Source organism: Lissotriton helveticus, chromosome 5_1, assembly GCF_964261635.1.
Source record: "Lissotriton helveticus chromosome 5_1, aLisHel1.1, whole genome shotgun sequence".
Classification (NCBI taxonomy): domain Eukaryota; kingdom Metazoa; phylum Chordata; class Amphibia; order Caudata; family Salamandridae; genus Lissotriton; species Lissotriton helveticus.
This window is the reverse complement of record NC_136065.1, coordinates 1,568,756,802-1,568,900,980: the sequence shown is the minus strand read 5'-3', so window position 1 is coordinate 1,568,900,980 and position 144,179 is coordinate 1,568,756,802. Positions and strand designations below refer to the sequence as shown.

The window sequence follows — 144,179 nt, the reverse complement described above, 5'->3', positions numbered from 1 at the left end:
ATCACACTTTCCTTCTCCCTCCACAATTGATTATGAATATATGAGCAGCGTGCAGCTGTGGGAGTCAAATTGCCTAACGCGTCTATATTGGAAAACGAGAGAGACTCGAGATGGCAGAGAACTTAGGCTTAAGTTACACTACCGAAGAAATAGATGCGATACTTGCCCGTCCACCGCTACTGTTGGACAAGGACCTCACTCAAACTTTGGCAAACAAGAATGATTGGGTCGAGCTAACAGAACTTAAAAAGGAACAAGTAAGGACAGCAGTCCATGGGATCATCATGACAGAGTACTTGAGAGTCAACGCAGCTCCCAAAGGATTGTGGGTTACCAATGCACCCAGAATATTCCTAAAAGACCTCGCATTCAGAAGAGATTGGTCAGCCATCTCCTGGAAATGTACACGGGACTACCTGGTACTTATTATAAAAACCGCCACCAAACTCACTGATGAATTGACAATAAAAATCAAGGTGATAGAAACCAAACTTAACAATATGGTACATGTAACAGTATTTAAAAAAAGATTGGAAGAGATTAACAAAGAGATGTCTGAAACACAAGAATTTCTTACCCAATCCAAACTGCAAAAACTGGGAAAAGAACTTAAGAAACTTTCATTAGAACGCATCCATCCCTACAGTCACAAAGATTATGTGTTCAATGACAACGGTTCAAACTACAGCTCCAACAGTGGATCCTCCAATGATGGGTCAGACTGGAGTGGGGATGAATTCCCTACTTTTGGGAGGAACCGGAATCGCAATAGAAGAGGAAATCGAAGAGGCCGGAACATGTGGCAAAATCCACAGTTCCACATGAACACAACGTTCTGAAGTACTGGGTTTTTGAGAACCCAGTGGTGCCAGGGAACACACCCTAAGACTTCGAGTCCTTCCTGTCTCAGACTACAGAAACACAGAGTCTTCTTGGTGAAGTCAAAGATCGAATTTATTGGCTGCAGCCAGTAACAGGTATCCTAGAAGTACAACACGGTGTATATTCTCAGGAGACTGCTCAAACTTACAAAGCTAGCCATCCCTTTTATACAAAATATTATGCTTTAGGCAAACATTCCTTATTTTACAGTTGACCATTCACATGTTTTCACTACAAAAGAAAAAGCAGAATCATGATGACAAGCTTATTTTCAGTTTGTCCAGACCACAATCAATTACCCGGCGAGGCCCAACATTTTTCATCAGATATCGACGGACCCCTAATAAAATCGGGCACCTCCTCCTCGTAAAGCAGGTCATAAAGTAAGGAACAGAGACAGGTGTGGGTAAGATTAGGTGTGGTTTGTGTGTGATGAAAGGTTTATGGCATGCTGTGCCTTGATACTAATCTCGATCGGCCACTGGGAAAGGAACTGACCGAACAGGTTTGGCTTCAGGCAGTGGAGTCAGCTTGCCCAGGTCACACAGAAGTCAGCAAAGGTAAACGTGTCCTTCAGACTCGTTTTTGGCCTTAGTCATCGGCCTATGTGAGGGCAACCACAAAATGGCTGCTGTACACAAAATGGAACCCGAGGGTTCAGAACGGAATTTCTGATTTAAGGGTGATCTCGTCACTCGAATATGACGAAAATGCTTGTACATAGTATACTCGTCATTCTCGGTCTGCTGATACCAAAATCGTCATGATACGACGATGTTTATGACACGGGTCCAGAATTTTCAGTACCACAGGCCCTCCTTTTGCCCTTACATAGGCAATTAACCCACGCTAATCTGAGTCCAGGTCTATATTTATAAACTCATTGAGATGTTGCTGTAGCATCATCCTATTACTTAGCTCGTCCCTCGATACAGGTTTCCTTATACATGATGTTGCGCAGAGGCCACATATAGCAGGAGCACACTGTACACAAAGACAGAACAGGAAAAGAATGGCTAAGATCATCCCAATGACCATTAGAATCTTCCATCCCCAGGCAGATAACAGTTCCCAGAACCACCCCAGCAACGACCAATCTCCTTTATCCACATGAATAGATTCGGAGATCTTATGTAGTTTGGAAATGGCCTGGTACACTGTCGGAGCGTTATCTGGAATGAAAACACAGCAACTCGATTGGATCACTTTACATACCCCACCTCGGTCTGCAATTATGACGTCTAACGCGACCCTGTTCTGAAGGGTCATAAGACGATCCGACTGGAGCTCAGCAGTCAAGTTACTAAGGGCACCGGCAGTTTCAACTACGGTGGATTCCACTACCCTCGTCAATTGCCTTATGTTCCTGCTGTTAACTATGGGTCCCCAAAACGGCAGAAAACCCTTCACGAAGTCCCCAAATTCTTTTCCTGCAGTGTCTTCTTTACTGAAGACACCTCTAACTATCCTTGTCTTATGGTAATCTGCCGCAGCTGTGTAGGTGGGAGGCAACAGGAACTAAACAAACCATGTGCCCGAAAAGTCAGGGGGCAACCATGTATAAGCTCTATCATGGCAGATGAAATAGGTACCCTTAGCTGCTAGGAACGAAGGGGAAGTCTGGGACGCAAAAACATACGTTTCAGTGCAGATACTCTTCCCTAACTGAGCTCTGGGATTCTTGCCATTACCTTGCAGACATAGGTGACCCTGATGGGGTACAATCCAAATCGGGGAGGATCTCTTTGCTCGTTGGTTCTCACTCAGAGTAACTCCATATCCGGTCACGTTCCATCCAATATATGCTAGTGTCTCATCTCTCGGGATAGTCTCATAGGAAATAGCTTCTCTAATCATATCTACTATACCCTTAACTAGAGCACTATTCTTAGGATTATCTTTTACAGAACGTAGGGGGTGGACTTCATGTGCATAGATGAACATCGTTCTGTATGCCCACACAGAACCTTTATGGCTGAAAGGCAGGACCAGATATGGGATACCGTTATCAGTAGTATGAGGCATAAGACCACACACCCAACAGTTAGTCGTGTTCACTACTAATTGGTGTTGGTGCAAAAGCTGAACGAAGGAGTTATTAATAAACTCTAATCTCCTAGCGGATTCATGTTCAGGAAGAGGGTGAAAAGAATGTGAGGAAACAGTAAAAGGAGGTATGGGCTGTGTAGTGGGTGCAAATGTCACTCGAAAAGAGAATAAGACATATCCTATTAAAAACATCATTACACTAAACAACATAAAAATGCATAATATCAAAAAGTGTTTCTTGATCATCATTCTACAAATTTTAGCTTTAAAGTTCATCTCTTTGGCAGGTCTCTCCATCTCGAAAAACTCCATCCTCTCTAATTGCTGCTCGCGATGGTAGGGTGTTCTATGCTAAGGAATGCTTCTGTCAGTCCAGGGCAACTCCCTTAGACCAACCAGAACCGTCGACCTAACGTCTCCGGCTGCACTCCAAAGACTTCGGCAACCGCGACCCTACAGCTGAACCCAGATGGTGGTTCGAAAAACAAAAATAAAAAAAAGTTTCTCAGATGAGAGAGCTGCACTTTTAAAAATAGTAACGAAAAAGAAATCTTTTTATTTGTCCATAGTTCTCGGCCTCAGGTTATAACGTCTTTTTCCAGGTAATGTCTGGTCTTGAAACAAGAGGTCAGGCTCAGTAGTGTCCAATCGAATTGATGGTGGCACAGCTTCTTGCAAAAGATTGTCACTTTCTCGTTCAGAAATTGTTCCTTTTACACGTGCATCACTGAAAGGCAGAAAATGAGGCACAGTCTCAGTCTCAGAGTCAGCGATACCCTCCTGGACCCACCGGTCGTACGGCAGAGGCAAAGGGACCCTCTTGCAATGTACGCCGTGGATCCAGTTCTTCTTTCCTTCCACTCAAACGGCTGACCTCGTTGACAAAAGGACTAGGTGGGGGCCGGTCCAACGGGGCTGATCATTCTTTGTCCGCTGGAAGTTCTTGACCAGCACCCATGAACCAGGATCGATAGTATGTCCCGGAGCTTCAGAGACCTGAGGCAGAGTATCGTGAACCTGTTGGTGTAAAACACGCAATTTAGCCGTCAATTCATGCAAATAATCAAGCAGTACAGGGTGTTCGATCTCACTGAATTTTGTCGGTCTTGGCACTCCCCATATGTTGGCCGGACGGCCGAACATAATTTCATAAGGACTAAGTCCCACTCGCGAATGCACAGTCATTCTTGTTGATAGGAGTGCTAAAGGCAGAGCGTCAGGCCATTTAAGACCAGAGCTCGCTTGAATCTTGGCCAATTTCAGTTTTAGTGTGCCATTGTAGCATTCTACTAGTCCAGCTGATTGGGGGTGATTTGCAGCGTGGAATTTTTGCTGGATACCTAGCCCTTCACATTCTTTCTTCATCACTCGACCCACAAATTCACTCCCATTGTCACTCCAGACCATTCTTGGCAAACCGAACCTGGGGAAAAATCTTTGACAAGGGCTTTAGCTGTGGATAAGGCAGTGTTGTCTTTCAGGGGATATGCTTCTACCCATCTCGAAAAGGCACAAACAACGAGTACGTATTTCAAATTGTTGCACCTTTCCATGTGGATGAAATCTAGCTGCAAAGCCTCGAACGGATACGTTGGAGGCGCAACATGACCAGCTGGAGTTGGGGTTCCTCTACCAGGATTGTATTTCAGACACACCATGCAATTTTTGACCACATTCTCTGCACACTTAGGAATTTCAGCATTTTGCCATACTGGAGCCAACAACTTACAGATCCCTTTCACACTGATATGAGCCATTCCATGTGCCATTGTAACCACTGCAAGCACATACGCACCGGGTAACAACCATCGCTGATGCTCTGACAATTCAACCCAACAACCATTTGCATCCAATTTACCCGTATTTTCTCTCCACACACTCAACTCTTTCTCTATAGCTTCAGCTTGAATAGACTTCACACTCTCTATCGTGTCTTCACACATTCCAACATCACCACCCATCTTGCAGGGCCTGCAACATACATTCGATTCATCACATCCCTTGCTGTTTCTTTTGCAATTTCATCAGCAAATGCATTGCCACGACCAACATCATCAGTAATCTTTTCGTGTGCACTGGATTTCACAATTGCAACTTGCAATGGCAAAGTAAGTGACTCAAGAAGCTCATTCACCAACTGACCATGCTGTATCTTGGTTCCATGCGAAGTCAGGAACCCACGTTCTTTCCACAATCGTCCAAAACTATGGGCCACACCAAACGCAAACTGGCTGTCAGTATATATGGTCACTTTCATTCCTTTTGATAACACACATGCTCTCGTAAGTGCAATCAACTCTGCTGCTTGAGCTGAATTATGTGGGATACGTGCAGCTTCAACAATCGTATGCAAAGTCGTAACAGCATATGCTGCAGTCGTATCACCATTCGGAAGCTTGAAGCATGAACCATCCACCCATAAGGTACCATCACACTTCACAAGAGGAGTGTCTTTCAGATCTACTCTCCCTTTCGTTTCTTCTTCTGAGAAAACAATCATGCTGTTCAGAAGCATCTGTCTCTGCTACAATCGGCAACAATGTAGCTGGATTCAACGTGTTGCATCTTTTTTTTATTTTATTTTTTTTATTGACAAATTCATATTTAATACAGAAACTCAAAAAGAACAGGATATAAGTATGGCAAATGATTGCATAACTTAATTAACAAAACAACTTATACAGTGTCAGGTGGCATAATTACAACATACTGAAGAAAGAATATAGCCAGCTAAAAAGATCCAGAATCTGACAAAAATATACATTAATCATTGGTGGAATCTAATTGGCGCACCTCATTTGTATACCATCTAGAAATGGGGTCCCAAATCTGTGCTCCTACTGCTCTCATTTTTCTACCCCTAGTAGCATATATTGCAGTTTCTTGCTTATAGATTGACAGAAATCGGCTTAGCCACATACGAAAAGTAGGGGGTTCCGGGTCTTTCCAGCGAGCTGCCAAAATGATACGAAGTACGGCATACCCCAGAAAGACTACCGCTTGTTCCTCTTTATTATGACCCAGTGAGTCATCATGGCCTAGTATATACAGAGTTAGTGAATCTCTAATCTGATGTCCAAAGACCTGGGTCCAAAACTCTAGTATCATGGTCTTCAACCTTATCAGTTCAGAGCATTCTGAGAACATATGTAGCAGATTGGCAAGTGGTTGTTTGCATCTTGGGCAGTTATCGTCGGTCCGAAGACCCCATGCAAATAATTTAGCAGGTGTATAGTATAGATTGTATATTATTCTATAATATTGTGCTTTTAGATTGGAGGCTATAAAATATTTTGCCGACAGAGCAAGTGAGAGATCAATATCGACATTAGGATTTGCCAATTTTACCACCCAAGATTGTTCTGTTCGTTCGATATCGTCAGGGGATTTATCCATTAGCATCTGATACAGAGCCCCTATTCTTGTAGTTTTCTTACCTATAGCTTCCAGAAGTGGGAATTTATCTCGTACTATTATTGGTATAACATTGCGGATACTCGACAGTATTTGAAAGTATTTAAGAAAATCTTGCGTAGGAACACAGTATTTTTCTTGAAAAGATTCAAAAGATATAGGGATGTTGTTTCCTAGTATGTCACCAACTGTGTTGATACCTAGATGTTCCCACCTCTGTGAGGTAGTATCATTAAAAGATGAGGGGATGATCTTACTATGCCACAAAGGGGTATATCTTGTAAAAGTGGGAATAGATAAGTACTTAGAGATTGCTTTCCACCCAACCCATGCATCTGAGACTGTCTTCAATTTAATTTTTTTATAGTACGAAGGCTCTACCTGCCTTAGGAAAAGCCCTTTACACTTATCACCAAGGCTAAGTTCGTAAATCGAAGGAATATACAGATCTGGGGGCGTAGGGGTATTAATTTTTTTATCAGTAAGCAGGGGATCCATAGATTGTATCAGTGTTGCCCATAAATATAATTTTAGATTAGGGATAGCTAGTCCTCCTCTGTCCTGTGGAAGCGACATTAAGCGGAGGGATCTTCTTATCTTTCCGTAACTCCATATAAATTTAGATATAGCAGACTCAATGCTCTTGATGAAGTTATCTCCCGCTAACAACGGGATCGCTCTAAAAAGGTAGAGAACCCTTGGAAAAATATTCATTTTAATATAGTTTGCCCTTCCAATTATAGATAAATGTAGGTTGTCAATTCTTTTAAGGTCTTTTTTGATTTTGTCAATAAGAGGAGTATAGTTCAGATGGTTAATTTTCTCCACTTTAGTAGTTAGGCATATTCCTAAGTATGTAGCCTCTTTAACTTTAAGAGCGCTTTCATATTGAATATTATCAGTAGCTAACACCATGGTTTTCTCCCTATTTAAAGAATATCCTGAATATGTACCAAAGGCCTGAGTAATTGACTCAATTTCCTGGATTGCATCCGCAGGATTGATAGTTATAACGGCAATATCATCCGCATATGCCATGACTTTAGTGAAATATGGCCCTACTTTGATTGGCTGAATTAAGGGAGTCAAAAGGAGTTTCTGAATAAGGGGATCTATATATAGTGCAAATAAAATCGGGGAGCATGGGCATCCCTGTCTTGTACCTCTGTGCACCTCAATAAGCTCTGACTCATTGCCACATATAGAGATTTTTGCGCTAGGATTGATGTATAAGGCTTTAATGGCTTTAATAAAGTTGTTTCCAAAGTTCTTTCGTTCCAAAATGTTCCATAAAAACTGCCATGACACTCGGTCAAAAGCCTTTTCGGCGTCGAGGAGAATCATCGCCATCTCGCCCCCGGTGGTGCCCATGATATCAAAGAGGGTAATGGCTCTCCGGGTATGATCTGTAGTGCCCTTTCCGGGAATAAAGCCATGTTGCTAGGGGGATACGAGATGTTTGATAACCCCACTCAACCGGTTGGCTAGTATTTTGGAATAGAGCTTTGAGTCAGAGTTTATCAGGGATATCGATCTGTATGATGAAGGAAGATGAGATGGTTTCCCTTTTTTATGGAAAATTATTATATTCGTTTGTTTCCAGGAGTCCGGTGGAACTGAATGGTACTGCACTCCGAGAAACAGATCTAACAATAGTGGAATTATTTGATTACCTAGGATTTTATATAGATCTAGGGGGATTTTATCGGGGCCTGCCGCTTTGCCATTGGAGAGTTCAGATAGGGCAATCTCTACCTCAGTATGCGTGATTTCTCTATCCAGAATTATTTTGATCCTATCATCAATCCTAGTATTTACGTCTTGATCTGGGAGCCAGTTATTCAAAAATGTTGTGATATCCGCATCAGAATTTGTTAGATCACTGTGATACAGTTTCTTATAATATTTTTGAAATATGTTTAAGATATCCTGCTTGGATGTGTATTCCTTGGCTTCATATTCAATCATCTTTATACTACTTTGTGATTGTTTTTGGCGTGTACGTAATGCAAGGTGCTTACCAACATTCTCCCCTGATTCGTATAGCTTGGTTTTATTTGCTTGATACGTTTCGGCTGCTTTTTGAATTAAAGTGTTATTAATTTCGTTTTTTAATATCAGTATTTTTTTAGAGGTTTCTGATGTTGCATCGCCCTGGCCTATCTGAGTGGCATGATGTGTCTCAAGATCAGAAAGTTCTTGCATGAGCTGTGCATTAATATTGTCCTCACTCTTCTTTTTATTGGCTACAAATGAGATAGTTTCTCCCCTAATTGCGGCCTTAAAGCAGTCCCAAACCATTACACGTGAGTGTTGCATCTTTTTATGTGCACATGACTCGCTAAAAGTGTCAATTCGTAACCTGACAATCGAGCACTAGTTAAGTGCTGTGTCTTGGTCCTGTTTAACAAAGTGTCCATTGCATGTGGAACCATTACAATCAACATATTGTTCATCACCAAACCAGCAGACTATCGAATAGAAACAGCTGCTGCCGCTGTGGCTCTCAGACAACTCGGCAAAGCTTTAGCTACCGGGTCCAAAGTCGACGAAAAATACGCGCATGGACGCTGCTTGTCTCCAAAAGACTGTGTCAATACTGACAATGCACAACCTTCTTTCTCATGGACATACAGTGTAAAAGGCTTACTGTAGTCGGGGGTACCCAACACAGGAGCCGAGCACAATGCATTGCGTAATTCGGAAAAACTTTTCTGACAATCTTCAGACCACGGAATGGGATTCGGTGTATCTTTACAAGTTAATGCCACCAAAGGTTTGGCCAACAAAGAAAAATTCGGTATCCATTGTCTGCAATATGATGTGATACCCAAGAAAGCACGCACTTCTCTCTGTGTTATTGGCACACTCAATTTTGCTATTGCCTGAATTCTTTCTGGGGTCAGTTTCCTTCCCTCCTTCGATAAGAGATGACCTAAGTAGGTCACTTCTTGTCGACAATATTGCAATTTCGAAAGGGACACTTTGTGATGCAAATCAGACAAATGACGCAACAACGACAAGGTGGCTTCTTTACAAATCTCCTCAGTATCTGCAGCGACGAGCAAATCATCAACGTACTGAATAAGGGTAGCGCCATCAGGTAAAACAATCGTGTCAAGCGTGTATTTAAAGCTTGACTATATATCGATGGACTTTCACAGTAGCCTTGGGGAGCGCGTTTGAAGTGGAAGCTTCGGCCTCCTAAACTGAAGCCAAAAATATCCCTACTCTCCTCGGCAATCGGGATGCTGAAGAAAGCATTCTTCAAGTCAATCACCGAGAACCAAGTTGCGGAAGCTGGAATCATAGTCAATAGGGCAGTGATATCAGGGACAACTGGAAATTGTGGCACAACTATTTTATTGACCTCTCTAAGATCAATCACAAACCTGTAAACAGGTGGCTGAGACGGGTCAGTACGTTTAAAAACAGGCAGAACAGGACTATTGCAAACGTTGCCTCTTGTCTCTTAAATTACATCTTTTTCAATCAAATCATAAATGATCGCTAGCAACGCTTTTTCACCTTCACTAGAGATTTTATATTGGGGAATGCGTGGCATTTTAACATTGGCTTTCAATGTCACAACATATGGCGGTATCTCCAAGAGACCTACATCATTAGGACCAGTAGCCCAAAGAATATCAGGAAGAAATGGCAATTCTGTCGGAAGTTTATCCTTCGACAAATACATTGGAGAGACCACTTTCTTACCCAGTGTAAGTTGTACTCCCGAAGGAGAACAGTACAAAGTCGCATACAATCTTTTCAACAAATCCAATCCTAACAAGTTCTCACCACATCCTGTCGTCAGAATAAGGGGTGCTTCGAATTCACACGGTCCAACAGAAAGGGACATAGGACTAGAGATCGGGTTCCTAACCGGGGCGCCAGAAAAACCTACTGAAACATTCGTCTCGCCAGACAATGGTGCGCCAGGGAGTTTAGAGTGCATAATAGAACTCTTTGTAGCACCAGTATCCAACAGAAAAGGCTCTGACACACCTGATGTAATCACCTCAACATAAAGTCCACTCTGATCTACTGGAACTGAAACAACTCCCTCTCTTTGTCTATGGCTGTCCTAGCAATCATTACCTTCCATGCTCTCATCTTCTGCATAGTAGTCATCAGCATAGTACTGAGTCGTCCTACCAGACGCGTTATTCTGCTGATCAAAACTATTCATTGAATTTTGAGGAGGAAAGGAACGCGCGTTCTGGGGGAAATTTCCACGTCCTCTACCTCTAGGTGCTTGTTGAACACCTCGACCTCTTGCACCAGGAGCATCATTCATACGCCGTAACAAAGCAGGGCAGCTACTTTTAAAATGACCTTCTTCTTTACAATATGCACACTGATTAGGACCTACAGGAAAACGTGGTTGCGAAAACTCGAACCTTTGCAAGTTTCTCTGAAATTGCTGAGGTTGCTGATAGTTACTCTGACCACCACGAGGCGGATATACCTGTTGTAAAAGAACCTTCGTCTTTAACTCTTTAGTTTTCTTGTCTGCTCTATCCTTCTCATCTTTATCCCTATTTTTGTAGTACTGTGCAGTAGCCAATATCTGTGCTGAAGAGGAAACGGCCCAAGAACTTTCTGAATCTTTTAATTTCTTGCACAACTCGGGAAGCAAATTGTGCCCAAACTTGTCAACGAACAACCGTTGACCACCTTCTGTACTCATATCTTGACCACTGTGATCGATAAACGTTTCTTCAAACCTGGTGAAGAAATCAGACACTGTCTCATCTTTCTTCTGCTTACATGCAGACAATTTGTCCCAATTCACTCGCATAGCAGGCATTAAAGTCTTCATGTATGTAACAATCCTACCAGGGAGTTCTGCAACTAAAGGCTCAGGTTTAGCACCACCAATTTGTCGGCCATCTGCAGCAGCGATATTAACCCATGAATCACCTAGCTCTTGCGCATGATCCGTATGACGGATCATTCCCCATAAAGGCTGCGGAACAACATTTCCAAACAACATGTCTATGTCAGCTAGATTCATAATACATGAGTCTGCCGTCTGAGATAACTCCTTATAGTACCCTGCAGGGTTTTTACGGGGGTCAGGTAATGTCTGTTTGAGAGCCAAGACTTCAGCTCTTTTCCACGGAACATGTACCCACACACGCTGAAAGTGTCCAGGAACAGGTGGATTAGCTGCTTGGTCCCCTTCTCTCCAAACTGGGGGAACTTCTCTCATTGGATATTGTTTCACCTTCTTTTTAACGGAGGAATCAGGCTCAAACAACGACTGAGAAATAGTTCCACTCCTAAACGATAACAATGTCGCGACTGCTTTCTTAACATCGGAACCCACAATCGTGCCTTTTGCAAACTCGAACCGTACACAGCACAAATCAGGCGGATTAGGCTCCAAATCATTTTCCTCTAAATCCTCACAAAGAAAAACACACATTTTCTCAAAAACATACCTCTGCTTTGGTGCTTCCCACTGATGGAAGACATCCATAACAGACTCTAGCTCATATCTTGTCGGGTCGGTAACCCATTTATGTGCCAAATAATCCAATGTTTCCTGCTCTCTAGAGTCAGGCAGTTGACTACGCAACTGTTTGCGTGTTGAGACAGGAGTTATACTTGATGCCCCAAAGAGAGGATATAGAAGACTAGCAACTGTATCAGTCATTCTCTGTCGAACAGAAGGAGAAGTCGACGAGAGAACAGGAGGAAAAACAGAGTGAGGCAGGGTAGACGCAGATGCAGACGCAGAGGCAGTATCAGGAGGAATACCAGAAAAGGTAGTCGATGCAGTAGGCAAGATCGTAGGAAGTACAGATAGAGCAGGTAGCAAAGTTGGCGGCCCTTGAGGAGGCTGCGCCATAGGAGTAGGAGCCAACTGAAGAGGGGCTGGCGGCTGTGGAAGAACCTGAGGCAAAACAACCGGGGGTTGCACAACTAAAGGTTGCGGAGGTGCTGTAGCACTTTGCGCATAGGGGGGTGGCGAACTCAATAAATGTGACATTAGGGGATCTTTCTCAAGTTCTTTTGCTGGATCTTGCTGAAGAGGCGGCAAAACTGGATAACATTTATCAATTGCCATTTTACGTTGCCTGTGCAACTGCTCACTTGCCTGTTCTTCTTCGTTATCTTTAAACTGCGTAGCAGCTTACATTATCGAGATACCCCTTTCTCTCTTATTTCTCTTCGCTAATTTAATTTCTTTCTCTTTGGCTTCCTTACGCCATAGGCGGAAAGAGTCAAACACCGCCAGCCGGGCTTTCTTCTTAAAAAGTCTAACCTCTAGATTATCTAAAATCTCTGTGTCAAAGCTACCATATTGGGGCCATTTTAGAACACCGTCTTTTCTGGTGTATCGGATCCATACTTCATTATATGTGATGGGGCCTACGCCATGTTTCACATACAGTTCATAGGTTGAAGTTCCAATCGGAGGAACCGGACACGAGTCCTCCAATCGGGAATCCCTATTACAACCAAGACAAAACAAATTTCCAAGTCTGCTAAGACCAGGCATCTTCGCTCTCTAGTCTAGCTTCAAACTTCAAGGGATTATCAAATACGATAGTCTCGTGAATACACGAGTCCCTCGGCTTTGGTACTTGCAAGTTCCAAATCAAAGATCCCAAGGGGATACCCAAACTAAGAACCAAACTAAGGACTGGGAGACGCTCCACTTATACTTAACTGAGGTATCGATGACGTCACCAGAAGACTCGTCTATCGTTTCGCTCTACAAATCATCAAGGGTCCAAAACAGGGCGATAGTCAGGGCAGCAGTCCTTCGTAGCCGTCGGGAAGCGGGGAACCTCGCAGCAAAGACTTTCGGGCCACATCGACATACAGGGGTCGATTAAGTGGCGGCCTTCCTCCAGAATTTTCACACGAAGCTCCTCACGAACCTCTGGCTTGAACCGGTACCGCTGAAATCGCCCCACGTTGGGCGCCAACTGAAGTACTGGGTTTTTAAGAACCCAGTGGTGCCAGGGAACACACCCTAAGACTTCAAGTCCTTCCTGTCTCAGACTACAGAGACACAGAGTCTTCTTGGTGAAGTCAAAGATCGAATTTATTGGCTGCAACCAGTAACAGGTATCCTAGAAGTACAACACGGTGTATATTCTCCGGAGACTGCTCAAACTTACAAAGCTAGCCATCCCTTTTATACAAAATATTATGCTTTAGGCAAACATTCCTTATTTTACAGTTGACCATTCACATGTTTTCACTACAAAAGAAAAAGCAGAATCATGATGACAAGCTTATTTTCAGTTTGTCCAGCCCACAATCAATTACCCGGCGAGGCCCAACATTTTTCATCAGATATCGACGGACCCCTAATAAAATCGGGCACCTCCTCCTCGTAAAGCAGGTCATAAAGTAAGGAACAGAGACAGGTGTGTGTAAGATTAGGCGTGGTTTGTGTGCGATGAATGGTTTATGGCATGCTGTGCCTTGATACTAATCTCGATCGGCCACTGGGAAAGGAACTGACCAAACAGGTTTGGCTTCAGGCAGTAGAGTCAGCTTGCCCAGGTCACACAGAAGTCAGCAAAGGTAAACGAGTCCTTCAGACTCGTTTTTGGCCTTAGTCATCGGCCTATGTGAGGGCAACCACAAAATGGCTGCTGTACACAAAATGGAACCCGAGGGTTCAGAACGGAATTTCTGATATAAGAGTGATCTCGTCACTCGAATATGACGAAAATGCTTGTACATAGTATACTCGTCATTCTCGGTCTGCTGATACCAAAATCGTCATGATACGACAATGTTTATGACACGGGTCCAGAATTTTCAGTACCACAGTTCCAACCTTTTAAACCCACATTTCCAAGGGTGGGTTAATCCTTATTACCAAGGACCCCCACCAATGAACCTCCAGATGCAAACAGGACCAAACTACCAACCAAGGTTTCCTTTTTTAGCGAGAGGCCAAGCGAGCGAGAGATCGAGACGGAAGGGAGTTACCTGGTCAGACCAAGCACGTCAAGTGCAAACCAGGAGCGTGACCAGAGCGAAAACAGAAGGAAATACAATACCCTCATAGTAAATCTAACGGACAAGACACTAATGCCCGAACAAGAACAAATCCTCAACAAGGGACTAGGATATGTCCCTACACCAAATCTAGACGTCTTCAAAATCAAAAGTGAGGTCGCAGAATTCTGCCGGAAATTAAAACTAAAGGCCTTTTTCAATAATCAAGAAATGCAACTACAGGATGGAGACACAACATTACGAAGAAAATCGCAATTTTGCCCACAGAACTCTCAAGTGCCTATTGAAATAATCACCTTTGAAAATGCGGTAATGAAAGAAATAGACGACCTAAAATACAACACGAAAAAACCTTTTCAAAATGTTTCCAGAGCAGAACAAATGGCTCTAAATGAACTGAGAAACGATGGGAAAATTGTGATCAAACAAGCTGATAATGCGGGGGCATAGTCCTGTTGACCAAAAAGGGCTATGACAACCAGTGCCAAGACCTCCTCTCTGACGATAAGTTTTACAAAATCATCCCCACAGATCCTACACCGAGATTACAGAGAACCATCGCACAGATGGTGCAAGAGGCAGAGTTAAATAACTGGATTTCGAAAAAAGAAGCCGAATTCTTAGAGATCAACAAACCGAGAATCCCTTACTTTTATTCTCTTCCTAAAACCCACAAAGCACGATTTCCACCACCGGGAAGACCCATCGTGTCTGGCATCGGTTCTGTTCTAGAACCTTTGTCACAATTTGCAGATGAATATCTAAAGCCTATCACACTACGGACACCGACCTACCTGAGAGATACAAGAGATCTCTTGAATTTGTTAAAAGACATCGATTACTCTGAAGAAACCATGATGCTAGTGGGGCTCGATGTAGAGAGTCTCTACACTAGCCTCCCACAGCAAAAAATGTTGGAGACCCTGGAAACAATACTCTTTAGCCAGGACTGGCATCACAAAACACCTAGACATTTCGTGTTGGAATGCTGCAAGTTAGCATTAACGGAGAACTTTTTTCAATACAATAACACATTGTATATACAGCGCCACGGCACTTCGATGGGGAGCACGTTTGCTCCTAGCGTAGCTGGGCTCTACGTTAGCGACTTCGAGGAGCAACATGTGAACAATCCTGCAAACCCTTTCAACCGCCAGGTATTATTCTGGTGGCGATATATAGATGACATTATCTTGATCTGGGAAGGAGACATTGAGAGCCTAAAAGAGTTTCATATGTGGATTAACAGCAGAGATGAGTGGCTGAAATTTACATATACGGCAGACAAATCCCAGCTGGATTTCTTAGACATCACCATCTATGCAGAACAGAACAAACTGCAAACTAAAACTTTTTTTAAACCCACAGCTAAAAACAGTCTATTATCTTTCAAAAGTTTTCATCTGCGTCCACTAAGAGAAAACCTGCCTTACAGCCAATTTTTAAAGCTACGTAGAAATTGTAGTACAACTGGAGAATACAGAAAACAAGCTGAAGATTTATGTGGTAAACTAAAAGATCGTGATTACCCACAAAAAATCATTAACAAATGCAAGAAAAGAGCGCAGAACCAAAATAGAGACAGTCTGTTGGAACCTATCCAGAAACAACAGAAAAAGACTTGATGACGTGTGTAACTACGTACAGCTCTGCCCAGAACGATCTAAAAAAGATCATCAATAAAAATTGGAAAATTGTTACTTCAGTGAACATCAACTGGCCAAAACCAAGGTTTGCTAACAAAAGGACACGTAATCTTAAAGACATATTGGTCCATACCCGACCAGTAGAGAAAAAAACTCAAGTCCCTCGACTCTGGGACCTCCAACCAGTGACAGGACTCTTTCCTTGCGGATCCTGCTCTGTATGTGGACTCATGAAACCAATAAAAGAAATCAATCTGCTGCCCAATCTAACATGGACGATCCGCAATCACACAAATTGCAATACAAGTCATGTTATATACATGATTACATGTCCTTGTAACAAACGTTACATTGGTATGACCTGTAGGAAGGTAAAATTACACATTGGAGAACATCGAAGCAATATAAAATGCAAAAAAGGAACTACAAAAATGGCCACTCACTATATTGAAACAGGACATACAACGGGTGATTTACAATGGATAGTATTGGAGACCTTAGAAATTAGAGGTCACAATGCCGAAAAGATCCTGTTCGAAAACGAACAGCGGTGGGTGGACAGATTGAAGACAGACAGTGAGGGGTTAAATGATAATATCCCCTGGCACAATCTAAATAGATAACAACTTTGCCACTTAATCCGAATAAGTTCCCATCGACCATAGACTCTGATTAACTATAGCACTGCCCTTGCAGTATGAGAAGTCATTGTACTATCAAATCAGTATCATTTATAGAACACCCCACTTACTCCTTATTAAGGATTTAACATACTTTCTTCTCCTCCTCACGAATAAAAAATGCCCTGTTAGGTTACAAATGATATGAACATCACATAACCTATTTTTACATTATCACGGAGAAATACGATAAAATGCATTGTGGAACGATCCGTGAATGATTAGAACACTAAAAGATTAATTTCCACGCTCCTTTTGTGTTCCAATGATCCAAAGATACTCGGCAATAGAAAAAGTCTTTCTTCTATTTTTTCTAAACCAACATCTTTTAACTCTGACCCGGAAACAGAGATTGTGAACCGGGCCCCCGATGGCAGAGTCAGCACAGTACTGACAGGACCGCAGGTAGCACGAGGGCTTTCCAAGACACCGAGACACCGCCGACAAACTGTAAAGTATTGAATCTCTAAACAACCTCCCCCCTTTTTTTAAATCATTTATTTGTAGGAGGCTCCTAAAACCATCGAGGGCTCCGTGGACAGCACGCCACAGATCTACATAAGGTAAACTGTTATTGTGGGTATAACGAGGGTAAATTGAGGGTCCCGAATCACGCGGTCATATTTTACATAAAAAAAGAGTCAGCACCTGACTAATGAACACGGGGTTTTTCAAACAACCGGAGAAGAACGCTTTATTATTGAGTACGCTAGGCGCGTAGAAGGCGTTTTTGATGACATCTGGTAAACAAGTCATACATTAATTACCGGACTCTCCAGTAAAGAGGAACAGTAAAAAGCTCCACGTATTACCAACCAGAGGAGACGCATCTTTTGCTCCTTAGTTAAACGCGCATACACAACCACATAGCGATTGCCTACTCCAAAGGGTGATACGATTGCCTAACTCCCTATAGAGAATGTATCTACATGATACTTACTGTTTACAATGAACAATGGTCGAAGAATGAGTGTGGATTTTGCCAATCAGACTAATACACCAGTGCCTTTGCGAAAGGTATGAGAGAGTTGACTTTAAAAGACAGTGGTGTGTGTCATGAAAAGTATTGCCATTTTCCAGTTGCTATACAAAAGAGTACAGCATTTTTTAGCACGAGTAGCTCTATGTTTGTGTTTTTGTACTACACACAGAACCCCCAATACCCTTGTCTTTTCATGTTTTTATTCATTACAGGTACCTACGGGACCATTAACAGAGAAGGATTAATGGATCCTTCCCCAACCACTACATCTGAACATACAATCCTGTTCTAGTGTTATCACAGTCACCGAGACGCCCTGGTCTCTTTTTGCACTTCACTCTGGTCCTGAAGAAAGCCCACTCGACCCATGCTGGCATATAAGGGCTGAAACATGTCGACCTATTTAGAACAATAAATACCAGTGTGTGAGATACCTCAATTGTCTCAATACACACACCTCTAATTTTAAATACAGTCTCGCACCCTGTTTGATTAAAATTTGAAATACAGCACTGCACTTCCCTATCACTAATCACTACTGCTGTAACTAAAGGGTTTTCCTCCTGGTGGAGGTTGCATATCCACCAACCCAATGATTATGCACACACTGGTCTAAGGGGCGGAGAATCAAGATATACCGCTTTCGCTTAACATCAGACACGTGCATGAGGGTTTCTAATTGGGACAGAAGTACGCTACCTGCAAATCCAAGTTAAACCAGGACAAGTGATCCCTTCTCATTTGATTGCTAGATATTGTATACAAGGAAGTTGAATGGATCACACTTTCCTTCTCTCTCCACAATTGATTATGAAAAAACTAAGCTTACTTCCCCCTATAGGTGGGGGCTTCGTTGGAGAGCAGCATCCAAGGATATCAGGGAGTCAGTTTTTTGCGCATGCAAATGGAAAGAGAGTCACAGCTTTTCAGCTGTTGGCGGTACCGAGGAAGGCATTAAAAGAATTAGGCATCAACGGTGTGCATTTTGGGACACACTCTTTCCAGATTGGGGCAGTATCTGAGGCAAGTAATAGGGGGTGGGGGCAGGGAGATATGCGCTTGGGGAGGTGGTCCTCAGATTGTTATAGGCAATACCTCGCAGCAGGGATAAGTGATTTAGCACGGTTGATAACAATGCATAAGGTCACGCAATATTTCTTGTTTCAGGATCTGTGGCTGGCCCCCTTTTAGTGGAAATGTCAATCTGTGTAGTGGGGCACTCCTTCATGAAGTGGGCGCATGTTCAAGCATAAAAACGTTATTTTGGACAGAATCTTGGTTTTAATGAAAAACTATTTAAAGTCTTATGGAAAGGGAAAGGGGGCATGTTGTGGAAGGAGTCGATTCCATGTCTAAATGGTCTGTTTGTTAGGGGTAGGCGTCCGGATATTTTGGTCATACATTCGGTGGAAAAAGGTTTGTGTAGGGAGAAGGGCATAGTACTGATAAGAAGTATGAAGATGGACTTAGCACTCATCATACAACAAAGGATGTTTTGTGTTATGGACTGAGTTTGTGCCCCGCTGGGTATGGCGGGAGGCAGTAAACCCAGGAGCAGTGGACAGGGCCTGGAGGAAGGTTAATACTGAGATGTCTCGTTTCTGCAGGGAGTTAAGTTTTGGTAGAATTGTGCACAGGGACATTTGTTTTGAATCAGTGGATGGGGTCCACTTGTCAAGGTTGGGCATGGACCTTTATTTGTTGGGGATTAGGAAGGTGTTAGCCAGGACGTTAAAAGTTCCAAGCCACTCCAGAAAGTAAGAAGCCTACAGGACAGAGGGGGGCAGAAAAAAGGGGGCAAGGCAGTAGTTGCTGCCCCGCCCCCGTTTTTAATGGGTGGAAGGGTTTTGTAAAGTTGGCCAGGGTTGGCACAAGTTTTTGGTTAAGTATTGGAAGTTTGTGAGCAGGGGCAGGAAAAGGGTCGGCAGGTAGTCTAAGTTTCAGGATAGACGTTTGTTACAGTTGCAGGAAGGTAAAGGGAACGGGGTTTCATTGGGGGGAAACGTTTCAAATGCAATACTGTGTAATGTTGTTGTTATGTTAATGCCAAGGTGAGGGAACTTTTGAGGGTGTCGTAGGGGCGGGGGGAATCAGGAGTCAGTTATTCGATGTATAGTGAGGTTTTAGTTTTGTAAGGCATTTTCCAGTTGGTTATTTTGTAATATGTACCAGTTTTAAAAAAAAAAGCTTTTCACACACAAAATGGGTTTCGGTTTGGCTTGAGCCCCTACCTCCCAATCTCCATGTTTTCGCTTCAGGGTTAATTGGCACGGAAGTGTACTGTTCATGTTGCATCTCAAGGCCTTGATAATTATTTTAGCATGTACTTATCTGTGAGTAAAGCAGCGAAAGCTTGATTGCTTTCTTCTCCGGGCACTGCCGGTCGATGTCCACAGCGCAGCATAAATTACTAGCAGTAAAGTTAAAAAGCCAAGTGGCTGCCTACCTTATATGCCAGTGTGCAGAGAGCACTCCAGGTCTGCAGCCACTCCAGTGCTAGCAATCCCTTTGCAATGGCTGAAGAAGTTGAAGTATGGCCCCAGGAGGAACGGCACAGAAGGTGAAGCTGCAGGGGTGTGGAAAGAGGTCGAAGGAGGAGGGGAAAGCAGGGGGCATCTGAGGATGAGAATTCTATGCCTGTCCACAAGGCTTAATATTATGCTTCTCTTTCTTTACTGAAGCAAAATACAGCAGTCAATTAAACTTTAAACAGCAGAAGGACTGACCCTCGATGCATGCACCAATCACATTACCCCCATAGGTATAAATATCCTGGAAACCAAATCCCGTCCTCTTTCTTTGCTGCTGCAGCAGCAAGATAAGTACATACAACGTTACTTTCATTGGATTAATTGCTTATGATTATTGTTGATGATTTATGGCACAATTATTTGCATGCTTATTGAAAGTATTTGACACCGCACGCGGCGGTATTGTCATTGCTTACTGGTATCGGTGGCTATCTGTGGAGTGGGAGCGGGACAGGGACACACGTGCTCTGCGCGCTCGAGGAGGCAGTCCCCTTTCCATTGCCACAGTCTACATCCATGGGCGAGCATCTGGATCGGGTTTCTCTACCGATAGGCTCCTCACATACGTGCTGCCTGCCTGCCAAGATCCTCGGTCCCTTTGAACGCCCGACAGGGAGAACAAACGCATAAGGCTTTGCCTCAGGGGAGTATTTAAGTTGTGGCTCCCTCCACATTCAAACAAAAAGAATATAATGAAAGAATATTTGTTACAGCAAGTTTGGGACCAAGTTAGTTTGGACTAAATTAAAGTTGTCACCCCTGGGTTACTCCCCCCCACCCCCGCCGAACCTCCTCCACACCTCCACTAACAGGATGGCATACTACGCCGAGGAGGTTGGCCAATGGGTAGATTATAATGATTACGCCGAGTTTGAAGTGGTCCCCTATGAGCACCAAATGGAGGAGCAGTTGGTAGAAGCTCTGGATACCCATGTTCAGGGATCAGTTAACATGGTTATGATAAAAGCTATGCAACCCTTTACTAAACCCCCAAAAAGTTATGGGAAACGTGCTTTTAATGCCTCACTGGGTGAACCCTCATTCCACTCCTCAGCTTAAATCTTATCCCAAGGGGCATCTACTGTCCTCAGTGACCATGGCTGTGGCTGCTCCCTGCTTTCTGAGCCCTCTCAAACCCAGGGGAGGAGGAGGAGTCTTCTAGTGCCGCACTGGACACGTCTGAGTCTGATCAAGACACTGAGGTGCCAAATAGAGCAACAAAGCGCACACGCAAATCTCACAACGTGAGCTCTAAAACCCCTAATAAGAACCTATTATTTGATCGAAAAAAACATCCTTCACCCAAGGTCGATGGAATGGGTGCTGTGCGCAGAGGTGGCACACTACATCCAAGAGAACCTCAGACAGAATTTTGAGAATGAAGTGCGTACTACTCTCAAATCCGAATGTCCTAGAGCCTCGCTTCTAGGCAAGGTGGCAGACACCCCAGAACTAGACCCCAATATGGCTACCTTCATGGAGAAATTCACCAAAGACCCCAAGAAGGGCTTAGATAGGGCATGGAGAGGATGCCAAGATTAACTTTTGGACAAATCTGGTCCCCTCACAATGATCCTTGATTCAGCTGTTAGAGCTAAAGATTCCAATGCCCACCTTGATCCAACAAATATTGGAATGGGCACAGAGAGCATTATGTTTTTGGGCAACGTGAATTGCGCCCTTTCAACGGAATGCAGAAGATCCTTCTCGATGAGAATCGACCTACAGCTGGCAGATATGGCCACTACTGAGACAGGAACCTTAGCTAATAGATTGTTGCTCGGAGACAAATTCATCAAAGAACTGGGAAAATACGTGGCTACCTTTTCGGCCTGAGACAAGGCCCAAGCTAACATTAAAAAGGTGTTCCACACTAGCCTTTTTACCAAGGGCGGACGCTTCAGGGATGGGGTGATCGGCCGTGGTTTCAACCAGACCTCTAGAGGTTTTGACCAGCGAGGGCTTGGCAGGGCCCACCGCTCAAACTTCTACCCCACCATAACTGAGATGGCAGAGGCAAGCAAAACCACGGGTATAGAGGACAGAACAATGCCGGAGATGCCTCCTATACAGGTAAACCTGGTAAACACTAGGGATGTATTGGTGGGAGAACAAATTGCGTTGTTTCTTCACAAGTTGGAGAGTTTGACACACGACCCTTGGGTACTTCAGACTGTACAGGGGTTTCAGATAGAGTTCTATTCCTCCCCTCAGCAGAAATGCAGATCTCAACCTCTACAATTTTCCAGATTAGAGATGTCTTTTTTAGGCGGGGAAGTGACTTCTCTGATGAGAAAAGGGGCAGTCGTAGAGACCAGTACAATATGTTTGGTCCCAGACTAGTTTTGAATCTCAAAGAATTCAATTCCTGGGTGATGTATCACCACTTCAAAATGGAGGGCATACACTTATTGAGGGATCTTCTTTTAGAAAAAGGTTGCATGGTGCGCCTCAACTTGAAGGACGTTTATTTGGCCATACTCGTTTTCCCTCCACACCAGAAGTTCTTACAATTCCTATGGGGAACCCGATGGTTCAAATTATCCGCCATGCCCTTCGGACATTCGTCCGCCCACTGGTGTTTAACCAAACTCCTCAAACCAGTGGTTCAATATTTGAGGGAGAGAGGGGTGAGACTCATCATCTATCTAAATTACATCCTGATTATGGCACATTATGGATACAGTACTACTTCATCTAGCCTGGATGACCCAACTCCTCCAGGACTTGGGCTTCATCATCAATGCAGACAAATCCATCCTGACTCCAGCCCAATCAAGGGAGTTCTTGGGATTTCAGGTGAATTCGATATTAGCGCAGTTGTTACTACCATTAAAAAAGAGAATCTCAATCAAGAAATAGTTGAGGAAATAACTTGTCTCTCCGACTATATCCTTGAGGACTCTGGCACGGTCAGTAGGATTTTTAGCCTCATCCTTTCAAACGATTTGTCCGGGCCCCCTCCAATACCGAGCGATTCAGAGGCTGAAGATCATGCACTTGCTCAAAGGGTTGAGCTACGTGGAACAGATTCCGCTATCCACGGAGGCCAGGACAAAAAATATCCTGGCGGTTGGATCACATGGACGCATGGAATGGCAGGGCCATCTTCGTGTCAGTCCTTGAGGTGGTGATAGAATCTGACGCCAGTCAATGGGGTTGGGGAGCCAGGTGCGGTTCAGCGGAGACGGGGGGGGGGGGGCAGATGGTCCACGGAGGAATTGAAACTCTATATAATTTGCCTAAAACTGCTAGCAGGTTCTTTTGCGATACGCACACTCTCTTCACACAAGGCTAGTTGTTGTATTTTTCTGCGGAAAGACAGTGTCTCAGCAGTGAGATACATCAACTGTCTGGGTGGCACAAGGTCTCAATTGTTTGGTGGAAATAGCCAAGGATTTCTGCCCTATTGTCTACTACACCACATCTCAGTGACTGCGGAGTACATTCCGGGTGGCTCCAATGCAGTGGCAGACTGAAACTCATGATTCCTACGTGATTCCAGTGATTGGAGATTACATCCCAGAATATTCCAACAATTGGACAAAAAGTGGGGTCCATGCTCGATTGACATGTTTGCGTCCAGACTAAACACCCAATATCCACAATTTTACAGTTGGCATCCGGATTCTCAAGCGATCCACTCGGACGCCTTCCTTCAATCATGGACGACGGGTATGCTTTAGGCCTTTCCCCTATTCGTCATGATCCAGAGAGTATTGGCACAGGTCCACAGACAGAAGGCAGAATTGATATTGATCTCCCCGTGTTGGAGATACAAGCATTGTTCCCAGTGGCGTTTTCTTGGCATGTGCTCCTCAAATATGTCTGATCTCATTCCCAGAGATACTTTTCCACCCACTGGGTCAACCTCATCCACTAGTGATACAAGAGCAGTATTCCCTCATGGCACAGAGACTTTCAGGAGACGTTGCAGATGCCAGGAGTTTGCAAGAGGCAATGTTTTCCTGTCACAGTCTTGTGCACCTTCTACGCACAAATCATATGCATCAGTTTGGCATGGGTGGGTTGGCTGGTATTCTGAACAATAGGGGGATTCAGTGGGATCCGGAATCCATAGGATTGTCAATTTCCTATCTGAAATGGCAAATCAAGTTATGGCCTATCGGACGATCAATAATTTCCGGTCTGCAATATTGGCTGGACACCCCCATGTGGATGGTAAACCAGTGGGGGAACACTCTCTAATATTTAAGATAGTTAGGGGCATCAGGCTAGTGAATCCTCCAAAACCTAGATACTCCACGTTGTGGGATGTAGATGTGGTGCTTCATTTTATCAGGAATTGGCCAGCGAATGAAGGCCAATCTTGCAAACAATTGTCAGCAAAACTTACATTACTATTATGTTTAATCTCCTGTAGATGTGTTTCTGACGTACGGGCACTGGATGTAGCAGGTAGAGTATTCACTCCCTCAGGAGCTTCCTTTACAATTTCTAAAAGAACCAAGACAAATCCTGCCTTCCCACACCACAGCAAATTATGTGTGGTGCAATGCTTAAAGTGTTACGAAGACTGTACTAGAGAATTCAGACATGATGTAGAAGGCCAATTATTAATATCATTGCAGAGACCTTTTCGCCCAGTCACTTCAGCAACTTTGGTCAGGTGGGTTACTTAGTTCTTAAGTCAAGCAGATATCAATACTTCTGCATTTGGACCTCATTCTGTAAGGGGAGCTATGGCTTCTAAAGCATTTTCTACTGGTTTTCGTTTAGAGGACATCATGACTGCAGCGTATTGGTCTTCTGATTCAACTTTTAAGATGTTATATCACAAGTTGATTGTTGATGTGGCATCTACAGTAGTTGATCAACTTTAAGCTAGCATAATACGAAGCCTCCGTGGACTGACATAAAATAAATAAATTTCTAGCTGACGCGTCAAGAATTTTCAATCCTATTAAGGACACAGAGGCAAGGATTATCCCATCTGAATGATAAAACTTGTGTTAATATTTATTCAGGGGGGAGGAGCTTCGCGCGGATCCAAGATGGACGCGTGAGCACAGGGCTCCCGAGACCCCTTCCACCTCCTGCGGCTATCCTGTACAATATCCTGATTTAGACGACGGGTTCGACTGAAGGAAGCCCTGCTGATACGAAATTGTCTTTCGTAATTCGATTTGGCCGCCGGACACCGGACTTGCTGCATCTCAAACTTTCTGGCCTACACCGGCGGATGCCCACAGACTCGAGTTACCGAACTACCCGAGTGGTAATTGAATAACAACGGTCACTGGGGCTTGATTGCAACCCTCGTGGTACTTTCGGTTTCGTTTTTGGTCGCTGTCCTCCGTGGCTTCCTGTCTGCCAGTACTGCTGGCCCATACCTTGCAGCCCGCCCCCAGCGCATCTCCTGTCTCTCGTATTTCTTGACTGTACACGTCGGATCTCTGGATAGCTGCCTTCGCCGTACCCTTCCGGAGGTCTGCCAAGACTCCTTGGCCACCATGTCGGGTAAACCTGAGAGCGAGAAGCGGGCCACCAGGGTCACGAACCGAGGGGGTTCTACTCAGTCTAATACCATTGATCGCTTTGCCCGCCCGAAAGGCACCCCTGGGGGGCTGGGTAGAGCCCCGGGTGAATCTGGAGGGGACCTTCCTGCGACAGACGACCTGACGCTGCGAGACGTCATGGGCGCCATTGCCAGTGTAAAGACCTCCATGGGCCAGCAGTACGAGACACTAGCCTCGAAGATAGACACTGTGGCTATCGAGGTTAACCTCATCAGAACGGATCTTGCAAAGACTAATGAGCGGGTAAAATCGCTGGAAATTAAAACAGCAAGTCTCACTACTGATGTTTCGGACCTCCAGACCGAGGTCCACAATCTCCGGAAATTTAATGACTTGTTTGCTCGTCGGCTGGATGATTACGAGAGCCGGGCCAGGCGAAACAACGTTCACATCATTGGTGTTCCGGAAAGTTCCGAAGCAGTGTCCACGGATCTTTTGGTTGAGGACCTCGTTCTGAACCACTTGGCACCTAAGGGCCTCAGTAACTTCTTCACTGTGGAGCGGGCCCACAGAGTCCCAGGTGGTAAGCCTAAATCGGGAGCGGCGCCACGGCCCATTATAGCCAGGATCTTCAACTTTCGAGACAGAGACGCTATTCTTCAGGCATCGCGCACTGGTGGACCCACGAAATTTGACAATGCATCTATCAGTTTTTACCCGGACTTCACGCAGTCAGTCCAAAGACAGCGCATGAACTTCACGGGTGTGAAACGACGCCTCCAAGATATGAGCCTAAAGTACGCTATGCTGTTCCCGGCCCGCTTGAGGGTCGAATATGAGGAACGCACTTTCTTTTTTGATCGCCCGGAGGTTGCTAGTGACTGGCTTGATACTTTGACTACACGGCGAGATCGATCTGAACACTCCGGCGGTGCTGAAGGTGGACTGGAGGAGCGGGTGGAGTGAGTCCCCGCCGGAGGACCGGCTATATGGACTTGCAGCAGCGGTTTGACTGTTATTGAGCGCATGTATATTTTTTACCCGGGGGTGGGAGGGTTCGGGTTTCTTCCTCCTCTAAGGGGTTCTTCTCTCTTTCCGTAGATTAGTTTAATGGGGCGACAGGCACACTGCAAGTTGGGGAGGTTCTTTGGATCGACGCAGGGGTGCAGGGTGGGGGGGTGTGTGTTGGGTATTCTTTCGGGGGCAGTGGGGGGTTCTTTTGTTTCTTTGTTTACTACGAGGTTTCATTTCAATATACGATTCGCTGGATGTGACTGTCCTTATGCGGGGGGACGCTGGTTACGTTTCTGCAATGGGGGGTAGGGGGCTGAGGGTGTTGAGTTGGAATGTAAACGGACTGGGTGATAGGATCAAGCGGGGGATAGTTTTGCAGTACTTGAAACGTCTTTCACCTGATGTTGTGTTGCTTCAAGAAACTCATTTGATAGGGAACACTTGCCATGCACTGAATAGGAGGGGGTATCGTCTAGTGGCGCACTCAGGTTTCACCACAGGTTCGAGGGGGGCGGGCGTTTTGGTTCGTAACTCCCTCCCCTTGGAGATCGATGACGTCGTGCTTGACGATCGTGGCCGATATGCGGCCATTACGGGGCGATGGGAGGGGAAGACGATTTCCATACTCTCTGTCTATGTCCCACCAGGTCTACAGTCCACTACGTTCTCTGATTTGGGTGGGGTGGTCTTGAGCTTCCCCGAGGGCATGTTGATAATGGGTGGCGACTTCAATTCAGTGGTTAGTGGTGATGATGATCGTAACCCCCCAAGAACTCTTTTGAGATCGCAGTCATGGTTGGGTGATTTTCTGGATGTGATGGGTTTAGTGGATAGCTGGAGGCACCTGCACCCTGGACAGTTACAGTACACCTTTCACTCGGGAGCGCATGGTAGTCTTTCGAGGCTTGATTATATTCTAGTGCCAGCGGTGCCGATGGTCTCCGTAACGGAAGTGCGTCACTTGGCTAGGGGAATCTCGGATCACTCTCCACTTTGGCTTGGGATTGATTTGTCCTTGGGAGCGGAGGGCCGTGTTGCCCCGATCAACCCCTGGCACCTACGCAACCCCAAAACTAGGGCTGCAGTGGTTCAATCCGTTTCCCTCTGGGAGGCCTATAAGGCCGTGATTCGGGGTCAGGTCCTGTCCTTGATTGCTAGCGCTAAGAAAAGTAAGCATGAGGAGGTTGTTCGCCTTGAGAATGATGTCACAGCTTTGGAGGAAGACTTGGAGTCCGGGGTTACACCCGAGAAGTTGCATGTTTTAGCCCTTAAACAGGCTGAATGCAAGGCTTTGGTGACGGATGCAGCCAGGATGATGTACCGTGTGCAACCGGGGAGAATGTATGATGTTGGTGATAAGGCCGGGAAGTTGATTGCTTGGTTGGACAAGAGAGAGTGTTTGAATAGGGTTGTGCCTGCTGTGGAAGGGGTGGATGGCTCGCGGGTTGTGGACCCTGTTGGGATAGTCGCGGCTTTTGCTCAGCACTTCCAGAAGGTTTACGCGCCGGTCTCGGACTGGCCGGAGGAAGACTCACACTTGCTACTGAGAGATATCGCGCTGCCTAGCCTCTCGGAGTCAGACCGTGAGCTTATGGAAGCGGATTTTTCCGCTGACGAAATAGCGCTTGCTATCCGTTCCCTTCGTTCAGGCAAGGCCACTGGCCCGAATGGTATTCCGGTAGAGTTGTATAAGTTGTGCCCGGATAAGATGGCGCCACATCTACGTCGCATGTTCTTGGAATCGCGAGATCTCGGACTTCTTCCCCGGGATCAGAGATTGGCGTCCATTGTGGTCATTCATAAAGATGGGAAACCCCGTGAGCAGTGTTCGTCCTATAGACCGATCTCGCTTCTGAATGTTGAACCTAAGGTTCTGGCGAAAGTGTTGGCGAACCGTCTAGTCGCAGTGATTGGTGACTTAGTACATCCGGATCAGTCCGGATTTATCCCCCACCGTAATACTGCGCTCAACCTTCGCCGTCTTAATGGCGTTCTGGCGCGGGCGGGGTCACTTCGTGAGCCGGCCATCTTCATTTCTTTAGACGCCTCGATGGCCTTTGACACAATAGAGTGGTCGGATTTATGGGCGGCTCTTTCGAAGTTCGGTTTCGGCCCGCGTTTTATCGGGTGGGTTCAGCTCCTCTACGAACAACCATTGGCTCAGGTGGTGGTGAACGGCAGGGCCTCGGAGTCCTTTGTTCTTGGCAGGGGCACGCGGCAGGGCTGTCCTTTGTCACCGTTGCTCTTCGCACTTGCTCTTGAACCCCTTGCCGCGTGGCTCCGATGGGAGCCGTCGCTTAAGGGCATTAGTTGGTCCCCGGGATATGAGGATCGTGTCTCGTTGTATGCGGATGATATCTTGCTGTACTTGACTTCCCCTCGTAAATCCTTGGGAGTGTTATTTGATGTGCTGCGCTCCTTCGGGAGAAACTCTGGCTTGTCCATCAATTGGACCAAGTCTTGTATTTATTCGCTCACTGGAGAAATTCCCTTGCTGCCCCGTGACTGCCCGATACCTGTAGTACGTGACGGCTTTAAGTATTTGGGGATTTATATCTCCTTGGACTCTACGGTGCGGTATGAGAGGAATCTACTGCCGCCACTTCGTTGGCTGCGCTCGGACGTCGCGGGTTGGTGTGGCTTGCCGCTGTCCCCGTTGGGGTGAGCCGCCCTGTTTAAGATGATGTCTCTCCCCCGGTTCCTTTATGCCCTTCAGAATACGCTCGATCTGGTCCCAGCTAGTTATTTCAGTGAGGTTGAGGGCCTCCAACGGCAACTGGTATGGGGTGGGCGGCCTCGCATTGCGTTCTCGAAACTGACTCTACCTTGGTATGATGGCGGTATAGCACTGCCCGACGTCCGGCGCTATTACTGGGCGTCTCAGTTGAGTGCCATCAACCATGCCATGTATGGACCTACCCCTAACCCTGCGTTCGAGATGGACAAATGGCAGCTACCGGGTTGCGACTACAATAGAGCGCTTTATTCTAAAGCTGCTAGGAAGTCACTTACTGGTCCCACTGCGGTCGCTGTGCGAGTTTGGACTAGTGCGACGGCTGCCACGGGCTGGACGGACAAGCTGACTAGAGCAACTCCGCTTTATGCGACTGAACGGCTGGGGAATCTCTGGGCGTCGAAGGGGTTCGACAAGTGGGATCTTATCGGTATCAGCCGAGTGGGGGACCTCCTGATCAAGGACAGGATCAAGACTTTTGCCGAACTCCAGCAGGAATACAGCCTGAGTGACAGGGAATACTACCGCTATCTTCAAATTCGCCACGCATTTGCTTCGGTGTTTCCGGCTGGTGCCGTAGTCCCGGAATCCTCCCCCCTGGAGGATAGGGTGCTCGATGGGCATGTCCCTGATAGTACCATCTCTCTTATATATAAGAAGCTTATTAACGCCCGCTCTGACCTCCTCTTACAGCTCCGTAATGCCTGGACCGCGGATGGGCTTGAGTTGGATGACGAAGACTGGCAGGCCGCGGTGTCGTCTCCAAAGGAAGTGGCGATTCCGGCGCGTCTACGGTTGGTGCAATTGAAGATTTTGCACCGCGTCTATGTCACGGGTCCACGCCTGATGAGGATGGGTTATTCGTTGGATGGGTTGTGCAGGCCTGGCTGTGGTATGCTTGCTACTTTTTTCCACATCATATGGGAGTGCCCGGATGTGATGTCTTATTGCAGAGGTGTACATGTCATTATGGAAGAGGTGACGGGTGTGTCTCTACTGCCAGAGGCTAGGAGGTGCCTTCTGAATGTTTGGGAACCCAATGATTATAGCATGGCACAGACTCGGTGGGCCACCCTCGGCAACATGATCACCAAACGGGACATAGCCCAGCTGTGGGGGTCCCAGAGGGCACCCTCGGCATCGGCGTGGATGGACTGCATGGATTGGTGTATGTTTAGGGAGAAAACGGTGTATGTTGCCCGGGGTAGGCCTAGGAAATGGGGTAAGGTGTGGGGTCAGTGGAATGCGTATCGAGGAGAGATTTGTACCCCCCCCCTCCGTGGATCCCGTTGTTGCCCCTCTGTCTCCATGACCTCGCCTCCATGCATCCTTCTCCTATGCCACACTGTCTGCTTGTCCACTCTTGGCCCTTCTTTCCACCCCCTTAAGACTTATCCTTCTGTAGACCAGCTATTGGCTGGCTCTCCCCCCCTGCTGGTGGAAATGGTCACTTCGACAACAATCTTACCTCGGACTTTGTTTTTGTGTCGTTTTGTTTAAAATATAAAATGTGAAACCTTTCTATTGTCCCCTTACAGCCGCCAGCCCTGTTTATTGACGTGTAAACATTGCATTGATTCCGGGGGTTGATGGGCCTTGTACTGTTTTCGATTGTGTTGCAGATTATTACTGACCGGCCCTGGGGGATTGTAGGTCTGTAATTGTATGACTTTTCTGACAATAAAGGTTTTTAAAAAAAAAACAAAAAAAAAAAACATTTATTCAGGACTAAAAGCGATATATGGGTTAAAGATATGTCTAGAATAATGTTTGTTTTTTCCCGCCAATTTTTATTGATTGAAGTGTATCCAGATACTGGTATGTTACAGCTTATATTCTCTTTTAAGGAGATCAGATCAAGGCGACTTGAAGAGTTGGGAAGAAACTTTGTCATGGTCAAGTGAAAGAGGATCTTCGTTGAAGTTATGGTTCGGGTTGATGGAGTTAATCGACGGAGTTTGAGTTCAATGGTTCAAGTTGATGGACTGAGGTAATGGTTTGCAAAGAAAGAGGACAGACGATGGTTTTGTGGACATTTATACCTATGGGGGTAATGTGATTGGTGCATACACGGAGGGGCAGTCCTTCCGGGGTTTTGCTATTTAAAGTTTAATTGGCTGCTGTATTTTGCTACAGTAAAGAAAGAGAAGCATCATCCTTGCCTCTGTGTCCTTAATAGAATTGAATATTCTTGACCCGCCAGCTTGAAAACCTTTTACTCACAGGCGCTACATAAATAACACTGCCTGTGCGGAGACATAACAATCTGTGGGAGGAGCGGCATGGAGATGAAGCTGCTGCACTGGGGGAAGAGGTCAGAGGAGGGGACAAGCAGGGGTGCATTGCTGTAATTTTAACAAACACAGTGCAAATAGTTCCACAAAAGTGAAGGGAAACAGAAATTTGGGTCTTGGAAACTGATAAGAGAAACCCAAGAACAACACGAGGAAACAACACGAATCAATATGCTACAGCCAATAGTAACAGAGGAAAAGTAAGTGGCAAGCACAGACGCCAATGAAAAGCAAGGTAATCACGAGGTGGAATGTAAGCCCCTTTTAAGATTTATATTAAATACAATAGATTTCACAAGCACAGCACAGGCAAAACCTAAAAAAGTGCTATAACGCTGGCTTTGTCATTGAGCATTTCCCACCACCCCTTTGTTGTCCGTGGTGCCACACTGACCTCCCTAACACCCCGTCAGCAATAAAAAAAGCACTATGACGTGCCCAGTGCTGGTCATGTATTAGCGTTATTTAAAAAAAAACTTTCAGTCATGATGCTGCTGTACAAAATGACGGAAATACATTGCTAAACCAATAATTTTCTCGTAGGCATGACCGATTGGCTTTGCCCATGTTTGTGAAGGCAGAGGGCCGGTGATGGCCCCTCCAGCTTCCTCAGTAATTACAGCAGGAGGCAGAGGGTTGGGGGAAGCTTCAGAAAGGGAGAGGAGAACGAGAGAGAGGAGGAAGGGACTAGGCTTGGTTTGAGCATTTTGCCAGGGCTGCTTTTGATTCCCAGTCCAGCCTTCCAATGAAGCTTCTGCTGCAGACATGGTGCCCGGCTCCCCCTCTTTGATTTTCAGATGGGAAATGTAAGTCCGAATACATCAGAAGGAAAAAATATATATATATATATTTACATAGAACCACCCACATCTGTGTATATTTTTCGTTTTTTTCTTAAGATTTTCTTTTTTCAGTACTACAACATTCTATATCTCTTTTTGTCACAAACAAATTGAGTTATCTGTCTATCACATCACTCTCATACCCCAATAAACTGCCTATTAGGTTATCATGTACAGTGTTGTTGAGAAGTTACATATTTACTGTAAACAACAGAGCGCTGTTTTTATCTGGTGCCTCTGCATATACACCAGCTCCGCTTCAGTGTTCTGTCGAATGTTTCCTGTTGGAGGAGGTGAATGCAGTTTTTATGGTTAGAACTGTTGAGGGCCTAGTGATATCTAAGTAAGTACGTGAATGGGCACATTCATTACCATTTTGCATTGTGAATGTGCTACATTTTTTGGTGCAGCCACCAAACAAAAAGTTATTTCTGATTTACAATGACACACAAATCAGATTTGCATGGCTCTGCATGGGATTTTTACAAAAAGTAATGCAAGCTGCCTTGCATTACTTTGCATTAGAGCGACTTTCCATGGGTGGAACATGGGCATCCCATGGATTCGCCTATGTATTTTGGCACATTCCTAGATTTAGAAAGACTGTATGGGAATGCATCAAAATGCTATGCCTTTCTGAACCAGGTGTAACTGGAGAAATATCTGTATTTCTCCCTTTTGCTTCCTCTTTCTATGTGTACTCCATCCTGCAGCACACATAGAAAATGTCCTGCACAAAAACAATCCTGCCCATAACACAGGAACCCTTGCAGCATAGGGCAAGGGTGCTTGCATGGGCGCATGGCAGCCACAAGTCTGCCAGCATATGGAGAGGGCTGAAGAGCACCATATCTCAATAGATTTAGTGCCGTTCAGTTCTCTCCCATTTACGCAATGCAGCGACTTCCCTTGCTGTACTGCATTGCGTGAATTGCAAGTAAATAGCCAGAATGTCTAAGCTGTGTTGTGTGTGTGGTGAGTGTTCTTTTGGAAGGGTGTGTGCACAGCGATAGCCAAATGTGGGTCTCATCTGCCCTGTGCCGTGTGCTCTTTTCTCTGGGTTTGTTATAATGAATCCTGTTCTGAGCTCGTTCATGCCCAGCTATGCACAGTGTGGGTGGGTGGGTGTGTATGTGGAGTTTTCATGTTTTGTGGGAATTTTTGTTGTAATGTTGGTAATACTTTTTAAACTTGGAATCCATGAAACCAACCCCCTTGCATAGCTTTAAGTTTCTGCTATGATTATATTAATCATGTCATCTTAATGCAGGCGTGTCAGTTTTAACAGTCTTCAGGATCTGTATGGTCAGTATCACCTTTGAAAATGTGTTGACACCAAAACTGGTATGAACATTCTACTCTGGGCCACAGCTGCATATTCGTTCTGCATTTATCTTGCTCAAAGGTGCTTTTCACAATGATCGGAATTGCAACGGAGTGTGTGTATCAAGCCGAAACTGAAAGTATTATTGCTCCTGTGCAAAGGGTGACCAATCCCGTGACCTCTGGTTAGAGTGTTGATTGTGCAGGCAAAGCCACGCTGCTCCTTGGTCCTTATGCGTGTCCACACCGAAGGCATGCTACCGAGTGCACTCCTGCATTTACACGGGGATGCTGCCCATCTCTCCTTTTGCAGTCCATATGTCCATAGAAAGCAAAGGCGTATGTTCTTCCGTATATCCCCGTGAGAAGCAGGATCCCAAAGTGTGTTTTTGCATCTGAATTCTCTTTTGATCTAGAAAAATTGTGTACAATTCAACTCTGCCAGCATGCTACACACCAAGGGTCAGATTTATCATTATTTGATGCAGCGCAACGCAGAAAGACCGCTTGCTCCGTCAAATGGAGAGGGTAGGAATGCACCATATTTACCTTCCAGCACAAAACAAACCTTAGAAAACAACCGTTAGAGATATTTTCCACTTTCTAAGTGTGTTGCTGAGAAGAACAAGTATTAAAATGCAATAGGTCTTGCCTTTCATTAAGTTAAAGCCATTTGCTTTGCTATACAATACCATTAGCAAAGCAAATGGCTTTAACTTAACCAAAGGCAAGACCTATTGCATTTTCAATGACTGTTCTATTCATGTAACTCTCCCATGTCCTCTTTCCCTACAATCCTTGCCAAACATCACTTCTACCTGCACCTGCGACTATCCTTAGTGAGGGCCGGTCAGCCTTAATCTTCTCTGTAAAGCCACGTCCACCTTGTAGCACCCCTTATCGTCCATCTGCTCTACGGAGCTAGTTGTTTCTTTACATCAGAGCTCTTGCCTCCTCCTACTCCACTTCTTTTAGTTGCACGCACCTTCTTATCCCCCGCCCGTGTGACTCCGCTTTGGGAGCAAATGGATTTCGTCCTTGTCTTTCATGCACCTGTCTAATGTTCCTCCTATCGTAGCTGTGCTGGCAGCTTCTTGCACCCTCCTCCTTGCCCTGACTCCTTCAGATGACTTGGGTCTGTGCTGTGCATGCTCACCTCTTCCAAATTTGGCTGCATTCAATTCTGCCTTCATCACTGGGGCGCACAGCTGTGGTGTGTGAGCAGTGGTGTGTCAGCAGTGGTGTGTCAGCAGTGAAGTGCACAGAAGTGGTGTGTCAGCAGCAGTGGTGTGACAGCAGTGGTGTGTCAGCAGTGAAGTGCACAACAGTTATGTGTCAGCAATGAGGCACACAGCAGTGGCATGTCAGCAGTGGTGTGTCAGCAGTGAAGTGCACAGCAGTGGTGTGTCAGCAGTTGAGTGCACAGAAGGGGTCAGCAGTGATGTATCAGCAATGGTGTACCAGCAACGGTGTCAGCAGTGATGTGTCAGCAGTGAAGTGCACAGAAGTGGTGTGTCAGCAGTGGTGTGTCAGCAGTGGCGGGTCAGCAGTGGTGTGTCATCAGTGAAGTGCACAACAGTTATGTGTCAGCAATGAGGCACACAGCAGTGGCATGTCAGCAGTGGTGTGTCAGCAGTGAAGTGCACAACAGTGGTGTGTCAGCAGTGGAGTGCACAGAAGGGGTCAGCAGTGTTGTATCAGCAATGGTGTTCCAGCAAAGGTGTCAGCAGTGATGTGTCAGCAGTAATATGCCAGCAGTGGTGTGTCAGCAGGGATGTGTGAGCAGTGATGTGTCAGCAGTGGTGTATTAGCAGCAGCGTGACAGAAGTGGCATGTCAGCAGCGGTGTGTCAGCAGCAGTGTCAGCAGGGGTGTTTCAACAGTGGTATGTCAGCAGTGGTGTCAGCAGCGGCGTGTCAGCAGCAGCATGTCAGCAATGGTGTGTCAGCAGTGGCATGTCAGAAGCAGCATGTCAGCAGTGGCGTGTCAGCAGCGATGTGTCAGCAGTGGTGTGTCAGCAGCGATGTGTCAGTAGCAATGTGTCAGCAGTGGTGTGTCAGCAGCAGCGTGTCAGCAGTGGCGTGTCAGCAGTGGCATGTCAGCAGTGGCATGTCAGCAGCGGTGTCAGCAGCGGCGTGTCAGTAGCGATGTATCAGCAGTGGTGTGTCTGCAGGGGCGTGTCAGCAGTGGTGCAGGCAGTGGCGTATCAGTAGTGGTGTGTCAGCAGTGGTGTGTCAGCAGAGGCATGTCAACAGTGGTGTCTCAGCAGCGGCGTGTCAGCAGTGCTTTGTCAGCAGCGGGGTGTCAGCAGTGGTGTGTCAGCAGTGGTGTGTCAGCAGCGGCGTGTCAGCAGTGATGTGTCAGCAGTAGTGTGTTAGCAGCAGTGTGTCAGCAGCGGTGTCAGCAGCGGTGTCAGCAGCGGTGTGTCAGCAGTGATGTCTAAGAAGCGTTGTGTCAGCAGTGATGTCTAAGCAGCGTTGTGTCAGCAGTGGTCTGTCAGCAGTGGTGTCAGCAGTGGCGTGTCAGTAGCGTCGTGTCAGCAGTGGTGTGTCAGCAGCGGCGTGTCAGCAGTGATGTGTCAGCAGCTGTGTGTTAGCAGTCAGCAGTGGTGTGTCAGCAGTAGTGTGTCAGCAGTGATGTGTGAGCAGTGGTGTGTCAGCATTGGTGTGTCAGCAGCGATGTGTCAGCAGTGGCGTGTCAGCAGCGGTGTGTCAGAAGTAGTGTCAGGAGTGCCATGTCAGCAGCGGCATGTCAGCAGTGATGTGTCAGCAGCCTTGTGTCAGCAGTGGTGTGTCAGCAGTGGTGTGTCAGCAATGGTGTGTCAGCAGTGTTGTGTCAGCAGTGGTGTGTCGGTAGTGGTGTGTTAGCAGCGGCGTCAGCAGTGATATGTCAGCAGTGGTGTGTCAGCAGCGGTATCAGCAGTGATGTGTCAGCAGCTGTGTGTCAGCAGCAGTGCTTCAGCAGTGATGTGTCAGCAGCGATGTGTCAGCAGTTGTGTGCCAGCAGTTGTGTGCCAGCAGTGATGTGTCAGCAGCTGTGTGTCAGCAGTGGTGTGTCTGCAGCAGCATGTCAGAGGCGTGTTAGCGGCGTGTCAGCAGCGGCGTGTCAGCAGCAGGGTTAGCAATGATGTATCAGTAGTGGTGTGTCAGCTGAGGCATCAGCAGAGGTGTGTCAGCAGCGGTGTGTCAGCAGTGGTGTGTCAGGAGTGGTGTCAGCAGCAGTGTGTCAGCAGCGGCATGTCAGCAGCACTGTGTCAGCAGTGGTGTCAGCAGCAGCGTGTTAGCAGCAGCTTGTCAGCAGCGGTGTGTCAGCAGTGGTGACTCAGCAGTGGCATGTCAGCAGTGGTGTGACAGCAGTGGTGTGTCAGTAGCGGCTTGTCAGCAGTGGTGTGTCAGCAGTGAAGTGCACAACAGTTATGTGTCAGCAATGAGGCACACAGCAGTGGCATGTCAGCAGTGGTGTGTCAGCAGTGAAGTGCACAGCAGTGGTGTGTCATTAGTGAAGTGCACAAAAGGGGTCAGCAGTGTTGTATCAGCAATGGTGTTCCAGCAAAGGTGTCAGCAGTGATGTGTCAGCAGTGATGTGCCAGCAGTGGTGTGTCAGCAGGGATGTGTGAGCAGTGATGTGTCAGCAGTGGTGTATTAGCAGCAGCGTGACAGAAGTGGCATGTCATCAGCGGTGTGTCAGCAGCAGTGTCAGCAGGGGTGTTTCAACAGTGGTATGTCAGCAGTGGTGTCAGCAGTGGCGTGTCAGCAGCAGCATGTCAGCAATGGTGTGTCAGCAGTGGCATGTCAGAAGCAGCATGTCAGCAGTGGCGTGTCAGCAGCGATGTGTCAGCAGTGGTGTGTCAGCAGCGATGTGTCAGTAGCAATGTGTCAGCAGTGGTGTGTCAGCAGCGGCGTGTCAGCAGTGGCGTGTCAGCAGTGGCATGTCAGCAGTGGCATGTCAGCAGCGGTGTCAGCAGCGGCGTGTCAGTAGCGATGTATCAGCAGTGGTGTGTCTGCAGGGGCGTGTCAGCAGCGGCGTGTCAACAGTGGCATGTCAGCAGTGGTGTATCAGCAGTGGTGTCTCAGCAGTGGTGCAGGCAGTGGCGTATCAGTAGTGGTGTGTCAGCAGTGGTGTGTCAGCAGAGGCATGTCAACAGTGGTGTCTCAGCAGCGGCGTGTCAGCAGTGCTGTGTCAGCATCGGGGTGTCAGCAGTGGTGTGTCAGCAGTGGTGTGTCAGCAGCGGCGTGTCAGCAGTGATTTGTCAGCAGTAGTGTGTTAGCAGCAGTGTGTCAGCAGCGGTGTCAGCAGCGGTGTCAGCATCGGTGTGTCAGCAGTGATGTCTAAGCATTGTTGTGTCAGCAGTGATGTCTAAGCAGCGTTGTGTCAGCAGTGGTGTGTCAGCAGTGGTGTCAGCATTGGCGTGTCAGTAGCGTCGTGTCAGCAGTGGTGTGTCAGCAGCGGCGTGTTAGCAGTGATGTGTCAGCAGCTGTGTGTTAGCAGTGGTGTGTCAGCAGTAGTGTCAGGAGTGCCATGTCAGCAGCGGCATGTCAGCAGTGATGTGTCAGCAGCCTTGTGTCAGCAGTGGTGTGTCAGCAGTGGTGTGTCAGCAATGGTGTGTCAGCTGTGTTGTGTCAGCAGTGGTGTGGCAGCAGTGGTGTGTTGGTAGTGGTGTGTTAGCAGCGGCGTCAGCAGTGATATGTCAGCAGTGGTGTGTCAGCAGCGGTATCAGCAGTGATGTGTCAGCAGCTGTGTGTCAGCAGCGGTGCTTCAGCAGCGATGTGTCAGCAGCGGTGCTTCAGCAGCGATGTGTCAGCAGCGATGTGTCAGCAGTTGTGTGCCAGCAGTTGTGTGCCAGCAGTGATGTGTCAGCAGCGGTGTGTCAGCAGTGGTGTGTCTGCAGCAGCATGTCAGAGGCGTGTTAGCGGCGTGTCAGCAGTGGCGTGTCAGCAGCAGGGTTAGCAGTGATGTATCAGTAGTGGTGTGTCAGCTGTGGCATCAGCAGAGGTGTGTCAGCAGCGGTGTGTCAGCAGTGGTGTGTCAGGAGTGGTGTCAGCAGCAGTGTTTCAGCAGCGGCATGTCAGCAGCACTGTGTCAGCAGTGGTGTCAGCAGCAGCGTGTTAGCAGCAGCTTGTCAGCAGCGGTGTGTCAGCAGTGGTGACTCAGCAGTGGCATGTCAGCAGTGGTGTGACAGCAATGGTGTGTCAGTAGTGGCGTGTCAGCAGTGGTGTGTCAGCAGTGAAGTGCACAACAGTTATGTGTCAGCAATGAGGCACACAGCAGTGGCATGTCAGCAGTGATGTGTCAGCAGTGAAGTGCACAGCAGTGGTGTGTCAGCAGTGGAGTGCACAAAAGGGGTCAGCATTGTTGTATCAGCAATGGTGTTCCAGCAAAGGTGTCAGCAGTGATTTTTCAGCAGTGATGTGCCAGCAGTGGTGTGTCAGCAGGGATGTGTGAGCAGTGATGTGTCAGCAGTGGTGTATTAGCAGCAGCGTGACAGAAGTGGCATGTCAGCAGCAGTGGGTCAGCAGCAGTGTGTCAGCAGCGGTGTGTCAGCAGCAGTGTCAGCAGGGGTGTTTCAACAGTGGTGTCAGCAGCGGTGTGTCAGCAGCAGCATGTCAGCAGTGGTGTGTCAGCAGTGGCATGTCAGAAGCAGCATGTCAGCAGTGGCGTGCCAGCAGCGATGTGTCAGCAGTGGTGTGTCAGCAGTGATGTGTCAGTAGCAATGTGTCAGCAGTGGTGTGTCAGCAGCGGCGTGTCAGCAGTGGCGTGGCAGCAGTGGCATGTCAGCAGTGGCATGTCAGCAGCGGTGTCAGCAGTGGCGTGCCAGCAGCGATGTGTCAGCAGTGGTGTGTCAGCAGCCAGGTGTCAGTAGCAATGTGTCAGCAGTGGTGTATCAGCAGTGGTGTCTCAACAGTTGTACAGGCAGTGGCGTATCAGTAGTGGTGTGTCAGCAGTGGTGTGTCAGCAGAGGCATGTCAGCAGTGGTGTCTCAGCAGCAGCGTGTCAGCAGTGGTGTGTCAGCAGTGGGGTGTCAGCAGCGATGTGTCAGCAGTGGTGTGTCAGCAGCGGCGTGTCAGCAGTGATGTGTCAGCAGTAGTGTGTTAGCAGCAGTGTGTCAGCAGCGGTGTCAGCAGCGGCGTGTCAACAGTGATGTCTAAGCAGCGTTGTGTTAGCAGTGATGTCTAAGCAGCGTTGTGTCAGCAGTGGTGTGTCAGCAGTGGTGTGTCAGCAGTGGTGTCAGCAGTGGCGTGTCAGTAGCGTCGTGTCAGCAGTGGCGTGTCAGCAGCGGCGTGTCAGCAGCGATGTGTCAGCAGCTGTGTGTCAGCAGTGATATGTCAGCAGTGGCATGTCAGCAGTGGCATGTCAGAAGCAGCGGGTCAGCAGTGGTGTGTCAGCAGTGGTGTGTCAGTAGTAGTGTGTCAGCAGTGGTGTGTGAGCAGTGGTGTGTCAGCATTGGTGTGTCAGCAGCGATGTGTCAGCAGTGGCGTGTCAGCAGCGGTGTGTCAGAAGTAGTGTCAGGAGTGCCATGTCAGCAGCGGCATGTCAGCAGTGATGTGTCAGCAGCCTTGTGTCAGCAGTGGTGTGTCAGCAGTGGTGTGTCAGCAGTGGTGTGTCAGCAATGGTGTGTCAGCAGTGGTGTGTCAGCAGTGGTGTAGCAGCAGTGGTGTTTCAGCAGCGATGTGTCAGCAGTTGTGTGCCAGCAGTGATGTGTCAGCAGTGGTGTGTCAGCAGTGGTGTGTCTGCAGCAGCATGTCAGAGGCGTGTTAGCAGCGTGTCAGCAGCGGCGTGTCAGCAGCGGCATGTCAGCAGCGGCGTGTCAGCAGCAGGGTTGGAAGTGATGTATCAGTAGTGGTGTGTCATCTGCGGCATCAGCAGTGGTGTGTCAGCAGCGGTGTGTCAGCAGTGGTGTGTCAGCAGTGGTGTCAGCAGCAGTGTGTCAGCAGCGGCATGTCAGCAGCACTGTGTCAGCAGTGGTGTCAGCAGCAGCGTGTTAGCAGCAGCATGTCAGCAGTGGTGACTCAGCAGTGGTGACTCAGCAGTGGCATGTCAGCAGTGGTGTGACAGCAGTGGTGTGTCAGTAGCAGCATGTCAGCAGCGGTGTGTCAGCAGTGGTCTGTCAGCAGTGGCCTGCCAGAAGTGGTGTGTCAGCAGTGGTGTGAGTACCGGCGTGTCAGCAGCAATGTATCAGCAGTGGTGTCAGCAGCGGCGTGTTAGCAGCGATGAGTCAGCAGAAACGGTTTTGCGCTTCTGGGTACAGCTATTCACACCAAATGTGTTTCTATACGTTAAACCTGCTAGCACTGAGATATTGCAAAACAAACAAGATGATGGACGGAATGTTGCACAATGGCAAAACATCCACCCCCAGTCACAGATCTGGGTTTAATTCATCGTTATTTTGCTCACCAAGCCACCCCAATTCAGACATGGCCCAATGCAAATCAGTCTTGACCCTGTGACTCATTGGAGCAGTCCAGCCCGAACTGCCAAGCCATGTCTTCCCTGGACCGGAATCAAGCATCCTAGGACCGGTTTCTGGCTATCAGCCTGGATAGCTTGACTCCAGTGGCGTAGTGAGCACGGGACCCACGTCTGGGCATACCCTTTCCACATAGGGTGAACAGCAAAACACACAAGATGATAGACAGAATGTTGGACAATGGCAAAACATTCACCCTCAGTCACAGATCTAGTTTTAATCCATCGTTATTTTGCTCACCAAGCCACCCCAGTTCAGACATGGCCATATGCAAATCAGTCTTGACCCTGTGCCTCATTGGAACAGTCCAGCCCGAACTGCCAAGCCATGTCTTCACTGGACCAGACTCAAGCCTCCTCGGAGCGGTTTCTGGCTATCAGCCATCATCAGCCAGGATAGCTGATTCCAGTCCAGGGAAGACGTGGCTTGGCAGTTTGGTCTGGACTGTTCCCATGAGAAACAGGGTCAAGACTGATTTGCATATGGCCATGTCTGAACTGGGGTGGCTTGGTGAGCAAAATAACGATGGATTAAACCCAGATCTGTGCCTGGGGGTGAATGTTTTGCCATTGTGCAACATTCCGTCCATCATTTTGTGTGTTTTGCTGTTCACCCTATGTGGGAAGGGTATGCCCAGACGTGGGTCCCGAGCTCACTACGCCACTGGAGTTAAGCTATCCTGGATGAAGACGGCTGATAGCCAGAAACCGGTCCTAGGATGTTTGATTTCGGTCCCGGGAAGACATGGCTTGGCAATTCGGTCTGTACTGTTCCCATGAGGCACAGAGTCAAAACTGATTTGCATATGGCCATGTCTGAACTGGGGTGGCTTGGTGAGCAAAATAACGATGAATTAAACCCAGATCTGCGACTGAGGGGGAATGTTTTGCCATTGTGCAACATTCCATCCATCATCTTGTGTGTTTTGCTGTTCACCCTATATGGGAAGGGTATGCCCAGACGTGGGTCCCGTGCTCACTACGCCACTGGAGTCAAGCTATCCTGGCAGAAGACAGCTGATAGCCAGAAACCGGTCCTAGGATGCTTGATTCCGGTCCAGGGAAGACATGACTTGGCAGTTCGGTCTGGACTGTTCCCATGAGGCACAAGGTCAAGACTGATTTGCATATGGCCATTTCTGAACTGGGGTGGCTTGGTAAGCAAAATAACGATGGATTAAACCCAGATCTGTGCCTGGGGGTGAATGTTTTGCCATTGTGCAACATTCCGTCCATCATTTTGTGAGTTTTGCTGTTCACCCTATGTGGGAAGGGTATGCCCAGACCTGGGTCCCGTGCTCACTACGCCACTGGAGTTAAGCTATCCTGGATGAAGACGGCTGATAGCCCGAAACCGGTCCTAGGATGTTTGGGTCCGGTCCCGGGAAGACATGGTTTGGCAATTCGGTCTGTACTGTTCCCATGAGGCACAGAGTCAAGACTGATCTGCATATGGCCATGTCTGAACTAGGGTGGCTTGGTGAGCAAAATAACGATGGATTAAACCCAGATCTGTGACTGGGGGTGAATGTGTTACCATTGTGCACCATTCCGTCCATCATCTTGTGTGTTTTGCTGTTCACCCAATGTGGGAAGGGTATGCCCAGACGTGGGTCCCGTGCTCACTACGCCACTGGAGTCAAGCTATCCTGTCTGATGACCCCAGAAACCGCTCCTAGGATGCTTGATTCCGGTCCAGGGAAGACATGGCTTGGCAGTTCGGGCTGGACTGTTCCCATGAGGCACAAGGTCAAGACTGATTTGCCTATGGCCATGTCTGAACTGGGGTGGCTTGGTGAGCAAAATAACAATGGATTAAACCCAGATCTGTGACTGGGGGTGAATGTTTTGCCATTGTGCACCATTCCGTCCATCATCTTGTGTGTTTTGCTGTTCCCCCTATGTGGGAAGGGTATGCCCAGACGTGGGTCCCGTGCTCACTACGCCACTGGAGTCAAGCTATCCTGGCTAAAGATGGCTGATAGCCAGAAACCAGTCCTAGGATGCTTGGTTCCGGTCCAGGGAATACATGGCTTGGCAGTTCGGTCTGGACTGTTCCCCTGAGACACAGGGTCAAGACTGATTTGCATATGGCCATGTCTGAACTGGGGTGGCTTGGTGAGCAAAATAACGATGTATTAAACCCAGATCTGTGACTGGGGGTGAATGTTTTGCCATTGTGCAACATTCTGTCCATCATCTTGTGTGTTTTGCTGTTCACCTTAAGTGGGAAGGGTATGCCCAGATGTGGGTACCGTGCTCACTATGCCACTGGAGTCAAGCTATTCTGGCTGAAGATGGCTGATGGCCAGAAACCGGTCCTAGGATGCTTGATTCCAGTCCAGGGAAGACATGGCTTGGCATTTCGGTCTGGACTGTTCCCATGAGGCACAGGATCAAGACTGATTTGCATATGGCCATGTCTGAACTGGGGTGGCTTGGTGAGAAAAATAACGATGAATTAAACCCAGATCTGCGACTGAGGGGGAATGTTTTGCCATTGTGCAACATTCCATCCATCATCTTGTGTGTAGCACTGAGATATTGGCAATAACAAGGTATAATTTTACACAGACTTCCTCAAGGTGCCTGTAACATGGAAAATGAAATCCCCGCAACAGGGGACGGTATGCAAGCTAAAGATTGTGGGTTTGGGATCCGCTTCCATACAAGGTCACCTCCGTGATGTAAGCTCTGCCACATTATGGTCCTCAAACATCTCTGCCATCATTTTAGCCTATTTTTGGGGGGTGAGTTCAGAGACCCTGCAACTCTGCTCCGTTACAAGGCCTCTGTGCTGCCACTGAACAGGATTTCAATGACCTCCGACATTTGATGAATCATACAAGACTCCCTGCCTCTGCTTGCGGGATACGCCAGAACAGCAAAGCTGTGCCTATAACATACCTAACTGCAACACTTTCCAAGAGTATGTGAGCCTGGCCGGAGCCCCACATACACGTTTACGCTCGCCCTTGGCATTACACTCGCATCCTCCGGCAGGCACTGGTGCTGAATGACAGCACTGATGGCACAGCACTCCCTCTGACCATGTTCCTTCCTTCATGGTTTTGGGCAAGACTTGCAAAGCATTCATACTACGAGACAGTAGCCAAATCTTTATCCCCTTGCTCATGTTCACACTTATGACGCACAAAGTATAATTTTATCGGCTCTGACATTAATTTATCATTTCAATGCTAGAAGCAATCGGTTTCTTTTAATGCCACAGCATTTCGCATACGTCTGCGCCTCGCAGAGCTTGCTTTACAACTTTACATTACTCACTTCACGGACCACTGACAGGGTTATGCTACGCTGTAACCTGTGACCCCACTGGAAGAACTCAATGCCAGAGGAAAGTAGAGAACATGTTGGTTCGATATGGTGCTTCAACTTAGAAACACTGAAAGGGGTCATGGGGATACGTCTAACAGGAGATCGCAAACCAAACACACGCAAACCAAAGTTAAACTAACTTTCATGTAACTGCACAACATTTACCTGGCCAAAGAGTTCTTCGTCTATACAAAAAATGAGGTCCAGCTCCGTAGGGTTGTTCTCCACTATCCAACAGTTCTATAGTGAATCAAACATAAACAAGCATCGCTCTCTTGTCTTTATTTGGCCAAGTGTTTCTAATTAGAAACACATGGCCACATAAAGATAAGAAAATGCTTTGCGACAGCAGGAAAGCAGGCGACCCAGTCCAGATCAGAGGTCAAAGGGCGTCAACACAAAACCCTCATTTCCAATGGCTGACCACCGTTTAGCATAAACAGTGATGCCCGCCAATGAAAATGAGGGGCAGGGCTTCAAGTCCCCTTCTCAAATCTACTCTCCTACAAAATCTCTCGCCCAGTGTTTTGCGCTGCAACGCCAGACGAGACCTAAAAATGGCGATCCAAATCACTTGATTCACATGTCTCGCCCCAAAATATATACAAGCATTAGCAATGCAATATGTCTTGCATTTACGCCAGTTTAAGCTATTGGCATTGTAAATGACAATGCCTTTTATTTATGTTTCAAAAACGAAAACAAAAATAAAGGGCATTGTTATTTGCAATGTCAATAGCTCAAACTCGCGTAAATGCGAGACCTATTGCATTGCAAATGCTTGTTTGCAATTGCATAGAGTGAAAAAACCCAGATCTCAGTGAACATTGCAACATCTACGAGTCTCATGAATGGGAGCCCTGCGATTTGTTGATCCGGGCAAGGAGACGTGCTCGGGTCAGGGTGGCAGGAGTACTGGTGCTCAGAGGTCCGGGCAGGAGGACACACTGCACTGGCTTGGGTGGTGTGCCCCCTGCTGCACCCAGAGAGCAGGGCAGGGTGACACTGCCCAGGCTTGGGTGGTGTGTTCCCTGCTGCACCCGAAGAGCTGGGCAGGGAGACACACTGCACTGGTTTGGGTGTCATGCTTCCTGGGGCCCCCAGAGAGCTCAGCAGGGAGACACACTCCACCGGCTTGGATGCTGTGCGTCCTGGGCCCCTCAGAGAGCCGAACAGGGAGACACACTGCACTGGCTTGGGTGCTGTGTGTCCTGGGCCCCCAGAGAGCCGGGCAGGAAGACACACTGCACTGGCTTGGGTGGTGTGCGCCCATGCTGCATCCAGAGAGATGGGCAGGGAGACACACTGCACTGGAGTGAATGCAGTGTGTCCTGGTGCTAAAGAGATTCACAGGGAATATTTATATGCCCATACTGTAAATCTGGTAGCATGTGTGCGTGCTTCCCTGTGTTTTAGTGCCGTTCTCTGTGTGTTTGTGTGTGCCTGAGTCTTGTGTGCGTGCTTGTGAGTCCGTTTAGGTGCTTGTATGTGTTCTTGCATACTTGTGTTTATTACATATATAAATATATTGCGTACCAATCCAATCCAATCCAATCATATCATTTATATAGCGCACTACTCAAGGCGCTGGGGGGAGGGGGTCCGCTACTGATCGAACAGCCAGGTCTTGAGCTGCTTCCTGAAGGCGAGGTGGTCTTGGGTCAGGCGGAGGTGGGTCGGAAGGGAGTTCCAAGTCTTGGCGGCCAGGTAGGAGAAGGACCTTCCTCCTGTGGTGGTTCTTCGGATGCGGGGGACGGCGGCGAGGGCGTGGCTGGTCGATCGGAGCTGGCGCGTGGGAGCGTAGAAGTTGAGGCGGCTGTTGAGGTATCCTGGGCCTTGGTTGTGTAGGGCTTTGTGTGCGTGGGTGAGGAGACAGAAGGTGATTCTCTTGTTGACCGGGAGCCAGTGCAGGTCTCTCAGGTGTCCGGAGATGTGGCTGCGGCGGGGGATGTCCAGGATGAGTCGTGCTGAGGTGTTCTGGATCCGCTGGAGTCTCTTCTGGAGTTTGGCGGTGGTTCCGGCGTAGAGGGAGTTGCCGTAGTCCAGACGGCTGGTGATGAGGGCCTGGGTGACCGTCTTCCTGATCTCGGTGGGGATCCATCGGAAGATCTTACGTAGCATGCGCAGGATGTTGAAGCACGACGAGGAGACGGCGTTGACTTGTCTGGTCATGGAGCGGGATGAGTCCAGGATGAAGCCCAGGTTGCGTGCATGGTCTGTGGGTTTGGGTGCGCTGCCCAGGGCGGGGGGCCACCAGGAGTCATCCCAGGCGGAGGGTGCGGATCCCAGGATGAGGACCTCCGTCTTGTCCGAGTTCAGTTTCAGGCGACTGTTCCTCATCCACTTGGCAACGTCTGTCATCCCTTCGTGTAGGTTGGCTCTGGCGGTGACGGGGTCTTTGGTGAGGGAGATGATTAGCTGGGTGTCGTCGGCGTAGGAGATGATGTTGATGTTGTGCTGGCGTGCGATGGCTGCGAGGGGGCTCATGTAGACGTTGAAGAGTGTTGGGCTGAGCGAGGAGCCTTGAGGAACGCCGCAGATGACTTCGGTGGCCTCTGATCTGAACGGGGGGAGGCGGACTCTCTGTGTCCTTCCGGCGAGGAATGAGATGATCCACTCCAGTGCCTTCTCCTGGATTCCGACGTTGCTGAGGCGCTGTACTAGGGTGCGGTGGCAGACAGTGTCGAAGGCCGCGGAGAGGTCCAGGAGGATGAGGGCCGCTGTTTCTCCGTTGTCGAGCAGGGCTCGGATGTCATCGGTGGCTGCGATCAGGGCGGTCTCGGTACTGTGGTTGGCCCGGAAGCCAGACTGCGAGAGGTCGAGGGAGCCGTTCGTCTCGAGGAAGGCGGCCAGTTGCTTGTTGACGGTCTTCTCGATGACTTTTGCCGGGAATGGGAGCAGCGAGATGGGGCGGTAGTTCTTGAGGTCGGTGGGGTCGGCTGATGGCTTCTTAAGTAGGGCGCTGAGTTCGGCGTGCTTCCAGCTCTCCGGGAAGGTCGCGGTGTCGAAGGAGGTGTTGATGATGTCCCGCAGGTGAGGTGCGATGACATCGTCGGCCTTGTTGAAGACGTGGTGAGGGCAGGGGTCTGTTGGAGATCCGGAGTGAATGGAGTTCATCGTGTTGACGGTGTCTTCGGTGCTGATCGGGGTCCAGGCACAGAGGGTGGTTGTGGGGGGGGTGGTTCGATCGTGGCGTGCGTCGGTTGAGTGCTGAAGCTGTTGTGTATGTCCGCGATCTTGTTGTGGAAGTAGGAAGAGAGGGAGTTGCCGAGGTCTTGCGAAGGGGTGATGTCGTTGTTTCCGGCGTTGGGGTTGGAGAGCTCTTTCACGATGTTGAAGAGTTCTTTGCTGTTGTGTGCGTTGTTGTCCAGTCTTTCCTTGAATGCTGTTTTCTTGGTGGCGCGAATCAGTTGGTGGTGTTTTCGGGTGGCGAGCTTGAGGGCAGTCATGTTGTCCGGTGTTTGGTCTCTGCGCCAGGTCTTCTCGAGTGCTCTGCAGTTCTTTTTGGAGCTCTTGAGTTCGTCGTTAAACCATGGTGCTTTCTTGCTGCCGGGTCTGGTCGGCGGGGTCTTCAGGTTGAGTGGTTGTCTGCGCAGTCGCTGATCTATTTCGTGAGGTTGGTGGCCGCTTGGCTGGGGTTCGTTGTGATGGTGGGAGGGTTCTTGCTCAGGGAAGCGGCGAGCTGGTCTGCAGTGATCTTGTTCCAGCTTCTGCGGGGGACCTGTTGCTGGTGATGGTGGAGCGTGGTCCTTCTGAAGCTGAAGTGGACGCAGCTGTGGTCCGTCCAGTGGAGTCCCGTGGCGTGGCTGAAGGCGATATCCTTGCCGGAGGAGAAGATCGGGTCGAGTGTGTGTCCGGCGTAGTGGGTGGGGGTGGTCACCAGTTGCTTGCGTCCGAGGTTGGCGAGGTTGTCCAGCAGGGTGGTGGTGTTGCGGTCGTTGTTGTTCTCCAGGTGGAAGTTGAGGTCCCCGAGGAGGATGTAGTCAGCGGAGGGGAGGGCGTGCGGGGTGATGAAGTCGGCGATGTCCTCGCTGAATTGTGTGCGTGGTCCCGGGGGTCTGTAGATGAGAGTGCCTCTGAGGGTGGTCTTGGGGTTGACGTGGATCTGGAAGTGCAGGTGTTCGGTGGGTGCGAGGGTATCGTCGGTGTCGGTCGAGATGCGGATGGTGTTTCTGTGGATGATGGCGATGCCTCCTCTGGTCTGGTTGACGCGGTCCCTCCGGATGATCTTGTAACCGTCTGGGATGGCGATGGCGATGTCGGGCGCTGAGGAGGCGTTCATCCAGGTTTCCGTGAGGAAGGCGACGTCTGGGGCTGTGGTGTCGAGCAGGTTCCAGAGCTCGACGGTGTGTCTGTGGACGGAGCGGGTGTTCAGCAGGATGCACTTCAGGTGGGTGCTGCTGGCGTTCGGCTTGGTGGTGGGTGCTGGTGTGGCGTGGGTCCGGTTGCAGGTGAAGTTGCAGGAGTGGCAGCTGAAGGGTCCGTGGGTGCGTTTCGGTGTGGCTCGGTAGCAGCCCGGGGTTCGGCCGTTGTTGAGTGCGTTGAGTTCTGTGGCGTCGTAGGTCCGTCGGGTCGGCTTCCGATGATGGGGGCCAGGGGTCCTGGCGCTGGGCGCGGTCAATGCGCGGACGGGCGCAGACGGGCTTACCTTTGGCGCGCTTTCGGCGCACAATCGGCGCGCCCGCTGCGCGTCAACGCTGCGCGTATGCCCGGTCGCCATTTATGGCGAAGTGGGAGGGAGGGCGGAGCAGCTGGGAGGTGGGAGCGGGGAGGGCACAGAAGGGAAGGGGGCGTGGCGGCACGCAGGCGGCGGGAAGCGGGGAGCGGGAAGCGGGTGGGGGGGCACGGATAGCGGCGCTACACAGAGCAAGGCACAAGAACAGGAGAAATAAAAATAAAATTAGAATAAGTGTTGCACAGAACACAGAAGCAAAACGATACAGGCAGCACAAAATCAACGGATGACACGCAAAATATGACGCCGGGGGGCGGGGTCGACGGGGCGGGCTCAGACAGGCTGAGTACAGTAGCGAGGGGATGCAGACGCTACAGCTGGTGGCCGTTTGTGTGTCTGTGTATCTTCTGTACTTGGGTGTGTATAGTGTTTTTGTGTGTCTTCTATACTTGTTTCTATGCGTGTTTTGTTTGTGCTTTCTGTGTGTTACTAAGTAGGTGTTTATCTGCGTGTCTGTGTGTGTTCGCTTTCCTCACATATGTTAACTCCTCCTGTGGTCGACACAGAAACCCCCTTTGTTAGGCAAAATGTTGATACTTATGCTTTTATAACTTTCTCAAGCTAAAACACCCCCATCAGCAGACATGTTTAATATAATTATTTCTGCAACAAATATTTCTCAAACTTGCAGATAACTAGTTAACTCTATTAGGCAACACTGGGGCTCTTGCTTTGGGGCGAACCGTGGTGGCACTGCCTTGAGCCATCATCTTGAGTTGACCTTAGGGACCCTTTGTGAGGGAAACGGGTTCAGATATCAAACGTCGTTCGTTGGTTAAAAAAAATGTGAGTCTTCCGCATAAACAGTGCGAGTAGTCAGTCTGGTGCGGGTTTTTGGACTGGCTCCACATTCTGGCATGGGTGCCCCCGTGAGTAGGTGGCTGGACGAGAGGCAGTGACCGCTGCCTTGGCAAACATGCCTGACAGGGGATTTTTGTGTAGCAGCAGGAACTGCAGAAGCCATACAAATGTGAAATAACAGATGTACGTCCCCATGCCACCTTATGAGGGGGTGTTTTGGGGACGTTTGCGTGTTGAGTGCCTCGAAGGTTTCTGCAGTGGGTGTGGGCAGTTAGAGCAGCGATGTTAATCTTGGACTTTCCTGGAGGAAAGGAAAACATCCATATTTGAATGGAAGGGGGCGCTGGAGCCCCAGGAAAAGCACCCTTCTCTTCCTGAGGACAGAGGGGAAGCCGTCCTCTCGAGCTGTCCCTGATGTATAATCCTGGCTGCTGCTCCCTATTTTATTTACTCTACTTAAGGGCTCCAATAATAAACATTGATATGTTTTAACCTAGCGGTTCCTTCTACACTTCTGTTGTGTCACAGCGCTGTACGTAACTGGTGTCTGTATCATCGAATGAAATGGCCCTTCGAAAGATGAGCCTGCAAGGGCTGGGATTAACCTAGTGACCTGCCGATGACCGTCTTAACAGCTGCTAATGCATTATTTTCACACAAAGCGCTCAAGACTATGCAAATAGGAGGCTGGCGCAGCTGATATGTCACAGTGCCCACGTCTCTTCCCGAGGGCAGAGAGGAAGTCATCCTCCCGAGCTGTCCGCGATGTATAATCAGGGTTGCTGCTCCCTATTTTAATTACTCTACTTAAGTGCCCCAATAATAAACATTGACTTGTTTTAACATAGCGGTTCGTTCTACACTTCCGTCGTGTCGCATCGCTGTATGTAACTAGTGTCTGTATCATCTAATGTAATTACCCTGGAAAGATGAGCCTTCAAGGGCCAGGATTAACCCAGTGACCTGCCGATGACCGCCTGTGTGTGATTTACTGAGCTATAATTTTGTCAAATACTAAGTAAAAGTGTCTGTCACCCATTTAAACACAAATTAAGGATGCAAAGAGAATCTGTTCAATTTTTAAAATATCCTTTATATTTTGAACTCACCAAGCAGGTATAAAAAAGGCATATGGAAAGAGAGCGATTTGTGATACATTTAACAAGCATCGATCTCTTGTCTTTATGTTGCCATGTGTTTCTAATTAGAAACACATGGCCCCATGAAGATAAGAAAGTGATTTGTGACAGCAGCAAAACAGGCAACCCAGTCTGGATCGGAGGCGAAATGGCATCTACAAAAAACCCTCATTACCAATGGCAGGCCACCGTTTAGCATAAAGGGTGACGCCAGCCAATGGAAATGAGGGGTGGGGCATCGAGTCCCTTTCAGAAAACCCCTCATCCACAAAATCTCTCGTCGAGCGAGCAGCGCTCTGCGCTGCAACGCCAGGCGAGACCTAAAAAACAATGAAAAAAAAAAAAAAATTCTCCTTCTTGTGTCTCTATCAGGAAGGCATAGCATTTTGATGCATTCCTAGGTTTACCTTTTTAGGTAAATCTGGGAATGTGCAAAAATCCATGGGTGGGTGCCTGTAAACACCCATGCTCCACCCATGTAACTCCTTCCCACCTCAGAATAATGCAAGACAACAGCTTGCGCTGCCTTGCACTACTCCAGATTTACCAAGCAACTCAGGACTCAGGGTGACCTTGCATGGGTTGGAAATCTGAATTAAGGATTGCTTTGCCCTTGTGTCTCCCTGTGTGAGGCTAGTGTAAATCAAACCTGTGATAATTCTGGGCCAGGTCTCCCTGTATCTCTTTGTTTCTCATGTTCACATAGAGGATGATCTGCAAACGTGTGTCTAAAGGACGAGGACAGCAGAAAAAATGCACAGGTCAGTGCCCAGTACTTAGTTATTGACAAGTCTTTGGTAATCTGAGTCACACATCCAAAGAAGAGGAATGGTGTACTTTACAAACAAGATAAAACCAACATAAACACTAACAGCATCTGTATGGATAAAAATGAAGTGAGGGCGGATGGGGAGAAGTTCAGTTGGGGTTTCTGTTCTGTGTGGCTGAAGGAGGGACAGAGACCTAAAGAAAAAACAGGCATTCTCACCAAGGCGCCTTCTACCTGAAAGTAATGTTATTGTGTACATTTGTTTAGCTTGGAAAGTTCTTAAACAAGTTTCACTAGCACACAACACAGGTACAGCATGTGAAGCGACAGTTCAGGCCTCCTACCTCATGTAATAGACACAGTGCAGGTGGCACTAGGGGCAGCGGTGCAGAGATCCCTCACACACACAGAACAGCATAGCGGCACCAAAGGTGGTAGTAGGCCTATTTATACACACACATATACCCACACACACACCAAAAAGTCTACGCACACACACAAAAAAGCCTACGCACACACACACACACACACACCAAAAAGCCTACGCAGAAATCTGTGGTACACTGTTTGCAACAGCATGACACACATCGAACAGCAACAGCGTAGAAGGCAGCTGTGCACGCCTCATTCACAGCATGTAGTAGTGATTTCAGCATCCAGCCACTTCCTTCCAAACATGCCCTCTCCAGTACTGTTGCTTTGCAGTGGCGCTAAAGCACAGAGTATGCCAAAAAGTTCAAAAAATAAATAGGGAACAAAACAATGAGGCTACAAAGCAAATGATCTAAGTAATCTGGAACCTTCAAACAAAGGCACGGACCCGCAAGTGCCTGGATACCCTCTTGGGTGATAAGCAGTGATCTATAAATCGACTTATTTATAGATGTATAAAACAACGTATACATATGGCAGTTATTCAATCAATCAAACGCTATCTGTTAATTATGGCATCATAGGAGCAGAATTGACATTTACTTTACCAGGATATAAGATATCAGGTGACAATGGCTTGATTGATTAAGGTCTTATTTTTATGCCTGGCGTGGATCTATGTTCCATTGTTTTAGAAATGTGTCACTGACTGGTTTTCTCATGTGTGCACCATGCTGTTTTGTCCCTATAGCATATGCTTTACTTTTCACTGACTGACTTCCATTTGTGATCCTTTTATGGTGGGAATCGTCAGTTGCATTTGCTACTTATTTCCTCTTGTGTTCTTTGGGCCATAAAGAATTGCTCTGATGGGCGCTGAGGTGCAGGTTCTCTAAAGGTCATAACATGATGGCTTTGGGTTGGCAAGGGATATAGGCCAGTGATGACCCAACAGTCTCCAGCACCCTGTGTGCTCCTATGGTCTTCGGTTAGGTAGCTCAATGCCCATACACGTGGCTTTTGAATAATGTAACTGAAGCCTCAAGGTACAGGGAAAGGAAGGGGCCTTAGTATCTATCACCCATATCATGTGGTGAGTAAGGAAAACCATTTTTTCAAAAATAAATATTAGCTTAAACTAAGCACAATATGTTTGTAAACCTTTCACATTGTCATGGTATGCGCCTTTATTTAATTCCAGGTGTCATTGTCATGCACAATCACACACTCATGTGTTTGATGTCAGCTTCATGGTGTTTGTTTATACATCCGTTCATTTTATTGTTAGTAAACCACAGACATTACAACTTCTTGACACTTTGCAGCTCTTAAATGAGGGCTATAGTTTGAGACCTTGCTGGAGATGAGAAAAAAAACACTCTTAGGCCAACTGAAGTGTGCACAGGTTTATAATGCAAAACAAGCAAAGGCAATATTGCTATACAATACAACAGCATGTCCCCAGTGCTTTAAATGGGCTGGTACTGCCCGGTACGGGGTACCAGCACTTTTTTATTTTGAGAGGGAGATTACCGGCACTTCTCAAGAGAAATGCTATACTTTTGATTGGAGAGTACCAGCACTTCTCAGAAACAAGAAGGTACTCTGGTGCAGAGTACCGCACTTCTATTTTTCCAATTCTAGCACTGCATATCCCCTCTATTGTAGTGAGCATCTAATGCTAACTGCTCTCTGTTTTGCATACCTTTTTACAGGTTTACTTCCTACATCACTTCATATGAGAGTGCACATAACATAAACCGAAACTTTGTGAATCCTTGAGTCAAAGTGACAAATATGATCGTGAAACCAGCTGGAGAGCACTGGACAAAGATTTATTTTTAGGTTGAGCCTACCAGACAATCTGTATGGTTGCAAAAGATCTAATGTGGGCTGCTAGGAACTGAAAGGGGTTTACAGCCTGGCCATTGCTTACCATCAGTTGGCTTTGTTGTCACTATCATTTGCTTGCTTCTTATTCAATGGCTTTCCTTGTCCCAGCTTGTCCGTCTTGTATTTGCCCCTCTCCTGAAGCAGAGACTCTTAACTATCCCTCTAATTGGCTGGCTTCAATCCTTCCACTGCTCACTGTTAGGAAACTACTTTTTTGTTGCATATGTTCCCTAATTGTCTCCGTCATGTGCTTCTCCAAGCCCCATCAAATACCCACCAAGCCATATTCTGTGTAGCTGTCTGGCGTGTGTTGCAAGCTGTCTCTCCCGTGCAGCAAGCTCTCTCCTATGCTTCTCCCCTGCCAAGTTCCCTGCTTCCCCTGGTTCCATGTTGCTTTCCTACTCATGTATTTACTCTGCCCCTGTATTGCTCTCCCTCGTGTGCTACTTTTCCCATTCCTCGCTCTATTGTCTTCCTTAGCAGCTTCTCTGTTGCCCCTCCCCTCTACAGCAACAGTTTTTCTTTTTATAAGAGGGCCGCGCAGCAAATTGGTGCTGCCCCCCCAGTTTACAAGAAGAGATTTCACGCTACTTTTTTAACATTGTTTTTTATTTACCGACCCATCTTAGATTGGTAAATTAAAGAATATGGTGCCGATGTATTTTGTAAGTACTAATGTACAATGAATGATGCATGTGCAAGTAAAAGTCATCATACATGTGGGTGCCTACAAAATGATGTCGTTGTTGCAGCCATGTCATTCTGTATTTTTTTCTCTTTTTAAAATTTACTTTTGGACACACTGCACAGAATCTAGTCAAGGTGGTACAGCATCACCAAAAGGCATTGGCAAAGCTACCACATACCTAAACAGACCATCCAGCATTTTGCGATTTACTAAATAATCGTGAAATCGGCACTTTTGTAAAAAGGCAGCGCTTTTTACAAAAGCGCCCGCGAGATCAGGGCCTGGCGGCTGGGCGGCAGAGCTGCAACAGTCCTGTCTCCTGCAAGAAGAACCGAGGAATTAACTATGGAGACGAAATCGCCTGCAGGTATGTTGTGGAAGAGGTGCTGGCTTAGAATCTTGCTCAGTCCCTTTATGTAAGTAAGTGCATGCACTGTACGAATGTCATATGTGTTGGTCTGTTCAAGTACGTACAAAAATAATAATTTAAATAGTACTATTTTATTTCTTTTATAGCTCTACTCATCCCAACGCAGGGTGTCAGAGCGCTTAGCATAACATACAAATTAGACATTGATGAAAAATCATGTAAGTGTGTAAATCAATGTACCAGATGTGCTATATGAGTTATTGAGGGTTATAATGTGTAGGAGTCACATGTCTTTTACAGCTCACTGTGCTATATTAGAAGGATTATGGTTGTATGATATTACAACGAACTCCGTTGTAACGCATGCCTTTACCACGCATGCGTTACAACGGAACACTATTTTCACGCTTTTCCTTCTCCACGTTTTTTACGTGGTGACGTCATACGTAAAAAAACAAACGGCCGTTTCCTTCCCCTGCGCCGCCGATTTCCTGCACATCTTCTCTAAAGGTTAGTGTTTTTTTTTTTGGGGGGGGCTAGCCCCCCCCAACCCCCCCTTTTTTTATTTGTACCCTTTACCACACATGCCTTTACTACGTACTTCGTAGTAAAAGTATGCGTGGTAAAGGCTGTCGTTGTAACCACGCATGCGTTGTAATGCATGCGTGGTTATGGTTTTAGTTGAAACGGCCTCGTTGTAGTGGCCGTTTCCCAAGGATTATAATGTATTAACTGCAATTAGCAAAAGGATCCCTGTGTGGAACGCATTAACTTACTTACCTAACTACATAAAATAAAAATCTCCCATCTGCATGTTACGTGATGTGCTTTGCAGGAGACACATTAACCTTCTATAGTACTTTGATGTAAATCTGGGACTACACAAAACATAGATCTCTCCAACAAATGCTTTAACCTCCAGAGTTATCTCACCATTATTATTCTTCCCTGAGATTTACTGGGCACCTATGTAGCAGCATGCCTTAACCTTATAAAATATTTAAAAATGCAGATTTTGCAACCAATTAAGCAGAAGAGATGTACTGCCATGCTACGCCTTGTTGCCAATTTATTTGTGACAAGGCTTTGAAAAAAAACATGTTATTAGTTGAAGTCCAGATTTTGCATTGGGATTGCACCACTTTTTTTGGCACAAGCCCAAAGCAAAATCTACTTTGTTAAATCTCATAATGCACTTAGATGTATTCATGATATACCTGATAAACATGTGTGTGAGGTCTTAATATCTGATGTCACTTCCAGAGAGATCACTTCCTGTGATCCCACGTTCACTGCCATGCGTCGTTGCGTCATGTGCTATGGTGGCCCGTGCCATGATGTGACTTGAAAACTACCTAACTTGGTTAATCTCCCCAGTTCTTTTTTTAGGACTTGTGCCCTGGAGGAGGGGGTGGTGGTAGGTGGAAGGTGGGGGTAATGGGGGGTGAGTCAGCATAATCATGTGTGCAACTTGTTGTTTACTGCACAGTTTTAAGTGAATGAGCAGCCGGGAGAGAATCGAATTACAGCAAACCATGGTGAAGGCTTGTAAGCAGGGTCGTTGGTGGGAGAGTGGAAGGGTTGATGCCACTGGTCAGGGTAGGGGGCCTGCACCCTGTTCTAGGGCGACAGTAGAGAGGGAGCGGGGAGCAGCATTGGGCACTAACGCATCTCCTCTCTTCTTGTTTCGTGACCCAGCAGGGGTGCATTTAGACTTGCAAAGTGTCTTAGACTCTCACGGGTAAACCAATTTAATTAGCCCTGGGATCTTTATTTCCCTTTGGCCATCTCGCTCCTGCTGAAGTCAGACTCCCACAAGTTCTCTGATTGGCTGCCAGCAACAATAGAAAAATGTTGCTGCCAGCCATTACAGGACTCAAGCAGTTAGCATAGCAAATAAATACTCTCAGACACTTTGAACATGCTTAATTGAAAGTGGAATTCTCTGCTAAAACAGTTTCTGTTGATTTTACTGAAAAGGAATGATTACGAGTACAATAAAGTGTCGCAATAATGCCACAAAATATCAACTTTTGTGCCGCAAAATTTGTAAATCTATATCGCAACATCCTGGGGCGTCTGCCTAAAGCAAGACCTATAGGCAGGCTTTCAATGTTTGTGAAATAATATTTTAACCACTTCAGTCTTGTCACTTGATTGTTCTCTAAAGTTCAGCAGTTTAACTTATGTTTACATCTCCTGCTTTTACCTTCTTCAGCTTCAGCTGTGTAACGCTCTAACGCTCTAGTGAACACACAAGGCTTAACCATGTATTGCACTGTTTGTCCCTTTTTGAACAGCCCACAACGCTGCAGCCGGATGTGTCCCTTCAGGAGGTCCTGGTGACGCAGGCAGAGAGCTGTCTGTACTGGTTCTTACACAACCAGAATTTGCACTGGCTGATATTTGTTTAATGAGTGAAGACCTTCGGTCGATAACCTGCTCGATAGAACGTTCTCTATTTTCAATCTTTCATGTTGTCATTTCAGCTGGAGGAGCATGTTGAGTAGTACCACTGTCTGTGCCTTTGCTTGGATCGGTGCACATTCAGTTGTCACGCTCCTGCCTTCAGTATGCGTTCTGAAGTCCTTTGTCTATGTCTGCTTGCCTGGATGGAACCCACATCTTGGACAATACATAAGTGTTTATTCCTACCCAAACTAAGCAGTCTATTTTAGCTATTTTAGGAGAACTAAAGCCTGAGTCAGAAGTTGCAAACATTGAAACACAAACATGGCAGGTTGCACGCAGCTGCTTGTGGGCACTTATCACAGTGGACTGTAACTGGCAACCACAGGATCTCTGCAACATAAGCATTAACCACAGAGCTATCTTACATTTAATACAAATCTACGGCCCTCATATTATACGCAATGCCGCCCACAGGAGCATTAACCAGCTGCTTTATTTTATGATGCTTTAAAACTGTGACCAGAGATTACACATAGATCTGCCGAGCAAGTGCATTAACCACCCAAGTTATCTTACCAGTTTTAACCTTGAGACTTCGTGAATATGCATAGATTGCTACTGCAGGTGCTCAGGCCTTGTAAGATATTGTACATCACGGTTCATTTGTGATCAATTAAGGAAGATGGACCAGCTGTACTGTGACATTTCTCCTTACTGAACTTTCTGTGTGGTCAGAATTATAAAAAAGTCATACGGCATAAACCGACCGTTTGGACTTTATTCAAATATCCAACAGGACAGGTTGGACTCAACATTGCACACAAAACTCAGCTCAGCAAAGATAGAGCATAGAGGTGAATATTACTGTGCTGATAACATCACTTTCATAACACCCATCAGCACATAAGAGACAAAACAGTATTCACACACCCATTACTGCACACACATATCATACCATTGCCCACCACTGTGCTCCCCACAGCATTCCTTATTGGGACAGTCACATGCCATATACTTTCCCACTATAATGCAATGCAGACTTCTAATGTACTTGCATCACAACACAACACATACATTTTATGTCATACTACAATGTCAACACAGTAAGCAAACAGTTATACAATTACATTTTAATATAATCACAGGAAAACAATGTCCACATAATTTTGTATTTAGTAACCACTGATTAGCAATCATTTTTACTAATTTTGAAAACACTGTTAAAGCCCACTGAAAGTAATCCGACATAGAAACTACAATGTTAGTACAGTAAGCAAACAGTAATACAATGACACTTTATTATAATCACAGAAGAACAATGTCCACATGATTTGGATTTAGGAAACACTGATTACCATTTCTTTTTCCTATATTTGAAAACACTGTTAAAAACCCACTGAAATTAGCCCAATATAGAAACTGAAAGCAGAAAGTCCTGCATATGCTTCAGTGTTGTCGCAGTGCGCCCGTTCTGTATTGTATTCTTCGGACAGATGGAAGGCAGTAGGAGCAGCTGAAGGCAATTTAAAGAAAACTGGTTCAAATGGGCGACTCTACATGGTCTTGCATTTCAATAAACTCTTCATAGCAAGCAGCCCTGCCAAGTCTCCCATGTCCGTGTGTGATCTGCTGCTCCAGTCTATATTTTCCTTTGAATTCTGGAACTTATAGTTTTGTTAATTCCAATTATGAAACAGGACAAGTGCCAGGATTCAGAGGAAGAAAAGTAAGTCTGGTACAGCTCATTACCCCTGAACCTGGGAAACTTGTCAGCTATGAGTAAGGGCAGGACATCCTGATGTCTGTTATGGTTTATTATGGATTCCTGCCACACTTGGGACTCATCCTCTTCCCTCTAGCTCTATTCTACTAACTACACCTCTTTCAATATAGACATGTCATTGAAATACCCCTGTACATTTTTCCTTTTTTTTCTTTCATGTTAGGACAAGGGGACAGTGCTCTGCTTCCTGAAATGGCTGGCGCAAGAGAACATTTTCTCTTGCAGCAGCCAATCAGGTCTTTGGGTACTGTGGTTCCCACTTTGCATCCACACTATCGAAAGGGACGACGGGAAAAAAGGTTCCCTCGTTCAGACCCCCGCTCCATTTTATTTAGATGCCTGGACTTGTGAATAATTAGCAAACTCCCAATTGCAGAGATATAAAAAAGTATTAACCTTTTCAAGCCTACATGGCAACTTATTTAATTGCTTATAACTAAAAAACTACTTATAGGGATCTGTTTAATCTCTGCTCCTTATCTAATAAGGAGAATTCAACATTATTTTACCCATTTGATCATTGTAAATAATTACCTTGGAAATTACCTCTATATTGTGCAGTTTCTACTATACATTTGGATTTATGGATTTTTTTTATGTTTAAAAAAATAAACCTATGATGATTGACTTTGTTTGGCTCAAGACTCTCATCAAAGCTTAAAACGTTACAATGCATGAATGGTGCAGGGTGCTGAACCAGGCGCCCCACAGCAGGCCTGAAAAGCTGCACCAGAACACTCATGCCCAATCGCAGCATTTGCAGCCATCTTTAAATACCAGCCCCAATGGGCATTCAAAGACAAACATCTGACCAAAGACGCATGTGTAGAATTTGCTGGGATCTTTTGGGTCGGCTTTCATACTGCCATCGGGTTTGTGGAGACAAAGCTGTGTTGCTGGCTCTGGGTTGAGGTGCCCTGCTGAATTGCCATCTATGGGATCTATATGGCTGTCAGTAGCGGAGGGGGCGGAGCTGCCATCTGATGTGAAATCACCTGAGGGAGACAAATGACATTGAAGAATAAACAATCACAACTGTTGTGTCTGATCGATATTTAGGTTTAAATTGCGAAAATGAGGACCAGATTGATGCACCACTGCTTGCAACTGAGGTCATGCTTAGAGGAAATGGCTGGCTGATGAATTTCTTAGAGAACATGGGGACTTAACATGGACTGTTCACCTGCCCAGATAGGGGCATACTGATCCTAGCAACAGGTTCAGTATACAAAATATAACAAACCTTTGACACAACAATATATCATTAAGAGGGATATATGTAACACATATACTAAAATGTGTACCTTTGGGAAATGGCCATTACAAACAGGCATTTGCATTGCCAATAGGTCTCACCTGTGGGACCTTATAAGTGTTTAGTTAAGCAGCACATTATAAACAGGCTATGCTCCATGGGAGGGACAAAGACATGCTGGACAGCCTAAAACAAATAAAACCAGCAAACAGAAAGCAAGCAGCTGTGAGTTACAAAACACAAACCCAATGGTAAGAAATGGGTAGAATGCATTCCCATGGATGTTTTTAGAATTAACCCAAGAAGTCTTTCGCAACCAGACTACTGCAGTGTCTGGTAGGCTTCCACCTACAAAGAGGTATGGTGGTTAGAGAAGCATTGTCCCCAAGCTATTAACAAGGTGTGTGGTACCAGGGCACATAAAGCAAGTAAAGACAGAAGACAACACCTTTGAGACCACACTACAACAGAGTGATGTACCCACTGTTAGACTGTTCTACCCATTCTTACGAATTGGTCTTAGAATGCTATTGTAACTTAGGATTTTTGTATGCTAATCATAATTATTTAGGTATATCGAAGAACTGGATGTGGGGAGAAGGCTGGTGAGCAAAAGCAGATAAAGTAACTTGCCCAGGATCACACAATGTCTTCGAGTGGGAACCCAGGATTGTAACTCTGGTTTCACAGTAAAAAACATAATAACTCAAGTGCAACTCTTCCCAAATAGGGCATGGTTTCCGCCTGCTCTCTCTACAGCACCGAGAGTGCCCTCCTCGACACCACATATGATGTTCCCACCCTCCTTGACCGGGGGTAAACTGCAGGCCTCTTCCTCCTGGACCTCTCGGCGTCTTCGATACCGTCTCTCACCACACCCTATGTGCAAGAATCCACAATGCCAGCATTGGCGACAAAGCCCTGGAAAGGATTCGCTCCTCCCCCATCGGTCAAACACAGAGAGTCAGACCACCACCATTCCTCTCTGAATCCACAGAGATCAGCTGTGGAGTGCCTCAGGGCATCTCCCTGAACCCCACTCTCTTCAGGATCTACATGGCTCCACTCGCAGCCATCGTCAGGAATGACAGACTCTAACATTGTTTCCTATGCCAATGACACCCAGTTGATTCTCTCTCTCACCAACGAACTCACAAATGCCAAGATCAACTTCCATGACGAGGTGAAGGCTGTCGCCAGCTGAATGAAGAAAAGCTGCCTCAAGCTCAACTCAGAGAACACTAAAGTCCTCATCATGGGCCCCACCCCCTCCACCTGGGATGAATCCTGGTGGCCCGCAGCTCTTGGAACACCCCACACCCACAGACCACGCACAAAACATAGGCATCATTCTGGACTCCTCGCACACTATGAACGGCCAGATCAACGCTGTCTCATTATCCTGCTTTCACACGCAAATCCTGTTCCAAAAGTGGATCCCCACCGAGGACAGGAAGACAGTCACCCACGAATTCATCAGCAGCAGAATCGACTACGTCAATGCACTCTACGTCGGCATCACCCAGAAGCTCCTCAAGAAACTGCTGAACATTCAGAACACCTTTGCAAGACTCATACTCAACATGCCCCGCCACAGGCACATCACCGGCCACCTAAGGGACCTCCACTGGCTCCCAGTCAACAAAACAATCACCTTTAAGCTCCTCACACACGCCTGCTAAGCTCTACACAATGTAGAACCTGTGTACCTTAACCAGGACCTCGCATTCCACGCACCTAGCAGAGACCTCCACTCCGCCCAACTGGCCCTGGCTACCATCCCACGTGTCTGCAAGACCACGTCTGGAGGATGAGCCTTCTCCTACCTTGCAAAAAAGACCTGGAACCCTCCCCCTCTCCACCTCAGGCAATCACTGTCACTGCCCCAATTCAGGAAGGACCTTAAGACCGGGCTCTTCAGCTGAACCACAGCACCTCCGGAGGGCCAGCTGCCCCTCCCACCCCCAGCACCTTGAGAGCCTTATGGGGGAGTAGTCACGCTTTACAAGTAACCTGATTGATTGACTGATTGTTATGCCTTGGGTGATATGTGTTAAGGCAGACAAAATAAAACATTAACTGAAGGTGCTCACATTTATATTTGGTGCATTGGTTGGATAGCGGTGGGGGAGAGGATGGGGTAGTGGACACAAAAAAGACATCTCTCAGGCACAAACTCCATGACGGCAGCAAATGTCTAATAAAGAACCCATTTTTTTCAGAGACGAGACTTTTCTAAGGGGAAGGCGTGAAAGTGGGGTTAACATTGAAAAATAGAATACAAGGACAGAAATCAACCCATGAATGATGTAGGAGAGTGTAGACATTGGCAATGTAAGTACAACGTTTTGAATATGGTGAAGCACATCTTTGTAAATTAAAACATTTCCGGGCTTGGGGCATACATGTGTAGTGACAGATTGAACAAGCTTATATTTCTTCATTCTTACACACTAAGCATTCCCGCTTTTAGCATGCCAAACAACATGTTAAAACACATGTGTTTAAAAAAATGAGTAGTATGTTATGCTTCTACCAAAATAACACTTCCATATGAGAAGTTTGCGAAAGTGTCCTAGGTCTGACCATCATTTCGTGGATCAAAATTATGTTTTCCTTCTTCCATCAGTTAAAACATTTGCTCCAATAAGATCTCGAGAGAACTTAAACTGTCCTTCTCTTAAATTATATTGAGATGAAATAAGGAGACAGAGACATGCCTCAATAATGTTCAGAAATTCCTAATTGCCTTGATAAGTTTAGAATGCATGCTGATTGAACAGAGATGCAAAGAGTAGAACGCATCGTCGCTTTCAAGAACAGCTCCTGGAAGAGCATAAGCCCGCTCTACTGAAAAGAATGAAAGATGCTTGGAAACAATCAAAAGAAAGAGAAAGTATACAGGGATTTCTTATTGATAATATTCATTCTATGTCATGATTTTATGTTAATTCTTCATCCCTCTTTGACCACATGCTGGAGGGCGTGCTTTTTTTATTTGTAGGTTAAAGCCTACCAGACCTAACAACATCTTGGGGACATTCTGAAAGCTTTCCAGGGAATGCATTCCACCCATTGCTTACCACTGGTTTTGTGTTTTGTAACTCACATTTGCTTGCTTTCTATTTGGTGCCTTTATTTGTTTTAGACTGTCCTGCTTGAGTTCATCCCTCCTGTGGAGCACAGCCTATTTAATGTATTCTTCCACCAGTGTTCGCATTCTGTAAACAAGCCTTTATATCTTGTTCTTATTTTGTCACATTTGCTGTGCATTCAAAGACAAAGGTGAAACGTCAGGCTCTGTCTTACAAGGGGCCTTTGTGTTTTGGAGTGTCGTAGAGTACAGTAGAGTGGAGTTCAGTAAAGTGGCATGGGTTGTAGTAAAGTGGCGTGGAGTGTAGTAAAATGGCATGGAGTGGCATAGAAGGAGTTGCACAGAGTGTCGTAGAGTAGAGTGGTGTGGAGTGGAGTAGATTGTCATAGAGGGGAGTGGCATAGAATGGAGCAGAGTGTTATAGAGTAGTGTCATACAGTGGAGTGACGTAGAGTGAAGGTGTGTGATAGACTAGATTTGGGTAAAGTCGCGTGAAGTGGCATAGAGAGGGTTGCACAGAATGGAGCAGAGTGTCATAGAGTGGAGTGGAGTAGAGTGAAGTAGTGTGTCATGGACTACAGTTGTGTAAAGTGTTGTGAAGTGGCATAGAGAGAGTTGTGTGGAGTGGCATAGGGTGTTGTAGAGTGAAGTGGCATAGAGTGGAGCAGAGGGTTGTAGAGTAGAGGGACATAGAGTAGAGGGACGTAGAGTGAAGTAGCATAAATTGGAGTGAAGTGGTGTAAATTGGAGTGGAGTGGAGTAGAGTGGTGTAGTGTAGAGTGTAGATTGTCGTGTCGTAGACTGTCATGTCGTAGAGTCTTGTAGAGTGTTGTGTCATAGAATGAAGGTGCATAGACTGTAGGAGTGAAGAGTGGCATGGCGTATAGTGGAGTAAAGTGTCATGGAGTGGCATATCGCAGAGTGGAGTAAAGTGGTAAAGTGCCATAGATTGGAGTGGCGTAGAGTGGAGTATTGTAGAGTAGCGTGTTGTGTCATAGAGTGGAGGGGCGTATAAAGTGGTATAGAGTGGAGGGGTGAGGAGTGGAGTGTCATAGAGTAGAGTGTCATAAAGTATTGTGGCATGTCGTAGAATGGAGTGGTATGTTTTAGAGTGAAGTAGCGTATCGTTGAGTGAAGTGGAGTAGAGTGAAGTGGCATGGAGTAGCATGTCATAGAGTGGAGTGTCATAGAATGTTTTGGTGTGTTGTAGAGCAGCATAGAGTGGAGGGACATAGAGTGAAGTTGAGTGCTGTAGAATGGAGTGGCCTAGTGTGGAGTATAGTGTGATAGCGCGCATTGTCAAATGAAATGACCATACCATTTGCCGAGATTTACAGTTTTACAGATAAAAGTATATAGTGAATAAACAATAATATATGTAAATGTCATCACCCAGTGTATTGATTTATTTTGATCGTATTAAAATATTTGTTTCCAACACACTTCATAATTACAAACACCCATGCTTCCCTAATTATTATATATTCTGAAATATGTGAACAGTTTATTTATAGACATTTATATTTTGTTGTGTGTTAGGAAAAAAACGTAAACGCAGAAAGAGGAAAACATAAGGAGAAATAAACATACTTCGCCTCGTTACCCCTTTACCTGGAAAGGCATAGCATTTTGAATCATTCCCAGGTTAGCTGTTTTTAATAAATCTGGAAATGAGCCAAAAACCATGAGTAGATAGATGTGTGAGAAGACCCGCGCTCCACCCATGGGATTCCTTCCCAGGCAGAGTAACTCAAGGCAGCAACTTGCACTGTCTTGCTTTTCTCGAGGTTTACTATTGCTATCTATGCAAGGTGGCTCTGCGTGGCATAGAAAATCTCACTTAAGGGCTTGAGTTACGCTTGCATTACTTTGCATGACACATGGGCAGAGCCAGCCCTTAGTAAATTTGGGCCTCATTGCCTATAATAAGAGGTAGGTTGGCTGTGTTGAAACATCCTGCATTTTGGGACATTTAAAACAGATTGCTGAGGCAGGAAGACTGGTGGTTTGCATGCTGACTCCTCATTCCTCATTAGACCCTGTACAATATCTTTCAGAATTCTCCATGTAGTAGTGCACGGGCAGTTCTAGGTGCTATCCAAAGGGCATAGTTTTATGGTTAGCAAAGCACAAAGTTGTGGTTCAGACCCTAGCCTCACACAGGCTAGCGCTGTCGAGAAGCGAGCATAAAACAGGTCCTGAGGCCTTTGTGTGGCAAGCTCCTATTATTATGGCACACCAGCCTTTCGATGGATGGACTGCAACAGCCAAAGGGGCTGCTGTGCTTTCAGAGTAGGAACCAGAGGGGTCTGGCCACGATTCACATTCAAATAAAAAGCTTTAGGTGTGAATGGACGCTATTTCAACACTTTAAAAACAAACGATTTAAAGAAAATAAAATGTCTCACCCTTGGTTGTGTAATTTTCAGTGGAAAGTACATATTACAGACATCCTTTGAATCCCCTCCCCCCTGTAAGATATGACCTCTCACCTCGGTTCAGCTCTGTCTTCAGCGCTTGGAGCAGGGGGTACTTCCCCTGCCCACAGATGGTGCCAGTGAAGTCATCGAGGTCCAGGGCCCACACCATGGCACCACCAAACCCATTGGTCTTCAGGTACTGCACCTGTAAAATGTCAAACATTTCAGAGCAGCACGGGCAGACGTTGACCAGGCCTCTCGGTGCCCTGACCCATAGCCGAGAGATGCGCAGGGTTACACCCAGGAGCTGTTGCACTGCAGTATCTGAGCCTGTGAAAGTCCCAGGGGTAACAAGGATGTGCTGGGTAAGAGACTCTTCCATACTCTGAGACATTCTCTCAGGAGGGACACTTGAGTTTACTTGTGCTGCACTTTATCTTCCAATGCATCTACCCGTCTAAAGTGCCAGCTGGATTGCTGTGAGATGGGCACAGTCTCCGTATGCACAGGGCCAAATCTAATGCAGCATTCTAGGGGGTGCCCACATCTTGCTCTAATATTAGGAAAATGCACAAGTATCTAATTAACAACGAGGAAATCGATTTCAGGGCCTCCTGCCAAACGCATGATTAAAAACTGTCAGCGCCATGAAGTAGATAGCAAAAAGAGCTGGAATCAAATATCTAACCATTAACAGTGTTAAAAAAATCTATTTCACAAAATAGCTAACTGAAGAGACAGCTGCATATGAAGATGTAAGAGAGTTCAATATGTAACAATAGCACAATGCAATTCCACCATAGAACTCACATTTTGTCATGTGACACACTATAACTATCAATTATAAAATCCAGCATCCATACAGTATAAAATACCAATATTTGTGAGGTCTTTTTTTTACTGATTTTGGGGTTTGGGGCAGGGCTCTATCGTATCACTTGCAGATAAAAAGAAATTATTTAATAAGGTTTGTCTGGCTCCTGACACTCTTGTCCATTGAGGACAACTCAGAGGGAAGTAGATAGAGTCACCGGGCAGTCTTACCTTTCTCCAAAATAGTCACAGTTTCCTTTTGGGGCCTAAGAAATCTACCAAGTGTGACTCCGAAAATTTGGGGTCGCACAACAACAGTCAACTAAATTGCTGACACTGAATCCTATTTCAAATCTATGCAGCTCCTCTGATGGTACAGATTCATACCCTTGGGATTACATTTCTTCGAAATGAAGACAACACACAGTTAACCAGCACAAATATTATATAAATATAAATACCTGCAGAAGAGGCTCAAGCAATATTGCCCGTCGCGATCTTTGAGATCTGGATCACAGCTTCTTGCCGTTGTACCTCGTGTGAGGAAGGCTCGACTGGGAGGTCGTTCCTTTATGCTTCGGGCTCCTCAGCTTTGGAACTCTCTGCCTTTTTTGCTACGAAGCAACTCTAATTTGCTATCTTTTAGAAAGGCCCTCAAAACCTGGCTGTTTGCCTCTTTGATTTTACAAAACAATTAAAATTCTTTTTGTGCTTCCCTCTTTATTCTTTATGTGTTATGTTTGCTTTTAGGATGTCAATAAAGCGCCGGGACACTCACTGAGTAGCCGTGCGCTATAAAAATCACAAATAACATAACATAACATAACATATTGAGGTGGGGGCTCCACCCCTCCTTCTTAGCTTGCACAACATTCCTGAGTTTTTGCGTTGGTTTCGGCCTTTCTATCATGGATTAGGATTAGGTTTAGACAGCTTGGTTTCAAATTGGACTGCTGCTTTAAAACAACAACACTGGCTCTCAGTTGTATGCACCTGCTGTAAAGCCTGCTATGTAAATGTTAAAGTTCCCCACCCAAATAAACTGGACTGCCTACCAAATGAACTTAAAATTTCCAGAGTCAAGAATGTAGTCAGCAGGCCTGGGATGGTCAGGCTGGAAGCCCAAACATTTTACAAAGAACACGTTGCAAAAAGTCTCTTCATCTGCTCTGAGGCTATGAAATGAACTTCCTTTACACCCAAGACTTGGGTCCTCCTTACACTGCATCAGTAAAGATCATGAGGTTCTTCTTTCCACCACCTTGAATCTCAAGCTTTACATGTTTGCTTTCTTCCTCTCACCCACGTGATAATCTGCCTCATCCCTCCACACCACTTACATTCCTCTTCTCTCCCTATGTAATATTTGGGCCTCTGTTTGTAAAGGCCTTAAGGCTTCTGCTACCTTCCCTGTGTCTCATGCTTCTGTGACCATGTACAGCATTTTGCAGCTCTCTGGGGCCAGGCCTGAGCTATAGAAATATACCTAAAAATATATAAACATTGTTCAGGATAGATGTTAGTTTCTTCTAGAGGGCAGATACGCACAAACTGTGAAGGTAAGTCTAGTTTGTGGTTTCTGGGACCTATAATTCTTCTGATGCATGTAGGAAGTAGCAGCCGTGGCCGCTGCAGGTATGAGCGATGGGGCAGTGGGCCAGGTGAGGCGGGATTTCGAGAGACGACCACTAGGGAAAAGTAAATAAATAATTAATTTCCCCACGTGGTTGTCTCTCGAAATCCCCCCTGGCCTGGCCCCACCGCTCTTACCTGCAGCAGCCGCGACTGGGAAGTTGTTGCCACTTTGTCTTACCTTGTTTGTGATGCTCTTGATGTTGTCATATCCAACCCACTGGTTCCCTTTGTAGGCATAGGGCACTTTCTGTTCGTCACTCCATGCGGCGGTAGCTCCCTTCAGGAAGGTGCAGACCTAGGAAACATTGGAGACAAGGGGGCTGTGAAGGTCACTTGGAAACAGGTACAACTCACAACTAGTAAAGGGGCCTAGACACTCCGTGTGAAGTGTGAGATGTTCAGCCAGCCCTGTGTTTAAGTTCACCCCAGGATATATTCTGGTTTAGCAGTCCTGCATAAATAAAGAGACAGGCAAATGCCAGAATCCATGATGATGTGAACTACAACGCCATGATTGGCTGAATGTCTCACACCCGACCTAGGACAACTTGAGAACTCAAGATTTGGGGGTTGAAAGAGGGCCCCTTTTGGTGGGCATGGTCTGATTCTGCTTACCTCGTAGTAAGACAGGAATCCCGGTTCCCTAGTGAAAGGACCTGGGGTCCCTGCCCCGGAGGAGGGGGCGCCGACACCAGTGTCTGCAGTCGCTAGGGTAAAGGTCCGTCCATATGTGGGAACCCCCATAATGAGCTTCTCCGGAGGAGCCCCGTTGTCTCTCCAGTACTTCATAGCAAAGTCCTATTGAAGGAAACGGACATTTTAGGATGCAAATAAGACCAGTGTGGCAGGGATGAGTGAGTCAACGAAGCAGACAAGGGCGTTGATGGAGAAAAGAAAATGAGAGGGTTATCAGATGAATCCGTGTCTTTAGGCGCATCAAACTCCAGTCCTGTTTTTCCTTTTGCACTTCACTGTAATCTGGAACAGTAGTCAACATTTTTCAGCTGTGGAAAAACCCATCTCCCAGAGTGCACTGGGCTCTTAAACAAACAACCATCAATAGAAAGAGTGTGTCTCCGATGGCAGACATTCCTCTAGTAACTTCAAGAGTAAGTGAAACTTCGTTCAAGTGTACGAGGGCTTTGGAGTAAGGAATGGCTGAGACCCCTTGAAATCAGTGAGGCTTGCAGGATGAGGAATGAAGAAGAGAAGTGCATGAGGCAGTGATGGGGAACACAAAGAGACCTCACAGGCTGGTACGCGGCCAGACATTGTGGGAATGGGAGTGACTCCATTAAAATGTATGATACGATGACTGGGTAGCCAGGGAGACTCCATTGAAGTCTATGAAGCTTAAGATGTAAGTAATGGGTGATACTTCAATGAGTTTCATACATGCCTCCTCCCCGGCCTCATACATTTCAAAGAAGTCTCTCTTATTCTCCACACCCCTATTTCATTTAAGTACAAAAGATCAGTGTTGTGGGGGTTAACTGTAACTCTGTTGATGTGTATGAGACCAGCGCTAGGGCATGAGTGAGACTCCATTGACATGCCTGAGGTCACTGTCGTGAAAAGATAGGGTCTGATTACGAGATGGTCAGTGATCTCCAACCCGTGAGTAAACCCCTCTTTAAGCATTGGTCAGAATTACGAGTTCGAAGTTCTGTAACGCATCCGGTAATTATGGGATGTATTAAATAACTCAACCTCCGTTAAATTTCGCAGGTCAAACCTGCCAAAACTGAACAGGGAGAAAGCACACAGTATTTACCATATCATGCGGGATATTGGGGCGTTGAACACAAAAATCCTCATGTTATTCCCTAATGACTCATAAAAGGTGTTATTTACTGCACCCAATAAATAACATACCCTGTGGTATCATTATTTATAGCACCAAAACTTAATCAGGCCCTAAGTGTTAGTCCACTGAGGTGTATGCTGGTTACCATACCTCGACTTACCACATTTAGGTTTACAGCTGCGCCAGTGTCTTTCAAGCCCTTGTACAGGGGACTGTTTTCGCCTGTGACAGTTTCCCAGGACCCGTGCATGTCGTAGGCCATAACACTGATGAAGTCCAAGGACCTGCAGGTCAATACAACAGGTTAACTGTGAATAGCTGGTAGGGCTACGTAACAAATCAGCTGGCCTGTTTTTTGTAAAGTTTTATGGTGTTTAGATATCTCTGGGCTTCCTTCTATCCACCCTGTCTCCTGTAGGTTTAAAACAGCCTTAACAGTGACCGCCTTCTTGGGCCGCGAGCACTTACCTGGAGATGCGATTGATTTCATATCCTGTATCAATACTTCCTTTCCCAGCAGACACTGCTGCACTCAGCAGAAGCCGCTCTTTACCCGTCTGCGTAGCCTCATCCTGAAAGGCCTTTATCAGTTCCTGGAAAGAGATGGAAGAATTGGAGAACGCGTGAGTATAAGCTGAGCCACTTCATTACATATATGTGTGTGTGTGTGTGTGTGTTTTAGAGGTAGGGCAAGCCACTGAAAGATGAAGCCTTGCTCTGGCTCAGCTCGAGGTCCTGCTGGAACCATGAGCCAATAACGAGCCGAGCTTCCATGTGGCTTCTGCCACACTGGTTGTGGCATTAGGGCTAAACCTAACGCTAATGCTAGACCTGTTGATTTTGGACCTCGGGAACCAGGTTTGAGTCTTGGTGTCGGCTCAACACCCTGATCCTGACATGATTCTGGGCGAATCACTTCATCTCCTCATCCCTATAAACAATGAAAAGTGACCTTGTGTAATGTAACAGGTGCTTATGTAAAGCCTCCAATACCTTTGGGTCGAGTTCACGCTATATAAAAACAGCAAAAAATTGCACAAAGAGATAAAAACAAACCCTTAACATAAGGAAAGACAAATAGATACTCTTTTGCTGGCTGATTTGTCAAAAGTGAAACCAGTAAACCTGAATAAGTCACATTTCCCCCGCTTAAATTGGGTGATCTTAGGCAAATGTTATATTTCACCAAAACTTTTTTCTTCATTATCCCGTATTAAAGCACATTCAAATATGTGAGTGCAGAATACCAATTGTACAAAAACCTATGTGTTGCACTAATAATCTGGGCCACGTACAGGATTTACATGGCAATTGGCTTGCCTCTTAGTTCACTAATGGTTCATGTTTAAAAATGATCACTTTTAATAAAGTACTTCTCAGTGCAGTGCTTTGTGAGGTATTAATGTCAAAGCTTCCACATGCTAAAGAAATAAAGTTTTTGGAATTATGAAGAGACTTTATCATATTTTACGTTATTTTTGTTGCATGATTAATATAGCAAACATTTTCAGGGCTCTGCTTTTGCATGAGCTCCCTTGGCTCGGGCTCGCCTCTCCCTATTAATTTGTTGGCTCGCCCACACACACACATATTATATATATATATATATATATATATATATATATATATATATATATATATATATATATACACATATATAGATATGTGTATATATATACATATATATGTATATATATATATATATTAAATACAAAGAACCAGCGCTTCGAAGCGCACACGGAGTTCAATCTTCGTAACAGCTCAGCGGCTTCCCTTCCCACAGGTAAAATAACTCAAAGTACCGGCATGCAACGTTGTTACAAGGCACTAAGTGATGACGAAATAAAAGACTTGCCGGTAATGTGCCTTCCTTGATTTTCTGCTCTTCATGTGTTTGCCTGTGAACAAGGAGCATCACAGCTCCGAAACGCGTTAGGCTGAGTTATTTTACCTGTGGGAAGGGAAGCCGCTGAGCTGTTACGAAGATTGAACTCCGTGTGCGCTTCGAAGCGCTGGTTCTTTGTATTTAATATATATATATATATATATATAATATATATATATATTTATGTATGTATATACATATGTATATATATCAAGTTCAAAGAGCCGGTGGCTCCAAATGTGGCAGGTCGGGCTTCGGAGCCTAATATGTGAAACAACAGCAGATCCTCAATTAAAGGATAGCTCGGACTCTCTGGATCAAAAAATGCATAGTGTTTCTTATGGACAAGTCGATCCTCGCCAATTTGTTTCGCCCGTATCCTGGATCACGGAGACCCTGAGCGATCCTTTAATCAGCGATTTTGCATATATATATATGCTCAGGGAGAAGGTTCCCATTAAGACGCCCACTGGAGGGCTTAAATGGAGCAGTTGACTTAATGGTGCGGTGATTCAATGCCGGGGCTTACCTTCGAAAAAGGTCACGAAGACCGAAACGCGTCAGGACTGCCCACGCAGTAAATAAATGGATTTGACCCTCATCATCGTGTGTGCGGCTATGTCTTTCCTTCAGGAGAGAGTGTGTGTGATATATATATAAGATCTGTTTCACCCAAGGCGCTGTCAAGTGTGTTGCGCCGCAAAAGATCTGTTTTAAGCACGGAGGTTGGTGGATGAAAGTAGGGGCAAAAGACTTTTACAAATTTCATGTCCCCGGACTGCACTGCACTGAGGCAGCATCTTGCAGCATTATGGGACTGGTAGTCCCCTGTTATTGGCAAGTGTATGCACGAGGTGCAGGGGAGCCAACCACCACTGGGTAAGGAGGAGCCAAATTAGAATTTAAGAAAGGGAGACATGACGCTGGGACATAAAGCATTCGAAAAAGGCAGTTTGCCGAAACCGGTCATGCTGGTCTGAATAAAAAGCCTGTGAAAAGAAACCCCGCTGTGTCCTGTTACTTCGAATCCCGTGTGGAGGAGAGTTTTGACTTGATATATATATATATATATATATATATATATATATATATATATATATACACACAACAGATTCAGTTTGTTTGTTTAGGATACTCACCACACATGGACACAGACCGTCAAATTAGTGTATCAAATTCCATTTAATGCTGCGTCACCATTACGTGTTTCGGCTCGAAACGAGCCTTCATCACATAACATGGTTTTACTGCTACATCCAATGCTTTTAAAGTGACAAGTGCAGGTGCAACGTATCTTGTGCAAATTACAATCATAGACATAAACGAAATACAAAATACATATGTTCAACATGAAGTTCATATTAAAATGTCAAAAAATTAACCCTTTTTAAATGTAATTGTCCTGTATAAAATACATATATTAAATGTATATTAATTTATATTATTTTATATTACATTTAAACTGTAAACATGCTACCTCCTTTATCTGATCTTGACTTTTTAACCCTGGTTTAAAGCATGGCTTACTGTAAATGGACATTGATATCAACATGTATAAATACACAGTGTTGTTGTATAATACTGTAAATCGTGTATCATGTTGATTCTTACCCAAACGTTGGTTGTATGTCTGATTGGTTGTTTCGCCTATGTTTTGATTACCCCTAAACGTGCTGATGTGAAATATACTAAAGTGCTGAAAGTGTTTAAATGCTTGTGCTTTGTTTGGACCTATAATGTGATGTATAGCCTTGCTTCAGGTATGTTTATGGAATAGTTTACTGTGGTCCTCATTTTAGTCACTCCTTAAATTTACTAGTTGCCCAATTACTTTATAAAGAAACTTTATTTAAATGCAAAAGTGAGTCTCAATCAGACAACACTGACGAAGGCGGCAACGCCGAAACGCGTTTGTTGACTGAATAAGTGTGCACGCGGGAAAATAAACCTGGCGTAGAGACTACGAAATTTTGACTGGAGTGTCCTTAATTGTGGAGCAGTTCGTAGACATGGGAACTGTGTGTTTGTACATATTGTAACGCACTCCACCGTGCGGTAAGGAGGCACCCGAGGTGAAGAGGAGCGACAGTTGGTGGCAAAGTGTTTTGGATTGAATATACTGTCTGCCCCACCGGTGTTAAGCGAGCCGTGGGAAAAAGGGCATTGCGCACATCTGTGAGACATTGGGAGAGAAGCCGGACCACTCACCCGAAGAACGCGGACCAGTCCCGAGGAGGCTTCCGAAGGCTGCAGGACGCGGAACGGGTGAGTGGACTCCGCCTTTATTTTAAACCCGGTAAACCTCGAATGGTCAGGAACGAAAGTCGTTGCCAGGCGTGGAGCATATTGTTTGCACTGGAGAATGTTTACAGATATGGAAAGGGAAGAAGCTGCAGGGAGCCTCTTTGTGTCGAAAACGAGCGGAAAGAGTAAAGAAAAAGCACAGGAGAAAACGATACCTGGCACTCTGAAGAATTTATTTGTCACCTTAGAAAAAACATACGAGAAAGAAATTCGTAAATGGTGGGAGGCAACTAGCCTCCAGAAATACCTGGAAGTCGGGAGAGTCCCGAGAGGGCTCAGAATATTTATTGTTCCTTCATATGAAAGCCCGAACAATGAATTGCTTCAAGGATACCACATTCGTTGAAAGCAAATGCGAGGAAATTGCACGAAATATAATGATTGATCTGTTATATTGACAAATGATTACAATCACACTGATTTCGGACACTCTAAGATGGCCGTCACATATCAATGAATGTAATTGAAGTGCCCTTTTTTATGTTTTGAGGAAACTTTATTTAAATGCAAAAGTGAGTCTCATCAGACAACACTGACGAAGGCGGCAATGCCGAAACGCGTTTGTTGACTGAATAAGTGTGCACACAGGAAAATAAACCTGGTGTAGAGACTACGAAATTTTGACTGGAGTGTCCTTAATTGTGGAGCAGTGTGTTTGTATATATATATATATATATATATATATATATATATATATATATATATACATATATATACATATATATATATATATATACATATATATATATATATATATTTGCCACCAAAGTAATCCCGTTACCGAGGGCACACTTCTCACAGCTGGTGCGAGTGTCAGGGACGGGTATTCCCTGTCATTAATTATCCACCAAATCAATTATACTCGCACTCCACCAGGATGTTCTCTAAAGCAGGTTTATTGTTAACCAACGCGTTTCAATCTTTCGATCTTGCTCACGGTTACAAAACCGTGAGCAAGATCGAAAGATATGTATATATATATATATATATATATATATATATATATATATATATATATATATATATATATATATATATATATATATATATATATATATATATATATATATATATATGGTTTATGCTCATCATGATGCTTGCACAGTGTTGCAACGCTCTGTTCCATGCTTCTTGGTGCTTTTCTCTCACTGTGTTCTGAAATGTCAATAAAGAGATTTGCATCATAAAGGCCGCCCTGTGGAGGAGAGCAAGGTGGTCACATGGACTCTATATACCCCCTGCAGGCAGGTGCAGTCACTCACTACACCTGCCTGAAAGGGGATCTCTTCCCCCTCTTCAAAGGGCTGGCAGCAAGATTTGAAGCAGCTGCTCTGTATTTCACCTGATTTTTTGTAATAAGGCGCATAATATGGCCCAGATGTGTACACACACAAACACATGTCCACATGCACACCATTAAAAAATGATTCACAACACTGTGTGAGCCAATAAGCACACTTTACTAATGTCCAAACTGGGGAGGATAAAGGTGAAGGGACTTGGTGGGCCAAAACAACTGAAAGCAGACCCATCAGCCTATTCTCAGTAGACGACTAAGTATCAGCTGCATCGTTCCTCCTTGGTCCGCAACGAAGCCGTAGACAGGAGAGAGCAGGCCCCGCAGAGCGTTTGGCATAGGTTTTTAAGAAAAATGGCGGTGCAGCAGGGAAAGGAATAGGTGCCCAGACGCAGCGTTCCCGAGATAGAAAATGTTTTATTGGGATACACCGCCCCCCCGAGTCCATGAAGCGCAACCTCGCTTAAAACAAAATATACTATATGACATAGGGATTGTATGTATAAATCGTGCATGCTTTATTAGTGGCAGCGTTTCCTTTCTATTTTTTCAACTATCTTTATTTCCTTATTTAGGTTTAATAGGAGTGCAAATACAGAGCTGGCCCCTGTGTGCTCCTGATGAAGAGCTAGGGGTAGGCTCGAAACATGTTGAACATACACTGAACTCCTGCACATTACAGTTAGGTTTCTCAGTGTAACATCCCCTTTTAGATATACCAACCTAGGAGCGATAATAAAGTATTTAAGCCCACTAGCAGGGTATTTTTAAATCACTTTCACCCACTCCACCACACTGTGCACCACACAGTCTTCCATTTAAAGTGCTCCAACGTATTTCCGCAAGTCGCAGCACGCCCCAGTTCGTAGAGAACTGGGATGGCCCCAATGATGAAGCATGTCACCGTGGGGAAACCCTGGTGAGTGAGGGGACTTAAGAAAGAAATGTTTCTTTCTTTAAGGTTTTTCCTGATCACACTGATTAGGAGCCACTCCCTTTTGACTAGGTCCCTAAATCCGTGACCTCTGGTTTTCTTTGTATGTATACTTAAGGAGGGCGGACCTAGCCATTTACCCTCTACCTCCCTCACCCTTGTGTACTGAGCCAATAAGCGCACTCTACTAATGTCCAAACTAGGGAGGATAAAGGTGAAGGGACTGGGTGGGCCAAAACAACTGAAAGAAGACCCATCAGCCTATTCACAGTAGACGACTACGTATCAGCTGCATCGTTCCTCCTTGGTCCGCAACAAAGCCGTAGACAGGAGACAGCAGGCCCGAAGTGCATTTGGCATAGGTTTTTAAGAAAAATGGTGGTGCAGCGGGGAAAGGAATAGGTGCCAAGATGCAGCATTCCCGAGATAGAAAATGTTTTATAGGGATACACCGTCCCCCGAGTCCATGAAGCGCAACCTTGCTAAAAACAAAATATACTATATGACATAGGGATTGTATGTATAAATCACGCATGCTTTATTAGTGGCAGCGTTTCCTTTCTATTTTTTTCACTATCTTTATTTCATTATTTAGGTTTAATAGGAGTGCAAACACAGGGCTGGCCCCTGTGTGCTCCTGATGAAGAGCTAGGGGTAGGCTCGAAACATGTTGAACATACACTGAACTCCTGCACATTACAGTTAGGTTTCTCAGTCTAACATCCCCTTTTAGATATACCAATCTAGGAGCGATAAAAAAGTATTTTACCCCACTAGCAGGGTATTTTTTAATCACTTTCACCCACTCCACCACACTGTGCACCACACAGTCTTCCATTTAAAGTGCTCCTACATATTTCCGCAAGTCGCAGCACGCCCCAGTTCGTAGAGAACTGGGATGGCCCCAATGATGAAGCATGTCACCGTGGGGAAACCCTGGTGAGTGAGGGGACTCAAGAAAGAAATGTTTCTTTCTTTAAGGTTTTTCCTGATCACACTGATTAGGAGCCACTCCCTTTTGACTAGGTCCCTAAATCCATGAACTCGGGTTTTCTTTGTATGTATACTTAAGGAGGGCGGACCTAGCCATTTACCCTCTACCTCCCTCACCCTTGTGTACTGAGCCAATAAGCACACTCTACTAATGTCCAAACTAGGGAGGATAAAGGTGAAGGGACTGGGTGGGTCAAAACAACTGAAAGCAGACCCATCAGCGTATTCGCAGTAGACGACTACATATCAGCTGCATCGTTCCATCTTGGTCCACAACGAAGCCGTAGACAGGAGACAGCAGGGGCCGTAGACAGGAGACAGCAGGCGCCGCAGTGCGTTTGGCATAGGTTTTTAAGAAATATAAGTATATATATATATATATATATATATATATATATATATATATATATATATATATATATATATAGAGAGAGAGAGAGAGAGAGAGAGAGAGAGAGAGAGAGAGAGAGAGAGAGAGAGAGATACAAGCACACGCACACACGTTGTGTTACATTATTTAAATATGCACGTTTAATTGTTAACATTATTTATCAAATAATCCTATTTTTGGTCCCAAATAAAGTGACTCTGAGTTGCTCCCATTCAGTTCTTCAAACACCTCTATTTATTGATCATGACTATCTCAAAATTGCTGAATGGGTCATCGATGCCCGGTTGCGTTAATTCCATACAACAGTTTCTGAGATACTCATGATAGAATACTTTCTTACTGGATAGCTCTACCTGACATATACTTCAGACCGCAAGGTGGCAGCAGTGATGAAAATACCAAAATTGCAGTGTGTCATCGAATCTTTGACATTCAATACAAGTAATTACATACAGAATGTGTTCATGAACCCACAGACTGCTCCAAGGTTCATGCAGCCGGGGAAAGATGTGCATTTATTGTAGAAAAGTTTAACAAACCAGCGCAGGGTAGAGAGGGGTGTCGAAAGGCTTCCCCGTGCTTCAGGGGTCTTGATGTTATTCTGTCCAATTGCATCGATGTTTAGCGGGTGGCAGCGAAAAGGCAGGCAGATTTTAGGGGCTAATTCGACAGCGAGTTAGCACTGTGCGTCTCCAAGTTCACCTGAGATGGCCAGTGCCTTGTCTGCACCAGAAATCTTCAGAGGAGAGATCTGAGCTCTTAAATATGCCTGATGCAGAGGGAAGGGGTGTTAGGATATAAATATTTTAAAACTCGGCGGTGTGAATATAGTTGACCAGGAACAGTAAAGTTGTGGTCGTTATGTAAAGACTACAAGGGTATAAATACAGCAGAGAGGGGGAGACACTGTAAAGTCCTTAACTTAGGCAGCCGAGCAGAGCAAGCAGAAGATACCACAAAAGAAACGTAAATACCTCCAACAAGGTCGAGAATCGCGTCTTGTCTTCGGGAGGGCTTCCCCGTGACCCCGGGAACTCCCAGTCGACATCCAGGCCATCGAAGCCATGCTGGCGCAGGAAGGCCACCGCGGAGCTGATGAAGGTGCGGCGGGTGGCAGGTGACGAAACCATGCTGGTAAACCTGGGTGAAAAGGAAAGCGTGGGACAGGTAAATGCCGGGGCATGGTTTACGCCTGACATGCTGGGCTTCTTGTTTGTGTGACTTTACATCTTGTACATTTGCAGTTTTTTCTGTTTGTATCTTTTATGTAACGCATGTAATCTTTAGTCCTTATGTTTTGCAAGTGGTTCTTATGTAAAGCGCTCTGACACCTTCGGGTAAAGTTCGTGCTATATAAAATCGCATTAAATAAAATTAAAATAAAATAAAAGGTGGAATGTTGGCGAATTAGGACATTTCCCGGATGGCTGGTGTCTCTGGAAGGCCGGTAAGGCTGCGGCAGACTGAGTCACCTGTCCTGCTTGAGTCGACCATGTGACTGAGTTTGTCCCAGCCCTGTCAGTCTGTGCAGTGACACCGACATGTCAGGAGCCCTCCCCAGTTCTCTACATTCCATAAGCCCCAGTGTTGTTTCTGCATCTCAACAGGACCTCATTCTATTGTTAAAAAGCAAGGTCATCCTTTCACCATGCAGGCCAAAAGTAACCGTAAATGATTCACAGCCTGATTCATCAAGGGGCCGTTTTGCGAGCCCCTAATAGCGAATCATAGCGATTCGCTATTGAGGACTCGCAAAACGGTATTCATGTAGGAATTGCTAAATAAATAGCGATTCCTACATGTTCTCTATTTGCGAGTAGCAATTTGCTACTCGCAAAAAAAGGAATACCTCCCCATTCATTCCTATGGGCCAAAAGGCCCATAGGAATGAATGGGGAGTATCCCTTATTTGCGAGTAGCAATTTGCTACTCGCAAATCAGATAGCGATTTTAAGGGTGCCAGGGGTGTCCAAAGGACACCCTGTAGCACCCCTAAAATGCACATTTGAACAGGTGTTGCGCACACACATGTCCAAAGGACATGTGTGTGTGTAACATGCAAAAGAAAAAAATGCACTAAAGTGCTTTTTACACTATTTACGCAATTTACCACCAAGTCAGACCTGGTGGTAAATTGAGACCAAATATTGCAATTTCGCTATTTCTATTTGGTTGATGAATTGCATTTAAGGAATCTCTATTAGAGATTCCTCAAATCCAATTCCTCGCAAATATGCGATTTCGGTAATAGAGATTTTTGCATTTGGGATGATGAATCCCAAATGCAAAAATCGCACTCGCAAAGGGCCAGATTCTCAGAATCTGTCCCTTTGCGAGCGCAAATCAGCTTGATGAATCAGGCTGTCAGTTCGATCTATAGAAAGTCTTATTTTAAGTAGCCCTTCAGTCTCTCTTCAGTCTTGCAGTTCAATGCATTAACACTCATACATCCCAAATGGATTTCTCTCGCTGGAAATATGCATTCTTTACAGTACATAGAGAGTTTTAGTTTCCTGTGTGTTTATTGAAATGACCTTTCACAGATTGCCAAAGAAGACATCCAAAAAGACGTGCTCAGTTCTCCCACACCCGAGAACCCACTGGTGTAAAGATTATCAGCCTGATTCATGAAGCTAAATTGCACTTGCAAAGGGCAGCAAGATTCTCAGAATCTTGCCTTTTGCGAGTGCAATTTTTGCATTTGGAATTCATCATCCCAAATGCAAAATTTGCTATTAAAGAATTCGCACATTTGCGAAGAATTGCATTTAAGGAATCCCTATTTGAGATTCCTTAAATGCTATTCATGAATCATTTTAAAATTGCAAAATTGCAATTTTGGGCCGCTATTTACCGAGAGGTCAGACCTCGTGGTAAATAGCAAAAAATTAGAAAAATGCATTTAAATGCATTTTTCTAAGTTGCATGTTACACGCCCACATGTCCTTTGGACATGTGTGTGCGCAACACCAATGTAGATTACATTTCAGGGGTGCTACAGGGTGTCCTTTGGACACCCCTGCACCCTTGAAATCGCATCCTTATTTGCCATTAGCTAATTGCTAATCGCAAATAAGGAATAACTCCCCATGCATTCCTATGGGCCTGTAGGCCCATAGGAATGCATGGGGAGTTATTCCTTATTTGCGATTAGCAATTTGCTAATCGCAAATAAGGAACATGTAGGAATCGCAATATTTTTTGCAATTCCTACATGAATCCCGTTTTGCAAGTCCTTAATAGCGATTCCTTATGAATCGCTATTAGGGCCTCGCAAAACGGGAGAATGATGAATCAGGCTGTTAGCCCTTAGTGACTGCCCTCACACACGCCCTGACTGCGGAGTAAAAAGATGCCACACCCTTAGTGACAGTGGGCTTTCGGTGCAGAGCATGGCCGCAGTCCTCAGCATCCTAATTTCTAGAGGTCAGTGGCAGGGCCATTACGCTATGAATGCAGCATCTGCCTTCAAACCGCACAGCTGCCGGACAGGCCCCTCGGCCATTTCAAGTGGTCTCATGTTAGGCATCCCCATCCTCTCTTGAGGCAGGCCAAAATCTCCAGGCCAATGCTCAGCACCTCTTCCCCACACTACAGTGTACTTGCCCTTTGGCTGTGCTGAGTAGATTCTGAGTGTAGCAGGACCAGGACTTCTGTCAGGAGCTTCACTTCGGGTTCCAGCTGCCATAGTGACTTCCGCAATGTAATTAATATAGCAATGGTAAGGTAATATTTGATTTTACCAGTGATGCCAGCCATAATGTAATTTGGCATGAAATCGGTGACATCATTTTTATGGTCAACAGAAATTAATTGGGGTTCTAATAATTGTGCATCTCACCCAAGCTGGTAAATGTTTGTATTTTAGGGTTTTTGGATGTTAACCGTACAAGTCATTACATTGTTTTAGGGGAATTTCAATCTTTTTCACAGCAGATGTTATATTCTGCTTTGAGTGAACAACCATAATATCTTTTAGCAAAGTTGTGTCAGTGTAAGTTTTAGTTTTTGGTAATGCTATACTTTGCCCCCTGGCCAAAGTAAGAAATTACAGTGCAGTGTCATGCACATTGGATCCTGGGCACTGGGTGTGGCCTTTGGACATAGCCTGCACCCACACCCACACCCTGTGCCCCAAGAACCCATTACACACAGACTTTGGAAAAGTGGCACGCTTCTGAACGCACTTCATGAAATGTTTTTGAGCCCTTCTTGCTTTTAGAGCTATGTCAAAAAAATCTCCCTAAACGCTATTGGCAATCCAAAATATGTATTTTTATACACTAACCATTGCAACCTTCACCATGATATATATATATATATTATCAGTCAGGAGAATACGCCAGTTTTTTCTAAGCATTTTTTTCAGATAGTTAGCCTCAGAAGAATAAGGCGTAATCATCCGAAATTTCCCTTCCTTGTTGATATCCTCCTTCTTGCTAGGTTTATCTACCAAGAGAGTCTCCCTCAGGATCATTCTGACCTTGTTTAGTGTCTTGTTCAGTATATATATATATATATATATATATATATATATATATATATATATATATATATATATATATATATATATATATATATATATATATATATATATATATATATATATATATATACACCCCCGCCACACACACACACACATATATACTCTCTCGTCACCACTCTGTAGCCATGCTCAAGATGCATTTTCCATTGAAAAGGCATTTCTTTTATTTTACTACAACTTTGACCCCATCAATGGGTGGGGGGTTAAAAGGCAGTGGTAAACAAGTGTTCATTTGCCAATAAGTGTGCCACTAAGTGATCAACCTGCACACAATTTGGCAAACATTTGAAAACATTAGCTTTCTACTGGTAGCTTTGTTTCACTCCATCGTAGGGAGCCAAGTTCAATGCTGGGTCAATTTTTTATTATAGGCTTATAACTTTGTTTGCATTGTTTAATAAATCTGCATGAATTGTGGCACTTAGTAAGTTACTCCAAAATGTGTGGGAGTGAAGGGGTCAAAAATATTTTTGTCATGCTAATAACTTTGGCACCGATTGATGGATCTGCGGAGACTTAACGCATCTCATGTCTTCTTGGTATTTTTAGGTTTATGCAGCCTAGATCGGTGTGGGGGATGCTAATAACATTGACGCCATGTGACAAATAAGCACAACAGTTGGTGGAAGCTTGTAAATAATGTTCTTCCTCTGATATGTCAAGTTTGTGCCAATCCACCAAGAGGGGCAAAGATCAAGGAGGACAATACCATTTTCATTTATTTCGAATTTTAGTGCTGCTTGATTACTCTGCATAAAATGTGGCAGGCAGTGAGTGTATTACACCAAGTGCAGGTCTATCCAGTTTAATCTAGATCCAAGTATAGGAGTAAAAGTGGAGTAAAAGTATTTATAAATATTTTTACTTTCTTAACCCTAGCATGACATTTGGCAGAAACCTGGCATGTTTAACCTACTCTCTTCGTTTTCTGAATGTCATATAGATCACATAGTAATAGTACTTCTCAGTGATTTGCACTATTCTCAGTATGCAATACAGAGATTGTAGCCATTTATACAGGAAATATGATTGCATCTTCAAGTTAGAGATACAAAACAGCAGAGTGTAATTTGGTCTCACCTTTCACTCCCAAAGTTCCATCCACCGATACTCAGCATGGTCTTCAGGCCAGGATTCCTGAAAAGCACAATCAATTAACCTTCAGGACAAAGTTAATTGAAGCAAAGCTACAAATATGCTAGAACATACAGTGTGACTGCTGTCTTAACGGGAGAACCCAGTGCCTGGGACTAACCAAGGGGTGCTTGTAGCAAGCACTAACTCATTCACCCACTCCATCCAATCCCTGATCAGTTTAATCTCTGATCAGATGGGCAGTTCAGTAGGTAGTCAGAGGTGTATTCTCATTTTATAATCAGGGTTCTGGCAGCTCCTGTTCACTTCCTGTGCTTTTAGGACAGGACATGGTCAGCATCGCTTTGTGGAGTGGGTCTAGATTCTGGAAGTGAGGTTATTAGTTTTCTCTGCACACGTCACAGCTCAAACCAAGACCTTTAGAAGTTAACACCTAAAAATATACTAGCATACAGATGGACAGCAGCCTACTGATGTTCTCTCTTCTTTCTTCATAGTTTGGAGTGAGGTTACTACAATAATCTGGTAGGGCTCGTTTCTAGCATTAGCAATGCACAGAAACAATCCTAGAAATTCGATAACCTAGAGCATCCCAATGTGTTGTTATGGAATGGTGAGGGGCATAGAATGTCAGTGTAGAAGGCTGTCTTGGTGGTGGAGGATTCCAGTCCATCCAGTTGGGAGTCAATGAGCAGGAAGAGTGTAAGCCACAGAGTATTGTATTTCATGTAAGAATACATTTAAGAAGCACCTCTTCGACACAGGAGAAATTGGTGATGAGGATACCTACAGCACACCGCACCTAGCCAGCTACTTGGGGCCCGATTCACAGAACTAACTTAAGACAAAATCCTAAACTTACTACCATTTTGGTATTCACAGAAGGCACTTACTCATTTTGGTATTCACAGAAGGCACTTACTCATTTTGGTATTCACAGAAGTCACTTACTCATCATCAATGACTAAATGCCTTCTGTGAATACCAAAATGAGTAAGTGCTTTCTATGAATACCTAAATGAGTAAGTTACTCAAAATGAGTGAGTTACTCATTTTGGTATTCACAGAAGGCACTTACTCATCAATGAGTAAGTGCCTTCTGTGAATACCAAAATGAGTAAGTGCCTTCGGTGAATACCAAAATGGTAGTAAGTTTAGGATTTTGTCTTAAGTTAGTTCTGTGAATCGGGCCCTTGGAACCCACCCATTGGCAATGAAGACACTTAGGGGTCTATTACCACCGTAACGGTCAACGGGACCGACCTCAAGAGGTGTGGCGGTCCCGCTGTGCCTATCAGGATGTATATTTAACATTGTGGTAGTGCTGTATTCAGCACCCGCCACAATGTTAAACAGGCATGTTGTGCATTTGCATGCACAAAGTGACAGGCACTGCCCGGTGCCTGCCACGTTGTGCATACAAATGCAGGGGGGTACCATAGTGCCCATGTGCCCCCCCAACACCCTGGGGGCCTGCAACAGGCCCCCACATGCAGACACTGCATGCCTTTCCATGGCAGCAACGCCGCCATGTAAAGGCACATCGCTGCCTGTATTATAATACTAGCAGCCCGCCCCAGCGTTGCCTGGGGCAGAAAGGGGCTGGGGGCAGTACACACGCTCCCGCCCCGACCCCCTCCCGTCCTGAATCCCTCCCGCCCCCACTCCTCCCGCCTGCCCCTTCAACACTTACTGAAAATAATAATGAAAGCGATCCTTGAAGTTATCTAGCCAGCATGGTCTACAATCCTTTCTTTTTTTAAAGTTATACGTGTTTTGGGCAAAGATGAGGACGTAGTTGATGTTAGGTTTGTTCTTAAGAACAGCTGAATAGTGACTTGGTGTTCTGATAAAAGATGTGTTGCGGACCCACTTGCTCAAAGTACCGATTAATTACTGTGAATCTGTACTTTGGAGCCATCACTTTACTCTGGTATTGCTGCCCTCTCTCTGACATATTGAATCTCTGGGTCCAGACCAGAGCTACGCTCCCCTCCCGCCCCGTCTCCCTCCCGCCCCGACTCCCTCCCGCCCCGACTCCCTCCCGCTCCGACTCCCTCCCGCCGACTCCCTCCCACCCTGATTTCAAGGTTTACTTTACCTGAGCTGCCGCTCCGCTCCTCTTCACCATGACGCGCCCGCGCTCCTCACTTAACCGCAGCTCCATGTCCGCCGCTCCAACACGTCATCATCACGCACGTCGTCGCGTCGCGGTCATCACGCACGTCGCGTCACGGCCAGCGCTAGGACCCGGCCGGCGCTACTTTTAGGGGACTACTTTGTTTACTAACTTAATTTTTTTATTTACTTTTAAAAAAAAATTTATATAGCCTATGTCCATCTACACACCCTGACATTTTCATAGATGTATCGGGTGTGTAGATTGGCGCTGTTGTTCCCGAGTTTACCTGGCCAAAAGGTGCAAGTTCTCTCTTTATAATAGTAGTATAGATAGATGAAGGTGTCTTTCAGACACGGCCACCATATTATACCCCTTTTCCGCCAGGTCGACTAGTCGACTGCCTGAAAAGCGGCGGACGGTCTTCCCGTCTGCCGCGGTACCCCCGCTATCATAATATGTCGGGGGTAAATGGCATGCAGGTGGTGTGTTATGGCGGGCGGATTGCAACCGCCGTTTGGGCGGTTTGATCCGCCCGCCATATTAATAGACCCCTCACAATCCAGCGGCCAAACCTAAGAAGGCATCTTCAATTACTTCTACGAGCGACAGCAGTGTTACATAGAATCATTTTGGGGTAAATAGCCTACACAGCACTGGAGGAAAGAATGTTTCCTTTGGGGCAAGCCTCATGTGCTGCAACAGCTATTCAGGTGGTTGCATGTCACGAGGTCCATGGGAGTACAGGGTCCAGTGCAGTCATGGCTGAATCAGGCACGCAAGTATTGTGATGGCTCACATTCAGCATGCACCCTGGGTCCTGTGCAGTTTAGGCGGGACAAGGCACAGCAGCACTGTGACTGTACGCATTCAGGACATGTCCCGCTGCCCACTGGTGTAACGAAAAGTGAGGGGGCCTCCCTCCACGGTATTAAGAGGGGCCCCCTCCGGGCTCAATCAGGAGCTGTCTGGCCACAGTGCAGTGCCGAGGGGGCCCCTTGGAGCTAGATGCCCCCCGCGCATGGGGCTGCATGGGCCTGTGTTACGCCCCTGCCGCTGCCAGCATTTTCCAAGTCAGAGTGGACAGTGCTAGAGGGGCACGTGACAATTTTTTGCCTATCATCAGAGAGGTTCATCGCGCATCATTGTAGGTGCGCATAGTGAAACCAGGAAGTCAAGGGATGAACTGTAAACGCAAGCAACCGCCAGGCATATTTTTGTCACTTCCTGCTTTAAATCTCGGTTTTGAAGTGTAGCGGAAATGTATTCTCCTCATCTGCCCACCTACTGATTACTCTCATTCCACTCAGTTTTGTGGTGCATTGTGGGTAGTCTATCTGGACTCGTTTTCTGCGGCAGAAGATAGCTTTTTAGCTTTGGTCAAAAAAAGCTGGATCGTCATTGGTTGTATTCACTCTGTGGTCATTACTTGTCTCTCTGCATTATTCTACAGGTTGGGATTGGAGGAATGGTGCTGAACTCCTCTGATTGAATGCTGCAAAGGAACAACTTTTATAGCTTGCTCGAGGAGACTGTGTGCTCCTTGTACTTTACACAGTATCATTATTGGACGCTGCACATGGCAAAGAGACAGATTTTACAGCTTGCTTGAGTACATCTCGTGCTTCTAGTACATTAAAAATTCAATATGTAAACTGCACATTTACCAAGAGTCTTTCTGCCTGAACCAGGAACATCCAGACTTAAATGGAATCAAAGTTTCAAAACTTTTGAAAGCCATTCTATACAACTGTTTATGGTCAGAAGGTCAAAGAAATTTTCATCGTAAGCCTAAACTGAGACCACCCTCCTCTACAGAATAGGATGTTTACCCAGAAACTGTAAAAAGACTGGAAAACCATTTTAAAGATGATTTGAGGCTAATTGTAGAGAGACTTACATTTTTTACATGCAAGCAACATCAACAAGAGTCATTAGACTCATTTTCTTAGCAGAATTGAGAGTGTTAGCATCAACGTGTGAGTTTGAAGGCCCATTGGACAAGTATTTGAGAGACCAGTTGGTGGTCAATTGTTTTGATACTCGCATACAAGAAGCAATTCTATGCTATAGGAATCTGTCTATGGAAGAAAAGTTTGAGACTGCAAGGGGAATTGAAAGATCTGTATTGGCCTCTAGAGAATTAGAAAGAGACAAACAAGATACTTTTGAAGTGATGGGGGTGATATGGCCTGCCTCTAGATTCTCGGTTAACACTGATATGAAAAGAGCGGATAGGATTTCTAATGCCAATTTAAATACATGTTTTAGATGTGGTTATAAAAGTCATGTAGCAAATTTTAAGAACTGTCCAGCTTTGGGGACAACATGCACTGAAAGTGAAAAAAACAGGCACTTTGCAAGAGTGTGCAGGAACTCTCAGAAGGGAGTATTTACTGTGGGAACATACTGATTCCCTCCCCTTAAGTGGTCAGGATAGCACCAGTCCAGTTCCAGTTTTGTGGGTGCAGATAGCAAATACAGTTGAAGGTCATGAGAAGAAAGGGGATCCCAAGTGTGAAGTGCTCATTGGGTAAGTACCACTGGTGGTGATGATGGACTCGGGATCACCGATCACCATCATATTTGATAAATTATTTGAATAGGAGTAGATACAGGTGACCTTGAACACCCTAGACATTCATACAGTTGGATTTGGTGCTAGAGAAAGTGAAAGGGTGGGGTACTTTAGGGAAAATATCAGATTCAAAGACAGAGAAAAACATACTAAAGTATATGTGGCCAAGAAGGGCTATCATATATTAGGGTGGTTATATCAGGGTTTATATAGGATGGTGCTTAGACCAGGAACTAAGTGCCCTATTTCCTTGGAATGTCCAGTCTGTATGGTGAGTCAAACAGAAACACGTTGTCCCTAAGTGAAGTATTAAATAAGCACAAGGCATTGTTTGATGAGAAATTAGAATTCGAACATTGTATTATTTCAAAGCCTGGTGCTGTGCCTGAAGTGCACAAAGTGAGGCGCAGACTCTTAAATATAAGGGGAAGGTTGGAAGAGCACTTGAAGAAACCTTGTGCAGACAGTCATATGGCCGATAGATTCTTCCCAGTGGCTCTTTCCAATTGTAGTGGATATGAAAAGATCAGCAAAGTAATGACTTTGCGTAGACTTCAGGTCTTTAAATGTTTCCCCCTTCCTAAGATACAGGAGATGTTGGCTTAATTGGTTGGAGCCAGGATCTTCTCTACACTAGACCTAAGAGCAGCATATCACCAGGTGGAGCTGTCTCAAGATTCTTGTTCACTCAAACTTGTAATACTCCATTTGGGGCCTTCAGGTTCCTGCGTATGCCCTTCAACTCACCCCAGTCTCATCAATATTCCAGACATTGATGTACCAATTTTTGGGGTAGTCTGGACAGCATATTAGCTTATCAGGATGACATTTTGGTTTTTACAGACACTGTTCAATCTCACCTAAAGTGTTAGGAGTGCTATACAGTTATGGTCTTAATGTGAAACCAGATAAATGTAACTTCATGGTTGACAATGTACAGTTCTCAGGACATAATTTGTCAGCAGCAGGGATTTCTCCAGAACTAAATCTCTTAAAAGCCATCAGGGATAGCCTATCATCTGTGATAAAGATCAATTGAGGTCTTCCTTGGGATTGTGTGAGTGTTATTTGAGATTTGTGCAGAATTTTGCCTTGCAAACAGAACCTCTAAGAAAATTATTGAGATTGGGTCAAAATTTGAGAGGGAACAAGAGCAATCTGCTGCGTTTAAGCTATTGAAAGATATGATTATTTTGGTTCCTGCTCTTCAGTTGTATAGCGACAATGTTCACTCAGTATTCACTGTTGTTGCTGGTGGTTTGGTTCTGGGGGTGGTGTTAAGCCAGATGGTGGAGGGGAAGAAGAACACAATTGCTTTTGCCTCTAGGAGATTTTCATCGGTGGTGAAGGATTACCCACAATAAAAAAAGAAGGCATGACAATGTGTTTGGGCTGCTCAACACTTTGCCGCTTACTTCTACTGGTTACTGATCACAAGCCATTGGAGTCTCTGCTAAATGACAAAGGGTTGGGGAATGTAAGTTCCACGTTGGTCAGATTACTGTCTAAAATGTACAAATACAATTTTAAAGTTAAGCACATACCTGGAGAGAAAGATTGCAGGGCATATTTCTTATCAAGGTGCTCGACAGATTTCAACAGGGTAGAACATTCTGACTCAGAGGAAGAATTGGTGGTGGGTTTGGTGGATGGTGTGACAGTCATTGTAAGGAGTATTACTCTACAAGAGTGGGAGTTGAGTATTGATAAGGATGAGTGGCTAAGAAAAGGCTCAGTCCCAAGTGAAATGAAGGATTTTAGCAAAGTTAGAGATGAGTTGAGTGTGGATGGGATTGGGTCTTGTGGGGAAAATAGCTCATTCCTCCAGGACAACTGAGAACCAAACGTGTTGGGTTGACTTTTCAGGTTCATACAGGAAAAAGGAAGAGGTTAATGCTTTACTGTTAGTGGCCAGGTATGGAGGCGTATGTGGAGGTTTTGTTTAGCAGGAGTTTGGATTGCTCTACGGTAGACAAGTTGTTGTGTACACACAATAATTAATCCTGGGAGAAGTTGGGAATGGACTTTATTGGTCCTATGAATGTATCGGGTGAAAACTTGAGATTTGCTCTGGTTGTGGTGAATTACCACTCTAAGTGGGTTGCATAACATTTTTTAAGAGAACCAAAAACAAGCTGCGTCATCTATTTAAAAAATACAAAAAAACAATTCCACTGTGAACGAGTCCCCTGAGCGCTGGTCACAGATAATAGGGTGCAGTTTAAGTCCAGTCAAATGCAAAATGTTTTGGAGGGCCAAAGAATCAAACTTCTGACTACAGCTTTGTATAGTCCCTAGGGTAATGGAATGGTAGAGAGAGTCAACCACATGTTAAATGATACTATACAGTTGGCACTTTCCTGTGTATTGAACATGGAAGCGACAGTCGCAAAAAGAATTTGGAGTTATTATAATACTTCGCACTCTAACGGGATTACCTCCTTCTGGGTTGCTGCAAAGGAGAGGTTCTTTCGATAGGTTGTCTCCTCAGTAGGTGGTTGCAAGAACAGTGTCAGTGAGTCGAGGTTGGCTGAAACTGGAGGATGTAAAGGCCAAGGTGGAAGAGCAACATATAAAGAGAAGGATTAGCTAGGACAATTTTAAGAATGTCAAGGGAGGGGGCTTTCAGGATGAGGATTCAGTAACAGTTAAGAAACCGTAAGGTGTTAAGAAGGACAGGTCAAAGTATTTTCCAAGAACCACAGTAGTGAAGGCTCAACACATTCAGTTAAGGTTGAGGATGGGAAGATGTGAAAAAAACAGAAATGCTACCAAATCAAGGGGTGAAGGTGTGCCGAACAGGACATGAGGTGCTGGTTGTTGGAATTATGTTGCATCTCTTGGTACATTTAGGGAGGCAATTCAGTCCACTGCATGAGCTGAAACAGAAGCATCTAGCAGCTCTGGTGAGTCTCAAAGAAGTGGGCAGTTATTGTGTTAGGTTCCCCGCTGACAAATCAAGGAAGGAAGTTGTTAAGCCAGAGTACTTGGAGGATTATATATTAGGATAGTCCTTTATATCGGCACTTTACTGCTGTTGGTCTGTAGTGGGTACTATGTGTGATGTCTTGATGTTACTGTTTCTAGCTCACATGTGCACTGCATTGACTGTTTTATTTTTTTATAGCAAAATATATATATATAAGCGACTGGAAGCTGCAGTATACATGGGGACCAAGGGCAGATGCCGTAATTTCATCAGATCCTTGAGCTGCCCTACTCACCTGGAGCCTGCACCGATCCGATGATTTTTCCCACTCCCCCACGCCACCAACCCAACCAACGCCGATACAGTGCCTGCTGGGACTTGAAGTTCAACACACCTCACACAAACTTCCATTGGTGTGCCGACAGCAGTTGGGGAGGAGACTGTTGCGCAGAAAGGTATTTGACACAGGAGGAGCGTAAGAGGGAGGTACTCTTTACAGCAATGGGCGCTGAGGAAGGCTCTGATGCCGAAATGCATCCGCCGCCACTGAGACCTGTGAAATAAAGCTGAGCCCTGCTCTGAACTCCCCGTGTGGCCACTGATCTTTTTTCGAAAGGATATCTCCGTCATATGTTCTGCGCTTGCCTGAAGCACAGCACAGTAGGCCCTGCAGCACGAAGAGACCCGGGATATTACAGGCACCCTGTTGCTCGCAGAATTTTCAACGACTGAGGAATCAGTAATCCCGGAGTCCGCCAGATGCAATGCGATGAAACGTGAGTGGGCTGAGATATTTTATCTCGAGGGGGCAACTAGTCTCGCATTTGACTGCCCCCACTCTCTTGCCAACCCAAAGCGACTGGAAGCTCAGTATACATGGGGACCAAGGGCGGACGCCGTAATTTCATCAGATCATTGAGCTGCCCTACTCACCTGGAGCCTGCACCGATCTGATGATTTTTCCCACTCCCACTCCCCCACGCCACCAACCCAACCAACGCCGATACAGTGCCTGCTGGGACTTGAAGTTCAACACACCTCACACGAACTTCCATTGGTGTGCCGACAGCAGTTGGGGGAGGAGACTGTGGTGCGGGAAGGTATTTGACACAGGAGGAGCGTAAGAGGGAGGTACTCTTTACAGCGATGGGCGCTGAGGAAGGCTCTAATGCGAAATGCATCCGCCGCCGCTGGAACCTGTGAAATAAAGCTGTGCCCTGCTCTGAACTCCCCGTGTGGCCACTGATCTTTTTTCGAAAGGATATCTCTGTCATATATTCTGCGCTTACCTGAAGCACAGCACAGTAGGCCCTGCCGCACGAAGAGACCCGGGATATTACAGGCACCCTGTTGCTCGCGCCATTTTCAATGACTGAGGAATCAGTAATCCCGGAGTCCGCCAGAAGCAATGGGATGAAACGTGAGTGGACTGAGATATTTTATCTCGAGGGGGCGACTAGTCTCGCATTTGACTGCCCCCACTCTCTTGCCAACCCAAAGCGACTGGAAGCTGCAGTATACATGGGGACCAAGGGCGGACGCCGTAATTTCATCAGATCCTTGAGCTGCCCTACTCACCTGGAGCCTGCACCGATCCGATGATTTTTCCCACTCCCCCACGTCACTATCCCAACCAACGCCCATACAGTGCCTGCTGGGACTTGAAGTTCAACACACCTCACACGAACTTCCATTGGTGTGCCGACAGCAGTTGGGGGAGGAGACTGTGGTGCGGGAAGGTATTTGACACAGGAGGAGCGTAAGAGGGAGGTACTCTTTACAGCGATGGGCGATGAGGAAGGCTCTAATGCCGAAATGCATCCGCCGCCGCTGGGACCTGTGAAATAAAGCTGTGCCCTGCTCTGAACTCCCCGTGTGGCCACTGATCTTTTTTCGAAAGGATATCTCCATCATATATTGTGCGCTTGCCTGAAGCACAGCACAGTAGGCCCTGCAGCACGAAATTACCAGGGATATTACAGGCACCCTGCTGCTCGCAGCATTTTCAAAGACTGAGGAATCAGTAATCCCGGAGTCCGCCAGAAGCAATGGGATGAAACGTGAGTGGACTGAGATATTTTATCTCGAGGGGGCGACTAGTCTCGCATTTGACTGCCCCCACTCTCTTGCCAACCCAAAGCGACTGGTAGCTGCAGTATACATGGGGACCAAGGGCGGACGCCGTAATTTCATCAGATCCTTGAGCTGCCCTACTCACCTGGAGCCTGCACCGATCCGATGATTTTTCCCACTCCCCCACACCACCAACCCAACCAACGCCGATACAGTGCCTGCTGGGACTTGAAGTTCAACACACCTCACACAAACTTCCATTGGTGTGCCGACAGCAGTTGGGGAGGAGACTGTTGCGCAGAAAGGTATTTGACACAGGAGGAGCGTAAGAGGGAGGTACTCTTTACAGCAATGGGCGCTGAGGAAGGCTCTGATGCCGAAATGCATCCGCCGCCACTGAGACCTGTGAAATAAAGCTGAGCCCTGCTCTGAACTCCCCGTGTGGCCACTGATCTTTTTTCAAAAGGATATCTCCGTCATATGTTCTGCGCTTGCCTGAAGCACAGCACAGTAGGCCCTGCAGCACGAAGAGACCCGGGATATTACAGGCACCCTGTTGCTCGCAGAATTTTCAACGACTGAGGAATCAGTAATCCCGGAGTCCGCCAGAAGCAATGGGATGAAATGTGAGTGGACTGAGATATTTTATCTCGAGGGGGCGACTAGTCTCGCATTTGACTGCCCCCACTCTCTTGCCAACCCAAAGCGACTGGAAGCTGCAGTATACATGGGGACCAAGGGTGGATGCCGTAATTTCATCAGATCATTGAGCTGCCCTACTCACCTGGAGCCTGCACCGATCTGATGATTTTTCCTACTCCCACTCCCCCACGCCACCAACCCAACCAATGCCGATACAGTGCCGGCTGGGACTTGAAGTTCAACACACCTCACACGAACTTCCATTGGTGTGCCGACAGCAGTTGGGGGAGGAGACTGTGGTGCGGGAAGGTATTTGACACAGGAGGAGCGTAAGAGGGAGGTACTCTTTACAGCGATGGGCGCTGAGGAAGGCTCTAATGCGAAATGCATCCGCCGCCGCTGGGACCTGTGAAATAAAGCTGTGCCCTGCTCTGAACTCCCCGTGTGGCCACTGATCTTTTTTCGAAAGGATATCTCTGTCATATATTCTGCGCTTACCTGAAGCACAGCACAGTAGGCCCTGCAGCACGAAGAGACCCGGGATATTACAGGCACCCTGCTGCTCACGCCATTTTCAAAGACCGAGGAATCAGTAATCCCGGAGTCCGCCAGAAGCAATGGGATGAAACGTGAGTGGACTGAGATATTTTATCTCGAGGGGGCGACTAGTCTCGCATTTGACTGCCCCCACTCTCTTGCCAACCCAAAGCGACTGGAAGCTGCAGTATACATGGGGACCAAGGGCGGACGCCGTAATTTCATCAGATCCTTGAGCTGCCCTACTCACCTGGAGCCTGCACCGATCCGATGATTTTTCCCACTCCCCCACGTCACCAACCCAACCAACGCCCATACAGTGCCTGCTGGGACTTGAAGTTCAACACACCTCAAACGAACTTCCATTGGTGTGCCGACAGCAGTTGGGGGAGGAGACTGTGGTGCGGGAAGGTATTTGACACAGGAGGAGCGTAAGAGGGAGGTACTCTTTACAGCGATGGGCGATGAGGAAGGCTCTAATGCCGAAATGCATCCGCCGCCGCTGGGACCTGTGAAATAAAGCTGTGCCCTGCTCTGAACTCCCCGTGTGGCCACTGATCTTTTTTCGAAAGGATATCTCCATCATATATTGTGCGCTTGCCTGAAGCACAGCACAGTAGGCCCTGCAGCACGAAGAGACCAGGGATATTACAGGCACCCTGCTGCTCGCAGCATTTTCAAAGACTGAGGAATCAGTAATCCCGGAGTCCGCCAGAAGCAATGGGATGAAACGTGAGTGGACTGAGATATTTTATCTCGAGGGGGCGACTAGTCTCGCATTTGACTGCCCCCACTCTCTTGCCAACCCAAAGCGACTGGAAGCTGCAGTATACATGGGGACCAAGGGCGGACGCCGTAATTTCATCAGATCCTTGAGCTGCCCTACTCACCTGGAGCCTGCACCGATCCGATGATTTTTCCCACTCCCCCACGTCACCAACCCAACCAACGCCCATACAGTGCCTGCTGGGACTTGAAGTTCAACACACCTCACACGAACTTCCATTGGTGTGCCGACAGCAGTTGGGGGAGGAGACTGTGGTGCGGGAAGGTATTTGACACAGGAGGAGCGTAAGAGGGAGGTACTCTTTACAGCGATGGGCGATGAGGAAGGCTCTAATGCCGAAATGCATCCGCCGCCGCTGGGACCTGTGAAATAAAGCTGTGTCCTGCTCTGAACTCCCCGTGTGGCCACTGATCTTTTTTCAAAAGGATATCTCCATCATATATTGTGCGCTTGCCTGAAGCACAGCACAGTAGGCCCTGCAGCACGAAGAGACCAGGGATATTACAGGCACCCTGCTGCTCGCAGCATTTTCAAAGACTGAGGAACCAGTAATCCCGGAGTCCGCCAGAAGCAATGGGATGAAACGTGAGTGGACTGAGATATTTTATCTCGAGGGGGCGACTAGTCTCGCATTTGACTGCCCCCACTCTCTTGCCAACCCAAAGCGACTGGTAGCTGCAGTATACATGGGGACCAAGGGCGGACGCCGTAATTTCATCAGATCCTTGAGCTGCCCTACTCACCTGGAGCCTGCACCGATCCGATGATTTTTCCCACTCCCCCACACCACCAACCCAACCAACGCCGATACAGTGCCTGCTGGGACTTGAAGTTCAACACACCTCACATGAACTTCCATTGGTGTGCCAACAGCAGTTGGGGGAGGAGACTGTCGCGCGGGAAGGTATTTGACACAGGAGGAGCGTAAGAGGGAGGTACTCTTTACAGCAATGGGCGCTGAGGAAGGCTCTGATGCCGAAATGCATCCGCCGCCGCTGAGACCTGTGAAATAAAGCTGAGCCCTGCTCTGAACTCCCCGTGTGGCCACTGATCTTTTTTCGAAAGGATATCTCCTTCATATGTTCTGCGCTTGCCTGAAGCACAGCACAGTAGGCCCTGCAGCACGAAGAGACCCTGGATATTACAGGCACCCTGTTGCTCGCAGAATTTTCAACGACTGAGGAATCGGTAATCCCGGAGTCCGCCAGAAGCAATGGGATGAAACGTGAGTGGACTGAGATATTTTATCTCGAGGGGGCGACTAGTCTCGCATTTGACTGCCCCCACTCTCTTGCCAACCCAAAGCGACTGGAAGCTGCAGTATACATGGGGACCAAGGGCGGACGCCGTACTTTCATCAGATCATTGAGCTGCCCTACTCACCTGGAGCCTGCACCAATCTGATGATTTTTCCCACTCCCACTCCCCCACGCCACCAACCCAACCAACGCCGATACAGTGCCGGCTGGGACTTGAAGTTCAACACACCTCACACGAACTTCCATTGGTGTGCCGACAGCAGTTGGGGGAGGAGACTGTGGTGCGGGAAGGTATTTGACACAGGAGGAGCGTAAGAGGGAGGTACTCTTTACAGCGATGGGCGCTGAGGAATGCTCTAATGCGAAATGCATCCGCCGCCGCTGGGACCTGTGAAATAAAGCTGTGCCCTGCTCTGAACTCCCCGTGTGGCCACTGATCTTTTTTCGAAAGGATATCTCTGTCATATATTCTGCGCTTACCTGAAGCACAGCACAGTAGGCCCTGCAGCACGAAGAGACCCGGGATATTACAGGCACCCTGCTGCTCACGCCATTTTCAAAGACTGAGGAATCAGTAATCCCGGAGACCGCCAGAAGCAATGGGATGAAACGTGAGTGGACTGAGATATTTTATCTCGAGGGGGCGACTAGTCTCGCATTTGACTGCCCCCACTCTCTTGCCAACCCAAAGCGACTGGAAGCTGCAGTATACATGGGGAGCAAGGGCGGACGCCGTAATTTCATCAGATCCTTGAGCTGCCCTACTCACCTGGAGCCTGCGCCGATCCGATGATTTTTCCCACTCCCCCACGTCACCAACCCAACCGACGCCCATACAGTGCCTGCTGGGACTTGAAGTTCAACACACCTCACACGAACTTCCATTGGTGTGCCGACAGCAGTTGGGGGAGAAGACTGTGGTGCGGGAAGGTATTTGACACAGGAGGAGCGTAAGAGGGAGGTACTCTTTACAGCGATGGGCGCTGTGGAAGGCTCTAATGCCGAAATGCATCCGCCGCCGCTGGGACCTGTGAAATAAAGCTGTGCCCTGCTCTGAACTCCCCGTGTGGCCACTGATCTTTTTTCGAAAGGATATCTCCATCATATATTGTGCGCTTGCCTGAAGTACAGCACAGTAGGCCCTGCAGCACGAAGAGACCAGGGATATTACAGGCACCCTGCTGCTCGCAGCATTTCCAAAGACTGAGGAATCAGTAATCCCGGAGTCCGCCAGAAGCAATGGGATGAAATTTTAGTGGACTGAGATATTTTATCTCGAGGGGGCGACTAGTATCGCATTTGACTGCCCCCACTCTCTTGCCAACCCAAAGCGACTGGTAGCTGCAGTATACATGGGGACCAAGGGCGGACGCCGTAATTTCATCAGATCCTTGAGCTGCCCTACTCACCTGGAGCCTGCACCGATCCGATGATTTTTCCCACTCCCCCACGCCACCAACCCAACCAACGCCGATACAGTGCCTGCTGGGACTTGAAGTTCAACACACCTCACACGAACTTCCATTGGTGTGCCGACAGCAGTTGGGGGAGGAGACTGTGGTGCGGGAAGGTATTTGACACAGGAGGAGTGTAAGAGTGAAGTACTCTGTACAGCGATGGGCGCTGAGGAAGGCTCTAATGCCGAAATGCATCCGCCGCCGCTGGGACCTGTGAAATAAAGCTGTGCCCTGCTCTGAACTCCCCGTGTGGCCACTGATCTTTTTTCGAAAGGATATCTCCGTCATATATTCTGCGCTTGCCTGAAGCACAGCACAGTAGGCCCTGCAGCACGAAGAGACCCGGTATATTACAGGCACCCTGCTGCTTGCAGCATTTTCAAAGACTGAGGAATCAGTAATCTCGGAGTCCGCCAGAAGCAATGGGATGAAACGTGAGTGGACTGAGATATTTTATCTCGAGGGGGCGACTAGTCTCGCATTTGACTGCTCCCACTCTCTTGCAAACCCAAAGCGACTGGAAGCTGCAGTATACATGGGGACCAAGGGAGGACACCGTAATTTCATCAGATCCTTGAGCTGCCCTACTCACCAGGAGCCTGCACCGATCCAATGATTTTTCCCACTCCCCCACGCCACCAACCCAACCAACGCCCATACAGTGTCTAATGTCGAAATGCATCCGCCACCGCTAGGACCTGTGAAATAAAGCTGTGCCCTGCTCTGAACTCCCCGTGTGGCCACTGATCTTTTTTCGAAAGGATATCTCCATCATATATATGACCAAGGCCTCTGTGCAGGCCGAAACGTTATGCTGACGAAGGTACTAATAAAATAAGAAGCTCACCTGATTTTGGGTCTCGTGTTCTTTGCTACTGTGGCGTCCAGGAGATTGTGGACCTGTCCTTTGGTTTTGAACTTTTGGAACGTATATATATATATATATATATGTATATATATATATATATATATATATATATATATATATATATATATATATATATATATATATATATATAATAGTTATATATATATATATATATACATACATACATACATACATACATACATATATATATATATATATATATATATTGTTTTTATTTGTTTTGTGTTAGTTCTGCACTTACTTGTTTTTCAATGTAGCTTTGTTATTGTTAATTTGTTTGTGTATTATAAGAAGGGAGGTGTGTCATGTGTTGGTATTCAATGGTGAGAGGCCTAGGATGCGGATGTAGGATGCTGGCTGGATGGTGCTGGAGGATTCCAGTCCAGGCAGTTTGGAGGTGATACGCAAGCAGAGTGAGATGCAGGTGTGTTACACTTTATGTCAGAATACATTTAAGAAGAGCCAGTCAAGTCTCTGCTTCCCTTATAGACAACACTTCACAGTGATGCTCACATCCCTAGGCATCTGGTATCTTAGGCGTCCTGCCAGCCAATCCGCGGTCAGTCATGGAGACCAAACCAGACCACCTCCTGGTTAAAAGTCATGGTCAGGTAGAGCATATTATTCATAGGAATGCCAGCTGGGCCAGAGCTCAATCACCACCCAGGCAGAGATAGTTCAAGCCAAGATAGGGGATAAGTTCTCATGGGGATTGACCCCTTAGGCAAACCTGCACCAAAGAAATTCCCAAACAATATTTAAGAGAGCTAGGTTCTAAATAGGACATCATTTACCAACAGCTCGGATTCACTATCTACCAGACGAGCCTTCCAGGTAAAGCGAGAGACAGCAAAAGATGCTTGACAAAGTGAAGAGTATAACAGAGTTGAGTGCTAGGCATATCAAGCCAAGCCAATGAATGGTAGGGTTGATGTGCTGCTTCAATGGCAGAGAGAAAGGACAGATGAGATGGAATGACTGAGGGTGACGGAAACGAGAGAAGGGATGTGTTGCCTGGGCTACAGAGGAAAACCTATGTAAGATTGCTGCTATGTGGACCACCGAGTTAGTTAAAGAGGGGACATGATTCCTGGCCACAGAGAGTGGCAACTTGGAAGGAAGATGCTGTATGGGGGTTTGCAGTGAGAGGGAGATGTGCTTACAGAGAGCAGAAGAGAGAGAGAGAGGGGGAGAGAGAGAGAGAGAGAGAGAGAGAGAGAAAGGACTTCAATTCGTCCTTGTTGGAAGGAGAGTTAGCATTTCTAATTGCATTCATCAAATTCATCTTTGGCTTAATACCATTAGCAGAAATTGTATGCCCAAAATAGTCTGAGGAATTAACACCAAATTTGAACTTTGAGAGTTCAGCAGTAAACCCTCTCTCTCTTAATTTCTTGAAAACTGAACGAACTCTGTCATCATGTACACGTTTAGTCTCACCCATAATAAGAATATCATCCTGGGAATGAGTGAGAAGGCACAGAAAGTGAGGAAACCTGGAAGGAAAACGAAGTGCTGCATGACGGCACTGGAGAAAGGAGCTATAGCAAATGTCGAAAGAGAGAGAGAGAGATAGAATGAGATAGGAGGGCTTCTTGAAGTGAGAAATATTTATTAAGACGTGACAAGGATTCTTGCCTGATGAGATATGCCAACCCAGCACGAGGCCCAATACTTTAGACTGAGTGAAGGTTAAATGGGTCACTGCATATAACTTTACTGTCCCCTCGATCTACGACTTGCCCCTTCGTGACCCCCAATGCCCCCTGCCACCCACCATAACTTACTTGCTTTTCAGCCCGTTGAATTCCTGGTAGAGCGTATCGTCGTTCCACTCCACGGTGCTGATCTGGTTCCCCGTCGTCATCCCGGCGAATGCGTACATCAGATGCGTGCACAGCGACGGGTCGATATTCGCAGGCAGAAACTTCGCCCCATCTTGGCGGTACTGGGCCCAGTTGCTGAAGTAGCACACCAGTTTGGCAGCAGAGCCTGTGAGAGCGGGTTAAAGTGGTCAGTGACAAAGGGGAGGCTTGAAACGGGTAGAGCCTTGAAGCAACTTCAGTAGGCGCCTGGGTGCAGCTACACAGTGTGGGAACAACAAGGGGGTTTACTGGGAGCGCCTGACTGACCGTGAGAGAGGTGTTTCAATGTAGATTTGTGACAGACAGAGCCAAGAGCAATGGCTATAACCCTTGCAGTCGGGCCAACATTCCCACTGCGCCCCTCCCGCATACCACTACTCTCAGTACTCACCACACGTAGGAGGGAAGCATTTGTCGGATATTATTAGCATATTCATATTCAATTTCATTAGCGTATTAATATTCATTCGTTTGTCAATTGTTCGTATTCAGCAGTCTTTGATGGAGTGTCCGGAATTGAGTGGTGTGGGGGCGCGTGCTGTGTAGCAGATCAATGGCTACAACTTGCACGCCCTTAAGCCATTGGGACTGCAAGTGCTGAGCCTGCCCTGTTGGGTAGCCCCCCCACACTCACACACACATCTCTCCCATTGGCCCTGCAGATTGATGTCCCCGAGCCCCAGGGAGTTCCTTTCCTTCCCATTTTGGACCGCTTGAGACCCAGGGTTCCTTGAGTTTATTCTGTGTGCTGCCACACCACAAAAAGACTTGTTGCCCGTTTGCAGCGCCATCTGCCCTGTTATCCTTCAATTGCAACCTGTCAACTCCAATGCACCTGCTATGTTATCCAAGAACATTTGTATGCCCCCCAAAAAGGGTGGACACCACCACCTCATAAAAATCCGACTCCTTCTAACTGATTAGCCCCTGCCTCACAAAGTTAAATCCCATGCTCCTGCAAAATGTACTCACCTGAATAATACGTTTTCTACTGGACCTGTCCACCGCGCTGTGCGATGCTGTCCCCCCTGTTGGTATCGTGGGACGATCTCAGACCACATTATTCTTGTCTCCCTCAATGCTGTGAGAAGGCCCTCCTTGACGTGGTCACACAGCTGCCCTCTCCATAACGTCATCAGATCGTTTCCCCCAGGTCTATGAACAATATGTCGGTCCTGCTGGCCTTGTCAAGAAGCCTTTGCTACCCATGACCTTCCGCTTCCCACCTCTATGCCCTTGTCATGAAAGTGTCCCACAAAACTAACTGCTCTTATCCAGGCGTGTGCATCGCCTGCCAAGAGAAGGGGTGGTATTTGTCGTATGCTCGTTCCAACCCTTCGCGCCACATTCGCCTGCAGGACTTGTGTCCCTTATATTCCCATCTCCCGATCTGCTTCATACTTGACTCGTCCAAACCTAGGGGCGCTGCTGTTGTTGCAGCCCTATCCTGAAGGAATGGCCCCCGCAGCGCGGTGCGGGGCGACCTGCCTGCCTCGGTGCTCTGTGCATGACCTCAGTGCATGACCTCAGTGCATTGGAGCCTACTGAGGAATCACCTGTCCTGGAGATCCAGGAATGGCAAACCGCCACCAGCCTCCTTTCCAAATAAGCCTTGGTGAGGCATGCAGGGCAGCATCTGGGGGCTGCCAGACATCTCAGCTTGGCCAGCCTGTTATAGTTTCGATATCTGTATTTAAAAAAAATAAGTGTTCTTCCCCTAATGCATGTCCTCTAATGATAAGCAGTGCTCTCCTGCTATTGTCCTCACAGGTGGGACTTCTGATAACCTCAGTGCACCAGAAAATGTGGGGCAAAGGCTGCTCTGAAGAGTGTTGTCTCGTAGGTGTTGCTGTATAACATCACAAAGACCTCCATCACCTCCGTGAGACAACCTGTTGTCTTTTTGTTTGAGCCCTCATGTGTCCCCAGTCTTTCATTGCCACCCTAGTATAGAAACTTTTTGTGGGGTTCGTGCCTTGTAGAAGCTTGCAATGATAAGCTACAGCTGCCTATTGCACCTGTGTCCATGATCTAGTCTTTTGCCCCTTTGATGTTGATGAAACGCACCACTGCTGCCTGGACTTCCTTCGCATTCGTGAGGTCCTGTATCGCAGCCACGTCTTTGAATATCCCCAGGCTTTTGCGATACCTGATCCCTGTTTTGGGTGCCAAAGAGGTATCTATCAGCCAATCCGATCCTGATCTCTCAAAGTTCACACTGCCTTGGGGAATGGGGTCATCTCTTGTTCCGCCTCCGGTGCCAGCTCCCTGAATCTTTCCCACTAGAAACGAGAGCCAGCATCGGCTCTCAAGTTAGTCATTCCTTTAATGTGTCTCACCTTCAATTCAACATTGGACCACAACTGGGCCTTTCCTAGGTTTTTCATGAGGTGAATGACCTAAGGGCACCTGGTGGAACCCCTTTTTATCAACTGTACTACTGCTTGGTTGTCTGACCACAGCATTTGTTCACTCCACATTTACCCTGCTGACACGATTCGGAAACATTCTAGCATGCTGATGTTTTTCATGAGTCCATCTACACTCTAACTTGCAGGCCATGGCTCTGTGCACCACACCCTACCCAGTATGTTCCCGAAACCTTCCTTCGCTACCGACCGCATCTGTGAATAACTCTAACTGATGTGTGGTCAACCATGACTGTCTCAACACCAATGTCTTATTGACCCTCTCCAGAAACTTCACCCAGTGTAGCATGCCCTGCTGTGGCCCTTTTCCCTCAGCCTCACATGGTGGTTTTTCTGTAGACTGCTGGCCAGGCTTGCCAGCTGCCTTGCAAATATCCTACCTCATCGAAAGACCCTTGCTGCTAGTTTGCCTAGCACCTCCTGAGTTTCTGCCTGTGTTGCCTTCTCCCCTAGTTTCCTCAGACTGGTTTGTAGGGCCCTGGTGGTTTCTGCCTACACTGGCTTGAGATTCTATCTCTATTCGCAAGAAAAACAGTTTTGTTTTGGGGTCCTTGGTCATTTCCTTCGCTAATGGGACTCCCAGTGTGTCTGCTAGCTTCATGAATGCTTTTAGGAGACTGCTACATTGCTCTTTGCCTTCCTCCCCCACCAACAGGAAATCGTCTAGATAGTGTTGCACTCTACCTTCCGGGTGCTCCTTGTTGAGAGTCCATTCTAGGAAGGTGCTGAACATTTCAAGGCAGGTACATATGAGGCAGCCCATTGGTAGGCATTTGTCAACGAAGTATTTTGCCCTCAAATTTGAATCCTAGTAGGTTGAAGCTGTCTGGGCGAATGAGAAGTGGTCCACAGGCTGACTTGATTTCTGCCTTGGCCTCAGTGCTCCTTTACTGGATGCTATCGCTTGATCAACCACCTTATCGGATAAGCTGTAAAAGACTGCCCTTTTTTAGGGGATTAGCCTGTGGTTCACCGAGTTGCCTTATGGGTATAATAAATGATGAGTACGTCTGAACTACCCTGGCTCCTTTTTTAGTACCACCTCAGTGGGGATACTTTGACGTTTGGAGAGGGGAATCCACAAATGGCCTTCTATCCTGCCCATGCTTTGTTCACTCTTGATTTTCTCGTTTCCATGGTTACTGCACTCCCTTCTTCTCACTGTGGTTACTGCACTCCCTTCTTCTCACTGTCCTAAGTCTTTCCTCGAAGCCTGCCATGATAACATTGCCCTCTTCCTGCCTGTGGTAACCGTTAAGGTAATGTCTGAGCCTGGTCTTATCTATTAGTGCCTTACTAAGAAGAAATGTGGCTGCTTCACTAAGGGTTATCTCTGTGTCATCATCCTTTCTGGCCGTCCAATGGTGGTCTCTCTCTTCACCTACTGTTTTGTTCTTTGTTCCCGAAACCTCTTTTGTCTTCAACAAGGCCGACGCCATCATCGCACCCCATCTCCGGGACATCATCAACACCTCCTTCCACACCGCCACCTTCCCGGAGAGCTGGAAGCACGCCGAGCTCAGCGCCCTCCTGAAGAAACCAACAGCGGACCCCACCGACCTCAAGAACTTCCGCCCCATCTCGCTCCTCCCTTTTCCTGCCAAAGTCATCGAGAAGACCGTCAACAGACAACTCGCCGCCTTCCTCGAGACAAACGGATCCCTCGACCCCTCGCAGTCCGGGTTTCGGGCCAACCACAGCACCGAGACCGCCCTGATCGCAGCCACCGACGACATCAGATCCCTGATTAACAACAGGGAAACAGCGTCCCTCATCCTCCTGGACCTCTCTGCTGCGTTCGACACTGTCTGCCACCGCACCCTAGTGCAGCACCTCAGCAACATCGGAATCCAAGAGAAGGCACTGGAGTGGATCATATCGTTCATCGCTGGAAGAACCCAGAGAGTCCGCCTCCCCCCGTTCAGATCCGAGGCCACCGAAGTCATCTGCGGCGTACCACAAGGATCATCACTCAGCCCAACCCTCTTCAACGTCTACATGAGCCCCCTCGCAGCCATTGCACGCCAACACAACCTCAACATCATCTCCTACGCCGACGACACCCAACTGATCACCTCCCTCACCAACGACCCCGCCACCGCCAGAGCCAGCCTACATGAAGGGATGAAGGACGTCGCCGAGTGGATGAAGAACAGCCGCCTGAAACTGAACTCAGATAAGACGGAAGTCCTCATCCTGGGATCATCCCCCTCCGCCTGGGACGATTCCTGGTGGCCCCCCGCCCTGGGCACCACTCCCAAACCAACGGACCACGCACGCAACCTGGGCTTCATCCTGGACTCCTCCCTCTCGATGACCAGACAAGTCAACGCCGTCTCCTCATCGTGCTTCAACACCCTGCGCATGCTCCGCAAGATCTTCAGATGGATCCCCACCGAAACCCGGAAGACCGTTACCCAGGCACTCGTCACCAGTTGACTGGACTACGGGAACACCCTCTACGCTGGGACCACAGCCAAACTTCAAAAAAGACTCCAACGCATCCAGAACGCCTCCACACGACTCATCCTGGACATCCCCCAACACAGCCACATCACCGGACACCTGAGAGACATGCACTGGCTCCCGGTCAGCAAGAGAATCACGTTCAGACTCCTCACCCACGCACACAAGGCTCTCCACAACCTGGGCCCCAAGTACCTCAACGACTGCCTGACCTTCTACACGCCCACCCGCAAGCTACGGTCGACCAGCCACGCCCTCGCCACCGTACCACGCATCCGCAGAGCCACCGCCGGAGGAAGATCCTTCTCCTACCTGGCAGCCAAGACTTGGAACTCCCTCCCCATCCACCTTCGGCTGACCCAAGACCATCTCTCCTTCAGTAAGCAGCTCAAGACCTGGCTGTTCGAGCAGTAACGTACCCCTCTCCCCCAGCGCCTTGAGACCCTTCCGGGTGAGTAGCGCGCCATACAAATGCTGTGATTGATTGATTGATTGATTGACAGCAAGAGCGCACATGTAGCATCAGTGCTATCGTGAGAGGGTGTTCCCTCATTTGCATGGGGCATTGCCCTATGCAAATAAGGGAATCACTGTGCCTCTACGCCTGCATCCATAATACGGGGCGGCCATTGAGGCAAAACATGCCCGTAGGAGGCCCCCTGAAAGTGTGCCGCAAAAAGGTGGTACACTTTCAGTGTGTCTCCTAGAGGCAGCCCTCTGGACGGGAGAAAGTGGGTCTTATGGATTCCCAGACCTCCCCATGCAGGCAGGTGCAGTCACTCATTGCACCATCCTGCAAGGTGATCTCCCCTTTTCAACAGGCGTGTATGAAACACAGCGCGACTTTTAAAAGGCTGGTTTCTATTTCACTTGATTGCTCTGCCCGAGGGCAGGACGAGTTTGCAGCTGCCCTAGGGGCAGTGTATTCTTTTTTTATACAGAGCATGGTCCCTCTTGGCACCCGGCGCACCTTTTGAAAGGTGCGCCATGGTGCAAACAGAAAAAGTGAGCCACATACATAATATGGCCCCTGATGCACATCATCTGCAACAGGTGGCGCAGAGTGATGACGTATGGCTGTCATACAGAGGTGACAGCATGCCTATTACACTTCATGGAAATAGCTGCCTGTAGGTGTGTTGATCTATGTTTATGTTCGTTGTGTGCCAGTATGCATCTGAGCACATGAAGTATACAGAACCAAAACCTATTGGCTTTGTCAGTACTCTTCGTATTATCAGTTACTTGCTTATATTATACTAATCGTATTGGTGGCACTCTAACCCTCATTTTAGTGAGTGGGTTTCTGGCCTGAGTAAGTCCATTGTTAAGGATGACTTACAATGAAATAAATGTATGCGTTCTTTTATATTCTTGAAGTTGGTGCCTGTGTGCGTGTACATAAGCAAACTAACAAGTACTTTGTTGCTTTTTATGTAAGTTCTGGGATTTTCTCGATGCATGTGATTCATGTTCTCATCCTTTACATTTATGTAATCAATGATCTTGTGGGTGAATTCCTCAAATCGGTAGTTTCATGTTTCCTCATATGTTGCCCAGCCCATGAGGAAGTGTATCTCGTTTTACCCAACTCATCCGTCACACTGATGATGGATGCGGTCGGGTTCCTCTTTCCAAATCTGTCTATGCCGCCGCCTCTTTTGATCTGAAGTCTATGATCACCGAGTCTGTTTGAGAATGTACTCAGAATACTGGGAAGCATTCAGTTTTGGTTGTTTGAAGACAGTGGATTTTCTTTTACTTATGACAATCCAATCGCCAAGTTATTATTACGAATTTTGATATAGCGCCTGGTTACCAAAAAAGGCATCCCCGCGCTTATCCAGAAGAAGGCGAAGTCACAACAGCACAGGGCATCAGGCAGGAAACAGAAACGTTTTCAAAAGTTTCCGAAAACGTGGGAAACTTACTTCCGACCGCAAGTACAGAGGGAGGGAGTTCCACAGGGTGGCCACCTTTATGGAGAATCTTCTTCCACCGGTTCTTTCTCTCCTCACCCTACTGACTTGCAGCAAGTGTTGATGGTCGGAACGGAGAGAGCGGGGGGCTTTGTACGCTTGGACCATATCCTTGAGGATAGGTGGTCCTTTCCCCTGTAAGAGTTTGTGAGCTATACAAAGCGATTTAAATTTAACCCTCTCTCTGACGGGGAGCCAGTGTAGCGCCTTTAAGGCGGGGCGAGCGGACTGGCGCCTAGGGACATCCATCAGAAGCCTGGCGGCCGCATTCTGCACTTGCTGCAGTTTGTTTAATGTACCTTCTGGGGCACCCAAAAAGAGGGCATTACTAAAATCCAACCGTGAGATAATAAGCCCCTGAATAAGTAACCTCCTAGAGGCTGCTGGCAGGAGGGGTAGGATCTTCCGGGCTGACCGGAGCAGGCCAAAACACACGCCTGAGATCTTTTTCGCGTGCGTTTTAAAAGAGAGGTCCTGCTCAAGCCACACTCCGAGGCTCTTAATCTCCCGTTTGGGGGTGGGCGCAGGTCCCAAACAGCTGGGCCAGCTGCTGGGGGATAAAGAAGGTGAAGAATTCCCCAGCAGCATCAGTTCCGTCTTGGAGCCGTTGAGCTTGAGGGCTGAGCTACACATCCATGTAAAGATCTTCTCCAGGCATGTGCGCAGCCGGTCGGGATGGTGGATCAATTGTGGGAGGCCTACTACCAACTGGGTATCATCAGCATAGCTGATGATCTTAATACCCAGAGGCAGTACCACACTCTCCAGCGGGGCCATGTAGGTGTTAAATAAGGTAGGGCTCAGTGAGGAGCCCTGTGGCACCCCACACTGGAGAGGTATTGAGGATGATTTCTCAGGGCCTTCCCATACCTCAAATGACCGCCCTTCCAAAAAGGATACGAACCACTTGAGGGCCACCCCGGAGACCCCCACCCCTGATAGCCGTCGGAGAAGCACCTGATGGTCTACGGTGTCAAAGGCAGCACTGAGGTCCAGGAGGATCACTGCCACTGATCCCCCTGAATCCAGAATGCTCCTTGCGCTCTCCACGACAGCCAACAGGGCGGTATCGGTCCCCTGACCGGGACGGAACCCAGTTTGAGAATTGCCCAGAAGAGCGTTGGACTCCAAAAAACGTGACAGGCGGCTATTCACCAGCTTCTCGGCCACCTTACTGATACCGGGGAGCAGAGATATAGGCCTAAAGTTGGCAAGGTCGGCTGGATCCAAATTAGGCTTCTTTAAGAGAGCCTTCCCCACCGCACCTTTCCAACTAGGGGGTACTTCTCCTTGGGCAAGGGACAGATTTATGAGGTCCGTCACAGGCCCGCCGATGGTAAGGGCCACCTGCTTCAGATATTTCATGGGGGCAGGGTCCTTCGGAGAGCCACTTTTCATAGATGTTAACACTGTGAGGACATCTTCCACAGTAACCTGACCAAGAGAGTCCAACTCCACCGGTCGCGCCCTAGGTTGAGAATCTGGACTGTCACTCGAGGAAATATCCTCGGTGGGGCAGGGAAGGGAGGCGAGAATGATATCAATTTTGTTTTTAAAAAAGGTGGCTAGCTCAGAGCATTTCTCACGTGGGTCCTCGTGAGTGACCTGAGGTTCGGGAGCTTTCAACAGTTCTTTAATGACCCTAAACGATTCCTTCAAGGAGTTGGCCGCAGAGCCAATTCTCTCCGTGAAGAATCCAGTTTTGGCTACCCGAATAGCAGACTTGTAGGTACTAAGAGCCGCCCGGTATTCTTTACGGCTCGTTTCGCTCCAGTTTTTCCTCCAGTGCCGCTCCAGCCTCTTGCAACCCTTCCTTAGCGATCTCAGTTCAGGTGTGTACCAGGGTGCGGATCCTACTCTCCTTCCCTTAGTGAGTTGTTTTTTTTGGGGAGGAGAGCATCCAGTGAGTTGGTGAGCCAGGCTGTAAGGTTCTCATCCGCCACACACGGATTAAGCCCAGAGGGAGGCCGTGACGCCTCCAAATGTTCCACCCATGTATTCACTGGGAGCCTAGACCAGGCTCTGTCCACAACAAAAGCCCTGGGGGCCAGAGCCACTGGGATGTCAGACTGCCACTGGGCAGGCACCATAAAGTGGTCTGTCCAGGGTAGAGCCAATGATGGAGATGCTCTAAGGCCCACCATGTTGGAAAGTATGGGGTCCAGCAAGTGGCCTTTATCATGAGTAGCCCCCGAGTTGGTCAGGTGAATCCCGAACACCTTGAGGTCGCTTAACAAGTCCACTCCCACGGTATTAAAAGGGTCGTCCAAATGAATGTTAAAATCGCCCAACAGAACAAAATTGCCCGTAGAAGAGGCAAGGAGGGCAGTGGTTTCCAGCAAACCATTGAGAAAATTTCCCAGGACGCCCGGAGGGCGATAAATGAGCAGACCCGCCATTGATGCGGTGTGGGATAGGCGAAGGGAGAACTGATAGCTCTCACAATCGCTCACCCCTCCCTCCCGGACCTTACAAACTAGTGAGTCCCTATAAAGGATAGCGACTCCTCCTCCCCTCCCTACCGGCCTATCCAGATGTGAAATAAGATAGCCAGGAGGGAGTGCTCTAACTATATCGGGACCCGAGCTGGAGGAGAGCCAGGTCTCCGTTAAAAATAACACATCCAGCTCGTGGTCCAAAATAAGGGAATTAATCTCAGTCGCGTGTCTAGACAGCGACCGACAATTCAGCAGCGCGATGGAGAGCGCTGTTAAGGCGGAGGGCGACTTCTGCCATGAACTACAAGCCCTGCACGACACAAATGGTGACAATACCTCCTGGGCATATTTACAGGTGGTTGGATGAGGCATCCGGCGTGCCAAAAGGTCATCCCTGTCGTACCTGATACACCTTCGTGGTGGCTGTAGCGGATCTGGCATGGGGGCCAGCCCTAAGCCCGTCCGGGCCCGGACGGGCACAGATGGGCTGAACTCTGGCGTAACTCCGGCGTCAGTCCGGCGTCCCCGCTGCGCGTTCCCGCTGCGCGCCGGCATGGCTGCTTTTATCCTCACCTGTGTGAAATGGAGAGCGGACTACAGCGCGCGGTCTGCACCCCTCACCCAAGATGGCCGCCGACAGGAAAAGGGCCAAGGACCCGCCAAAGGCGGTGTTTTTCACAATTATGTGCAGGTAAGATGACACCTGTGTGTTTCTGCGTGGCCAGGCTTAATTAAAAGCAAGGGAAAAGTGCCCAAAGTAAAATAACAAATAAGAAGGGAAAAAACGGGAGGAATTAAAAGAATCACGGCTCAAATCGCCAGTGACTACTACCAAATGCAAGCGCTTCTGCAAATAACGCGCTCAGGCTGGAAAGACCGAACCGGTCAATTTGCCTGCTTTTATCCTCACCTGTGTGAAATGGAGAGCGGACTACAGCGCGCGGTCTGCACCCCTCACCCAAGATGGCCGACGACAGGAAAAGGGCCAAGGACCCGCCAAAGGCGGTGGTTTTCACAATTATGTGCAGGTAAGATGACACCTGTGTGTTTCTGCGTGGCCAGGCTTAATTAAAAGCAAGGGAAAAGTGCCCAAAGTAAAATAACAAATAAGAAGGGAAAAAACGGGAGGAATTAAAAGAATCACGGCTCAAATCGCCAGTGACTACTACCAAATGCAAGCGCTTCTGCAAATAACGCGCTCAGGCTGGAAAGACCGAACCGGTCAATTTGCCTGCTTTTATCCTCACCTGTGTGAAATGGAGAGCGAACTACAGCGCGCGGTCTGCACCCCTCACCCAAGATGGCCGACGACAGGAAAAGGGCCAAGGACCCGCCAAAGGCGGTGGTTTTCACAATTATGTGCAGGTAAGATGACACCTGTGTGTTTCTGCGTGGCCAGGCTTAATTAAAAGCAAGGGAAAAGTGCCCAAAGTAAAATAACAAATAAGAAGGGAAAAAACGGGAGGAATTAAAAGAATCACGGCTCAAATCGCCAGTGGCTACTACGAAATGCAAGCGCTTCTGCAAATAACGCGCTCAGGCTGGAAAGACCGAACCGGTCAATTTGCCTGCTTTTATCCTCACCTGTGTGAAATGGAGAGCGGACTACAGCGCGCGGTCTGCACCCCTCACCCAAGATGGCCGCCGACAGGAAAAGGGCCAAGGACCCGCCAAAGGCGGTGTTTTTCACAATTATGTGCAGGTAAGATGACACCTGTGTGTTTCTGCGTGGCCAGGCTTAATTAAAAGCAAGGGAAAAGTGCCCAAAGTAAAATAACAAATAAGAAGGGAAAAAACGGGAGGAATTAAAAGAATCACGGCTCAAATCGCCAGTGACTACTACCAAATGCAAGCGCTTCTGCAAATAACGCGCTCAGGCTGGAAAGACCGAACCGGTCAATTTGCCTGCTTTTATCCTCACCTGTGTGAAATGGATAGCGGACTACAGCGCGCGGTCTGCACCCCTCACCCAAGATGGCCGACGACAGGAAAAGGGCCAAGGACCCGCCAAAGGCGGTGGTTTTCACAATTATGTGCAGGTAAGATGACACCTGTGTGTTTCTGCGTGGCCAGGCTTAATTAAAAGCAAGGGAAAAGTGCCCAAAGTAAAATAACAAATAAGAAGGGAAAAAACGGGAGGAATTAAAAGAATCACGGCTCAAATCGCCAGTGACTACTACCAAATGCAAGCGCTTCTGCAAATAACGCGCTCAGGCTGGAAAGACCGAACCGGTCAATTTGCCTGCTTTTATCCTCACCTGTGTGAAATGGAGAGCGGACTACAGCGCGCGGTCTGCACCCCTCACCCAAGATGGCCGCCGACAGGAAAAGGGCCAAGGACCCGCCAAAGGCGGTGGTTTTCACAATTATGTGCAGGTAAGATGACACCTGTGTGTTTCTGCGTGGCCAGGCTTAATTAAAAGCAAGGGAAAAGTGCCCAAAGTAAAATAACAAATAAGAAGGGAAAAAACGGGAGGAATTAAAAGAATCACGGCTCAAATCGCCAGTGACTACTACCAAATGCAAGCGCTTCTGCAAATAACGCGCTCAGGCTGGAAAGACCGAACCGGTCAATTTGCCTGCTTTTATCCTCACCTGTGTGAAATGGAGAGCGGACTACAGCGCGCGGTCTGCACCCCTCACCCAAGATGGCCGCCGACAGGAAAAGGGCCAAGGACCCGCCAAAGGCGGTGGTTTTCACAATTATGTGCAGGTAAGATGACACCTGTGTGTTTCTGCGTGGCCAGGCTTAATTAAAAGCAAGGGAAAAGTGCCCAAAGTAAAATAACAAATAAGAAGGGAAAAAACGGGAGGAATTAAAAGAATCACGGCTCAAATCGCCAGTGACTACTACCAAATGCAAGCGCTTCTGCAAATAACGCGCTCAGGCTGGAAAGTTAGAAAATTATAGTAAGAGACTGATGGGGCAAGGAGGGAGTGGAGTCACAAAACAGACCTGATCTTTGCCCTTGGGTGAGTTCTGTCTTTAATGCACTAACATATACCTCATATTGTTATCCCAGCACCATTCTTCCAGTACTGTCTCATCTACTGTAGAGGGTGTTGGTTCTGCACCTGCGGGCCCTCAGGATGTGTGTGGGTTACTACTCCCTGAAGTCTGTGTTTAGAGCCATGCATGGGATAGAAACCCCTCAAATCTGGGTTAAGACCCATGCCTGGGACAGAAATAATGTTGTTTTCAGTGTGGGGTGGTATACTGACCTTTGTTGATGGGGAGTTTGTGCATGCTGGTACTTCTAGACCTTTCTGCAGCATTTGACATAAATATGCAGAGCACACGTTGATGGTTCCATCCCTTTCTGGCTTATACTGCACAGTAGTGGTGTGAAAAGTGTTCGTCCCCTTAATCTCACATGCGGATGCCTCAGGGGTCTTCTCTGTCAAAGCCCTCTGTACTATCTGTTTGACACCCCTGATCACACTCTTGGCCAGTTCAATGGACTGTCATTCTTGTAGGAATTGACGTTCTGCTCAATTTCAGGGTAATGGCTTTCTTGACCAATCCCAGATGATTTAAGCATGCACTCAACTTTATTCTCTCTGTAACCCATTTTTTTTGGAACCCAATGGATGATACTTGGTGAACACTGACAAATATTGAAAAAGCATAAATGTTGAATGTGTAGTTGGAGAAGCATACATTTGTAAACTAAATGTATAGTTCCATTGACATCGTCTGAGAAATCTACTGAGTGCAGTTTTAGACAGAAGGGCATTGTGGGTTCTATTTGGCTTCATTGCTTGACTAATACTATAGTCTTATGTCTTATGGTAGCAGCCCTGTGTCCTGCTATTGGAATGATCATGACCGTCTGCCTGTACTGGAGCACATCAGATTAAAACTGTGGTACCATGTCTTCAAGGGTGTTTCCAAGCTACCTATGAAATAAAATGTGAAATATTTCATGAGTTCCCTTCCTCACCTCTGGGAATATGCCTTTTAGGAGTTGCCGTTGTTTAAACTGGCTCCTGTGGTCAAGAGAGATTCTAATGTGCAGCACAGTCATTCTTGGAATAGCCTATCTTTGGCTCTTAAGCATGAGCAACTTTGTGCTAATTTAAAGCAGTTGCCTAAAACCATTTTTTGGCTATTGTTTTTGTTTGCATTCAACTCTCCTGTGAGGAAGGGACTGTCCCCTGCATGGTGTACAGTCGAGCTCCCTCGCCCTAAGTGCCCAACAGCATTCACCTGGAAGGCCACGTTTTTGTTTTGGGCTCAGCCTCATGCTGATCTGTTTGTGTTATGTTATGTTATGTTATACACAACTTATATAGCGCACGGGCACCCAGAGGTTTCATGGCGCTAGAGAAGGGAAGAAAATGGTGAACAGTGGCCTAACTGTGTGCTTGTTTAAATAACCAGGTCTTCAGTTCACCCCTGAATTGCATCAGGTTGGTGCAACTACGAAGTGAGAGGGGAAGTGAGTTCCAGATCTTTGGGGCCAGGTAAGTAAATCGGCAGCCGCCGATGCGTTTCTTTTTAAAAAGGGGCAAAGTGAGGAGAGACAGGTGGGCAGAGCGGAGATTGCGAGACGGTTCGTGTTTTTTTATGAGATGGTTTATACACTTGGGGCTTTTTCCATGAAGAGCCTTTAAGGTCAAACAGCTTACTTTGAAAGTTACCCGTTGGGCTATGGGTAGCCAATGGAGGGCGGCTAGCAGTGGTTTCGCCGAACTCCTGCCGTTGCATTTGAATATTAATCTGGCCGCTTGATTTTGCACTATCTGCAACCGGTTGGAAAGAGCCAGAGGGATACCTAAATAGATGGAATTGGAAAAATCAAGGCGGGAGAGGACCAAAGCGATTACCACCTGAATGAGGGCAGAGTGTGTAAGCAGATGGGAAATTTTCTTGATCTTCCGTAACTGGAAGAAACATGAGGAGATCACCGTTCCCACCTGATTTTTTAGTGATAGCTCGGTGTTAAGGGTGATCCCAAGGCTTTTTACCGATGGAGAGGGATACGGAGGAGATCCCATGGAGGTTGGCCAAAAATGAGGGCCCCAGCTGATGCGCTTTTGCCCGGGAGTACCAACTCGGTCTTTCCGGGGTTGAGTTTTAGATGGTTCGACTCCATCCACCCTTGGATGTGCAACATAGTGGCCTGAAATTCTTCAACGGCGTCTGAGGAATTTACTGGGAATATAAGCTGCAGATCGTCCGCATAATTGTATATGGTGACCTTCCTGTTTTTTAATGACTGTAGCAGCGGTTTGAGGTACAGATTAAATAGGAGGGGGACAGTGATGAGCCCTGCGGGACCCCACAGCTGGTAGGGAGTTTGGGCGCCGTGAAGTTCTCAAGTTTGACTGCCTGAAAACGGTCATTCAGAAAGGATTTGATCCAACCGAGGGCTATGCCTTGTAATAAGATGGTATGGTCCACCGTGTCGAACGCTACCGACAAGTCCAGGAGCACCAAGGCCTGATGTATACCCTTATCGGCATTGGACCTCATCGTGTCCAGGACTGCTAGGATCACCGACTCGGTAGAGTGTGCCTGGCGGAAGCCGGCTTGATTGGGTTCTAGAAAATCGGATGTCTCTATGAAGCTCGAGATACAACTAGCGACATGGGCTTCTAGGATCTTCGCACCAAAAGGGAGATGCGATATAGGTCGATAATTTGAAAGGTTAGAGGGGTCGGCTCCGGGTTTTTTTATTAATGGGACCAACGTAGCGTTTTTGAACGCATTAGGAACTATTCCTTGTGATAGGGATTCATTCAGGAAGGGAATTATTCCTTGGGGTATTGTCGAGTAAACTTCTTTTAGTATGTGCGGAGGGCAAGGATCGTTAGGAGATCCGGAAGTGACTCGGTTCATTAATTCTAGTAGTTTCGGTTGATCTATCAGAGGAATAGCTCCGAGTTCGAAGAGGTTTCTAGCGCTATCTACACTTCCTGCAGAAGTCATGCAGGGTTGGATGCTGTTTTTTATATTATCAATCTTATCCTTAAAGAAGTCATTGAGTTGATTGCACAGCGTTTGCGTGGGAACTTGGGATGGAGAAGTTCTTGCATCATTACATAGGTCGTTAACGACCCTGAAGATTTCTCTGGTTTTATTTTGAGCATTAGACATTTTTTCAGAGAAAAAGAGTGCTTTTGCAGATTAGATAGAATTTTTGTACTTACTGCGGGCAGCTGGGTATAATAGTCTGTCTTCGACAGAATACCCATGTCTCCATTTTCTCTCTAATTGGCGCAATTCTAATTTTTGGTTTTTAAGGTCTGCGGTAAACCATCTATGTGCATCCATGCGGCGAGCACGTGAGAACTTGGTTAAGGGGACATGCTCGTTACTAGCCACCAGGAGCCAATTGTTGAGATCTTTATCCATAAGGTTGATGTCTGGGGAAGGAGCTGGGAGAGAGTTAGACAAGGTAGACATGAACTCTTGTTTGTTTAATGAGCTCCATTTCCTTGTTAGCCCCCCTGCGGAGGCTGGGGCCTTTAAATGGCCGTGAAAGGTGATGAAGAATTGAAGCTGATGGTGATCCGACCATATGCAGGGCGTTATCGTTGGAATGGATAATGGGACATTACGGGACCATATTTGGTCTAAAATATGTCCCTTTTCATGGGTAGGAGTCAGAACTGATTGAGAAAAGTTCATATGGGAAAAAAGCTCAAAGAGTTCTGTGGCCTGGGGTCCTGCTTCTGGATCATTGTACCAGTAATTTAAGTCTCCAATTAGCAAGACTTTGTCGTAGTTGATAATTAAGCTGGCCATTTGTTCAGACAGGGATGCCGGAAATGTAGGCATAGTTTTAGGTGGACGATATATCAGAACCAGTACCATAGTACCTTTATCTGAATCTGATTTAATTACTAGGTTTTCCGTGTCTGGGAGGACCAGAGGGGGTAGAGTGGCGAATGTATGGTTTTTGTGGATAATTGCAGCAACGCCCCCTCCAGGTTTACCTGGTTCTCTGTTTGTCAGCAGAATATAATAGTCTGCTGGTAGGGCAGTAAGAATGTCCGGTAAGGAATCCGTTGTAAGCCATGTTTCAGATAAAAACAGAATATCTGGTCTGTTGGATTTGAGTAGTAGGAAGATGTCTAGTTGGTGCTTAACTAAAGATCTGGTGTTAAGATATAGACAGCGGAGAGTCAAAGTGTTTGGGCTTGGGGGAGGGCTGGAAGAGGTAGGGCGTAGTGGTGTGGAGTGGGAATCCTCCTCCATTAAATGGAGAGGATAGATGTTGTTAGTCTTTAAGCGGGTGAGTGTAGAAGAATCGAGGTTGGAAATGCCAGAGTGTTGCAGAGAGTGGAGTTCAGCCGATGTGTAGCTATTGATTTCTCCATTCTGCCTGGTCCCTGGACCCGGCCAGCCGCGGACGGGCGCAGACGGGCTTGCCTTAGGCGCGCCTTCGGCGCGCAAACGGCGCGCCCGCTGCGCTCGTCTGCTGCTCGTCCTTGCGAGGCACATAGTTATAGGGGGGTATGGGGGCGTGACCTCGCGGTAGTGGGCGTGGCTCGTGTGAGTCCCGGGGAGGTGTCGGCAAGAGGGAAAGAGCCCCCGCGTCAGCGCGAAACTCCGCTGCACAGGTGGGTCTGGGAGGTGCCTTGTCAAATCAGGTGCCCAAAGAAGAATAGTGATTTAAAACGGAACACAGTTATCACACTACAATGTTAAAATAGCAATTAACAAATCTCCCGGCTTTCCGCCTCAGGAGTCTGGACTTCTCTAGTCGCGCTCGTAGTCAGCGCGGTTTTTATGGCGTCACAATTGGGGGCGTGGCCTCGCGGTAGTGGGCGTGGCTCGTGCGAGTCCCGGGGAGGTGTCGGCAAGAGGGAAAGAGCCCCCGCGTCAGCGCGAAACTCCGCTGCACAGGTGGGTCTGGGAGGTGCCTTGTCAAATCAGGTGCCCAAAGAAAAATAGTGATTTAAAACGGAACACAGTTATCACACTACAATGTTAAAATAGCAATTAACAAATCTCCCGGCTTTCCGCCTCAGGAGTCTGGACTTCTCTAGTCGCGCTCGTAGTCAGCGCGGTTTTTATGGCGTCACAATTGGGGGCGTGGCCTCACTGTAGTGGGCGTGGCTCGTGCGAGTCCCGGGGAGGTGTCGGCAAGAGGGAAAGAGCCCCCGCGTCAGCGCGAAACTCCGCTGCACAGGTGGGTCTGGGAGGTGCCTTGTCAAATCAGGTGCCCAAGAATAGTGAATTGTGTGCGAAGGTCTTGGCCTGTCCCTTGACATGAGTGAGGTCTTGGACCTGTCTTGTAACTTGGAAGGGTGCACCAAGGCAGTTCTCATTCAACTGCCGGATGTCTAGAATTCCTGTCATGGGTTTAACATGTGGAGTCGTGGTGGAAAGCGCACCATGTTTTGTGATTCAGTTGTGACCAGACCTTTGTTATTTTTATTTTACTTCAAATCTTTTTTATTTTAAGTTTTCAAGGAGGATTTCAGAAAACCTCACACTCGTCAACGTCTAAAAACATCCAACTGTGATAACATCTTAATGAACAAGACAGCGAAAGTGTAGGTCATAATAGGCCATAGACAAAACTGTACGTAGTACCCAGCAGTAAAGTTGTGCAAGCGCTGGAGCTGCAGAACAACATCTCAATAACAGAAACAAGGATATCAAAGAGATCTCCCATGTTGTAAAAAACAAGACAAAAGAAAATAAGAATATAGAAAACAGGAAGAGAACCCAGATCGAAATTGTGTCCTTAGAGAGCATATTCGTTCCGAGCTAAGGCATGGGTTTGGGGATGTCAAGAGGGAAAGCTGTGGTGTCTACATGTAAGGAGTCAGATATTGCATAGTAAGGTTAGTGCGTGGGAGCTCAGTCCCCCCCCTGTAAATTGAAACATCATGTTCCGTGGGAATCTTGATCAAACAGCTGAAGAGCCTGGAGTCGGGGCGGGATGAAACAGGAATGTTCCAATCAAGAAAAGTAGTCTAGCAGGGGTTGCCAGATGCGAGTAAACTTGTTGTCTGTGTGAACCACCCTGTGTGACAAGAGTTCCATAGCCATGACATGCAAGGGCTTGTAAACTACAGGGCGATTGTGAAGCAAAGGATTTCGTCTAATAGAGAGCAATTCGTTGTTTGGATGCACCTGGCATTTGGGCTACTAGATGCCAGTCAGCATGTGTCATTCCTGTCAGTGTTAGGGGGTGAATGCCTAGTATAATAGTATTATAGGAGTTCGGGAGAAGGAAGCCCACAGTCCCTAATATGACTCAGGACTTCCTTCCAGTATATTGTGAGGAGAGGGCAGGACTCCCAGATATATAAGAAGTCACCGGGTGCTGATTGGTAGTGCCTGCATTGAGGCGAGTAAGTGGGTTAAATATTTCATAGGTGTGTTTGGGCGTAGTACCACCTAGTCAATAATATGTAGGCCATTTCGCATTGGGTAATGCATCTGTATATCTTGGGGGTATCACACCAGAGCTGCTCCCAATGTTTCTGAGAAATTCCAATCATTGGAGTTGGAATATCAATTCACAATACTAGAACAGGGGTATAGGGCAAAAGAATTGACTGCACTACGTCCAATATTTCGTGGTCTAGTTATTTTTGTGGGTGCCAGAAACCTGAAGCCGCATACCCCTAGGCTTCCAAGGGCAATGCCCAAAAACGCTTTTGCAATACAACACAGTGGTTCAGCACACCATACAGTATACAGTAACAATAGTGATCAGATTAGTGGTATGAAGGAATTAATTCTGTAGGCCTCAAGGTTTTCTTTCTTGCTTTTATTCAAAAACCTTCATACAGAGCGTAGCCAACGCGTTTCGTCCGAAGGACTTCTTCAGGGCGAAAAATATTGGAAATGTATTACTGTTTATTCATTCCAAAGCTTTTTGTCGAGGCAAACCTTCGAATATTTAATGGCAAAAATAGCCTTATCATAAAAGAAACTAGTCGGTTCTTCTCAATAGTAGTAGTTCGAACTACTAACTCGAGGCTGGGACCGAGGGAGAACGAACGCGCCATAAACACTCAAGGTGACTACAGACATCACTGGAATGAGATGTGAATAATGGCACCATTCCGATGACTTATCTACTTAACAAATACGTGGCTTCCACGTGAAATGCATGAAACATGTGTGTACATGAGCAAGGATAATATCAGAAGTTGTTATGATCATAACAACTTCTGATATTATCCTTGCTCATGAATTGCTCATGTTATTATCATACACTTGTTCACGGTATTTTCGTTTCATGTACACATGTATCATGTTGTGGTAAATGAAGCTGGAGACCACGAAGAGGTACAGTTGGTTTATTGTAGATGAACAGCAAGAAGCAACGACGACACAAGCTGGCCAGGCACAAACTGTCGCTACCTAGAACGCTAGGAGGGAACAGAGCCAACTACATTCTGGAATTGAGAACACAGGTAAGGATAGTGGTACAGCATAGAAATAAAAGAAAGGTAAATATACAACACATCTCCTTCCGTAGAATATAAAAGAAAACATGTCACAATAAAAAAGGAAACTTAACACATTTAGGAAACAGTCATAAAAGGAAACTTAGCCAAAACTAAAGAGAGCTAGCTGAACTAAAGAAAGCTAGCACTGTCAGCAATGTATTTTAAGCAATTAAACAATTAAGATCACCAGTGAAACTAAGCATTGAAATGGACACACAGCAATGTATATTGAGCAATTAAACAATTAAGAATCACCAGTGAAACTAAGCATTGAAATGGACACACGTCACCCCTCTAAAACTAATCACAACAGAAATCATTAAGGTGTGCAGGAGGCCTACGGCACCTCTGAGGTCTGGAGGCAGACACAGGAGGGTTGGAATCGGGAACAGGGTTGGGAGAAGGGAGAACGGGATCAGGAGCATCCCCACCCCCATCACTCCGCACCAAAACATCCACAGGAGCAGACACAACTGGAGCTGAAACCTGAGAGGGAATGAACAAGAACCCGGAAGATGTAGAATCCTGGGTAGGAACAGAGGAGGAAGGTGAAACAGAAGCAGGACCAGTGCTAGCTTTCTGATAGAGAGCGACTCTCCTTAAATTCCATTTTTCACCATTAGAGAGGACTACATATTGAGGATAGACCATCTTTACAAGAAAGGGACCACGGAATTTGGACAAACCACCCGAAAGGCGACCGGACTTTATCTTGACGAGATCACCTTTAGCAAGTTTCCCAGAATCCTTACCAGAAGGCAAACACACCGAACTCTTACCAGAAGACTTAGGAACACTTTGGGCCCGTATAGAACGACCAACAGAAACACCTTTAATAGTAGATAGGTTCACAGAACTCCCACCAGGAGAATACTTAGTAGGCAGACCTACAGAACTTTTACCAGGAGGTCTTGGTACACCTGGCAGCTTATCTAAGGCTGATTGACAAATCATGTCCTTGAGCCAAGAAGGAATAAGCTTGGTATTGGGGACTCTACCCCTCATCATTTCAAAAGGGGACTTGGACTGAGAGGTATGAAGAGTGGTACAATACGCATACACCATCTCACGAACAAGGGAAGAGACAGAAGAACTGCTGGAGAGAGCCATCTGGATGGTGCCCTTCACCAATCTATTAAGGCGCTCACAAAGGCCATTGGCTTGGGGATTGTAGAGGGAAGTCCTATGGTGAGATATACCGCAATCGGCCAAAAAGGCTTGCATGGTATGTGAGACCAACTGAGTACCATTGTCAGTTATAATAACACTTGGAAAACCCTCTACAAAGAATAGGGACTTCAGGTGTTTGATGGTATTTTCCGTGGTAATATCCTTCATGAACTCTACGGATAACCATTTTGAATGGCAATCCACAATGACGGCGGCAAACCTCTGTGAAAGAGGTAACTCGGCCATAGGACCTATGAAATCCAAACAGATGGTATGCCACGGGATCTCAGGAAACTGCAACGCACCCATCTGTGACCCTACAGCAACCTTCAGTCTCTTTTCACCATCCTTACAGATATGACAGTCCTCAACCCAAGAAGACACCATAGAGTCCATACCGGGCCACCAGAAATTTAATTTGAGACGTTGTTGCGTCAGGGTTTGGCCAAGATGACCCTCATGAGCTAAAGAAATGAGTTTGGGTCTCAAATCAACAGGAGGTACAAACTTATCACCACGCATCACAACATTGTCACTGCATACAGACAAATCATCAATAACTTTTAGGAAGGGCCGAACTGAAACGTGGACACAGCTCTCCCTGCGGGAACCAAGTTTTATCAGTTGGATGACTTCCTGTAAGACATTATCCCGAGACATGGCATCCACCCACTCAGAACGAGAGAAGGAGCTTTCAGTTAGTAGAAGAATATCATCAATCCATGCAACATTCTCATGAAGACCCTCCAGACTAAAGCCAACATCAGCACCAGAAGGAACAGCCAACCTAGACAGACAATCAGCCTGGAAGTTCCTCCAACCAGAGATGTGGGAAATGTCAAAGTGGTACTCCAGGAGTTTAGAAGCCAACCTCGCCAACCTTGGAGAACCAAAAGCCCCCCCGCCAGGAGAAAGGATGCGGATAAGGGGTTTGTGATCCGTTTTAAGATTGAAACGAATGCCCCATAAATAGGGTCGAAAATGGTGAACACCCCAGGCAGCAGCGAGAGCCTCTTTCTCTATAACAGAATAATTCTGTTCACATTTGGAAAGAGTGCGTGAAGCGAAAGCAACCGGCCTGTCACCATCCCTATGAGACTGCAACAAAACAGCGCCGAGGCCATGAGCACTGGCATCCACCAAGAGAGTTGAAGTCTTTGAAGTATCAAAGGGTGCCAGCACTTTCGCACTGCAAATAGCTTCTTTGATCTGCTTGAAACACTTTTCTAGTTCTGGGCCCCAAGTAAATTTGCAACCTTTCTTCATTAAAGCCCTCAGAGGTAAGGTCTTCTCTGAGAATCTCTCCACAAATTTGGAGTAGTATTCGATTAAACCCATGAATGACCGTAACTGGTCCTTGTCAGATGGGCAAGGGGCTAGGCGTATTGCATCAAGAAGATTCTTTTTAGGTTTGACCCCGTTGACTGAGATCTCATGTCCCAAGTACTCAATGTTCTGGACGAGAAAAGAGCACTTCTCCTTACGTAAAGTAAGGCCAGTGTCCCAAATTCTGTGCAAAACATTTCTTAGCACAAGGTTGTAGAACGCTAGGAGGGAACAGAGCCAACTACATTCTGGAATTGAGAACACAGGTAAGGATAGTGGTACAGCATAGAAATAAAAGAAAGGTAAATATACAACACATGTTATCATATTTTATTACTCTTCACTCTTATCTTTACCCTTTTCAGCACAATTGCACTATGTGTGTACACACATGTTTCATGCATTTCACGTGGAAGCCACTCTATACACTGTTCTTCCGTTTTCTTTCACCACTACAAAATGGCCACCATACTGTTGTGCTTCTAGTCCCCTTTCAATTTCGGCCACTCGGCAACGCTATGTGCTTCTTTATAACTTTACTCGAATCCACCACTCGCATAGATGCACATTCACCCGTACGCGAGCAGCAGCTTTCGACTGCTTTTTTTAAATGCTTTCAGTAAGTACCAACCGCGCTAACCCGCCTTTACCACTTGAGATCACACCACGTCACTTTGTGGATTTGGTCGGCACCCGGGTGCTCTCACTGTTTATTTATACTCGTTGCACTGTTTATTTATTTTTGTACAGCTCTGCACGTCACTCATGACTACCTTTCATTCTTGATATACAAGCAATGTATATCTTTGCCCAACATTGTTTAATAATGCACGTTGCGATCATGTTTTATTTTTCTCAACCTTTAGTGCACAAACTATTTAAAATTTCGTACAACACGAGACCCGTTTTTTAACATACGTTAACGGTTCATTAACACTTTGTATCACTGCCTATGATTCACTTTCACATGCCGTTAAATGCCTTGCGAACTAATGAGCACTGTTGATGTTATGTAGTTGGTGGAGAACCGCTCCCCATTATCAGCTCGTATATTTGTTTTTCTTTTAGAGATTTCCCCTGAAGAAGGGCTTATGGAAAGCCCGAAATGCATAGGGCTGTATAACAAAGCATTTTGGATACACCTTTTGCATCGAATTTGGAATGAATAAATTCTAGACATTTGAAAACCATTAATGAAATAAAATTAATGATGGACCAAACTTATTGCTTTAATTAACTTTATAATACCCTGTTGGGTATCAACTATGCTGTGCGCAGGGGGACAACTCCTATCAGGATTTGCTTTTCAGTTCTATTCACCTAACGCCCCGTGGTCCAGAGAGCGAAGCCCCAGCAGCACGCGACAACCCCACAAACTCTTCAACCCCCGTTGGTGCTTATCCATATTTTTTTTTATTTTTTTAATGGACAATAGTGATCATATTCCAATGCCAAGGGAGTGCGGCAGTGATTAGCTCGAAGTGGAGCACAAACGAGTGGGACCTGTAGGTTAGACAGAGGCTCAAGTTGATGGAGCCGGTGAAGAGCCTCTTTCCTAGTTGCAGAGGTGCTAAATAATGTCTTGTTTGGTTTCGCGGGAGGCTCGCTCCTTGCTGAGTACATTGGAATGGGGAGGTTTCACTGTGGACCACAATGGGAGCAGGGATTCATAGGTTGAAGAGTGTGGTGGGTATGGGCTGGCTCCAAACCAGTAAGACTGGAAATGTAAAAGTTTCTAGGCCTCTCGCAATGAACAAACAACCTGTCGCTTGCCCTCCCACGTGAAAATGAGCACAGTGTGGTGGCCCCACTTGTATGAGATGTTGAGTTCTCATAGTTTGTCCGTAATGGGTTATAAGTCTCTGCGCCATCATAGGGTAAGGATGAGGTCTTAACAGAGTTGAACAGAATGGCCCCAAAGGACCAGATCAGCTTTGCATTGTGAGGTTTGCAAGATGGCTTCTTTTTTGATGAAAAAGTGTACCAATGTGAGGATGTATGGGACAAAATCTGGGCACCCCGGGCCGAGGTTACATGATGGGCTCTATCTAGAGCAGGTGAGGAGGTGTTGGCATCCCCACAGATCACGTGCAGGAGGTCAGCAGTAAAGGACAGGACAGGTGTCCACTGTGCATTCCAGATCACCCACCTATCTTGTAAACCTTGCGCTTGAGTTCATGTATGCAGGTCTTCTGACTTGAAAGAGGCAAGTTCAGATCTGTGTTTCTACAGAAAGCTGTATGTGTGGGCCTCAGTGAGGGATGCATAGGAAGCATCTCCCAAGGTAGCCCCTTAAGAGGGATCGGAGGAATCCACGGTTGTGGGGTAGCTCTCAGCAGTCAATGTGTGAGGGTTTAGCATGTAATCTAGGCAGACCCTTGAGGTCTGGTTGGTATTGTGATTGGGCCAGGCAGGTAGCACAGGTAGGAAACACCCCTGCCAAATCCAGGAATCGTCACACCAAGAAGAAAAGGGGAAGAAGGGCTCCTCAAACTCCCCCCATATATTCCTGGTGATCTGTGGCACAGATGAGTTGGAGGTGGGGAGCGTGGTTTAAGCCCGCGGAAGATGGCGGCTTTTCCTTGAGTCTCCCGGGAGGCGGAGCGGGAGGCGGACCGGCGCGACTCTATTTCCCCGCTACACAGCTTCTCACCCGGAGGTGATGCTGCAGGAGGATCTTCTGCGTCTGGCAGCCTGATTCAGAGGCTCCGCAGACGACTTTTGGTCCTTTTTCCAGACATGTGAGTCCTTCACACAGCAGCTACGTAACGGCCGCCATTTCGTGACACCACTGACGGAGCGTCGCCTCCTAGCGGTTTTTCACTTATTATCTCCAGTGCGGCCGCTCCCAACTTGCTGCTCATGCCTCTTGAGTTATTATAGCGCTCGTTCCAGGTGCTGCGCTAATAAATCCCAGAAGCCTTTCATGTCAGCCTCATTTGTTGCAGTTCCCCTCATACATAATCGGCCGCCATTTTGCTCAAAGTGCTATTGAACTGGCTGTTCTGCGGTGGTGCGCACTTTCTCTTTTTAAAGCACTGAACCATATTCTACATAACTTTACCTGGCGCAATATACATTTATGGAAATTTTTGATGATTGGCATGAGTTTACAACGTTTTCTCATCCACTTTTGAGTCATATCAGTAACGACTCTATATTACCAAGTGCCTCTATCTCTGCTCCTAAAACATGTTGTCGAAGCTTCTTCATCACCAACTGCCTTATGCTTGTTCCAAGGACTGGCAGCTTTTTTCTCAACGTATAACTGACTTCTGGCATGCTTTTATTTTTCAAAGTGTATTCTTTATGCAGTGTTATACTGTATAATCACGATTTTTCCCATTTCAATGGTCTCATTAATGACGACAAGGTTTTCTACACATGTTTTGTTTTTATAAAGTCTACCATATTCATTTGTACTACGTATCCTATTATATGTATCCTTTCATGGTGATTTACAACTGTTATTTTTCTATAGACCTTGCATATATTTACCACGCTATTCTCACACTCTGTGGATTCTTATCCATTTCTTGCTTTGTCCTGATATTTGCCCCTTAGGTATCAGATATGTTTAATTGCTTTTACTGTATTTGTTCCTATTATTCTATTGCGCATATCTGACATATTTTTAATGTGTTGGACTACTCACCATTTCTGCTTTTGAATTCACTAACTCTGTAATGGTGACACCTATGCTTTAGCTTTGTCAAATGACTTAGACTATTTGGTCCACTCCATGCTCATGATATCCTTCAGGTTAGACATATATATTTAACCACAGGTCTTTTGTAATACTACTTGAATTACTGTGACATTTTCTGTGTTTTTAGATATTCTATGGGTAGACTCTCAAAGAACCTTCATACACCTTCCCCTTCTACGAAGTCACTTTTGAACCATACTGGTTCTCGATATCAGTGTTTATCGATGGAGGACACATTGGACACTCCTTCCTCTAAGGCCTCTTCTACCACATCTACTTCGTCAAAGTCCAGTACCACTAAAGGCCCTGCTAAAAGACTCAAAAAGGATCCTCCTTCTCCCTCAAAGCAATCTACTTCGACCACAATAGATCTATTACTAGATGAAATTAGGGCCTTAAAACCTTTTATTGAAGACACAAAATCCACCCTTCAAATGCTTTCAGATAAGTGGTCCACTGTAGATAATCGAGTCACCGCCTTGGAACAAAATATGGCTTCACTTGAATATTCTGTTTCCAAGGTTGATCCCTTGTGTGCACAAGTTTCGGTCCTACATAAGCAGATTGAAAATTTGGAAAATAGAAGAAACAATCTCCGCATTTATGGTTTGGCAGAAAATTCAGAAGGTTCGGACCCCATTGCTTTTTACAAATCCTTTCTACCAAAATTACTTCATTTTCCAGAATCTACCATTCTTAACATACAAAGAGCACATCGTCTAGGCTCATTACCTGGAGGAATCGCCTCTTCGATTGCAAGGAAACCAAGAGGTGTTATCTTGTACTTCCTTGAATACACCGACCTCCTCTTGATTTTGTCTGCTGCAAGATCCATGAAACATATCACTTGGTCAGGAAATCCTCTTTATTTCTCTCAAGATTATGCCAAGTCTACAGCGGATCGTCGCAAGGAATTTTTGTCTCTTCGACCACAACTGCGCTCCATGGGAGCACGCTTTGGGCTTTTTCATCCTTGCCTTTTCAAAGTGACTCTCAATAATAAGACTACCACTTATGAAGATCCGTTGAAGTTGAAAGGTTTTCTGTACTCTCATAATGTTGACACAATGGAATTCTCATCTGCATCTTCTTCTAGATAGCCTACTTACGTATATAATGTTCTTGCTTCCTCAGGTTTACATTCAATGGTTATAATTCCTCTTTCATGTTCTTCGGCATTATGTTTTGATTTACTCATATTTTGCATTAATGTTTTTCAGCCCAGACTTACCTTTTTGTCCTTTTTTGCCCTCACAGATGTCCCTCCTGCGTATCACCCCCCTTTCCTGATGTTTTTGGAGTCCATGGGTTTCGTTCTCCGCTCTCGTTCGCCCCCTGACTTTTGGATCCGTCATTGTTCTATGTGGCTTTCACCCTCCCACCCTCTTCGTGTTCTGGACGTTCTGTAAGTTATTTTTTCTGATTGTTTTGCATTATTTTCTTCCACTTTCTTCTTTCTCTTCTCAAGTTGTATCCCTCTTTACTATTCTTGTTTTCTTGCTCTTCTCTTTAATCTCTTTTCTCTCTCTTTTGCTCTACTTATCTTATTTTTCATTTTTCCTGATGTCATACAGCTGGCATTTATTGCATCTCAGTTTATGTTCTTCATGGAGTTTGGTTTTTGATGTATACACATAACTTTTGTATAAACCTTAATAGTTCTTGTTCTTCATATTTATACCTTAACTGGCTTTTCATGCATTTTTATGTTTTTTTCGTATGCCTTTAAAAATTGTATCTTGGAATAACAGAGGTTTACACTCGCCAATTAAGAGACAGAGAGTTTTAACAGATCTTGCCAAACTCAACGCAGATATTGCCTGTATACAAGAATCACACCTATCGGCTGAGGAATCTGCTAAGTTGAAAAGGGCTGGGTGGGTGAGGTTTTCTTTTCCCCAGGAGATGGTAAGCGTAATGGTGTTCTGATTTTATTTTGTAAATCCCTTTCTATAAAACTAATAACGAATTGCACAGATCACTTGGGTAGATGGGTTCTGGTGAAATTTAATTTAGAGGATGTTCCCATTTCCCTTTTGAATATTTACGCTCCTGCGACTGGTGATGCCTCATTTTGGACCTCCTTAGCTCCGCATATTAGACAACATTATGCTGATAACTTCATTCTTGCAGGTGATTGCAATGAAGTCCTCGACCCATTCTTGGATAGACACTCCTCTAGCGCTTACATCCCTCACAAATCACATAAATCCTTCACAAAACGTATTAACCAATACAAACTCATTGATGCATGGAGACTCTGTAACCCCACTTTGCGAGAATATTCTTTCTTCTCACCGCCACACCAAACCCAATCGCGATTAGATTATTTTTTCATCTCGCATCACCATTCCCAATACCTAATCGCTTCCGATATTGGTTCAATTTTAATTTCCGATCATGCGCCAGTCACTATTGATTTGGATGTACTACAAAAACCTACTTCTACTAGGAAATGGCGTTTTAATAATTCTATTCTTCTTGACTCAAACTTCGTCTCTTTCTTTACATCATTCTTTCATGAATATTTCTTATTGAACCAAACTGATGATATTCAATTTCCTGTAGTATGGGATGTTTCAAGGCATCGGCTAGAGATTTTATTATTAGCTATGTATCTCGCCAGCGGAAAAAAGCTCAACATGACACTAAGGACCTTTTAGCTCAAATCAAACGATTAGAACACTCATATTACACTTCCAAGTCAAAGGAATACTTATCTGATCTCATCGCTACTAAACTCCAATTCAATAAAGATTCCACAAATAACGCTTCAATTTTTTTATTAAAATCACCGCTAAATTTTATGGTGGTCAAAATAAGACTGGGAAATTACTAGCTAATTATTTGAAAGTTAAGCAAAATAAAGTTAATATAGAATCCATTTATGGTAGAGACGGGTTACTGAAACATAAGGATGATGAGATCTTACAGGAGTTTCTTCACTTTTACGAGACTTTGTATTCATCTGAATCAGTTTCCTCTGAGCAATCCATCTCCCAATTTTTGTCTAAAATTCTACCACCTTTTGTTACTTCTCCAGATCTTTCCTCTTTGGAAGCAGACTTAACACACAAAGAACTTCTTCGGGCACAAAATACTTTAAAACATGGGAAAGCCCCGGGCCCAGATGGATTTACGGTTGAATTATTTTCTCACTTCTCAAAATTACTCGTACCCAAATTGCATACTCTTCTTTCCACTTTTCTTAAGTATGGCTCTGCTTCTGGTACATTTTCTGACGCTCTTATTTGCATTCTCCCCAAACCAGGTAAAGACACACAGAACTCTAAAAATGATCGTCCTATTATTTTGGTCAATATCGACTACAAGATTTTTTCAAAAGCGTTAGCCTCACGTTTAGAACTATATTTACCTGATCTCCTAAGGAAGTAACAGTCCGGTTTTGTTAAAGGCAGATTGCTAGCTGATAATACTAGATTGTTTTTTGATATCCTCTCAAAGACTTCGCACTCTTCTCAACCTCTTGCAGTCATAGCTTTAGACGCTGAAAAAGCTTTCGATAGGGTTGAGTGGTTATATCTTTTTCGTGCTTTGAAGTGGTTCGGGTTTGGTCCGAAAATTTCTACCCTGATCTCACTCCTGTATTCTCATCCCAGAGCGGCCATTTCGGCGAATGGTGGCTTATCTTCTTACTTCTCCCTTAATCGAGGAGTTAGACAAGGTTGCCCTCTTTCACCTTTTTTGTTCAATCTTGCCCTAGAACCTTTTTTGTTGAGGATTCGCCAAAATGATGATATCCACGGTTTTAAATTTAAACAGTCCACAATTAAAATGGCGGCTTATGCCGATGATGTATTATTATTTTTATCCCAACCCATCTCATCCCTTCCAGCGTTCTTAGATGAAGTTAATTCTTTCGCGTACGTTTCTGGTTACAAATTAAATAAAGATAAGTGCGAAATTTTACCCCTTACTAAATTTACTTATAAAAATGATTTCACTGACTCGGGTTTCACATGGAGCCCCAATTGTATTAAATATTTAGGTCTTCATTTCACTCCTTCCCTCTCGGGTATAGTCACTCGTTGTATGGAAGATTGTATACAAAAATTGACTGCCCTCACTACAAAATGGCATCCTTTGTATCTATCCTGGTGGGGTAGAGTAGGGATCACTGAAATAATATCGAGGGACAGAATATCGACCATCAAAAATATCGTTGACAAAATATCGACAGTCAAAATATCGAGTTTCTATCTACAAACAGGTAAGTACAAAAATATCGAGTTAAGAATATCGTTTACAAAAATATAGTTGTAAAAAATATCGTATTTACTAAAAACAGTGTTAAATTAAATTAATATTAATAATTAATTACTAAAATATACTTAAAATTACTTAAATTAACTTATAATTATTAAATAATTAATGAAAGTTAAATAAATATTTTTTTATTTCATATTTATTAAAACATATATATATAGTAACAAAATATAATAAAATAATACCCAAAAACTGAAAACTGACCCTGAACCCTAAAAATACCCCTTTGCCCAAAAACCCAAAACTGACCCTGAACCCTAAAAATACCCCTTTACCCAAAAACTGAAAACTGACCCTGAACCCTAAAAATACCCCTTTACCCAAAAACTGAAAACTGACCCTGAACCCTAAAAATACCCCTTTACCCAAAAACCCAACTGACCCTGAACCCTAAAAATACCCCTTTACCCAAAAACCCAAAACTGACCCTGAACCCTAAAAATAAAAACGAATTTTTTAACTATCTATATTATATACTTACATATTTTCACTTTCTATATTATTTACAGTCGATATTACTTCACTTACCTTAAAAACGATATTTTGGCTGTCTATATTCTGTCCTGTCGATATTTTGTCCAAACGATATTTTTGACTCGATATTCTGTCCAAACGATATTTTGGAGTCGATATTATGTCTATGCACCGTAGATTAGATACAATTAAAATGATGCTCTCTCCTATAGTCCTATTTACGATTTCTAATATCCCATTTTCTATTCCATTGAAACATTTTAATAAAATTAATTCCATTTTGTCCACCTTTTTGTGGGGACATAAAAAATCTCGAATGTCCTTAGCCAAATTGATTCGTCCTAAGACAGAGGGGGGAGTAAATTTTCCAAACTTTTCCCTTTACCATAAATCCTTTTTATTAAATCAAGCGTCAAAATGGATATCAGATTCCCCATTATCATCTCCTCTTTGGTTGGCCCTAGAACATTCTTTTATATCTCCTTTTTTGTTCAAGGAGTATCTTTTGTTTTCTCGCAAACCACAATCCATATCCACTCCCATTCTTAAATATACTTCTAAAATTCTCCCAATCCTTCCTATCTCATCTTTTTTCGAACAGCCCTTTTGGCAGAACACTTCTATTTAAACAATAACAAACCGATTTTTTGAAAATCTTGGAGATCACGCGGCCTCATTTGGGCTCACCAATTATTCCATCACAATCAGATTATTTCATTTTCATCAGCTGCTTCTTCTTTTCATTTACCTTCCACTTTTCACACCAAATATTCGTTACTAACGTCTGCACTACAATCTTCTTATGATGCATATTTTAACCCTTCTCCCTCTCCATGTTAAGAACCCTCTAACATGTCTTCATTACACTCTGTCCTTCTTAAAGATTCCAAGGCCTCCACAATTTATGCACTCCTTCAAACTCCAATTTCTTCTCGTACCAAATACAAAACTGAAGAAGCTTGGGAAGTAGATTTAGATGTTTCCTGGCCCATTGAACTGTGGGATAAAATATGGTTAAAGATTCGCAAATCTTCCAGAGCTGCTAACACAACTCAGACACTATATTTTATTTACAACCGACTTTTGTTACCACCGCTCATTCTCAGTAAAAGGTATCCGGACACCACTGACACATGTTGGTCATGTTCTTCACCAGGTGCGGATCTCCTCCACATGCTTTTCATATGCCCCCTAGTCCACAGTTTTTGGGTGAAAGTATGGTCTCACATTAACAAGATTTTTTCCTCCACTCACTCCTTTTCTATTTCTCACATCTTCGTGGGCAGCGCCTCTCCTATCTGGGATCATTGCACTTTCAGTATAAGAATAATTGATTTATTGTTAGCAGTGGCCTTCCAACAAATCACTACATTTTGGAAAGATTCTACCAAAATCTCATATCAGGCTTGGTGGTATGCTGTGTGCTATAATCATAGATTATTTACAAGGGGTGGTGATGAACAGAGTCTCTGAATTAAGCAGAGTACTCTCACCCAGTCAAGAGATCAGGGCTAGATCCAACACCGTTTTTTAGCTCATTGCACCATCCCAGTTTCAGAACCTGGCTGTATGCAAATTAGTCTGTCCCTGGCCCAGTGCATCATGGGAACAGGGCAGACCAGACTACAAAAGCCAATTCTTACACTGGGAAGGAAACAAGCTTCCGGGGACCGGTTTCTGGCATTTCAGCCGTCTTCGGCCCGGCTTGCTTGAATCCTGATGGTGCAATGAGCAAGGGACTCACATCTGAGTATACCCTTCCACGCTTAGGGTGGACAAAATTATTTACAACAAGGCGTGGTGATGGACAGAGTCTCTGAATTAAGCAGAGTACTCTCACCCAGTCAAGAGATCAGGGCTAGATCCAACACCGTTTTTTAGCTCATTGCACCATCCCAGTTTCAGAACCTGGCTGTATGCAAATTAGTCTGTCCCTGGCCCAGTGCATCATGGGAACAGGGCAGACCAGACTACAAAAGCCAATTCTTACACTGGGAAGGAAACAAGCTTCCGGGGACCGGTTTCTGGCATTTCAGCCGTCTTCGGCCCGGCTTGCTTGAATCCTGATGGTGCAATGAGCAAGGGACTCACATCTGAGTATACCCTTCCACGCTTAGGGTGGACAAAATTATTTACAACAAGGGGTGGTGATGGACAGAGTCTCTGAATTAAGCAGAGTACTCTCACCCAGTCAAAAGATCAGGGCTAGATCCAACACCGTTTTTTAGCTCATTGCACCATCCCAGTTTCAGAACCTGGCTGTATGCAAATTAGTCTGTTCCTGTCCCAGTGCATCACCACCCCTTGTTGTAAATATTTTTGTCCACCCTAAGCGTGGAAGGGTATACTCAGACATGAGTCCCTTGCTCATTGCACCATCAGGATTCAAGCAAGCCGGGCCGAAGACGGCTGTAATGCCAGAAACCGGTCCCCGGAAGCTTGTTCCCTTCCCAGTGTAAGAATTGGCTTTTGTAGTTTGGTTTGCCCTGTTCCCATCATGCACTGGGACAGGAACAGACTAATTTGCATACAGCCAGGTTCTGAAACTGGGATGGTGCAATGAGCTAAAAAACGGTGTTGGATCTAGCCCTGATCTTTTGACTGGGTGAGAGTATTCTGCTTAATTCAGAGACTCTGTCCCTCACCACCCCTTGTTGTAAATATAATCATAGATTAGTCACGACATTTGTTTATCCAATGATTTTGGCCACGAAAAGAAGAGATTTGTGGGGTCCAGTCACATCCTTTTTTGATGCGAGTGCTAGATTTTCTCTGTCTCAATCTCCGTTGCAACAAGAAGTTACTAAACCTCCATGACTTCCTTAAGTTTGTTATATCTGCTTTTCTTATTATACACTTTTTACTTATATTGTATATTTTTCAATATACCTCATTGTTATAGAATTTACTACTTGCTGGTTATACTTAGTCATTTTCTTTCCTTTTTGCTGTGTTTTTGGATCTCTTTACCTTTATTGTCAACATTACTTGTTTTGCTGTATGAGTTTATTTAACATTTTCATTGACTTACTTTGTATATTTGTATCTTATTTGCTTCAATAAAACTTCTTCTGAACTTAAAAAAAGATGAGTTGGAGGTGTTAGAGGTCTATGATGTGCAAACTCACAGCCGACTTTACCCCTCTTAGCAACTGGGATCAAATCAGGGCATCCAGACCCGATTAAAGATGGCAGCAGAGGGTGACGTCCTTACCGCAAACGAGTCACTCTGCTCTTCACCGGTCCCCATATTAGTTCAGGGGTGAGGGGGAGAAGCCCTACAAAGGTGGCAGGCTGCCCCGCTAGGTGTGTGGTCTGAACTTCGGGGCAGGCACCTGTTCTGGATGACAAAGCGCTAGGGGACACGGAACATAGGGCCAAAAAATGGTGGATTTGTTGCGGCTGAGCACAAACCAGGATCTAGAGATGCCGCAGGTAAATTGAGGGTGTTAATCAGGCTATGCTGTGTGACCTCACAGCCGGTGTTAGCCCTCTGAGTGGTTATGAGCAGAGCATGGTGCTGCAAACCCAGGGTACACAGGCAGCAGCATGTCTCATTAAAGGATGGCTGGAGAGGACGGCTGCCTTACCACAGATGAGTAGCTCTGCCGATCGTCAGTCCCCGTGTCAGGTCAGCGGTGAGGGGGGAGAAGCTCAATTGATGTGTGACCTGTGCTGCGCCATTTGTGCCTCTCCTGATCACTGTTCAGTGTGGATAATGATAGACAGGTGAAGGAATCTCACACTTCTTTGCACCTCTAATACATCATTCTACACAAAGGCTGGGTCTGGAGAACGGCCTCGAGAGGATATTTGAAAGGAGTACCAAACCAGTTCTGAAAGTGTAAACAGATAACTTTCACTGTATAAAAGCGGGAGCCGCTGACCCACTTATTGTTCTAGTTCCAGGTTTCCTTTGACCAAGCAAGAGACTGCTCCGCAGAGTACACAGAGGACTGTTTTGCAACAAGGGCTGGTGTCTCCCTGACAGCCAGCTTCAGAGAATTGATGGAACATCACCTGGAGTCTGAGCTGAGAGGAAGAAGCTGTAACCCTGAACTAAAGCACCTGGAGACCAACCTGCCTGTAGAAGGAGGGAAGGAACTTGCCATCCCTGCAAGAGATGTGATTGGCCTGGGTGAGCTTAAAGCATCTGACCTCAGAGCTCCAGGGATATGACTACAGTCTCTCCTAATGGCACTGGGGCAACATCATGACGTTTTGGCTGAGCTCACTGCAACATTGCAACATGATGAAGCTGTACCCAAACAGACTGTGCTAATGTGACTTTGCACTGCACCCGAAAGGACTGTGATGCTTAACAAGTAAGTGAGCTGTTGCTGGATTTTGCTGCTGGAAGAAAATTGCCTCAAAGTGGTTCCATGACCCTTGACTCCGCAACTCACAATACTAATTTACCCAAAGCCCGTCAGTGGGTGTGCAACCAGCCAGAGACCTGAATGAGGCCAGTGTCTAGAAGCCTGCACAGAGTCCAGGTGGCAGCTTCTGAATTGCCTTCCATGGGTAAGACCTGAGGGCTGGAACATTCACATCCATCTCATCTCCTCCAAGAAGAGGAAGAAAGCCAGATGTGTGCTACTGGTCCCTGCCATGGCCAAAATGCAGACAAAATTCACCAGTGGGGCTATAAGGACAATTTGGACGATTAAAAGTAACTAAGCACACAAAACTCAATAAAAGGCATACCTCTGCATCTGTGCCTGAGATCTGCTCAAGACAGAACTTGAAACTGGGAGAGAGTGAGGTGGGGCAGGAAAAGGGAACTACCAGTTCCAAGTACAGTTGCCCTGCACTAGTGAAGCATCTGTGTCTATGACCTGTAGCATGTAGTATTTAATTTTGTCTGTGTATTAAAGCAGTTTTTTTTAAAGAAAGAGAAACAATCTGTTATTGTTCTACTAGGGCAATGAGAAGCCTGTGGCTGCTTGCCACTACTACTACTGAAAGCTAAGTGCTGGAATGCCCAGTTTTTCACAGAATTGTAGGATGGACCCTGGGATAGCAGAGGCAAACGACCCCAACCCCGTTCGCTGAGGCCCAATAGCCCCTGTTAGAGCTCTGGCCCACCCTGAATGGGCTCTGACATCTTTGAAAATAGTTTAGCGCCCTGAAACAGATGGGCCATGGAAAAGTGAAATGTAACGGTTCTATCAATCTATATAACATGCAAAATATCATATAGCAGGTATACTCACAGCAGTTAAGGAAGAGCAGCAGAGCCAGTCCTGCAGACAGAAGAGATGAAAAGAGAATATTATTAGGAGGACACGTGCAATGAACAGCTACAGAATTTAGTGAGGCTACACCTCGCCGGCAACAGAGGGGAACAGAGCTAGAGGGCAGGGTTCTCAAATGTTTCATTCTGTTAACTTGTTAGGCATTGTTGCCCTTTGCTAAGGATGTTAACGGTGGTCAGTGCCCTCTGGTGAAGCTATTACCTGCAGTGTATTGTCCATCTTGGAATTCTGCAGCAGCAGTGAAGGCGAGGTTGCATAATTTGAGTAAGGAAAATGAAAACTGATCACAGGGTGGGGGTTGCGTGGATATGGGCTAATAGTCGTATTTATAAACACAACTAGGTCTGATATCCAAGAGCAGTCAGTCACAATTTTCAGAGACTTCTGGGGGTTACTATATCCTTTAGAGAACACCTTCCCAGTACAGTTCCGTTTAACAATCATGAACTGATTAGTCCTTGCTGCTCCGAATTTAATAAAGGAAGAGTTTTTCAATAACCATATCACACATGAATACATCAGTGATAAAGAATCCTCACATCAATGTGAATATCAAATTCATCAAACAGAAGTGAAAATGAGAGAACGGTTAGAAAGCACCTCACATGTGCAAACCCACAGGGCTACTGGATGGTACTCGCCAGTGTGCCCACGTTATCATCATCGGTAGCTTTCTTAACCTAAACAAAAAGAGAAAGGAAAAGGAAAAAGGTGTGTGCTGGAAATCCACAGAGGCGGAAGGTCAAAAACAACACAGTGTGTGACCGACAACACTGAGGCTTCGTGAGTAACTCAGTGTTCAAACATCCCCAACCCTGCAAAGAGAACGTTGTTCTCAGTGAATTAAAAATGAGGTATCACTCACGTACAACACCACCTCCACACCACCACACTCCAGTGGTTCCAAGAAGGAAGCTAGGAGCAAATGTAAGGCTTTTACCACCACACACAGAGCAAATTTGAAGAAACCATGAAAGTGCATGAGGACGCAGGCAACCCACTAGGTTTTAACAAGGGGTCCCATTCAACCAACGCAGTGACCACCTGCCAATCAAAGATCAAAAGACAAATACTCAGAGGAACATGATTAGAATATGGGGTCCAAAGCTCTGGAATACACTTCCACCAGCAACAAGGGTGCAATCAAACTATGTAACCTTCGGGAAAATGCTGAAAACCAGTTTGTTCAGATAATCATATGAGTTAATCCCAGAGATGGAAATGTATAAACTTAGTCAAAGCAAAGCATGCCACTGGATGGCTGCATTGCTGGTGGATGGATATGCGCTGTATTTATCTAGTATTTGAAGGTGTTCGCCACATGCCCACTGCTAAAGGCCCTATATCCTGAATAACGGTGCCAGGGCCAGTGAATATATGTCTGAATGCTTGGTTGTTCATAGAGGTGGGAAAGCTACTAAAGGCTCAATCCTGTTTCAGGACAGATGCCTGGTCTGGCTCGGCCTGAGGTATTCTAGAACTATTGGGCCAAAAACGAGCCGAGCCACTGGCTCCTTACATTCTGATTCTGGGGTATTCAAAATCCAAAAAGCCCATAGCACTGGCCAGCCCCTCCTCTTCTGAACAAGGGTAATACCAAGTGCCGTGTCTAACACACACAAGAAGAAACAACACAGACCTCCTGTGTAGGCAAACTCTTTCTTCTGTTGCCGTGCTAACACCTGTGGCCACTATTCGCAGAGAGGAGGAGAAAGAAAGACATAGAAGCAGAGAGAGGCAGAAGAGGTAGAGTAGGAAGAGAGAGAAAGAGCAGGAAAGAAAATGAGATTTAGAACTAGAATAGCAGACAGAAAGAGGTAGAGTGGGGGCTGAGAACAGAAAATGACTCTAAGCAAGAGAGAGAGAAAGAGAGGTAAAGACAGAGTGAGAGAGCGTGAGACATTGTGCGTGAGAGACAGAGTAAGAGAGGGTTAGCTGAGGGTAAAGCTGAGTATGTGTGTGGGTGTGAGTATAAGACAGTCTGAGAACATGACTATTTATTGACCATAATCATACATCCTGGAAAATGTTTGCTGTTTTTCGTATGGCTCATTTTAGGAATCATAGTGCCACGCTAGACCCCTGGTTTGCTTCTGGGTCTTCTCTTCCCATGATTTCTCTGTTTTACTCGCCTCTAATTTTGTCCAGCATTTATCTATCTGCTTGAATGAATCCTCACACATATAATCAGTGTTCTTAATTGGTGCAGTACCTGTTGCTCAAGTTATTCCTCCCAAGAGTCTGTATCGCTGAGAGCTTTCCTTGATAGGTGTAGAGCAGGGGTCCCCAACTCTTTCTGTATTGAGCGCTGCTACGTCCCAAGCTATTAGCTGCCAATATTGCCCTATCCGTTTAATATACTAGTAACCATCCAAACCTTTCAGGCGGGGTTACCAGCAGAGGTATCACCAAAAGAGTTCTCAATATGCAATGCCTCCAGATGACTAATGATATACCACCCACAGCGGTACGCGCCCCCTGGCACAAAAGACATAACCACACCAATAGGTCTTCCAAGCTTAGCTTAAATGACCAACTATCATCTTTAGATATGATTTGGAAATGTAATCCTTTCGTCTTTTACAGTAAATCGGTTTATGAAAAGAAACATTTTTCATTCAAATAAATACCTCAATAAAAAAAAATATTTTCTGAAAGATACATATTTGCTTTTAAAATAATCGTTTTAATTTTTAGGAAATATGCAGTCCCCAAATGTCAGCTTCTCATTTTATTGAAGTACTTACTTGTACAAATGCTTCACATGGACAGAATCTGATTAAATATCCAGGCTTTATGCCCACATGCCCTGAAAATGCTCACCATAATGGCTGTGAACCATAACCCTATAACCACACCCCGATTATCATCACGTATGACATGGAAAGACTTCCCACTTAAGATCCAAACAAGGACAACACCCTTGAGACTACATATCCTATGAAGCATCGTGTGGTACCCGAGTCGGCAAGTGCTCTTGCGCCCCATCCAGGGGTAGTAATCTCTAGTATTATAATACTATATAACACAATCTAAAACACAATGCAGAATTGCCTCATGCCAACACTTAGCCCTACTTCAGATGTACAGTTCCATAACTTCTCGTTTGTGTCACTTTCACAAAATGACTCCAAGAGAGTGACAAGTGACAGACCTCGTGGAAGCTGAGATGTTATCTCCATACCTATGATAATGCTACCAGCGCCTGTCAGTGTTGAGTCTGTATCAGCCTTTGCACAATGTTCACCCTAACTATACTTTCCTCGCATATAGCTACTAAATATAGCTAAATATAGCAAATACCTTACGCTACCTAATATTTGTACCACCGTCTTTCTCCACTGAAGGCATGACACACCAAAGTGGGAACAGCCGGCATGCTTCCACCTCACAAAGCATTAGAATAAATACATTATTTTGGGATGTGTGAATACTCATGTACATTTCCTTCGTGCAATTACTCGAACTTCTGTAAAAATGCATTTGGACGTGTATTTGGCCTCGAACCCCTGGTGGAAATGAGAGGACTTTGTTGGGTCACAGGATAAAGGGCACAGCAGAATATGATTTGCTTTTCCCGCCATGGCATTGCAAAACCTTTCCCCCAGTCCTTTCCCAGTACTGCTCAATATTCAATACAGCTGCTAAACATGTTACACTCACCAGCCCAAGTGCAGGTGTGCGCCTTCCTCATGACTCTTCGTTCTCCTCGGCTCCGAGCTAGGATAGTCCCCAGGCCTGAAGGCTGGGAAGGACTGGGAGGGTGACTGGACCCCTAGCTGATGGCTGGGCCTGTCTGCGATGCTCCACAGTCCGTGGATTGACAACTCTGTCTGGAACCCACGTGCCCATCAGCCTTCCCTATATAGTCCACAACCACCAGCAGCAGTGCCAAGATAATGTGGGGGAAGTTGGGAAATTGTTTTGAAAAGGGGAAATTGCTCCATTCCTGTGTTTGTTTCCCAGCAGTTCCTCCGCCCGGTGTGTCTCATGGTCACAAACTTCTACCGAATGTGGAAACTCACCACGACAAACAAGAGCCAGTAGCATCTTTCTCTGGGAAAAGAGAACCTTTGACGCCCACCGTGAGATATCTGCTGTCACTGGTCATGGGAATGGTGTAGTCTAGTTGTCAAACGTGCAGCCTGAAACCATCAGTGGTAGCAGTCATAGGCATAGATGCATCAAGCTAAACACCGCTCGCAAAGGGGCAGATTCTCAGAATCTGCCCCTTTGCGACCAGTATTTTTGCATTTGGGATGCATCATCCCAAATGCAAAAATCGCAATTTAAGAAATTTTAAAAATTAAAAATTGCTATTGCATTTAAGGAATCTCAAATTGAGATTCCTTAAATGTAATCCATTAAAGTTAAAAAAAAATTTGATTTCGCTAATAGGGGGATCAAATTACCATGAAGTTGAACTTCATGGTAATTTGCAAAAACTTTGAAAAATGCAATAAAGTGCGTATTTCAAAGTTCCATTTTACACACAAACATGCCCTTAGGGCATGTGTGTGTGCAAGATGTACCCATATGTAGATTTCAGGGGTGCAACAGGGTGTCCTTTTGACACCCTGGCACCCTTGAAATTGCATTCTCAATTTGCGATTCTCTAATTGAGAATCACAAATTGAGATTGTCTTCCCATTCATTCCTATGGGCAGCTAGGCCCATAGGAATGAATGGGGAGCTATTCCTTAATTGCGACTCGCAATTTGCGAGTAGCAATTAAGGAATTTTAAGAAATCGCTATTTTTTAAGTGAGTTTTTCATGCATAGCCTTTTGCTATTCCATATTCGCGAATCCTTATTTTTCGCTAATAAGGAATCGCAAAATGGATGCTTAATGAATCTATGGGTTTATGTCGAGTAAATGCGATTTGGATCTTTCTGATAAAAAAAAAAAAAATTGACTTTTATATGGGTTATATAGGTAAATCCTGACATATGGAATGCAAGTCAAAATCACCGATCTTAAATACAAGGATTGCAAAGCTTTTTCCTTTTCCATCAGCCTCTCTGGCAACCAATCATTTGTAGGCATGCTACTCTACCGCCCGCCTGGGTCCAGATCTAAATTCCTCAATAACCTTAACAACTTAATTGAGGTCACAGCTGGAGCTCCACAATTCACCTTATTAGGAGACTTCAATTTCCATCTTGAATCCACTTGCGACCATGATACCATCGCTCTGATTAACGATCTATCAGCAGCCGGTTTTCAGCAAATTGTTAATCAGCCTACACACAAGGCAGGCCATACCCTAGATGGGATATTCACAAGTAATCCTTACATTCTGATTTCAGATGTGATCCCCCTTATCTGGACTGATCACTCGGCAGTCTGCTTCTCCATAAAAATAAAATCCCTTCCATCTTCAATTGGATCATCTTCCCCTATCTCCTCCAGAGACTGGAAAAACATTAATACCTCCCATCTTGCTTCTATGCTGACCGAGAGCATCATCACCACTGAACCTAATCCGTCACTAGCCTCCAGTAATTACATCAACAGCTTAGATATGGTTTGTTCCAAACTAGCACCTTTAAAAACTTCCTAACGTAATAGAAACTCTCCTTCTGCCCCTTGGTTTACGGAATCCCTACGTCTTCAGAGACAACACTGCAGAAATTTGGAAAGACATTGGCGCCACTATTACAACCCCACTGATAAAATCTCATACAAAAGCGCCCTCTCCAAATATAAAGACCTCATCACCTCTGAAAAAACTATGTATTACACCTCTCAAATCAATCAGGCTAAAAATTCTGCAAGAAAACTCTTCCAAGTGGTTAATCATCTTTCAAATCCCCCTGCCCCTCGCTCTGACGTATCTCAATCCCTCTGTAATTCTCTTGCTAATTTCTTTAGCAAAGTCACCTCGATTTTCACGGCCTTCACTCATAAATCTCCCTCCACCTCCACTACCAATCAACGTCCACTCACTAAGGTTCCTACTTTCTCTGTCTTCCAAGCAGTCACCGAGGAACAAGTCCTCCGCCTAATTTCCAGCACTAAATCAGGATCACCCCTAGATCCTTGTCCTCCTGCCATTCTCAATCTTATCCCAGAAGCCATTTCCCCCGCTTTGATGAACATTTGCAACGCTATGTTCACTACCGGCTCATATCCCTCAGTTTGGAAAGAGGCTATCATTAAGCCATTCCTAAAAAAAAACCACTCTTGATCCCCTTCTCCCATCCAGTTACAGACCCATCGCATGCCTCCCCTTCCCAGCAAAAGTATTTGAAAAAGCTATGAATATACAACTTTCTAAATTCATAGAAAAAAATAACTTAATGGACGAAACCCAATTTGGGTTTAGACAGGGACACGGAACGGAAACTGCTTTAATAAAAGCGGCAGACGAAATAAGGATGACATTGGACAAAGGAGGAGCGGCAGTATTAATACTGCTAGATCTTTCTGCAGCCTTCGACATGGTCGATCACGCCACCCTGATCGACAGTGTCTCAGCAATAGGCATTCAGAAAAAGGCCAAAGAACTCCTCGCATCCTTCTTAGCCAACCGCTCACAGACAGTAAAAATGGGTCCTTTCACCTCCCATACCTTCACCCTTCCTTGCGGCTTACCACAGGGCTCCTCGCTAAGTCCGACACTGTTTAACATTTATGTTTCGGACTTGGCGAGGGTAATAAAGTCCTACGGCATTGCCCTTACGACCTATGCCGACGATACCCAACTGGTGCTATCTGTACACAACGATGGTGTGACAGTTGCCGCAAACTTTCAAAAGGGAATGCTGGCAATCAGTTCCTGGATGTCAACAAACTGTCTCAAATTAAACTCTGACAAGACAGAGGTGATGACATTCGGGAAACTGGAACCTACTTCGTCCCCCCAATGGTGGCCAACGGAGATGGGATCTCCTCCAGAACCTGTCACCAAGGTTCGTAACCTTGGAGTTATGTTTGATAACAAACTAACCTTCCACCACCATGCCAACTCC

General features: G+C 46.1%; 1 protein-coding gene across 1 annotated transcript; it reads right to left on the bottom strand.

Moving 5' to 3' along the window:
- Positions 1-58,968: 58,968 nt before the first annotated feature.
- Positions 58,969-141,047, bottom strand: LOC144755588 (chitotriosidase-1-like). The gene is made up of 11 exons (XM_078644696.1): positions 140,868-141,047; positions 137,163-137,192; positions 101,163-101,367; positions 84,091-84,147; positions 79,439-79,604; positions 71,129-71,253; positions 70,821-70,944; positions 69,469-69,651; positions 69,032-69,148; positions 66,478-66,610; positions 58,969-60,631 (listed from the first exon to the last, which is right to left on the bottom strand). Exons 1-11 carry the CDS (start codon positions 140,896-140,898, stop codon positions 60,375-60,377), a joined length of 1,428 nt encoding a protein of 475 aa, XP_078500822.1. The 5' UTR covers positions 140,899-141,047; the 3' UTR covers positions 58,969-60,374.
- Between the last annotated feature and the right edge of the window lie 3,132 nt (positions 141,048-144,179).

Excerpts from the sequence above, each read along its gene's own strand:
- LOC144755588 (XM_078644696.1), bottom strand. The coding sequence starts at position 140,898 with ATGAGGAAGGCGCACACCTGCACTTGGGCTG. Across the intron at positions 84,148-101,162 it reads TTCAACGGGCTGAAAAGCAA|GAATCCTGGCCTGAAGACCA; the intron begins GTAAGTTATGGT and ends TGTGCTTTTCAG. Across the intron at positions 70,945-71,128 it reads GAAATCAATCGCATCTCCAG|GTCCTTGGACTTCATCAGTG; the intron begins GTAAGTGCTCGC and ends ATTGACCTGCAG.